General features: G+C 41.9%; 6 protein-coding genes across 6 annotated transcripts in view; 4 read left to right on the top strand and 2 right to left on the bottom strand.

Annotated features, from left to right (window-relative positions):
* Positions 1–680: 680 nt before the first annotated feature.
* lrp2a (low density lipoprotein receptor-related protein 2a) lies at positions 681–64,471 on the bottom strand (the record flags this gene model as incomplete). Its single annotated transcript, XM_080785648.1, has 79 exons — positions 681–1,359; positions 2,542–2,613; positions 2,703–2,807; positions 3,509–3,625; positions 4,022–4,148; positions 4,456–4,573; positions 5,109–5,176; positions 5,605–5,695; positions 5,979–6,098; positions 6,277–6,456; positions 7,145–7,365; positions 7,558–7,686; positions 7,787–7,952; positions 8,205–8,348; positions 8,488–8,619; positions 8,939–9,070; positions 10,205–10,333; positions 10,551–10,673; positions 10,825–10,962; positions 11,477–11,593; positions 11,988–12,104; positions 13,634–13,753; positions 17,091–17,219; positions 17,477–17,722; positions 18,151–18,347; positions 19,050–19,227; positions 19,429–19,652; positions 19,748–19,918; positions 20,050–20,716; positions 21,127–21,422; positions 21,781–21,982; positions 23,211–23,342; positions 23,972–24,091; positions 24,561–24,686; positions 24,975–25,217; positions 26,367–26,639; positions 26,966–27,255; positions 27,469–27,627; positions 27,786–27,951; positions 28,673–29,593; positions 30,297–30,485; positions 30,598–30,843; positions 30,987–31,200; positions 31,565–31,742; positions 32,169–32,278; positions 32,523–32,666; positions 32,923–33,089; positions 34,069–34,197; positions 34,634–34,811; positions 35,063–35,291; positions 35,414–35,598; positions 35,724–35,935; positions 37,714–37,962; positions 38,216–38,230; positions 38,606–38,986; positions 39,098–39,214; positions 39,672–39,791; positions 39,988–40,227; positions 40,771–41,055; positions 41,163–41,300; positions 41,559–41,689; positions 42,045–42,170; positions 43,449–43,641; positions 44,322–44,525; positions 45,449–45,589; positions 46,047–46,249; positions 46,342–46,548; positions 47,013–47,236; positions 48,553–48,722; positions 52,722–52,853; positions 53,703–53,822; positions 54,013–54,156; positions 54,738–54,854; positions 55,112–55,225; positions 56,350–56,460; positions 57,162–57,278; positions 57,869–57,994; positions 58,879–58,986; positions 64,363–64,471. The coding sequence occupies 79 exons, from the start codon at positions 64,469–64,471 to the stop codon at positions 1,189–1,191; spliced, it is 14,100 nt and encodes a 4,699-aa protein (XP_080641774.1). The 3' UTR covers positions 681–1,188.
* Positions 64,472–65,883: 1,412 nt separating this feature from the next.
* Positions 65,884–67,799, top strand: LOC308330903 (coiled-coil domain-containing protein 89; the record flags this gene model as incomplete). The annotated part of the gene is made up of 5 exons (XM_080785975.1): positions 65,884–65,943; positions 66,142–66,546; positions 67,130–67,203; positions 67,532–67,631; positions 67,713–67,799. 5 exons carry the CDS (start codon positions 65,884–65,886, stop codon positions 67,797–67,799), a joined length of 726 nt encoding a protein of 241 aa, XP_080642101.1.
* Positions 67,800–91,573: 23,774 nt separating this feature from the next.
* On the top strand, positions 91,574–97,253 carry bbs5 (Bardet-Biedl syndrome 5). The gene is made up of 12 exons (XM_080786718.1): positions 91,574–91,717; positions 91,921–92,003; positions 92,767–92,832; positions 92,942–92,991; positions 93,586–93,713; positions 93,806–93,941; positions 94,628–94,723; positions 95,067–95,129; positions 95,210–95,344; positions 96,130–96,213; positions 96,836–96,859; positions 96,961–97,253. The coding sequence occupies exons 1-12, from the start codon at positions 91,656–91,658 to the stop codon at positions 97,060–97,062; spliced, it is 1,029 nt and encodes a 342-aa protein (XP_080642844.1). The 5' UTR covers positions 91,574–91,655; the 3' UTR covers positions 97,063–97,253.
* A 1,369-nt stretch (positions 97,254–98,622) lies between these two features.
* klhl41a (kelch-like family member 41a) lies at positions 98,623–101,230 on the top strand. The gene is made up of 6 exons (XM_080786549.1): positions 98,623–99,757; positions 99,858–100,015; positions 100,120–100,227; positions 100,354–100,539; positions 100,705–100,851; positions 100,972–101,230. Exons 1-6 carry the CDS (start codon positions 98,672–98,674, stop codon positions 101,078–101,080), a joined length of 1,794 nt encoding a protein of 597 aa, XP_080642675.1. The 5' UTR covers positions 98,623–98,671; the 3' UTR covers positions 101,081–101,230.
* Positions 101,231–101,401: 171 nt separating this feature from the next.
* fastkd1 (FAST kinase domains 1) lies at positions 101,402–108,521 on the bottom strand. Its single transcript, XM_080786548.1, has 14 exons — positions 107,940–108,521; positions 107,707–107,775; positions 107,489–107,620; positions 107,005–107,400; positions 106,280–106,390; positions 106,043–106,174; positions 104,536–105,037; positions 104,291–104,405; positions 103,610–103,738; positions 103,357–103,482; positions 103,132–103,245; positions 102,868–103,012; positions 102,178–102,292; positions 101,402–102,057 (listed from the first exon to the last, which is right to left on the bottom strand). The coding sequence occupies exons 1-14, from the start codon at positions 108,278–108,280 to the stop codon at positions 101,962–101,964; spliced, it is 2,523 nt and encodes an 840-aa protein (XP_080642674.1). The 5' UTR covers positions 108,281–108,521; the 3' UTR covers positions 101,402–101,961.
* A 4,404-nt stretch (positions 108,522–112,925) lies between these two features.
* Positions 112,926–121,896, top strand: part of trpm2 (transient receptor potential cation channel, subfamily M, member 2) — a 20,962-nt gene continuing 11,991 nt past the window's right edge. The window contains exons 1-13 of the mRNA XM_080785974.1: positions 112,926–113,063; positions 113,796–113,869; positions 114,989–115,151; positions 115,567–115,747; positions 117,739–117,899; positions 118,065–118,245; positions 118,370–118,431; positions 118,524–118,724; positions 118,932–119,034; positions 119,902–120,023; positions 120,462–120,854; positions 121,371–121,505; positions 121,778–121,896. The exon at positions 121,778–121,896 is cut by the window's right edge and continues 11 nt beyond it. Coding sequence (XP_080642100.1) covers positions 112,971–113,063; positions 113,796–113,869; positions 114,989–115,151; positions 115,567–115,747; positions 117,739–117,899; positions 118,065–118,245; positions 118,370–118,431; positions 118,524–118,724; positions 118,932–119,034; positions 119,902–120,023; positions 120,462–120,854; positions 121,371–121,505; positions 121,778–121,896 — 1,988 coding nt within the window. The 5' untranslated portion in view covers positions 112,926–112,970. The remainder of the gene's footprint in view (positions 113,064–113,795; positions 113,870–114,988; positions 115,152–115,566; positions 115,748–117,738; positions 117,900–118,064; positions 118,246–118,369; positions 118,432–118,523; positions 118,725–118,931; positions 119,035–119,901; positions 120,024–120,461; positions 120,855–121,370; positions 121,506–121,777) is intronic.

The following is a 121,896-nucleotide window of genomic DNA, read 5'->3' as shown; positions in this document are numbered from 1 at the left end:
AAAAGTCAACATCGTATTACAAAATAAGAAATTTATTCATTCTCAGGTCTCAGCAGCATCCATTTCTAGAAAAAAATATTTGGGCATGTTTAAAACAATCATTGATAGTTTTTATTTCTTCTGTTTGTTCTTTCTCACAATACAAAACAATCATTCTGTAATATACCATCTTTAGAAAACGACAGATGTTTCAAATGCTGGCATCTGCAATCTCTGTTAAATGGATATTTTTCTCATAAACATAATCAAATGCAAACAGCATGGAAAATACATGAGTGTGTTCAAGTATGGTTTCAAACATTTTCTTTTAAAAAGAGGCCATTATTATATCATTATTAAAATATGATCATATTGATTCAAACATCACAAAGGGAACATAAAACAGAAAAGGTTCAATCATATTCAAATGTAAGTAGAATGTATATGTATGCTTAGCATACCATTCATCAAATATTGTTACATATCTTTTGCTTTGTATTTACTGGAGCACGTATGTGAAACACTAATACCAATATTGCCTATTTGTTTTGTCATTGCTTTTCTCGTTTTTAGCCCTGAAATGAGGTATATAAACATGAAAGATGACCTGCATACATCTTCAGTTTTATTCAGTGGCAAAAAAGGATATAATTATTATCCAACACATCGCTAACAATGTATAAGGTGGACCTACTGTGTCACAATGCAGCTCTCATTTCTTACCACTATGCATAAGATCATCTATTTCAAACGGCCAGAAGATATTATCAACAAAATCTTTCTCTTCAAATTTACAAATATACAACATATTTATTAACATTTCTATGCTTCAGTGCAAAGATATACATATTGTACATCAGAATAAAAAACAAAATCATTAAAACAAGAATTGGCATAAGAAATATCAGAAGGCATAGTCACAAAAGACATTTTTTCTGTATGCTATACAGATCTTCATCTCTTTTTTTCTTAAAACATTCTGAGTTTTGTACACAGGCTGCATAAAAAAATAGATTCTGTGCAAAGTGTGTTTTCTTTAGTTTTTTTTTGTTTGTTTTTTTCCCCGTCTGCGAGAGGGTCATGCGATTGTGTCACAATCAGATAATAGCTGATCTATAACCTTCCAATGCGTCCCAGACGTGTTGTGAGCTTGTAGATCAGTCATGTTGGGATCGTGACACTAATACACAACGGAGCATAAAGTAAGCATTATACATCACTGTCCTCTTTGACGAGGTTGGCTGTGTCCTTAAAAGTGTCCTCGGTTGGTGAGAAGGTGCAAGGACGATCCCTCTGACGAGTTTTGGCAGGGGGAACAAATGGAGACGGTTTAGCAGTGGTTTTGTCCGCATTGCTTTCTACTGCTTTGTCGTCCTTCATCTGAAAAACAGGAGACCGGAACAACTATAGCAGAGCTGACAACAATAGCATGTGACAAATCCGACCGAATCAAACATTATTGCAGTGGTTCCAAAATATACATTTGTGACTATGGTATATTATTATTTGAATCGGGAATATACATTTCTATATAACTATAGAAAAAGTTATGAATTATTATTTGTGGTTACGGTTATTTACTATATCTGTACTTTGTGTACACTCATTTCTCAATACAGAGGCAAAATCTATTCCCTAAAATAGATATATTTTAACCACTTTACATCTGACTATTTCTCGGCATGTCATTAAACAATTTAAAATATTATTTCTCCCCCACAAATTTACAAAGATAGTGAAAATAGCAGATCTAAGCTCAACGCTATTCTTCTCATTAAGAGTACAGGTGAGCCTTGAGGTTTTAACTAAAAAGTTTGAAAATAACTGAGTTAGTCAATAATACAAAAGTTAAGTATGTAACTACGATTCTATGAATCCCGAATGACCGCCAGAGCACCCTGTCTCTCAGAATCCTCGTGGTCTCGCAAGAAGATTCTGTAGAGACTGAACCCCTGGTGACCTCTGGAAGATGGGTGCGTTCGGAAATGCGCACCGGGAATGTGGTCAGTTTGTTGAGTGTGGTGGGCGGTGACGTCACAGAGTGCGTTCAGTGTGCCTTATTTACGAACGACCACAGCTGTGACACATTCACATGAATCACACCGGACGACCCCAGCTTCAGGGTAGGGTCGCTCAGTGCGGGCATTCGGCACACCCGGTGCGCAGCGCACTGGATTTTCGAACGACAACGCACCGAGTGCACTGAATAAACGAACGACAAGAGAGCACACCAGTGTGTTCAGGGCGCATTTCCGAACGCACCCATAGGCTCTTCTGGGTCATCACGGGGTCAAAGTTGACATTGTTGGTATAAAATACTTGTGCTTAAAGTATTACCCTCTGGCGGTCAGCAGGGATGAAATAGAACACGAGAAGGACTGCATGATACATCAGCACTAGTGTGCTTCGGTATTGATATTGTTAACACCAGTGACAATATCATTATTACATTACAATATCATTATTACATCATATTGCCTCTCATCGGAATAACTGGTATAATCTATCTTTAGATAGATAGCAGTTTTACATGTTTTATTTTTTTTACAAAAGAATGATTACCTCTGAATAGGAAGGATTTTCAAATGTGTTGCTTGGATTTAGTTTTCTTTTGAATAAGCTCCATTTGGACTCCTGCAAACACAAACACAAACAGTCAAATAATAATAATAATAATAATAATACATTTACAGTAGATTCAGAAAGAGTAGGATGGCTCTAACCTGGGCAGGTTTGGAGCTGACAGGAGGAGTACTCTGTACGATGCCTGCGCTCTGCTCTCCATACACTGGGTTCACAATGTGTTCTCCACTCACATTAACAGTTACCTGTGTTTGTGACATGAATTAACAAAAAATCTTCATCAAATGCTGATATAGGTTGGACAATTTATGGATTTTCTTTATTACAATTAAATAGTCTAGTAGCCAGCCCATAGAGCCCCATTGTGAACACGGACATGTTGAGTACACCAAGGTTTTATGTTAGAAATGTTTAGTATGGATCCCCAGCATGTAGAAACTGCCGGATGCTAACTTGCATTATGTTGAGCAATTGCAACCTGTATATTAAAAATTTCATCATGCTTTATGTAGCATGTGATATGTCAAACTAGGGGGTTTTCATGATGCTGAATCCATTCCAAGCATTAGTTTAGCAAAAAAACACTAATTGGGCTAAAAACGGCCAATGCCGTCATCACAAATTGATGATGTCAGCACATGTGGGCATGGCCGTTTTAAGCCCAATGAGTGTTTTTTTTCATCCGGCAGTTTCTACATGCTGGGGACCCATACTAAACATTTATAACATAAAACGTTGGTGTACTCAACATGTCCGGGTTCACTTTTTGGCTACTAGGCTAAAAGCCTTCTGTATGTAACACATTATTGCATTATGCAAAACATGATTATGAGCTTTAATTACATTTGGGTTATTGCAATATGAACCATTATTACATTATGAGTAGGTACAGGGCATAAGTGGCTAAAGGTTTAAAAACATTCAACAAACATAATCCAGTGAGTACCTGTGAAGCATGAATGACTGCAGGATCACTAGGGACTCCAGCCGCATTGGTGGGCTTATATAGCGGGTTCTCAAATGTGATTGGCTGCCTTCCTGCCTCCGTGGCAAAGTTGTCATCCTGAGGAAATATTCAATGCAATATTTGGGTAACATCTTTTGCAGTATGAACTCAGCTGTTACTTTGTCTTCAACAGTATGCCTAGTTACTCAAACATTGCTGAGCGAAGCAATCCTGCTAGCATAGTTTAAAATCAATCATCCCTGTTAATAAATACCACATAATGCATAGTTTCAAAGTCCTTTTTTTAAGGTCAAATAAGGATGTGCACATGCTGACATTCTTGGCAATACATCTCTGATGAGTAGTGAGGCTAATAGCAAATGTATACAACCTCGTACGACAGCATTGCTCAGTGAGAATACAGATCTGTTGTTTTCGTTGAGCGACAGAGTTGTATGACAAAGAAATAAATGAGGCTTAACAAGTGCTCAAATATCATGCTTCAGCACCCACCATCTGCATGGCCGCGTCAATGAATGACACCCCGATGTGTGACGGTGACGGCCCCAGGTCCACATTGTCACCTGAGTGAAACTTCACCCCGTTCCCAGTGTCACCAGACTTCACCAGACTGCTAAGGCTGGATGAGACCAATAAAAACACATGTATGTATTGCTTTCATTTGATTGAACCTTCATTTAACCATGCAGGTCATTTAAGAACACATAGTTATTTAAAAGTCCACCATGGGCATCTGTAGAGGTGCGGCCCAAGGCTTAGCAGGAAGACCATCCCTCTGTATGAAATAAAAAAAGGAATGGCCTGGCAGAACTATGAACTAAAGTTAAATTACAAGTGCATTAAAGTGCATTAAAGAAGAGGCAGCAGATGCAGATGCAGATGCAACAGATGGACACAGTTTCTATAGAAGATGAGAGCTTTTGTACCTGGGTAGTTTAGGCATAGAGGGAATGAAGGAGCCGGTTCGTTTGTAGTTTTGGAAAACTCCAAAGGCCAGACCCAATGTGATCACTACGAGAATCACGGCCAGCAGAATCGCTACAGCTACAGAAAGAAAATAAGGATATATTCATGTATTCATTTTATCTTTTTCAAATAATGATAATTATATTAATTTTAATAGTGGTCTCTGGGTGTCATCATAATTGGACATTGCATTAATGTAATCGTTCACAGAACACAAGTGAAGTATTTGCTGAGTCATTTGCTACGTTCTGTTATGCCACTGTAAGACGTAAGTCAAGGTACTTAACCCTGTGGAGTTACTCAGTAGCCTTTAGAAAGTGCTGGATAGCACCAGATGTGACTAAAGTGTGTTTGTGTAACTATTCTCCATTGTGCTATACAATCTACCTAATTGTGTGTGTGTGTGTGTGTGTGTGTATGTGTGTGTGTGTGTGTGTGTGTGTGTGTGTGTGTGTGTGTGTGTGTGTGTGTGTGTGTGTGTGTGTGTGTGTGTGTGTGTGTGTGTGTGTGTGTGCGTGTGTGCGTGCGTGTGTGCGTGTGTGCAGTGCAGTAAAATAGTGGTTCATACATCAGCATAAAATAAAAGTATTGTAAGAAAAGTCCATTACAGTACCCGTTCCTCCCGTAGTGCCCCTTGACTTCCCCATCTCACAGAAGCTGCCTGCATAGCCGTTCGAGCATCTAGACAAAACCAGGATACCAGTCAGTTCCTCTGGGGAAACACTAGGACAGCATGATAGCAATACATTTGTATCTGGTGGTTTTACCTAAACCAGACCTTGCAGTTGCAGTTCTCCATTTTATATTAATGCTTGCTGGAAATACTGTCTGTAGCTGAAGCCAGTTTTTGTGGTAACCCATGTCTTGTTGACATGGCCAGAAACTCCTTAAATTACATAAAAACAATATTTGACTATGTACCTTTCAGATGTCACCTTTCCTTTGCTGATAAACACACCTTCCATTGTGTTCTTAATGTAACGCGAAACCGGATTCAGTTACAGAGACTGCAAGGCATTATGGCTACGGAATGGGTGGAATTCTCTATGTTGTAGCTACAGTTCAGGCAATCATCCACTGTCGTGAATGGCATCAGCAGCTAAACTCACTTGCACTTTGGCAGACCCCCCTCATCAGTGTAGCACGTTCCACCGTTCATGCATCTGCATGCAAGGGGCATTGCAACTGGTGCCTCAATGGCTGCAGGGGTGAAAGCAGCACGCACACGCACACACACGCACACGCACACACACACACACGCACACGCACACGCACACACACACACACACACACACACACACACACACACACACACACACACACACACACACACACACACACACAAAAAGCATCAGCAACAACACCACCACAGCATCATACGAGTAGCCATGCATTTCCATACTATGGAATACAGATTGTGGTGCAACAAGACCAGCCAACACAAGATGCCTGGGACTGGGGAGAGCACTGCATGGTCCTATACCTGCGTCGCATTCGTTGGAGTTGAAGCCAAGCAGAGAGGACCCCTGTGGGCAGCTGCATGTGTATCCACCAGGCCGGAGGAGACACAGGTGACTGCAAACATCCTTACAGGGATTGGGTACTATAGGACGCAGAGCAGCAAAAGACAAAAGATAATAATTTGTGGAAACACGTCAGCAATCCTTGAATAGCATGGCATTATGCAATTAACCAACAGATTGAGATTCTCTCAAGACAAATCACAGATTGGTATTAGCTTTTCTCACTATGAGTACTACTTGAATTGACTATTTCCTGACCTGAGTGGTTCTGCCGGTGCTCGTGGTAGATGCGAACTTGAGTCAGCCAGGGGTTGATGGTCAGTACCTTCACTTTATGTCCAGTTCCAAACTTATTAGTCTTCCATACTTCACCTCTCTCCTTTGTTGTCCAGTACAGGTGTCCTTCAAATACATCCAGACTATAGGGGTTTCCAATGTCTGCGCAAGAAATGTTTTTGTATCCAATTACTTTCAGCATTATTTAGCAGTAAAAGAAAGAAATGGTTACAAATGTACAGGTTAAAATCTCAACTAGACCGGTGCCCGGCTGTAGAGCACCAAGTCTGTAACAATTCTTATGGCCAAATATGCCTGACATTAGGTATATGGAGTGTGAGCTTTTTTTTTTATCAATATTTGCGGTAGAAGTTTGAAAGAGAACACGGTGACCTGATGCCCTGTATGCATATAGATATTAAAGAATAGACAAGGCAACTGGACCACCCAATGATGCCTCATCTTTAACCCATTTTGTGCGGGAACCCCCTTTGGTGTTTTAAGCATTATGTTATACTTCAGCTATTGAAAAATAACAGATCTACAAGCGCATAGAGTGGCACGCTACGAGCTTGTAGATCTGCTATTTTTGAAAAGTCGTGAAAATGTGGTGCAAATCTTTGAATATATAATTCAGAGCGAACTACATATTTTAAGATGGGGGTCCGTGGGCCAATAGAGATAATTCTGGGGGTCCTCGACATGAAAAAGGTTGAGCACCGTCATAGAAACATGGGTTTTTCAGAAAAATGTTAGGATTTAGAAGCCTCAGTCCAAAATGGTTTAAAGGATAGACAAGGACCACCCAATGATACCTCATCTTTAACAACATGACGTTAAATGTTCTTACCTCCTGACACGATGATCTTCCTGTCTGTGCCGTCTTGCTTCATGGACTCGATGGTGTTCTCCTTGGAGTCGCTCCAGTAGATCCTGTTCCCGTTCAGATAGTCCAGAGCTAGACCAGTAGGCCAGCCCAGGTCCTCGTCCAGCAGGACCTGTCTCTTCTGCCCGTCCATCCAGGCCGATTCAATTTTGGGTCTCCTGCCCCAGTCTGTCCAGTACATAGTTCTACAAAGACGAGACCACACACATGACAGAAAAATAAAGAAGAGGGCGTTAAATTAACAGTTTATTAGTTATTTTATATTGTATATACTGTGTACTTTCAAATTAACATGAGTATCATATATAAAGTATGAGACAGTCAAGACAGTCAGTATCAGTATTACTTCATAATGTTGATACTGAATATTCTCATACCCAAGTGCTGGATTTACTACAATAGCAGCGGGCATGTCAAGGTCAGTATGGATCAACCACTTCCTGTACCGCCCATCCAGTTTGGCCACTTCAATCCTATTGGTCCCAGAATCTGTCCAATAAATGTGTCTGAAAAGAAACGGGGGGCGTGGGGGGGGGGGGGAAGCGATGTTAGACCGCTTTCACAATGACACACTTAAGTACAGTTTCATCGTGCTTGTGGACGTACCCTCCAACCCAGTCTACAGCGATGCCATCAGGATTGGCAACATATCTCAGGTTCATATCCACTTCTTTCGCTGGATTGTTGCCGTTGTCATTGAATGTGGACATGTAGGCTCGTTTGATAGAGCCAAACTGAGACCCTCGGCCCAGAACTGTCCAGTACACAATGCCTAAGCAACACCAGAGGAAAGGAACACAAGGAGACCAAAGTTGACCTAAAACATTTATCACAATTGTTTTCACTGTACACAATGAGTGTCAATCTTTTTTTCTGAGAGTGTTTTGTACACTCATTTATAAATTCTCTTTGATCACATTTGATTACAAATATAAGTATGTAACACAGATTTCTATGTAAACTAAGTATCGGGTGTATGTAAGCGGTTAAACTAAGATGATATGATATAATGAAATAAGCTTACTGAGTCCTACTCCCTCTGGGTCCCACAGGTAATCCAGGGCTTGGATGTGCTCTGTGTTGTCCACGTAGTCTGAATATTGCTCAGAGGAAAGGTTGAATCGACGAATGCGGACATTGTCTGGTAGAAGCAACACTGGTGGATTTCCTGAACACAAAGAGAATTTGGCAAGCGTTAGTAATCTCATTGCAGATTTTAACCCGTTACAAACTACAAGAGAACACACAAGGGAGGATTTGTAATGGGCCTTTTGGGGTTTGGCTCCACAAGAGAACTTGGCTCTTACCCTGGGCCGCACACTCCATGCCATTTGGCTCACCAACAGAGTGAAATCCCTGGGCACAGAAACACTCATAGCTTCCCTTGGAGTTCCTGCAGTCCTGGGGACACGTCCCGTAGACCTCACACTCGTTTACATCTGTTTCCAAGAAACAAACAACAGAGTGACACTGTGTGGACAGCATTCACTGCCCGGGAAGCACTGCAAATGAAATTAAAAGTGCACCTGGGGATGTAATCCCTTCCCTGCCTGCACCAAAATCTCTTGCTTGTCCATTCCAGATATATGGCTGATTATTAGGGTTATTTTTTAACTTACTGTAATTATTAACCTTGATAATCACCAACATATTTTTTAAGTAATTTTGTTGACAGGCAAACATGGGCACGGGAATAAAAAATTGATTCAGAATAATTGGATCTTCCGTGATAAGTAGATACTCCCCCCCCTCCCTTACCTTCACACATGTGTCTGTCTGTCTGTCTGGATTTGTAGCCAGGCTTACAGGAGCACAGGAAGCCTCCGTCTGTCAGGTCTGTACAGTTGTGCTCACAAATGTTCTCACTGCAAGACCGCCCGCTACCTTGGTCTGGTGGGAGCACAAACAGAATACAGCATGAAACACGGTAAGCACCACAGAGGAGACCGCAATCAAGGTCCTATTACCGTGCTTATTATGCTGCTTGTTATTACTATATGGACCTGGCTTCAAAAGTGTTTAATTTGTATTTTGCATTAATTTAAACTGCTGTTTGTATCATCCACACTGAACGTGAACATTACACAGCAATAAGTGACATCATTAATTATATATATTCTTTACAAGTGGTTGATTTTCACCATGAATAAAATCATCAACCTGTGAATGAAGCCCTTTGAATTGAATGATCAACAAATTAATTCATTTGATGTAAAATATTTTTGGAAATTTCTTTGGCATGTTCCTGGTGTGTGTAAAGTCACCATAATAGGATATTAAACCTCCTACAACATGAAATTCATTCATTATCGATGCTGCATCCAAATTGTAAACTGACCTAAAAACATGGCTGTCCTCAAACTATAATTGGACTTAGATAAATGTATCCTATACTAACTCGCCCCCTGTCAAACAACGCACTCCCTCAGCGAGCTCCACAGAAGGAGCCCCATGGCATCCTCTGCTCCACAGAAGGAGCCCCATGGCATCCTCTGCTCCACAGAAGGAGCCCCATGGCATCCTCTGCTCCACAGAAGGAGCCCCATGGCATCCTCTGCTCCACAGAAGGAGCCCCATGGCATCCTCTGCTCCACAGAAGGAGCCCCATGGCATCCTCTGCTCCACAGAAGGAGCCCCATGGCATCCTCTGCTCCACAGAAGGAGCCCCATGGCATCCTCTGCTCCACAGAAGGAGCCACATGGCATCCTCTGCTCCACAGAAGGAGCCCCATGGCATCCTCTGCTCCACAGAAGGAGCCCCATGGCATCCTCTGCTCCACAGAAGGAGCCCCATGGCATCCTCTGCTCCACAGAAGGAGCCCCATGGCATCCTCTGCCCGCAACCCAGGTTTTTCACTATTTTGCTTTTGGTGTTGTTTCTGATATGTAATGTATTGTGTATGTCGTGATGATGAACTGAGTACAATGGACCATAATGGAAACAAGCCCTCTGGGTTTTTTTGTGTTTATTTGTGTTAATAAAATATTCAATCAATCAAACACAGATCAATGTACTGTACTTACGGCAGCCCAGTTCATCTGATTCATCTCCGCAATCATCATAGTCATCACAGGCGTACTGCAGAGGGATGCAGTGGGCGTTACTGCATTTGTACTCTTCGTCGGAACAGGGTCCAGGGGTGGGGGTCTGACCTATAACATGCACCAAGACAATGATTGGTGCACAAGTCGACTCAAAAAGTACAGATAAGTACAGTATAAAAATGCAGCTCTCCTGCTCACATCTACTACTTTCAATCATGACCAAAACAGGAATAACAGGATATATCTAAAATAATAACGGGCAGGGAAACAAGAGAAGAGTCAACTTTGTCCATCAAACATAATGCACTCCTGTAGTATTCCTTACAGTTATCCTCCCTCTCGTCTGTCCCGTCCCCACAGTCATCCACAGAGTTACACAGCTCGTGGCTGTAGATGCATCGGTTGTTGTCGCAGCGGAAGCGGAATGGAGATTCACACGTGACCTCCACTATGGGAATCAAGGACAGAAAGTAACCGTCATGGAGTCTTCAGTCAATACAGTAGTTTTTTGGTTTTGTTTTTTAGCTTATTTATTTATTTTATTAAACACTGCAGTGAGATAAATGATTCCAAAGGTTGGTGGGGTGGTTCTTACTTACAGCAGAGGTGGAGCTCCTCGTCCGAATGATCTCCACAGTCGTTGTCTCCGTCACATTTCCAGTGAGGCTGGATGCACACGTGGTTCTTACACTCAAACATGAACGGAGGGCAGTATGTGCCATTGGGAAAGCGGGTTGCTAAAAAAACAAACAAACAGACTCATATTCTGTGATGGCAACATGTTACAGAGAACGATAAAACAAAATGTTTACGGCTAAGCTACTCACTAAAACCTGCTAAAATCATGCCAGTTCTCCGTGACTGGATTCAAGTCAAATACAGAATGGATTTCAAGAAAATGCCCAACAACTGCATGGCCACAGATTTGATTTGAGAGGCTGCCATTGTGCAGCCTCCAGCTTTTCACCAGAGGAGAAAAACTGAATTTATTTATATTTGATCCAAAAAGAGTTAATAGCACAGGCAGACTCTTCACATACTAGAGCATGTCTGAAATAAATGTAAGAGCTGAAATCGACATGTAAATTTGAAATAAATGCTAAGACACAAATTATTATTATTAAGCCTGATGATACCCAAACCTGAAGGTAACATGGTGGATTTAAAAAGCCTGTAGCCTGTAGAGAATAGAGATAATAAGTTATCTTCTGAGGTAGGTAGAGGTATAGTCAAAAGATTAGAGGGACTTACGACATGACACCTCATCTGTGTAGTCCAAACAGTCTGCATTGCCATCGCATTGGAAGCGCTCAGCGATGCAGTGTCCACTTACACACTGGAAGTAGCCTGGGTGACATGTCCTCAGCTCTGCAACGCAATGAATCCAACACATAACGTGTAAATACCTTGCATGATAATCTGGTGAGCTTCACTCGTGGAAATTCTGCATTAGAAGGGACTTGTTATAGTTATAGTTGTTTCACACCAAAAATAGTGGTTCTGCTATTTTCGGTCAGCGACAACAGTGTGCATCTAATAAATTAGGTAGTTTGAATTAGGCATTAGACTTCATGTCAACAGTAAAGAACATTCAATTTGTTCCCGATCTCGGGCCTTACGTATACCATGAGGTTGACTGAAAATGTGAACATTGGGAGTCCTGTGTGTCTGGGTCAAACTGTGACATTTTATGACTTCTATGCTTAGTGCAGCCCTCTGTTACTCCCATACACCGCACAACAAAAAGCCTCCATGCACTTACCACAGTCCCTTTCATCCGAGTTGTCCTCACAGTCGTTGTCATGGTCACAGACCCAGCGGTCGGGAATGCAGTGCAGATTATCACAGCGAAACTCGCTCTCTGTGCACACGCGGGGAGCTGAGGGAAAACAGACAGGGAAAACAGCAATTTCACATTTTTTCACTTATGTAAGAGCACACAGGTGTACAATTGTTTGGTGTTGATTTCTCAACATTGTAGCAGCAATAACAAAGAAATAATTAAGAATTAGTGAGCAACAATAATCAGTTGAAGATAAAGTAAATAGCACCCTTTGAGGTGCTTGCAGGTGCTGTGCTTCATCTAAATATCTTTGTATGTGTATTTACCTACTGTGCAGGATGTGTGTATAAATATGATTTTGTACTGTATGCACATTTCTGTGTGCCTGTTTGTGTGTACAGTCTAAATATGCAAAGCCATGTGCCTGTGTGTGTGTGTGTGTGTGTGTGTGTGTGTGTGTGTGTGTGTGTGTGTGTGTGTGTGTGTGTGTGTGTGTGTGCGTGCGTGCGTGCGTGCGTGCGTGCGTGCGTGCGTGCATGCGTTTAAATATTTAAGTTGGCAAAGCAAGAATAAAAAAGAATTCACGTTATGAAAATATAATATAGTGTATACAGTATATAGTTTATTCTGTAAAACTACTATAGGCTTCCATGGGAGAGTTTAAAGCTACAATCCGTTATTTATTCATTTAAAGTATCTTATTCTTAATACAATATAACTAACAAATCTGCAGTGGTTGGAGGAGGTCTTCAAACCTGGTGTCAGGTAGTAAGGACACCTACTGGTTCAAGTCAGAATCTGTGTTGGACATTTACTGAAGTTTGTACATTGTTGCAATTAAATCCGTCGAAAGAGGGAGACAACAGACATGAAACCTGTATTGTAGCATTCAGCACACACGCTCTCTAGGCTGCACTGCATTTCTTCAAGCAGTAAACAACTTGTTTCTCTGCAGTGAGCTCACCTACATAGTTTGGGAGTGGCAGCACAGTTCCACCATGAAACATTATGATTTAGACCCAGACATTGGTTCTCCTATGAAAAGCATCATTATGCTCATTAGCTGGCAATGTTGTTAAACATGTTTAAATTCTCCAGGGCACGGGGTGACTCACTCCCTCTTCTTGACATGCTGAGGACAGCCTGTTTCTCTAGCAGCTGATAAGGCATGCCTCTCACTGGGCTGCACTGAGGGCAGAAGTGTTGAGTCTTTTACAAGAACCCCCCCCCCTGCCATCTGATAAAACAATAGTGGGGCCATTCTTTGCCATCGACACCCTTATTTCATTTTGATGACTACTAGACCCAAGTTAAAATCCCACACTTAACAGGCACTTGGACTATGTGAAAATAATATATACAGCTGTGAATTGTGTTATTTGGATGTCAGGAATGTGGGCATTTCCCACAAGACAGGTCTAATGTCCTACAAACTAAGCATTGCATAATTTATTTAACCAGTAAAAACACATTGAGACAGAAATCTCTTTTACGATATATTGAACACATCCATCAGTACTCAGACTTCGAATTAATTTATCAATAAATAAATAAATACTAGCAGTACAAAGCAGTGAGCAATGATGATTTTGCCGATTGGTCAGTTAAGTGTGGAGAAGACTCACTGCAGCTCTGCTCATCTGAGTTGTCCCCACAATCATTGTCCCCATCACACTTCCATCTCATCGGGATACACTGGTGGTTGTCACAGCGGAAGTCTCCAACAGGGTCACAGGCCAGCTCCTCTGGAAGAAGGGCAGACAAGGAGGTGCATTAGGCACAGTACTTCAACTAACAAACAAACCAATGTACTGATTAACCCAAACCATGGAAAATGTTTGCACCTGGATAGCATCATTGACTGAGTATTATGGTGACGTTACAAATATCTGGTCGTTCTGAACTGCCCGTACGTACGTACGCACGCACGCACACACGCATGCCCAAGGTAATGATACTCATGGCAGTAAAGATATAATTTTGCTTAAATTGCTAAAGACTTAACCCCAATAACATAATTATAACATGTAGAAAATGAATCACTGGATCACTCCATTCAGTTTTCTTGGGATTTATTTTCGAAGCTATAGAGCACCGAAGTCTGACGTCACTTTCAGTAGAGGGCGCCAATACACAGGTTCATGTATTTTTTTATTTGCAGTGAAATCACCATAGGGCGATTTTAGGTCTTCATATAAGAACTGTGTTTGAAAAATACCACCCCGGCATTTCTGTCAGGGGAGTGGCTGTGCGTCGTTAATGATGTCCATTCATATTTGATACAGCCAGTTTCTGGAGAAAATGGAATTAATGTGGCCGCAAAAGCCTTGAAACTACATATGATGTAATAATATACGTCACACCCAGCTGTCTGTCAACACACTGCGTTCCTGAGATTCCTCGTTGACGTAAGCTCAGCTCGTGGTGACTCGACTCGTACTCGTAACCACAAAACATTAAATATCAATAAAATAAAAATAAACTTAATTAACATTCAGTTTCTGTTGTGCGACGGGCAGATGCAGCCACCCCCCTAACTCGTTTATAACGCTTATATTGTTACTCTTTGGGTATATTTGTACATTTCCACCTTCAGTCGATACTTCATATCCTGTGGATTGACACCCTCTACTGACAGTGACGGCAGGACTTCGGCGCTCTATACGAGAATCATCTCATATGAACACTGAACTTTCTCCTAAACTCAAGCAAGTAATTGCGACTGTAGGGCGCAGATTACTATGAAACCAATTTTGTGAATTAGGAATAGTTTCACGATGTTAATATTGCTATGTTTGTAACTATTTTCGAAAAGCAATAAGCCACGCGAGGTGCCAGGGTACCTTGCATTTTATAATGTCTGAGAGGGTTGGAGACACTGCACTGCGAGTCGTGTCTCACCACGCCTCTGAGCCATTATAAAGTCCAGGGCAACCTGAGACCTCTTGTGGTTTATTTCTTTAATATATGGAGCCGGCCAGCAACTCTACATCTGACCTCACTGACAACAGATTCATAGTTTAACTCTTGGTTCTCAACTGTGCCGTATTAAGAAACTCTGTTATTTCAGGCCTGAAAATGTCAATTAAAAAAAGGTCCATATATGGGCATTCCCAGACGATGACCTAATACATTATTTTGGGGGGGTCCCCAGATTAACATGTCTCTCTCTGTCCGTCTGTACGTGTGTAATCCATGTAACTCGAGAACCGTTCGCCCCACCGACTTCAAATTTCCGCACCCCCACAGGGAGTGCGGAAATTGCCTGGTGTCGAGTCGGTCAGAGCCACGTCACAAAAGGCCTCTGCCCGGGCTCTGGACAGGGCCCCTGCCCAGGGTTCATATATGGAGCTGGCCTGTTCTGACATCACAACACTCCATATTTGGGCATGACTGACACAGAACTCCATAATAGGAATAAAGGGACACAGAGAGAGACATACAGAAATCTCCATACTCATTCATTCAAGTTTTATTTATTCTCGAAATTAAATAGTAAGTAATAGAAAGTAATTAAACTCATTTTCAGTGTCGTCGAGTAACGACACTGAAAATATATGGGCATAAAAGGGACACAGACAGATTGGTGGAACGGGTACTCTGCATTTCTGGTTGTCCAGAACCAGCCCAGAAGCCTCTACCCGGGCTCTGGACCTGATCACCCCTATCTCTCCATATATGGATCTAGCCTGTTCTGACATCACAACACGGGCACCCTATAGTAACCTTAATAATAGAGAAAATACATCATAAATAAATACTGAAACTAGATTATTGTAGTTGTGTACATGCATAAACTTCCCCTAATGATTATATCTGGTTTCAAATTTTTATTATCGCCCCAACGACTTCAAATTCCACACCCCCGCAGGGAGTGCAGTGCCCGGTGCCAAGTCGGTCGGACCCACGGTTGCCCAGAACCGTCACAAAATGCCTCTGCCCGGGCTCTGGACAGGGTCCATATATGGAGCTGGCCTGTTCTGACATCACAACACTCCATATTTGGGCATGCCTGACACAGACGGCCATATATGGTGGCGTGACGGATGGATCGAACTCGCACTGTATCACCTGGTCTTTAATATGCACGTCAAACCAGTGTTTCAGGTCCATTGGGGTCAATTCGGACACCCTCTGAGTCAAACAAACACCAAGTTAGTGTGGTGTGATGAAAACCAATGTAGTATTGTCCTGTTATTCGATGCCTTTTTAATTAAAACGGCAGAGATTACATCAGCAGGAAAACAGCCTGCCTAAGATGGATGTGTAAACTCTCTCCATGCCAGCCTGTGTCTATGCACTGCAGGGGGAGGAGAGTGGGAGACGAGACATGAGGGAGCGCAGAGAGGAGCGGAGGAGAGTGGAGGACTGAGCTATCTCTACCACACCGTGCTGGGGGTCAGAGATAGCCTCCTAGCCCTCCACCTGGCCCTGCTGACGCATTCTTACGGACAGATTAGCGCGGATCTCCCCTCCTGCGCGGGGATGGCACTAATGGAGTGAGGGCCTCTGATAAGAGAGGGGAGGAGGACGATTGTGTGTGTGTGTGTGTGTGTGTGTGTGTGCGCGTGCGTGCGTGCGTGCGTGCGTGCGTGCGTGCGTGCGTGCGTGCGTGCGTGCGTGCGTGCGTGCGTGCGTGCGTGAGTGAGTGAGTGCGTGCGTGCGTGCGTGCGTGCGTGCGTGTGGATCTCCTTGCAAAGTACAAAGAGCCTTGTGTGAACCCTGCCCCCACACAAGGACAGAACAACACACACACACACACACACACACACACACTGACCCATGTACCCAGACAGCTCATAAATCTGTGGGAGCGAGGTGAATGGTGGTGGTGGGAGTGTGTGATGAGATCCCCTCCATCACAGCCTCCCACTAACCCCATCGTACTGTAATGTTCCACAGGAGGCTGAGGTGTTGGCTAATTGCCCTTCACTCACTGGGAACATAGACCTGGTACAAATACACTTGTATCCTTTCAGTCAGCCTCACGCCCCAACTGTACAATCAGCTTCACAACGCCTAGTGGGGTAACATTGGTTCCTAATAATAAACGGTAATGTTAAAAAAGGGGGGGGATCTCACCACAGCCCTGTTCGTCGCTGTTGTCGAAGCAGTCGTTGTGTCCGTTGCACACGGACCACCGCGGGACACAGCGGTAGTTCGATCTGCAGTCAAACTGTGTATGATTGTCACAGCGATATTCCGGTCCCACTGTAGAAGAACAATAAATACATTACAAATGGTTAGAAATATGTGGAAAACAGTAGCAATAAAAGCAATGCGTAATATATTGTACCGGTACGTATATCTAAAAAAGGTCATTAGATCTTGCAGATGGTAATCCTTATCGTACAGTTTCCATTAGCATAAAAAAACCCTGTCATTATAATTATTAACAAGAGTGATGCATGTGTGTGTGCGTGCCTGTGCGTGTAGGCTATGTGTGTGTGTGTGTGTGTGTCACTCACTGCACTCCTCCAATGGTTCATCAGAGTTATCCAAGCAATCGTCCTCAGCATCACATTTCCAAGCCTGGGGGATGCAATGTCCGTTGCGGCACTTGAACTGTCCGGGGCGACAGGTCCTGCTGGAGCAGTGGGAGGAGTCCTCGTCAGAACCGTCGCCACAGTCGTCCTCACCGTCACACTGCCACGCCTCCGGGATGCAGCGCTTGTTGGAGCACTGCCACTGGTGGCTCTCACACTGGTGGGTAGCTGTGGGGAACGACAAGCTAGCTCACCTAACGAGAACCACCAGACTGTCTGCACTGGCTCACGTGTGATATCTGATTTACCACTGTGAGGATCACTTTTATTATTTTTATCTGCTAACAGAATATTGTCCTTGGGACCCCCTCAAAAACTAGATCCTGTGGGCTGTATTTTGCGTGTCTTAAGTACCAGGTCTTATTCCCTAACTTGAGTAAACTAAAGACCTGGAGGCGTGATCAATGCTCTTTGGCCACTCAGAATAGCCAAATGGCATTGATCACGCCTCCAGGTCTTTAGTTTACTCAAGTTAGGGAATAAGACCTGGTATTTAAGACACGCAAAATACAGCCCTGTATCTCAAGGGGTTATTCCTAATAAAATAATTTCAGTAATACTGTATATAAAAAATGTAATGAAAGAAGATGACCTACCACACAGCACAGAGTCTTCATCAGATCCGTCTGGGCAGTCGTGGTTGCTGTTGCACAGGAAGTGTGGGCTGGTGCAGTTGCCATCATTACACTGAAAGTGTCCCAGCCTGCAGTGTCGCGGGGGACAGGTAGAGGGCTCATCTGAGCCATCTCTGCAGTCCCTCTCCCCATCACATTTCCACCAGATAGATATGCACCTGTTGATGTGAAAGTAATTATACGTTATATTTCCATGAAACCAGAGGATTCTTTGCCTATTAAAGTCTCTGATGATCTGAAGAAATAGTTAGGACTTTTTAAACCTTTCTAGAAAATGCAAACCGTATTTGAAATGATTCAGTTTGGATCTAAAGGCCCAGTCTTTAGTTGCCCATCTCTGGCAAAGGCTACCATTATACCTTTCTAAAAGCTACTGTGTGAGGCTTTTAAAGGGATATTTCACTTTAAAAAAAACTTTATTTATTTTTAAATATTGTTTTTGGAAAATAATGAGGAGGAGGGAGAATCTGCTGCAGGGCCGAAGAGACTAAAGAATCCAAACAATATTTTAAAATAAATGAACACAGTAAATGAAAAACCACGTATTAGAAGGACAATATCAGTCACCAGAAAAAAGGACGGGAGTTTTTGACGAATCTATCATGGTTAAAATGGAGTTAGAAGTTACAATGGGTTTGTATTGGGAGCGGGTGGGGCAGCTAAAATTAATATCAAATATCTAAATACTGAATCAAGCAACTTAAAAACTGTCTGGGTGTTCACATAAGACGATGAAATGACCAAACGTTTTTTTTAAAGTGAAATATCCCTTTAACAGTAAAAGTAGCTTGATATTCAAGTAAGTCAATGAGATCACAAGGTATAAAGTAATGGTACAGTGCAAAGGAAGCTGTACAAACCGCTCATTGTTAGCACATCGGTACTGAGTGCTGGTGCACATGGGAAGGCATCTGGTCACGCCCCCTTGCTGGACAGTCAGAAAGTGGTCTGGGCACTCGCAGGTGTGATCCTGTCCACCGTGACTGATCAGACACAGGTGGGAGCAGCCTCCATTGTTCACCGCACAGGGATTGGTCACTGTCACGAGAGAGAGGTCACAGGGGTCAAACAAATCCCATTCAGCACAGCTGGGCAAGCACAAACCTGGCATTGTGCAAACCGCTGATAAAACACTTAACGGGACTTAAGAGGCAGGATACATCAGGATACACAGGTGATAAGAGATCTCGGCGCAAACTGGGGATCTAACAGTGATGGGAGGAAATAGGGGAAACTCACAAAAAGGCTGTCTGTAGGGGTGGCACACGTGGATGTCGAAGGGTCTGTGCGTGGTGTTGACTAGGGACTGGCGCTCAGAGCCGTCGTATTTGTTGCCTTTCTCCACCGTGCGTGTGTTCCAGTCAGTCCAGTACACAGTCTCCTCGAACACCGTCAGAGCAAAGGGGTGTGGCAAAGTTCCGTCGTACACTGCGTGTCTGTGATGGCCGTCCAAGTCTGAGTACCTGGGAAAAGTTTAGTGTTGGAAATTAATTTCATTCGCCGCGAACGAACAGCTGTGCCAAATGTATGCCAGCATGACAGACATCGTTCTACTCACTCAATGTAATTGAGATGTGCGTCAGCCCAGTAGAGCTTGTCATTAGTATAGTCAATGGTTATCCCGTTAGGCCACGCCAACTTGGTGGTGATTATGGCTGCCTTGCTAGTTCCATCCATTCCAACACGACCTATGAAGGCTTTGTCTCCCCAGTCAGTCCAGTACACATATCTGACAGGAATCCAAGAAAATTACATCAGATTATGTGATATCTACTCACAACAACAACAACACAAGAGTCCTTAACCCTGTATGGAAATCAACAGTACAGTAAAAAGGATAATAAAATGCCTTCTACCCACCCATATTTGGGGTGCAAGACAATGGCCCTGGGGTGCTCAAAGCAGTAGGTGTTATTGTCATCCACACAATGCTCAGCCAGCTTCTTCACAAAGCGCCCGTCCAGCTCAGACACCTTGAGGCAATCCAAGAAGCTGTCCACCCAGTACAGCTTCCTGGCCACCCAGTCAACAGCCAGGCCCTCGCCGTACAGCACGCCATTGACCACAACCTCCCTGTTGCTGCCGTTGTAGGACATCCTCTCTATCACGCGGCGGCTCACGTCGATCCAGTACAGGCGCTTGTCCACGCGGTCAAAGTCCAAGGCCACGACGCCCGTCAGGCCCTGCAGGATCAGCGAGTAGGCCTCCCCGTCCGTCGACAGGTTCCGCAGGTAGTACTGGTTGCTGAAGATGAGGTAGGGTTCGATGCCGCTGTTCTGGCGGCAGCTGCGTCCGTCCGGCTCTCGGAGGTACCCGGGGGCACACTTGCACATGTAGGAGCCCATCGTGTTCTCGCACTCCTGGCTGCACACGCCGGGCGTCTCGCCGCACTCGTTGACGTCGTCGCAGGTCTCGCCGTCAGACATGAGGCGGTAACCGCGGCGGCAGGTGCAGATGAAGCTGGTGGGCGTGTCGGTGCAGTCGTGGTCACAGCGGTGTGCAGAAGGGTCTGTGCACTCATTGATACCTAGCAGGACAATAAAAAGAAGAGCCATGTTGGAAAGCTTGACATTTATTTATTGATCATTTTTTTTACTACCATCATTTGTTTACCTCACTGCAGAGGTACTGCTACCTTCATTTCCTGTCAGATTGCTTACCATTTGTTGTACTTTCCTACATCCTAACCCAATCATAAAACAATATGGTTTTGTCTTGTGTGGCATTGCTATGTTTCACATACTGTACACTGTAGCAATGAACCAATCACTGCATGGCACAACATTGCAGGTTGATTCAACAAGTGTGTTTATTTTTCTCTCTCACCATGTTTTGGCTGCAATTTCTTTACACCCTCTCGAGAGGGGAGTTTGAGAAGCTCCCTCCAGTCAACCCCCAATCCCACTACCCATGCCCGTGTGGACGTCACACACTCACCACATCCCTTCTCGTCACTGTTGTCTGTGCAGTCGTCGTTCCTGTCACACACCTTGCTGAGAGGGACACAGTGTCCGTTGTCACACCTGAACTGTGCAGGGGGGCAGGTGGGTGGTGGCGTGCGGCACAGGTGATCCAGCTCGTCAGACTCGTCGCCGCAGTCATTGTCTCCGTCGCAGACAAAGTCCTGTGACACACAGCGGCCGTTCTGGCAGGTGAACTGGTGCTGCTGGCATGGCTGGTAGGCACAGCCGCGCTCGTCACTGCTGTCGCCACAGTCATTGCGTCGGTCACACCTTGTCGTCGGGAGATCATTTTCACAGTGTTTTTATTTATATACACTACAGGAAGAAGTGCCAGGCATGACAAGCATTCTCAAAGAGAACTGTCTGTCCTACGACAGTGTATTACTTTTAGAAGTCTTTTTGGCAACACAAAAAAGAACTTCTATACGAGTGTTGGGAGCAGACAATCATGAATAAAAATTGTGTTTAGAGAAGTTGTCAAAACACATTATGTGGAAAGATTATATAAAAAATAACTTTTGTTTCAATGAAAAAGTTGACACCGTATGACTATAAATAACATATATTGCAAGTGTTCTCCTGTATTATAATATTCAGTTTGTCCATGTTGGGTCCACATTTCTCTGACCTGTAGGAGCTGCGTATGCAGAGGCCGTTGCTGCAGCTGAAGTCATTGGGGCCGCAGGATCGCCGCGAGCAGTTCTGATGCTCGTCCAACGCGTCCGCGCAGTCCGCGTCTCCGTCACACACCCAGTCATGAGGGATGCATTTCCGCTGAGGTGGCTCGTTGTTCACACAGGTGAACTCAGCAGCTGTACACGTGCGATTGGCTGAGAGGGGGACAGGCATGGTGCCAAGCACAGCAGGAGGAGTTACGTTAAAGGCCTGCTTTTTTTGTTTTTGGTGCATATTGAAAATAGGCGCTCACAACGTATCGCACTGCAATGCATTGTGAGCTTGTAGGTAGGCTGTTTTCCATGTACTGTATCACCCTAGATGTTTCATAGTCCAGTGATTCCAGACGTGGGTCCAAACCCCTCAAAACACACACACACACACACACACACGCATGCACGCACGCACGCACGCACGCACGCACGCACGCACGCACGCACGCACGCAGATTGAAGTGAGTCTCAGCGGGGAGCACTGAAGCCTTCTGCTCTGGGCATCGTATTGTTGGAATCCCACATTGGTGAGACATGACATAAGAGTCTTGATCCACCCAGAGCCAGGAAGCCAGGGGAAAGGAGACGCGCACAAAGTAGCGAGTGAGGCAGGAGAAATCAGGAATGCTAACTCCTTAGGACTCTGGCGGGAGACACATCTATGGGAGCCAGAGATGCTAGGCACCGTCTACCCCACTCTAAAACAGTGGTTCTCAAACATTTTCATGTCAAGGATTGATTGATTGAATACTTTATTAGTCAGAAATGTATACTAATGTCTGTTAATAGTCATGTTAATTAGGTATTCAATTAATCAATTAAGCAATCGATGATCTGAAAAGTAATATTTATTATTTATTATATATAATATTTACATTTACCGGGACATTCATTAGACTAGCTGGTGAAATTAAGCAATTTCAATCTGGCTTCCATATTTTGCACAAACCAAATCATAAATGAACTGTTCAGATAGAGCAAAAATAGCAGATCTAGCCGCGTCACATCTAATTATTTTTCATGAAGTGTAAAATAGGACTTAAATGGTTAATCTGTTCCTCATTTTGCTGGGGGCCCTCTGAAACCCCCCCCAAGGACCTCTGGAGGTCACCGTACCCCACTTTGAGAACCACTGCTCTAAAATTACTTCCCCACCAGTAGGCATCTTGATTCACCAGTGTCCTGAAAGAGGAGAGGAGAAGGGGACTAGCAAGGAGGGGGGAAGAGGAGAAGATGGGCGACAAGTTAACCTATGAGGGGAGGAAGTAGACAAAGGGAAGAAGATAGAGAAAAGGATGTATAATAACAAGAGCCAGATGACGCGGGTGGGGGGGGGGGGGGGGGGGGGGGGGGCGGGGGGCTGGAGATAATTAAGTGAGGGAACCCCTACCACAGTCGTGTCTCTGGTCTTCATCACTCATGTCTCCACAGTCGTTGTCTCCGTCGCAGATCCAGGATTTAGCGATGCACCTGCCGTCGTCACAGCGGAACTGTTCTGGGTTGCAGGTTCTGATCATAGTGGCTGGGGGGGGGGGGGGCATGAATCATATTATGTCATGATCATTAACTGTACATAGCTCAACACCACTGTGACTGAGGAACTTGTGTGTACTATGCATATTCAATATTCAAATTGGCTCTCGGTTACATTACTTAATCCCTGTTGTTCCTAAAATGATAACCGAGACACAATTCAACACTAGGCAGGCTTTCAAAATAGTCATGGTAACGCCACATTCCCATGCGCGGTGCGCTGACTAAACAAAGGCCAAACGTGCGCCTCAGTAACCCCTGGGGGGGACAAAGGGGGAGGGGGAGGGGTTGTTTGTCAGAGGAGACTGGGGGGCGTCACCGTGGAGGAATGCGGCAGACAATAGGAGGCCTGACTGACCACATCCCTGACAAAGACATACACCACTGACTCATCCCTCTCACAGGCTCACAGACAGACTCAGACACAAAACTCATAATAGCAATAGACGAAGACGCACAAAGCCAGGCGGTTCATAATGGTGTGGGGGGTGGGATGTGTTGTGTCTGTTAGCCAGGCGGTTCATGATGGTGTGTGTGTGTGTGGGGGGGGGGTGTTGTGTCTGTTACTACATAATGGTGTGGGTGGGGGTGGGATGTGTTGTGTCTGTTACTACTCACTGCAGGAGGAGGGCTCGTCAGAGCCGTCGGTGCAGTCGGAACCTCCGTCACAGTACCAGTGGGTGGGGATGCAGCGGCCACTGGAGCAACGGAACTCAGCCGGGGAACACGTGGAAGTGGCTGTGTGTGTGTGTGTGTGTGTGTGTGTGTGTGTGTGTGTGTGTGTGAGAGAGAGAGAGAAAGAGAGAGAGAGAGAGAGGGTGACCAAGAGTCCTGGTTTTGTTGGGATTGTCCTGATTTCAAGCTGTGTGTCGCAAATGTGCCATTTTTCAACATTCACTACAAAATTGTCCCGGTTTTCGTCACAATTACAAATAATAATAGTTTTTTTATCATGTTCATGTTTGTGTACAATCTGTACATGCTAACCTAGCCTGTCCGTATACATGTGTCGGTGGGTGAGTGTGCATGTGCATGACCAAGAACGTGCATGAATGGGGTTCACCCTAACATTGCTTAATTCACTCTTTGCCTTTGACGTCCGCCACTTGTTTAATGCAAACCCATTTTAGAAAAGCTCTTTTACAATCACTCCAGCTTTTCGTCGGAATGATGTAACAGTAGAAAGACACCTCACAGGTCAACTCACCACAGTGTGTGGGGCTCTCGTCACTCATGTCCCCACAGTCGTTGTCACCGTCACACAGGTAGGAGCGCGGGATGCAGATGTTGGTGGACTGACACTTTGTGTGTTCAGGCAGGCAGGTTCTCTCCGCTGAGATGGCGGAAAAAACAAAAACGGCTTAGCTGATTGAAATTGATTGATTGATTGATTGATTGATTGATTGATTGAGACCAGTGGAGAAGAGAGATCCAGTAGAACTAAAAGACAAGTCATTTTATGCTTGGTTGCATACTGAAAATAGCAGATCTACAAGCTCACAATGCGTCGCAGTGCGACACGTGAGCTTGTAGATCGGCTATGTTAAATATGCAACCAAGTTTAAAATGAGCCATTAAGACACCATCGAGGCCCTCCAAAACACAACACTGGGTCACTCACGGCAGTTCTGCTCGTCCGAGGTGCCGTTGTCGTAGCAGTTGTTGATGCCGTTGCAGACGGCGTCCTTGGCGATGCAGCGTCCATTGTTGCAGGCGAACTCCGTGTTGGAGTCGCAGGGTCGGAACAGACAGCCCAGCTCGTCGCTGTTGTCTCCGCAGTCGTCATAGTGGTCGCATCGGTAGTGGTACGGCACGCATCGGCCCGTCCCGCACGTGAACAGTGTGGGCGCGCAGGTGTGGAAGGCTGCAGCCAATCAAAGAACACAATGAAACAAAACCTCAAGAGTCAGATATGGAAAGTAGAATCAGGTTAGAGCAGTGAGTCGTCACCCATAGTGGGTCACAGCCGCAGCTCTGCTTGAGTACCACAATAGAAAAAAAGGAAAAAAAAGAAAAAGCCTAGTCTTTGGATGAGTGATGTTAAAGCATGTACAAACTTGTACTCTTCTCTTATGGGGAAAAGATTACAAAACAAAATCCTATCAGATGGGGGTCGATGCCCAAATACCTATAATTTTAGGGGTTCGTGAGATGAAAATGTTTGAGAACCAGTGAGCTAGGGCAGTGGTTCCCAAACCTTTCAGGTCGAGACCCATAAGAGAGATTATTAGACGTTTGCCCAGGACCCTAACTACTACTAGTGAAAATAACAGATCTACCAGCGCACAATTTCCTAGATTTGTTTGTTTGTTTTCAAATGTATACAATTATTTTATATTTTTTAATAAAAAGAAAAATAATATATATATTTTTTTTATGTAGGAAAGGAACATTTGACATTTGGATCAACACTAATGTACACTAATGTACACTACTGTACACAATTGTCATTTTACCTGACAAGGCAATAAATGACGATGCCACTTGAGGGGCTGCATGCAAGATATGAGCACATCAGATTAGTTGTTAACATTCATTTGAGTTGTTATGGGGAAAGTAAAGGTCACTTAATTTTGGATTAGTGAAACGCAAGCATACACACCAAAAGAGCTGAAATCAACCTTGGGTCCTGGAAAAGAGATTTGTTACAGTGAGAAACGGAAACATGTTAGTGTCAGTAAAGACAAGGGTACAGTATTTCAGAAAGAAAAGAGCAGAGCAGAGTATTTTGATTTCTACTTGACAGACAGAGGGAGCTTCGCACCACTCTACGGGTGCTAATGACCCGTAAATTTCAGAAAACTGTCATGATTTTGAAGACACTTGTAGACTCGTCCTCTGGTCTCAATGCGATTAAAAGGCATTATCAGAGCCCAGACTGAGGCGTGGAGCGTGGAGACGTAGCCAGAGGCTATCTGGAATTTCTGAATTTATCAACAGTGACATTCTAGATAAATTCTGTGTAAAAAGGATAACGAAAAAACCCAAACAAAAGCGGATAGCAGACAGAAACAGAGAAGCAAAAGAAAAACAGGACAAATAAGAGGAAAGGGGAAAGTTTCTTGTTGTTCACGAGATCCATTACCACAGACTCTCTCCAGCTCATCGCTGCCATCCCCGCAGTCATTGTCGTTGTCACATTTCCACTGGGCTCGAATGCAGCGGCCGTTCATACAGGTGAACTGAGCCGTGCTGCAGCGGGTCCCATTGTCAGGGATGCAGTACTTGCTGTCGGCCAGGTACCACCGCCCCTCTGACGGACACTGACACTCTGCGCCATTGGGACCTGAACGGGTTCATAAAGAGTGGGACAGAACCGTATGAGTGGGTTGGCTTCATATTATAAGGACACAGAGAGGCCGTCGTGGAAAAATAAAAAAAACTGTACAGAAGTAAAAGTACAGGAGAATGAAGTAGAAGAAAAAGTATTGGAAATGGCCAATACTCAAGTACACAAGTACAAGTGCCTCAAAATTGTAAGTACAGTACTTAAGTAAATATACTTACTTACTTCCCACCACTGCATATAGGACACCCACAGTCAAAGTGCATTAGCGTTACAGCATGCAGATGATGCATGGGAAGCCCTCATGCTGTACATACAGTACGCACCTGGTGTACAGATGTGACTGCAGCCTCCGTTGAACTGCTGACAGGGACTGTCACACTGCTGCTGCTTCCTGCCGGCCAGAGCGTGGACGTCCATGGGTCGAGACGGCAGGTTCTGGATCATCACCCGCTGGTCGGAGCCGTCGTGCTTGTTGGCCCGGTAGATGCTGCGCGTGTTCCAGTCCGTCCAGTAGATGTGCTGGCCGTACATGGTCATGGCGAACGGATATATGGCAGTGCCAACGATGACCTCCCGGTCGGCCCCGGTCAGAGAGCAGCGCTCAATCTTCTGTCTGGTGACAGGCCAGAAATGGTGTTATATTGATATTGGAATATATATAGAAAAATCTATATCATAACAATATACATTTTTCATGGAATTGAATGACTCTAGAATCAGTGAACCCTGCATTTAACAAAATGGTTTTGAAATTTGCCAGATAGACAATAATACAAATACTGCATAGTGATGGAAATGTTTAAAGAAGGCTATCATAAAGTCTTACAAGCTGGCATCTGCCCAGTACAGCCTCTGTTCCTCGTAGTCTAGGGTAAGGCCATTGGGCCACACCAGACTGCTGTTCACGATCTCTGTTCGGAAGTTCCCTCCTAAAGTGGCTCGCTCAATTTTTGCATGGGTCCCCCAGTCTGTCCAGTACATATAGCTGCGGAGAGTGGAAAGAACCGTTTCAAGATGCCAGTCCATTACTGGGACAATATATTGGACAATACTGTACAGTACTATTATACTGTTTTGAAATGTGCTTACATTTTGGAAGTGGAAGATAAAACCATTCTTTTGATACTGTTACTACAGTCTTACCCCCGGCAAGGATCCACCATAATGGCACGTGGCCTGGGTACATGAGCGATAACTGTCCTCTCAGAGCCATCGACTGACATGGAGCTGATGCTCTGGTTGATGTAGTCGCTGTAATAGATCCTTCTGTTGATCCAGTCATATGCTATACCATCAGGAGCCCCGAGATCTGTACCAAACATATGCATCACACGCAACACCGTCAACACCACAAACCTTCTATCTAGAACACATGGGCAACTGGCAGACCTGGGGCCACATGCGGCCCGCAGGTTAGTATCGGAATACTGATATATTATTGATTTCAGCTGTTACAATTTCAAACATGACATGCAAACAGCTTTAATTACTTCAGTCTATATTAGTGGCTTAATGACTAGTATTACATTTTATTGTCTTTTTTATGTATAATTTTTTTAAGTATAAAATCATAAAGTTTACATAATTAGAATTACGTTAAAAAAAAAAAAGACATAATAGCAGATCTACAAGCACTGCGACACATTTTGAGCTTGTAGATCGCCTATTTTTGCTTGACATACTTATATGCAATGTGGCAATCATCAAAGTTGCTTTACATCACTACATCTACATATCCTACATCACTGTTCCGTTAAGTACTTAAACCCAAAATAATTAGTAAACTTGGCTCTGTACTCGTACTACACTAAACTTCTTTGTCGAAAATAGCAGATCTACAAGCTCACAACATCTTGCAGCACGTTCCCCTCAGAATAGGGATGCTAGGGTTGAAGTGGTTAATAAAATAAAGTTTCTATGACACAACGATTTGGCAGCCCCCCTGTAGTAACTCTGAGGGCCACAGGGGATGTGTGGATGAAAATAGTAGTGATCGGCAGAGTGTGTGCAACTAAAGGCCTATGTTTTACCTGAGGCCACCACTACGGGGGACGAAGTGACAGAGGACAGGCTGATGTAGCTGATGCTGCCCGAGCCCGCCCCCGAGCTCTGTGTGAAGTAGACCCTCCTGTCCGTCAGGTCAAAGTCCAGCGCCACCGAGGTGCGTGGCACATTGACCACGGGGAAGGGTAGCGCGTGGTCCTCGGGGTCCAGACGCAAGCTCCGCACCGTGCTCTCCGTGGTATAGATGAGGTAATCGTCCTTTGACACGACGCAGCTCTCGTTGTCTGCCGCCAGGTTCCCGAAGGCGCAGCTACACTTCCTGGTCAGGCTGCCCGGAAGTGCAAAGCAGAAGTGGGAACAGCCGCCATTGCCCTCAACGCAGGGGTTGTTGTTGAGCTCCAGGGCCGAGGTGGGCTGGGTGCGCTGGTCAAAGATGGTGACATCCCTTAGCATGTTGATGTTGTCTCTGATCACGGCAGCTGGCTCTGAGCTCCCTGGTTCTTTGCTAGCCTGGAACACCTTCTTCAAGTTCCTATCAACCCAAATGATACTATTCTCAAACACTGTGATCCCAAATGGAGTAGGGTAGCGACTGCCATAACGAATGATCTCCGTGTCCCCACCCTCGGGACTGACCCTAGCGATCATATCCAAGGAGTCGTCTACCCAGTAGACGTAGCCAGTCTGCTGGTCGAGAGCCAGGCCTCTTGGGGTTATAATTCCAGAGGATACTAGGACGGTGCGGTTTGTACCATCCAAAAGTGCCCGCTCAATCTTAGGATTCTGGCCATAGTCCGACCAGAACAGATAGCGGTTTTTGGGGTCCACCACAATGTGGCGGGGCATGTCCACTTGGGTCTTCAACAGTACCCTGCGGAAGGTGAAATTCAGCCGGACCACTTCCACATATGTCTCAGTCAGGAACGCATTGGTGAAATATAGGTTTCCTGTGAAAACAATATCCAAGTTGAGTAACTGGCATTATTTGCAATTGCACAAATCAGTATGAATATCCAGCAACCCATCGTGACTGTGTAACTGAGCCCGACACAGCTGATTGACCAAGCTGATCTGTATTGGTGATCACCTCCGATCACCAATAGAGATCAGCTTGGTCAATAGGGAATAGCAGTGGCGGCCATTCGTTCCAGACCCCATTCATTTTTACCAAAGAGATTTCCAAAAATATTTAATTTATATAATATACTTATATTACAATTCATTATTTTAATCCTAGAATCAAGCCATCCAGGATTCTGGTGAATCATGACCACAACATATTTGATTCTGTGAACAAATAAAAGAAAACCGCAAAAAAGGGTACTTATTATAGATTTCAATTTAACCAGAAAATAGACACCACTGCTATGCCCTATGCACCATAAATCTATCTATACTACCACTTAATAGCAATGAAATCTTAATTCATCAATACAATTGCATTTCATGCCCTTACTGTGTATGAAGTACCATACCATGCAAATACAAACCATTAAATATATTTCCAGGGACCAATATATATATATATTTTCCCACTTTTTGTTATTTTGTTATAAATATTAATTTAGCTTAAATTAAAAATTACACGTTTTTAGTATTCATTCATTTCTATAGCAGCTTGAGGATGAGAGTGCCATGCTGATAGAGTACCTGCAGCCCAGTCCACAGCAATGCCTCTTATCCCATTACGTCCAATTCCAGATGTAATCACGCTACGGAATCCTGAGCCATCTGGCTTGATTCGCCTGATGCCGTTCTGTGATGCCACGGTCATGCTGAAGTCACACCAGTAGATGAAGCCAGACGCCATGTGCACATCAATGTGTAGCGCGTTACGGCCTGCAAGACCATTAACGGGTCATTAGCATGAATTCAAACATGGCAATCAGCCAGCTATGCTCTCAATAAAATGTTAGAATTTCTACTGGAATAACAGCCTTTTAGAAGTCACACTCGCCTCTTCCAGCTACAGGCACCATGGTCTCGGAATGATCTGTCCCTTCCAGACTGAAGCCTTTGATAGCAGACAGAGTGGAGATGACCGCATAGGACTGGTACGGAGCACAGGTCCTATTGTCAGCGTTGACTTGAAAACCTGTGGCACACGCACAGGTGTACAGACCCGCGGGCCGCGGCAGACACAGTTGCTCACAAACCCCAATGTTGTTACTGCATCCGTTGGACGTCCCCGCGAGGGCTGAGGAGTGAATATGACGCAACAAAGCAGAAAGCAGAGAGAGAGAGAGAGAGAGAGACAGTAAGACAGTGAGTCATGCGGTACATAGAACCGACTGCGTTTCAACATGTGCAGCATCTTCCTCACAGTCCAGCAACACTTACTCTCTCGGTGGTGAACTTTCAGCGATCTCAGTCCAAGGACGTTGTCCCGCAACACAATCTTGTTGGCACCCGTGGCTTTGTCTACGCGCTCTATGGCCTCAAAGTCGCGGTCGGAGAAGTAGAGGTAATCCTCAAAGACAGCCACGCCCCACGGGTGAGACAGGCCGGCCACTACGGTGATGCGGCCACTCCCATCTGGATCCCCGCGCTCAATCTGTGTTGTTGAAATGATCAAGTGAACTGCGATCAGTTACAGTTACCAATCAAAACATGACAACCTGTATGTGTCATAATGTCAGACATTGTCTGTTTATATGGATGCGCATATCCAGGCTTATAGAAAGTAATATAAACGTAATCAAGTAAAATAAGGTCACATTTCTTTGATGAGGTAATCAAAATGATTATATTACATATTACAATTCTATTAATCAGTGATATGTATGTGATATTGTGATTATATTTCAAAAGTAACTTTCAAAACCTTAAGAATGAAAGCTAAATAGTGACATATCCATCAGTGAATACCTGTCTTGAGGCACATTATTTGCCAAAAGTAAAAGTATGAATGTGCTCACCACGCCAGTGCCGGTGACGGCCCAGTACAGCTTATTCTCTTGGATATCTAGGGTGACAAACTCGATGTGCTGCATGTTGCCAGTGAAGAGGATGACAGGGTTGGAACCATCCATGTCTGCAGATCCCACCTTGGCTGGGATGCCACTCTCTGTGCCCTGGTCTGTCCAGTAGAGCTTTCTGAAACAAATTAACGATGGGAATAGTGTTCATTCGTCAATTCTCAGATAAAATAATACTCAGGAACATAATACTCAGAATACTCATTTACAAAAATAGTACAAAACAAAACATTACAAAGATGATACAATATATCAATATAAACAAGGTTTCTTCCCGACATTAACGATTTGTACTATTAAGTAATATTAAAAGAAAATATTCCGGCACTATAACTTTTCACTTGCAGTGGAGTAATATTTGACCAGGAGTATCTATACTTTGACTATACTGGGGTTAAGTACTTTGTCCAATACTGGTGTTCAGTATCACTGCCTGAGCTCTCTCTCTCTCTGGGGAAAGAGCAGATGGCGCTAAGGAGGCCGACAGGGCTCAGTGGCTGTAGGGATGAGCGTCCATGCCAGGGCTGTGTTAAATGGGGCTTACCCACGTGTCGGGTCCACTGCAATGCCAATAGGTGTGCCAGGGCCAGTCGGAGAGCCGTTATTTGTGATGAGCGTTTTCCGGTATTGCACTTCCCCTCTGAGCTTCAAAACCTAAACCAAGCGTGTGAAAATACACAAAACGCACCACACGCACACACACACACACACACACACACACACACACACACACACACACACACACACACACACACACACACACACACACACACACACACACACACACACACACACACACAGATAGATAAATAGAACCGACAGAAGCCTACTCAGTAATGGCACAGCTTCATTCAACATTTCAGTTGTCCGCTGAGAAGACAAGCACAGTTTCTCTCACCTCGATAGACTGTGTCGCTGGGTTGGTGTAGTACAGGTTCTCAGTTATCCAGTCCAGAGCCAGGCCAACGGGGGAGCCCAGGATGGCAGCAGGGGCAAACTCTGTCCGGTTGGTGCCATCTGACCTCACCCTGTGGATCTCCCCCTGGGGATTGGGGAACAAAGTGGACAGATGATGTATATATTTTTAGAATATGTTCCGTGCACAGTAATGTTCACAGAACAGAGTTCAATTAACTCTGGTGCAACATTGACCCTGTCATGGTTAAATGAGCACTCTGATTTTACTGCATAGAGTAAGTGTCTCAGGGGTTGGGGGTCCACAGCCAAATACATAATGCGATAATAATGGGGTCCTAGACAACGATTTTGTGAACTACTGCTGTGGTGGTTAGGCTCACCGGGTGCTCCACCCAGTAGATGGTCTGTTCCTTGTCATCAAAGTCGACATCGTAGCCATTCTGAAGGCCAACAATAGCAACCATTGCATCATTACTCTTTTCATCTGGATTCAGGGAAATGCCGTAGATCATACTGTCCCTTACAACCACCAGGAATGGATCCTCAACTGACAGGAACAAAGAGACAGATTCAGTGAAAAATAAACAAAAAATACCAACATGAACAACTTTGATACAAACCATCGAGAAGAAAAACACAACTGTGTAACCTTTGGGAACATCAACAATATGCTTTTCAATGGCAATATTGTGTATTAATCAGTCACCGAATCATTAAATATGTTTGGGATTACACAGCAGAACAAAGTGGCACTTCTGTGTTGCCACAAACTGGATTTATACAAGCATGTTCCTCGCACCTGGATTTAACCTCATCTATGGCTAAAAGTCACCTTTAGTGTATGATCTCCACTGGGAATGAGGGATCACTGGTTTACTCAATCCAGGAAAACAGCCTTTTATCTATAATGAGGATTGACTGGTGAAAGTTTGTTCCACAATCTGATTTGCTTTGTCATCAGCGATTAGAGTCAATGGATGGTTGTGGGGCATTTTCATTCTTGGATAACCATTGGCCTCCTGGGAGATTGCGTTCTGCTTGGCTTGAATGAGCCGAAACCTGAGATGGCTTAAGCTGCTGACCTAAAGGCGACTCCATGGACTTTGGATTATAGGCCCCTTGTCTTGATGAAACCTAAGACATGCTTTTATGATTCCTAATATTTATGACTGAAACAGGATTTTACACGGAAATCTAAAATGGGATACTGTTGACACGTCCCTAGTTTAATCCAAAATATGAGTCCAAATCGTTCTAAGATTCTCCTCTTATCAGCATTAAGCTGGACAAAACAAGAAGAATTACAAAGCAGAACTTGATGATAGTAAAACAATATATATTATAAAAAATGATAATTGACAATGAGATAAATAAACTATTGGCCTGCCCTAGATCAATTTATTAATTGCATTTGTAACTCAGATAAATTAATACTCAGGAACATAATACTCAGAATACTCATTTACAAATGAAGTATTCATCAAATCAAGTGATGAGTGTTTTCTCTCTTTTGGCAGGATTCCTACCTCTGACGCAGGTCAACTGGTCAGCAGCCAGTGTCCAGCCTGATGGACAGGCACATGTCCAGAACCTGGGCCCCACAGCCGAAAGCAAGCAGATATGGGTGCAGGCACTCCCCAAGCAGAAGTTGTCACCTATATATAGCCAACACACACACACACACACACACACACACACACACACACACACACACACACACACACACACACACACACACACACACACGCACACACGCACACACGCACACACACACACACACACACACACACACACACACACACACACACACACACACACACACACAAGCACACAAGCACACGCACACGCACACATACACCCGCCACAGTCAATGCAATTGTCGTGAGGTTATTATGGAATTTGATTTCCAATACAATGGAACCATTGTATACTGGCAATACAATATTTAATTTGGTGAAATGACCAAGCCAAAGATTTGCAATGAGCTGACCTACAAGACGGCCCAAACTGTGCCCAGCTAGGACAATCCAGTATGAAATGCTTGGAGCCACGGAGACATATGCAGTAACTAAGGATAATTTACTGTCATACCTGCTGGCTGCCTGGATGGGTGTACCGCTACCAGACCCAAGGGCTGAGGTAGGTTGTACAGCATCACTGTCTGGTTCTCCCCATGCCATTTATGGGCTCGGATCACTCGGTTGACGTATCTGTCGGTCCAATACACAAAATCCTCAAAAATGGTAATTGCGTGGGGGTGTTGTAGTACCTTTTTACAGGGAGCAGCAAAAAACAAGAAGTGGGTTTTACTCATATTATTCATCACAGGAAGGCGAGAATGCATACTGTGTTTGCACAAAAACCTCATTCTCGTATAGCTTGGTTTATACTCAATTGCGTGCCAGTGTCGAGTACCAAACATATTTTCGGTGCGTGACACTGTGAGCAACCAAGTATAAGTCAGGGGTATGAATTAACTCACATCTCATTTTGAAAATGTCAATAACGATATGCTCTTACCAGGTCACTGGCTAGGACCTGCTTCCTGTTGTTCCCATCATAATCACAATAGTCAATGAAGTCCAGATACGCATCAGCAAAGTAGAGCAGTTTGTTTGGATAGTCAATGGTAAGACCATTGGGCCAATAGAGCTTCTTGTTTACGATGGTGGTCCTCAACTTTCCATCCATACTGGCCCTCTCAATGCGAGGGTTTCTTCCCCAGTCAGTCCAGAACATCAGGTGTGCACTGCAAAAAACAAATACCTTGGGTTAGTAGAAAAACAGAAGAAGATCATCACCTATCAAACATTTGCCAATCTAAACCCTGATCTCAACAGCCACAGTGTTCATAATTTGTAAGTCACTGACCTGGGCCTTGGATCCAGAATCAAGCTTCGTGGGTTTGTGACATTTTCACTGACCAGCACAGTCCGATGGGAGCCATCCAGTTTAGACACTTCAATGGTCTCCAGGATGTAATCGGCCCAGTACAGGTTCCTGCCCACCCAGTCCACTGCAAGGCTCTCTGTCACCGTCACACCACTGTCAAATATCTGTCAAAGAGAAGCTTAGCTCTTAGACTTAGCTGACCACATATCTGTGCACATCCTTCACACTAAACTTGCTACTTAAAGCTATAGATCATAACATAAATTATGCTATGTATGTACTGACTGACCACAGTTCTATCACTGCCATTCTTGTGAGCACTCCAGACTTTGTCCTGGACGGAATCGGACCAGTATATGCGGTCGGTGATTGAGTCGAAATCCAGGGCCACGATGAGGCGCCCGTCCCGAACCACCGAACGGACCACGTTGGGCTGTGTGGTTATATCATCCTGCAAGATCTGGTTTCGACTGGCCACCAACAGGAAGGCTTCCCTAGAATCTGTAAACAGACAGACAGACACATAATCAAACCTATTTGTCATTCTCATTTTAATGATAGTTACTCATCAGCTTGCACATGGCTTACAAAACCGGCAAAACGTCACAACAGGATAGAAAATAGATAGACCCCACTCACATAGCTTTGGTTGGGGAATGCACTCGTGTTGGTATAATGGGCTATTGTATTATATAAGCCTTTCAGCGGGTTATCTGTATGGAAGATGGTCTCATGTCGGGCACGCTCCTCATAAGCAGCCCTTTGTTGGTGATTATGTCCTAATTACCCCAACGAGAGCCACTGAGTGACATATATGTTATTTGTCTTATCTAAAGAAATCAGAGCTGTGTGAAGAGAGAGTGGAGAAGAAAGACAGTGTGTCAGCCTAGCTGTCTGGGGGCCAAGCCCCCCTCTACGTTACAGATAATTCCTGCCCGGCAGCCACCACAGTAGGGAAGGCTGAGGTCTGTGTGGGCCAATCACAGTGACATCCTCATCCCCATCTCCTGGGGAAACAGGCTTGATCCAACAACTGCTAATTGCCATCTTCTTAATTTGCAAGAATGAAAGAATGATTTTGCAGGGCAATGTCAGATTAGAAATATGAACCGATATTGCTCACAGCTTCAAATACTCTCTCATGTCTTCCTATGAGTATTATATTGTATTATACTTTAACATTTCTGTACACATCATCTATCTCTCCCATACGCTTTATTTTATTATTTTTAATAAGTCAAAGTCTTTGAAAAGTCAAAGAAGTCATAAAGGCCAATGCATACTCCTTCCGACGTCGGAAATAACATCCGGTTCGGACGGGTTTTCTGAATTAGAACAGAGACCATTTATTTATAACTAGTAACTACCATGAGTACAATATTGTTCAGTATACAACAGGTAGTTCGGACGAAGGCTCACAAAGCAATCTGATTTGTTGAAATAGCCATCTATCTACCCATGCTTCAAACCAGCATCATGGAACACCTAGGCCTGAGCCTAATCACATTTAATAAATCACTCCGCACTGCAGTCCACACCTGATTAGACCATATATGGAACAGCTGCACGCCAGAGGGAAACCCCAGCCAGTACCCATGTCAGTATCCTGTTCTCAAAAATGGATTATATTGTTAATTTTGATTTATTTGGTGGACAGTGGACGATGAATGGTTGGAAGAAGAGGATGAGGAGAATGCAAAACCAAACGAGAGATATGTTACATTTTCCAAAGAAGACCTCGATAACTTAGAAAAGTCTGGAATGAAGTCGGTATAGTGAAGTCAACTACTTGGGCAAAGAAAATAGACGATCTACAAGTTCACAACGCATCACAACCGACTCGTTGTAGACTTGTAGATCCGTTATTTTGGCTACACGACACGGTCGTACAACAGAGCATATCTTGAAATTTGTCTCCCACTGCACCGGGCCGGCTTTGACATGTTAGGTGAGATGGAGCATCAACAGGGACTATTTCATGTCTCGGTGAAATTAACTCTTCTATTTACAGGGAAACAGAGGTCAAAACTTTTCGGTTTGATAATTAATATTGATGTGTTTTGTATTGTTGGTAACTGTTGTCACTAATCACGGTAAAGCGCACCCTCAAATGTAATAATTGCTTAATTAAGTCATTATGCAGCATGTGTGGTGTGTCAGGTGTAATGAAACGCTGTATCATATCTCCCTATGTTAATTAATTCTGAGGATTTTGCTGTTCCTGGACTGTTGCTGTTCCTACTCTACAAAACCAAGGTTCTAGACATATCCATCCCTACCTGAGGCCTTGCACGTGTGTTGGTCTATTTCCAGAGTGTAGCCATCCTGGCAGTGGCATCGGAAGGAGCCTCTCTCATTAAAGCAATGCTGGCTACACAGTCCGGGGGGATTACACTCGTCTACATCGTCACATGTCTTGGAGTCATTGCTCAGTTGATAGCCCATAGGGCAATGGCACTGAGCCCCAAAGGGTCCCTGGATGCACCCATGGGTGCAGCCAGCATTGTTGTCTGAACAGCTCTCTTGATCTGCGTGGAGGGGATGGAAAGACTGAGTTATGGCCACAAAATGAAATGCATTTAAAAAAAAGGTTAATGGACAACGCAATAAATAACTGCACGAGTGGAAACTTCTACTTGAGTTATTAATTTGCATGCTTTAGTAATGTACATGCTTTATTAATGTACATGCTTTCATCATCATCATCACTGAGCATCAACTGATGTACATCAGCATGCAGCTTTAGAACGTATACTCTATTTCTACTCTACTTGTTCCTACCTGGTAAATGCTCATCTGAAAGTTTTGAGGAGGGCAAGAGAGGAAAATCACAGATCATTTTAAGTTAATACAAATCAAATCACACACATGCATGATTTGAACACAAGAGTACAAAAAAAGACAGCAAACAACAACAACAACTTTAACTATTGTTTTCCTCTCGTTAAATGATGAAGAATTTAACAGGTGACTTAATGTCAAATCATCATGAAACAAAAACAAGAAATAAAAGCAGGAATATGAATCATTCACACAATGTAGAAATCCAATTAAATATCAGAGGCCATTCATGAAATGAAATGTTATATAATAATCCTGACGGTTTTGACAGAGAAGCAATGTATCGTACTGTACAGTAGGGCTGATGTAACACCCGGAGGGAACACTTACTGCAGAGTGGAGACTCATCAGCATCGTTGGGGCAATCGGGGGTGTTGTCACACACACGGGTGAGATTGATGCAAACACTGTGGCCCGGGCACTGCCACTGCCAGCTTGGGCATCGGAAAGGCGGAGCCGGGCAGTCGCGCTCGTCGCTCATGTCCCTGCAGTCATTGTCCCCATCGCAGATCCAACTGGTATGTACGCAGTTGCCGTTGTCGCAGCGGAAGAGCGAGCTGGGGCAAGTGCGAGGCGCGCAGGCGTGATGCTCGTCAGAGCCATCTTCACAGTCTGGGTGGCCATCACACTCCCAGTGAGAGGGGATGCAGCTTCCGTCTGACTGGCACTGGAACTCTATCTCTTGGTGGCACATCCCTGGGGGCCTGGTTGCTAATGGCACAGTAGTAACATGGAACAAAGAACGTGTTTGACCATAGACAGCAAGTATGAAATAAACAATCATCAGTAGTATGGTTACACAACGGTGAGTGAAACACTTACGACAGCCAGACTCATCTGAGCGATCATTACAGTCAAAGACCCCGTCACATCGGTAGAAGGTGTTGACACATTGATGACCATTGGAACACTTGAACTCATACACAGTGCAGTTGTAGACTGAAAGGGAGCAAGTAGAACATGCATGTTCGTTTAGCTTTACCAAGGTATACAGAAATTATTTGTTGTGTTTTAATACGTATATTTAATAAATGATTAATGTATGTAGAAGTTATTATTGTGTAAGAAGCATATCAATGTTGCTTTTCACAGTAAGATTTCCAAGCATATTTTGCTGGTTAACATAAAGGTGTCAGTCCCCAATTTCTGACAATAAGAATCTTATCATAATCTGAGTAAATGTAAATGTAAAATCATTAGAGATGGCCAATCCCAAAATCTTCAATCTCACCTTGTAATAGGAGTTGAACGATTCTGGACTTAAAGTGACCTACTGTGCTACGCTATACCCTAAGCAAACCTGACTGCACATGACCAATGATATAAACATTATGTGTGTCTGTCATTGTCAATGAGAGGCAGAGTCAAGTGTATTTCAGGCAATCAAACAACTCACTGCAGCCCTGCTCGTCAGCTCCATCAGCACAGTCCCTGTCCCCATCACACACGTATTTGGGGTCGATGCAGCGGTGGTCAGGACATTGAAACTGCTCTGGCTGGCATGTGGTTGACAGATCTGTCAACATATCCAACAGTAAGACACATTACTGTAAACTAAAACACATTATCGGTACATACAGTGTCACATGATCGACAACAACGGGTAAAGATGAAAAAGGAAAGGTTTCTTGGAAAGGGCAGTCTGCGTTCCTTCCAGTCAATTTGATTCAGTTATCTTATAACTTGACTTTATGCATGTAAAGGGAACTCACGGCAATCCAACTCGTCTGAGCCGTCCCCGCAGTCATTATCAGTGTCACACCGCCAGGTGTTTGGGATGCAGCGATAGTTGGCACAGGTAAATTGGTTGGCAGGGCAAGTGCTAGGAATGAGGGTGGGACAGTTCTGTTCATCACTGCCATCAAAGCAGTCATTGTGCCCATCGCAGCGCCACTTCCCAGGCACGCAGTGCTGGTTGGCACAGGTGAACGCAGTGGGAGAGCAAGTGATGTCTGCAAAACAGTACGAATGACAATGTTCATTAAGCATTCCAGCATTCTAATGTTCCTGATTACATTGCATTATTCAACTGTGGACGGGTCAATGCGGTCCAATGGGCTCTAATAGCTCTATGCACACACACCATTTTGGGAAGAACTTGGGGCCCCTTCCTAACTTCCTTCACAGGTGTTACAGCTGATACTAATGAAGGCTCTGTTCCATTCTGATCAAACAGAGTCATGGTGCTGCTATAGTGTGTGTTGGCTCTGCTGGTCTCAAAGTGTACTTGAGTGGGTTCCAAATGGGTTATGGGGGTCCTTGAAATTTTAATTTTTTAAAACCACTGCACACTAAATGGTTGAACCCCTTTGAAAACAAGTTGCTGCAACTCAAGGGACTATGCTCTAGTGAATTTTATTTTATTTTTAAAGAAGGAACAGAGCCTTAAGTATCATCGGTAACACCTGTGAAGGAAGTAGGGAGAGTTATTCTGTGTGCATATAGGATTATAGGGCATCAACCACAGTACAGTAGGAGAAAACTGATGCAATTACTGTTTGCTCCGCAGTCTAATTCATCGCTGTTGTCATAACAGTCATCAAGGCCATCACATCTGTAGCTGATGGGCACACATTTGCCGTTGCTGCAAGAGAAGGAGTTGGCTCCACACTGAACTGTCGGGGGCTCATTGGATGGGTCCTCCACACAGGCCCTCTGGTTGGGCGCCACCTTCATGCCATATGGGCACCCACATATCCTCTGGGAATCTGGCACTGGGAAGCAGAAGTGGCTGCAGTCGCCATTTGGATTTGTCTGCCTTATGTTGCAGGCGTTGATACCTGGGAGTGGGAATAGTATATAGACAATACACATCACTGGAAGTGATGCAAAAATGTTGCCACACATGAACAGAATAATGAGTGCACTGGTAAGTAACGCAGCTCACCAGTCTGAGTGTTGGAGTTGAAAGACTTGACATGGATGATGTGGCTGATTCCTCTCCTGATAATGATCTGCTCCCCACCGTCAGTCTTGCGCACACGCACAATGGCACGCAGGCGCCAGTCAGTGAAATATGCATAGTCTTAATGGGTTAAACACAGAAATCATTGTGCAAGTGAGACATGTTAATAATACCAGAGCACGACCAGAGCTACTTCATCTCTCATCACCTACAGTCAATTAATGGTTAGTTTGACAGTAATTGTTTATTTAAAGCATTTAAATCAGTGAAGCAAGAACGACAAGCCATCTTTGTGTCCACTATAGTATACAGTATATTCCACTCATGATAAAACTGCTCAACATTTCATATCATACAGTAAATTAGCAATTTTATTACCTTCAAAAATGGTGAGGCCAAAGGGATGGGATATCTGACTGATTCGGCCCAGAGACAGTCTGTTCTGTCCATCAAAAGTACTGTGCTCAATTTTATCAAAGAAGGCATCCACCCAATACAGACGCATAGCTCTGTGAAAAGAAAAAGAAGAAACGTCACACAAGCGATATGTCAAAAAACAGATAAGAGAAGACCACTCGTATAATACATGACATACTTAAGCACTTTCATTTGGGTCATGACATAATAAATAAATAGTGATTTGATAAATAAATACTTTACAAGCTGTCATTGCTATATGTATAGATGGGTGAATGAATAATACCATATGACAATATCATCACATACTTATTGTACTATTGGCCACCCTATAGCGCACATACCACAACAAAAACCATCGGCCTAACTCGTCAGAGAAGGAAGAATGGTATAAGAATGGTGGGTACATGCAACTTTGAACATGTGGTTCTGGGACCATTTGCTCACCTCCAGTCAATGGCCAGGCCATTTGGCCAGCCAAGAGTAGTGTTCACAATAGACAGGGCATGTGAGCCATCACACCAAGCTCTCATGATCTTTGCTGGACGGTACCAGTCAGTCCAAAATATGTATCTGGCAAGTAAACACGCGTGTGTGCGCGCACACACACACACACACACACACACACACACACACACACACACACACACACACACACACACACACACACACACACACACACACACACACACACACACACACACACACACACACACACACACACACACACACACACACACACACACACACACACAGAATAAAACCCAGTGTCACGCAATAAAGTAGCATTGTTATTTTGATAAATAATATCTACAAGGCCAAACACTTTTTTTCTAAAGAAAGCTGACATTTTATTTTTGAGAGCTTCATAGAGCTTTTCTATTTAAGCCCAGATCTTAGTGTTCATTGCAATACCAGCTTTCATGCTGAACTAATCTTGGTTATATGACACAGAGCCATTGGAAATAACCACTTCTTCTAGAAAGAAGGTTTCTTGTGGAATTTGATGAATGTTGGGAGTGGGACACATCTGGTATGATTAAAGGTACAGTATGTAATTGCAAGTGGACAGTTCTGCTAAAGCTTCCTCGTTCTATAGCTGAGAAAAATTCTAACTAACTGTCTTGTGGGCACGACAAGAAGAACAAGCTGAGACAAAGACATTATCAACAGCATCAGATGGCATGATGTACATCTGATTTCACATTTCTGCAGCACTTCAGCAATTATTGTTCTTTTTCATTGCCACTATACTCTAAATTAACAGAGCAAAATAGCTAAATTAATTACCTCTAATATAAGTAACTGTATGTCATATATAAATCTATTCTGTAATGCCCTCAGGTGGCACAGAGGTAGGCCTACAGTATGTGACCTCCACCGCAGAGTCTAGGGGTTTTGAAACCACCGCTGTGCATCCGACTGTGTCGAGCATCAATCTATATGAACACAATTGCCTCGTGTTCGGGAGAGGGAAGCCAGGCGGGGAGGGTGATATTTGTCACTTGCATGGCAAGTGCTGGGTGGTGGGGCTCCTCACTGGCAGGTGAGCCAGTAGGATACAACAGCAGTAGCAACACACCGAAATGTGTGTGGAGGGATTAATTGGCATAATGTCTATGACTAAAATCTGTAAGATATGTAGGTATGTGGGGCATGGCAATAGATGCAAGCTTAAGACCTGTTGCATGTCTCTCTACTATCCAATAAAACTGCCAAACCACTTAGCATCCCTATACTGGGGTAACAATTGCTGAAGTTAGTAGGATAGTTAAAATACTTCTTTATCCGATATACAGAACACCCCTACGACGTATAACCTTTCAATATCAAGTAATTCTATCTTGATACCCAATGACAGGATGCACCACGATGGATCTGGGGTTGTTGAGGTTGCGTACGATAGCTCTCCTGGACTTGTCGGCCACCTTCATGACTGATATGCTTCTGTAGCGAGGGTCAGTCCAGTAGAGGTTCTTTGAAATCCAGTCGTAAGCCAGGTCCTCCACTCCTTCCACCCTATTGGCTGCCAGTACCTCCCTGCCTGTGCAGATCAGAGGATTCAGGCCACCATTTAAGCAGAGATGAAAGGAGGAACACATTTAAATAAATAGGCTGTCAGCTTGCATTTTCCCCATGTAGACCTGACAGAGAAAGCTAGAGCTGTCCCAAAAATAACAGCACTGACCAGAGCAGTGAGGTTTTGCTTTCTTTTTCAAAGTGAGTCTTCATGGATTTCTAGGGTAAACAAGTAACTTTCTCTGTAAGACATTAAGGTCAAGTGAGAAGATTAAAAAGCTAAAAACGCCCTGTGGAATAGATTCCATGTGTTGTTCGTTAACGTTAATTTCGAGGGCATGACTTTGAGCTGTTCAACACTGTCTGCACCCCATCATACAAGAAATTAGCCGGTCTGGGCGCTCACGTTGGGGGTGTGTAGATGGGCTATTTTCGGTGTACGAAATCACGCAAAACGAAATTATATAAAACCCTTAAATCCCTGTTAAAGGCTGGCTGGATCACATGGTCAAACTCTCTAATAGGAAGGATATTATCCAAGGATGTAAATAACAATCCAAATCCAAATATATGAAGTATTGATTCTCTGTCATACTCCATGCTAAATACTTCCCAATTAGAAACACAACTTTATGATTATGTAATGGTATTTGTTAAGTACTACTATGAAGCATCATCAGCTAAATGAATAGATTAGATTCTCACCAGTCCCATCCACTTTCTGCTTATAGATGATATCTCTGACTGTATCTGAGAAGAAGATGCAATCATCCTCTGCACTGAAGTCAATCCCAACAAAGGATGATGGTGCTCCAGTGATGGGAAGGATGATATCCTCCTGAGATGAGAGGTTGAAAGGGATGCCTCTGACAGCCAGCTGGCTGGAGAATAGCAGGAACTGCCTGACAGCTGCAGAGAGGAACCCAGACCAGTAGCATTAGGATCACAGAGAATACATTTGTGACACACATGATGCTATGCCCTTGTGTGTGTTAGGACCATGGAAGACGACTTCTACACACAAGATCATTTAATTTATGGATCACAGAGGGACATTTAAGTGTCATAGGAGCAGCAGTAAGAATGAAACAGAGGAGAGGTACAGTTGAGTAGGAGTCAAGAACCAAACCTTTTTTAATTAAATTAAAGATGTGAAATAATGACTATACAATATTCCAGATGCATAGCAGACGTCACACCAGTAAGAAGTTGCCGATGATGATGTACAATGATAAGAGCGCCCCTCAATTCACACAGGTGTGATTTCTATTATTGATAATCGATGATGTCACTGGTAGGCTGCAGGTTTCTTAACTGTCCACAGCTCTGAGACACAGAGCAAATACCCGGTAGACAGACATTGTACCAGAATATAATTGGAGCATTGGAGACTATTTATATGAAAATAGATTGGAAATGGGTGAAGTGGTGAATCTGAGTGTGTAGTGTAGACCATGGCAATAAATAAGTTCTCCCAGACAGTGGGCGCATGTAAACAATAAACAAACCTAGCACATAGCCTTGTGCTAGCCTGCATATAGATATAGCCCTGTGTAGATGATTCAATAAATAATCATAATGCCATATGACAAAGCAGCAACAACAAACAACCATGATGCTATTCTGATCAAGGTTGTTTGAGTGCTGTGGTTTGGCCTAAATCCAGACTCCAGGAAGAAATTATCTCTAGGCAGGAGAAGCACACTGTTGATTCAGGTCCTTTTCCGGTGACCCTTGACTCCCATTTCTCTGTTTAGAGGAGTTCAGTCCAGGGAACTCTTATGTTGAACCTAATACTGCCATGACAGTCGGTTTTGCTTTGTATTTCTTACCTACACATCTTTTGCCATCATTAAGCAGGTCATAACCCATGCGACACTTGCAGCGGTAACCCAGCCCTCCGTTGTCACTCCTGTGACTCAGAACGCAGATCTGTTCACATCCACCCTTGTCTACACCACAGGGGTTTGGCACTGTCAAAAATAATAACAAAATAAGTTTTGCTGCAGGATTCTTTTGTTTTTGATTTTATGATTCCAACAGAAAAATACAGCATTCACATTAGGGCTTTCATTTATAGTGATTTTTACTACCGGTAGTTGACTATAGTTGCCTAGTTTACTAGTCGACTAGTTGTTTAACTACTAACCACTAAATAATATTTGTACATTTAAAAACTGTATACATTGGTGACTATAATCTGGCATTCTAGCTGATCTGGAGGCCTACAAAAACGGGAGGGAAAAAAACACTTATTTTCTTCTTATCAACTAGTCAATAGTACCAACAAGGTCAACTAGTGAATTTACTAGTCGACTAGTTGCTTAAAGCCCTAATTCACATTTAAAAAGCTTCCCAAGCTAGATTGTATAAGTGACTATCAAGCCAATATTTGTACAGTTGTATGTATGTCCTTAGTCAGGGGCTTACCAGTTGGTTGTCTTAACTGGTGTATCACTGTTACCCCATGTGGGGTCTGTGCTGTTGAGTAAAGCACTTGAGGACTGCTGTCAAAGAACTTGTTAGCTTTCATCACAGCCATCTTGGTCCAGTCAGTGAAATAGACATTGTGTTCAAACAGACAGATGCCAAATGGATGAGGGACCACAGAGCCTCCATGAACCACCGTTTTTCTAAAAGGTTTGAGGACAGACTTATATCATAATACTGGCAGAAGGAGAAACACAAAATGATATGAATCCATATGAACATCTGTTAGGTTTACCTATGAAGGCCATCATATGTTGTGGTTTCAATGTAATCATAGCGACTATCAACCCAGTAGATGCGCTTGGCCTCATAGTCCAGTGTGATACCGGCTGGCCAACCCAGTTTGCTCCTGATGATCCCATAGCGGTTGGTACCATCCATATAGGCCCTCTCCAGTCCTGGCTCTCCATTCTGCGCATTCCAGTCAGAGAAGAACATAAACCTGAGAAAGAAAGAGGAAAAACCTGGAAACTGGGCTTGTTCAATCAGGGTTGCTTCTTGCACCTGCGCTTATATGGATACCTAGACAAGCATTCAACCTAAGACAAGAGGTTGAATGATAAGAGGATTTCCTTTTTTTTTCTTTTTAATTAAGTTTCACATCCAGAACATTACATTTTGTCTCCAGGTGGGTGGCTGTGAATCTTTCCTAAGAAACTGTACATTCAATTAAGCTAAGAAATGTATGTGTGGCCACCTGGCTCTATCTCCCCCTTGAACTATACTATTGGATTACAATGAGGGTCATCACTTACATTGCTCCTCACTAATCCATCCAGGGCAATCTGCTAATCTCCCTCACGCACACATACACACACACACATTATTCCATGCCAACGAAGCATGACACAGATACTGTACGTAGGGACTGTGGCTAGATGGGTGGGAGATGTAGCAGGTGCTTACCCGACAGTGGGGTCCACGGCCAACCCTCTAGGGTTTCCCAGGTTTTCGGTGATCAGTGTGACCCGGTTGCTGCCATCAAAGTCCACCATGTCAATCCGGTTGACGCTTGCCTCCACTACATACAGTTTGTTGTTCACCCAGTCGACAGCCAGGTTCTCAGGGTAGTCAACTGATACATTTAAAACCACCTGCAAGTTGGAACCGTCCATATCCACAGAGAACACCTGTCCACAAAAGATAGCATTGTTGTCAAGAGAGAGGCGGCCCAAGGTGGTCAGAGAGCTACGGGAATAAACTGAGGTATGAGTCTACCATGGTCAAGAAGCAGAATAAAATGGCTACCAGTATCTCACTCATTGAAAAACTTTGAAGGTATTAAATCCTGTTAAAGTATGAATAATAGGGGACAAAATCGTTCCAAACACTAGTATGCTGTTTATAAGGAACTGCAAAAATCAGCACATGAACTTATTTAGTCATCTTCTCAGCCTGACCACATCTTGGTAGTGCTTTATAGCTTAGAGTGGGAAGTTTCTGTAAACTACTGTACTATCCTGCTCATGCTAAGATGAACTAGTTTCTCAGGCTTGAAGCCTTGGCACCACGCAGCTAGTGAGGGGTATACTCCTCTTTCCAGCTCTGGTTCTTTTGACACAGGATCTAGACGTCTGAGAAGCAGGATTTTCAACTGACCTGTTTAAAAAGAAACTGAAGATGTGGAAATAGCCTGGTAGTTTAACCTTTCTGGTTACATTCACATGCCCTGTTTGTGGTCTCCCCTGCATTTAATCCGTTGACATGCCGCCACAGAGGTGGCTGATATACACAGATACCCAGTCCCAATTATGTCCCCAGCTTTTCTTCCCGGTGGCAGCGGTTCAAACCATAGAGAAGCCGAGGCATAGACAGCACAAAGCCCTTTGAGCTGGCCAAAGAATGCATATAGCTGGACAGACTCCCTGAAAACAAACGCTGCACGATTACCTTGAACATGATCAGGTTACAAAAATTGCACCGTGGTATGTGGACATCATACCAGCACATCAGACAGGTTTCAAGATTAGACAATTTGGATTCCATTCCTGGTCTACTTCCCCTTCATTATGGCTGTGCCACTTGGGAGCCAACAGCTCTCCATTTATTAGAGTATCCAAAGTGCCGATTTTTTAAAGGATAACCAAAATAGTCCTGGCCAAAGCATTTCCTCTACTGCTCCTGTATTTCTTTGCACAATACAGCATTCTATTCTCCACAGTCTTGACCTCAGCTTTTGCTTTTGTCTCTGGGGGTTACGATGTCATGCATGATGCACCCATGGAGTGATTTAATAAAGGGTTCCCCGAAGAAAACCTTGCCAAGTCTTTTAAATACATTTTGCATCGTGGCTACAAGTGTGCAGCCTTTTTCTTTATCTTCTATATTTATTTACCAAGGCCAGCAGCACCTCACCAACAGCAACACTGGTGTGCGCCCTTCTCCTGTTTGTTTAAAAGGGTAAAGGGGTAACACTGGCTGCTGGAATAGCACAAACCTCTGTTACCTTGTTCTGAGTTGTATCGGTCCAGAATATTCTATGGAGGAGGAAGTGGAAGTCCACACCCACAGCAACCCCTCTGTTCTGAGAATGGATCAAAGTACGTTGGTCGTTGCCATGGATGTCACCAATTAGAAGGTCTCTGCCGTTTGAGAAGACTAAAAGAGGGATTCCAGCTACAGAGGGAAACAAAATATAAAGTCACTTACAAAGTACTGTAATGTAGTCTGTCTTCTGTATTCAGAGCCCCAGGCGCAGAAATTTCACGTTATATGTTGGGCTAAAAAAATAACACCCGTGTGAAATGAGGGGCGATCATATCATCGTACATCATCCTACATCATCTCATTCCGGCCAATCAGAATTTACGTCCTCACCTTCGCCTTCAATGTTTGTGTTATGCAATGTTTGTGTTTATATGAACATTGATACACAAATGTTAATGTTTGTGTAGGACAAAGTTTGTATTGGCACACTAAAAGCTGGACATAGCCCTTAAAAACAACATTATGGGCTCTCGTCATGTATATAATAAAGCTAAACTCACACACCACTGGAATTGATCCTGTTACAATATATAACACTGCATGCAGAGATGGGAAAAGTAGTAGAAGTAGTCATTCAAATAATTACTCAAGTAAAACTTAAAAAGTACAGGCTCTGAAATGTACTTTCTGAGTAAAAGTAAAAGTATTTATTCTGTTTTTAAGCCAACTGTAACCTCATATACGTCGAAGGCTATTAAACTAAAAAGATCCCCACCAAACACACTGATTTCCAAACTGTCATTACTGATTGACGATTCATGTAAGTAGACCCACCTCTTCAAATCAGATTGTTTTAATCAGCACACAGTCAGCACAGTCATCGTGGAGAAACTTTCAACTTCAAGCAGACACATGTGTACACTGCACAGTGAAGCTCAAATGTTCAACTTAGTACAAAAACACTTGTCACTCCCATATGGAAAAAAAAATACTAAATTTGTATATGTTTTACATGAAACTTGTAGTTAATATATATGACAGTCAAAGCAGATATAAGATCCATAGTATTTTTTTGTAAAGTGAAACTTATATAATTTTGTCATTTATATGAACTATATAAAACAGTCAAAGCACATATAAGATCCATTGTATTTTTTTGTAAAGTGAAACTTATATAATTTTGTCATTTATAGGAACTATATAAAACAGTCAAAGCACATATAAGATCCATAGTATTTTTTTGTAAAGTGAAACTTATATAATTTTGTCATTTATAGGAACTATATAAAACAGTCAAAGCACATATAAGAGCCATAGTAAGTTTTTGTAAAGTGAAATTTATATAATTTTGTCATTTATAGGAACTATATAAAACAGTCAAAGCACATATAAGAGCCATAGTACGTTTTTGTAAAGTGAAACTTATATAATTTTGTCATTTATAGGAACTATATATAACAGTCAAAGCACATATAAGAGCCATAGTAAGTTTTTGTAAAGTGAAACCTATATAATTTTGTATCTTATAAGACCTATATGTGACGGTAAATCCACATACAATATTCTTAGTAAATTAGTATAAATTGAAATACATATGTGTGTTGTCAAACTTGTAGAGTTGGGCAAACATCAGTGAAACCAAAATCTGATAGGATATTGTATAGAAACCATACAATACAGGCCATGTACTGTATGTCACAGAGACATCCAAATTAAACAAAACCTAATCTTACAATGAAATAACATGAGATGACAAAATAATGAGTTGTATTCCCTTTTACATTTTATGACTCCTACATTATTTAAGATCCCCCCACCCAGTGCCACCCCCCCCAGCCAGTGTCCTCCCCAGCCAGTGACCCCCCAGTGTGACACCCCCCACCCAGTGCCCCCCCAGTGTGATGCCCCCCCCCCCCCCCCCCCAGCCAGTGTCCTCCCCAGCCAGTGTCCCCCCAGTGTGACACAAGCCCCCAGTGCCCCCCCAACCAGTGCCCCCCCAGCCAGTGCCCCCCCAGCCAGTGTCACCACCATTGTCCCCCCATGTACCTCCCAATGCATTTTATTTTATACTGCTATGGTAACTTATAAGAATCTTCTAAAAAAAAAAAAAAAACATAAAGAGAGCATATCAAACACTTCACATATGTCAGGATGTGTCTGGGTAGCTCAGTCGGTAGAGCTCTCGCCTTAAGACCACAAGTTCGTGGGTTCGATCCTGGGCACTGGCAACTCAGCGTATGAGTAGCACAGCTTGGGTGTGGCAAGTGATGCGGGAAGAATTGGGAGTTGATGGTATAGTAGGTGTGGTGCTCTATCTCAGCAACTATCTCCCAGGGGTCTATAGCGCATATGTTTTTTATACCTATCATACACTTCACATATAAAAACGTATATATAGTCATAGATAAAACATATGTTTTTTTTATAACTATAAGGTATAATGTATTGGCTGACATATAACAATGTTATAAAAATCATATAAAAGAAGCATACTTTTCTTGTAAATTAAATGGTTACAAACTATAAAATAAATACTATAATGGTATTTTTTTTATATATGGAAAGGATATATCTCATATAATTTAAAACTACAAACATTGTATGGAACATGTAAGGAAAATACAGTTTGCCATGTACTTACCTCATAGATCACATACATGTTGTTTACTTGATTCATACATGATTCACTTTATTGTCTTATATGAGGATTGTATGAAAGGTGCCACTTTCAAGAGTTCACATATAAAATCTAGTATGTACTTTACATGACATACATGTAAATGACATACATAAAAAATGTAAATACTTACTATTGGAGGCAACAGGACAACATATATGTTTCTTCTACTTTTTTTTCCATATGGGCTATCACTTTCCTCCTCAGTGTCGCTCATTTTTCTGCCTGGTTCGGTTCCGCAAATACGTGTAAACAACAACACAGCCGGCGGGTTGAGATACGCATGTGTGTGTGGTGGTGATCTGTGTTTCCGGGTTTATAGCCAATGAAATGTATTAACATCGTCAGAGGGCCAATCACAAGCTGGGATGTAGGGCAGGGGTTTTCAACTGATTGTGAACCAGGGACCACCACCGTGACTTATATCAACCTGGGGACCACTATTGTGTTGGTTGGGGATATGGGCTAAGATTAGTGCTTTTGTAAGTTAACACTTCTAACTCCCTTTTTCTGTTGAATTTCTTGAACTCCAACTTGTCAGTAAATGACTACATGGATGGACTCATCATAAGTCACCAGGTCATTCAGTTCACGGTTTCTCAACTATAGTGGAAAGAACATTTAAAACAAATCAACAAATCCTACATTACTAAATGCATGGTCAGGGACCACATGCAATACCTCCACGGACCACCAGTGGTCCACGGACCACCTGTTGAAAACCCATGATGTAGGGGACCACCACTAGTAACGCTTCATACGATTGGCGGAGACTGGAACCATCTACGGGAGATGTTTTTTTTATTGTCTAAAAAGAGATTCCTTGGTCTAATATTATTTTAATCGGTGTCATGCATTAAAATAAAAGTAACAAGCCTATTTTGAAAAAGTACTCAGTAGAAAGTACTAGTACTTGTGTTAAAATGTAACGGATAAAAGTAAAAAGTAGTCCGAAAAATAAGTACTCAGTAAAGTACAGATACTCGAAAAAAGTACTTAGTTACAGTAACGAAGTACTTGTACTTCGTAACTAAGTCAGAGATGGGAAGTAACGAAGTACAAGTACTTTGTTACTTCCCATCTCTGACTGCATGTACAAGTAGATCCCTGACTGAATCTCATGAAGTCAAAGTACTATTGCTTGCCATTGTCATCAGACTTGTTGCTGCTGGGCTAGTGGTCAAAGGCAGAGAGGCTGGTCTCTTAGTCAACACTCTCTTCTGTTACACAAAGGCAAGAGACTGGCTAAAACAACATTTAGTGCGCAACAATGCATCCGAGAGCACAGCAGACACTCAGCAGGGCATGTTGGCAGACAGGACAAGTAGCTAGTCTAAGGGGCCAGAGTTTGGTTGGACATGACCAAATACAAAGAAATGTTTGTTCATTCAAACACTTTTTTTAATCGTTTTGAATATTTTGAATATTTCGCCCTAGAAAATCGAACCCTGCATTCAAAGTTCAGACATAGGAAGAGCATTCTATTCATAGAGAGAGGAACAGTCACTTACATCTCTGAGTGTCGGCTCTGCAGTATCTGTGCTGTTCCAAGATGTAACCGTCTCGGCAGCTACAATGGTGGCTGCCTGTCCTGTCCTCACACAGCTGGTCACAAACGCCCCACATTGAACAGTCGTCAAAGTCTTCACCATGAAATCAAAGGACAATCACAGCCAACACAGGTCAAAAGACATGTATTCTTTTTCTTCTGAGCCGAGTTAACCACATGAACCCATTTTTGCCATGTTTGCTGAATGTTTGCATATTATGACATGCCCAGAATAGAGATGCTAGGGTTCATGTGGTTGATGTATTGATGTTGTTCTTTTGTTTGTATTCTGTTTTATGTGAACCCTGGCTTAACCCTGTAGGTTCATGTAATGTTTTCTTCTATGTTTGGGTTTTCTACATTTTGTTTTTGTTTCCTACATTTTGTTTTAAATTATTGTTAATTCAAAACATTTTCATAAAACATTCCCCCCCAAAAAGAAAAGAAAATACAAGAAAAATCTAAGAATTTCCATAAATTAGAAAACAAATGTTTAAGAAGTAATGGAAATAGCCAAGCTCACAAAGCGGCGACGTGTTATTTTCACTAGTTTGGGTCCCAGGCAAACGTCCAATTTCTCTTTTGGGTCTTAAAAAGTATGTGGACCACTGTTCTGTGTCTGGCTTACCTAATGTTAAACCGCCACAGTATATTTGTTATACTGACTTATAAAAAAAATGGTATCCAAGACCTGAGACAAGTATAAAATAATGCTTTATAGTTCAAATCTAAAATGACACAGATTTCCCAGTTTCAATGGCTTAACCATGTGATCAATTCAGTAGTAATGTCAAGTAGTCATGGACTCATGGTCAATGGGCTACACGTGTCAGAATGGTACCGTAATCTCATATCAGCACAGGAGGAACAAGATTTCTCTGAAAGGCCAAAGAATCTTTAGGCAGTAAAACAATGTATGCTGTAATCTGTTAACCATACATACCAATACAAGAGCGACTGTCATTGTTATTGACAATATATCCAGAAGGACAAGAACATGTTCCTCCCTCAGGGGAAGGGTGACAACGATCTTCACAGCTCAGAGATGGACATCTCCAGATACCTGAACCCAATGGACAAAATAGTCACAAATTAATACATTTGTACTTCATACTTTGTACTGAAGGTATTTTGTTTGGTTGCCATGCATCATAGGCTTAATCTTACAGGAAAGCTAAAGAAAGAAAGAAAGAAAGAAAGAAAGAAAGAAAGAAAGAAAGAAAGAAACATCGGTACATCATATTGGTACTAACTGCAGTTGCGTCCAGCTGTAGTGTTGGTCTCGTCATCTCCATCGGGGCAGTGGACTGTTCCATCACACAGCTGATCCATGACGATACACAGACCCGTGGATGGACAAGGCCATTCGCCAGGGTAGCACTCGCGTGGTATATGATCTAGAGGCAAAACAACAACAACAGTCTTCAACTCATCAGTGCCTTGACACAGAGAAAACAGAAACAAATAAGAAGATAGGAGGGCCTGCCACGGAGTGTCATGTGCAAAAGAGAAAGATACAATACAATGTGTGAGGTATGCAATGAGGACAGGCAACCATATCTCCCGAGGAATGCAATAGTGAACTCAAGGACAAGGTGACGCAGACTTCATTGTGGGAAATTACTGTCACTTTAAATCAATGGGGGGGGGAACTGAGTTTTGAGGGGGTAAAAGGTGGGAGGGGGTGCTTGGAGGGCTCCCGTGGCCCATCCTCTAAAAACACACACTCTTCACGGCAGTGTGGAGGAATTCTAAAGCCCTTTGGAAGGCTGTGCGGTCTTGTGCCACAAAGAGGCATTTGAATAACACACTTAAAGGGGCACAGACTCAGCGCCTGGCTAGCCCATAGCCACCATGGGGGCTGGAGGTGAATCAGGTTCACACAGATAGCTTGGATTTCCCACCCATTCCACCAAATGTCCAATATTGAATATGTGCTAGGTATTTGAAGGGCCGTATTGCTTTAAAGAATCCATACCGCAGCCTTTTTCATCTGCATTGTCCTCGCAGTCATCTTCTCCATCACACAGCCACACTTGATGGATACAGCGGCCACTGGGGCAGGTGAAGTAGCTCCCTCTACAAGTGGGGTATGCTGCCATGAGAGAGAGGAGGAAAACACATAGTAAAGGTCAGGCCAAGTTTAAGAGAGCATCTATCCAGGCAAAAAGAAACATTGCTGTCCCAGGAAAAGGTCTGTCTGTTTGGCAGCTCAAAAGGGAAAACAAAGAGTGCAGTGGAAACTCAATGTTCAACACTGAAGCTGTCATAATGTTTGCACTATGAATAAAAAATAATATAAATAAGGAAAAAGAGACAAGGAAGAAGAGAAGAGAGTGGGAGGGTACATACTGCAGTCCTGCTCATCACTTCTGTCTCCGCAATCATCGTCATGATCGCAGACATAGCGCTGAGGAACACACTCTCCATTGTGACATGGGAACATGCCCGTGCTGCAGTGCTGTGCTAAAGACAGAACATATAAACAAACAAAAGACAGTGATAGGTGATAGGTGAGGTCATCATATGACTTGTAGAGCGGATTCCGCTAAACTGGTTTCCAGCCTGATTCACTACGTTCGGTGGATTTTCTTTTCCACAAAAACAAATCCACGTAACGTAGTGAATAAGGCTGGACACATAATGAAACCCAGGCTAGTGGTCCACCACATAATGGAACCCAGGCTAGTGGTCCGCCACATAATGGAACCCAGGCTAGTGGTCCACCACATAATGGAACCCAGGCTAATGGTCCGTTCACCACATAATGGAACCCAGGCTAGTGGTTCACCACATAATGGAACCCAGGCTAGTGGTCCGTTCACCACATAATGGCACCCAGGCTAGTGGTCCGTTCACCATATAATGGAACCCAGGCTAGTGGTCCATCACATAATGGAACCCAGGCTAGTGGTCCACCACATAATGGAACCCAGGCTAGTGGCCCACCACATAATGGAACCCAGGCTAGTGGCTCACCACATAATGGAACCCAGGCTAGTGGTCCACCATATAATGGAACCCAGGCTAGTGGTCCACCACACAATGGAACCCAGGCTAGTGGTCCACCATATAATGGAACCCAGGCTAGTGGTCCACCACACAATGGAACCCAGGCTAGTGGTCCACCACATAATGGAACCCAGGCTAATGGGCCGCCACATAGGGGCAGGTGGTGGCTCAGGGGTAGAGTGCCTGGATGGGAACCGCAAGTTTGCCAGTTCGAACCCGGGCTCCCCCAGAGTTACTGTCGAAGTGTCCTTGAGCAAGACACTGAACCCCTAATTGCTCCCGATGTGCTAGTTGGTGCCTTGCATGGTTTCCGCTTCCATCGGTGTGTGAATGGGTGAATGTAATGCACAATCTATGTAAAGCGCCTTGGATAAAGGCGCTATATAAATGCACCATTTACCATTTACCATTTACCACATAATTGGCAAAACACTAAGATTTTAATAATTAACATTAAAATAAAATACAAAATCGATTGTCATTAAAATAAACATGCTCTGACCACTTAAGAACTGATAACGAGGCAATAAGGAGTTCTGGAAAGAGTTGGGTACCTGTGTTATTGACTTGAGACTTACTGCAGTTTGCCTCATCAGAGAAGTCACGGCAGTCCACCGTCTGGTCACATCGCTGGGTCCGGTTGAAACAGGCTCCATTAGCACAACTCAGCTCAGCACACGTAGGATAGTCTGAACAAGATCAACAGATTATTCACAGGACGAAAGTGAATTGCATTTATCATACAGATCCTTTAGTGTAGAAGTATTGCATGATGTTGGGTGTTTAAAATGCATGACATGGATATACACAGCTCCAATGTCAAACTGTGGGTAAATGTTGATGCCGAGACATGCCTGACAGGCATGTCTTGGCTCTTATTAAATACATTATACTGTATGTATATTGTATAAGCAATCATGCTGTTTAAACCATTGCTTTAGACATGTAAAGACTCCTGTAGCTATCAAAAATTCATTATGGCAATTGACCTCTGAAATACACTGTAACTGAACTGAATAATGGCAAAGGGTCATTCTTGGCATTCTAGAAATATCACAGAACATGTGAAAGACTAATGCGAAGGATAAGAAAGCAAAGTTTACAATGAACACCGGCAACAGCCACATGCAGCATTCTTTATGCAATTGTGAGATTACCACAGTGTGCAGGGCTGTAACCATGTCGGCACAATAATGGAATAGCAGCTGAACTTCAGCTTGACTAATCCACCATGGAATCTGCAATCAACCTCTGACAACAAGAAGCATATTGTGACCCATTCTGTCAGTCAACGAGCCTCTTAATCTTAACAAATTGATTAAAATGCCACGGTAGTCTGAGTCAGACACACACACACACAAAAAGGAACCCTTTCCAGGGGGAAACTTACGGCAGTCTATTTCGTCAGACCCATCCGAGCAGTCAGACCACCGATCACAGCGGTACACACTGGGGATACAGGCTCCGTTACCGCATCTGAATTGGGTAGTGGTGCACGTCCTCCCAGCTGGTAACAGATTTGGGAGTAATTTAGCTACAACTGGAAGGAGTGGTAATTCACTCATTTCTTTAACAATTTTGAAATGTGATGCACTTGAGTTGAGATACTCATTATTGCACTGCTATGTTAAATCCCTCAAATCTCAAGTCAAGTAATAGCAATGGACTACTTTTAACCTGCCGTCCCTTCTATTTTGGGCGTGTCATTATAGGTGAAAATTTCATTGTGAGCTTGAAAATCTCATTTTTTGTAAATATTTGAATAGTAGGGTTATAGTCTTTTTTGCAATACAATGGTCTATATTGGAATAGTGTTTCCCAAACATTTTCAGGTCAAGGACCTGATATGTATTTAGCCACAGACACTCATTTGAAAAGATTTTGTGCAGGGGACCGATTAGACAACATTTGTCATTTGTCAAAAACAGCAGATCTACAAGCTCACAAATGCATCACATCATGATGTGAACATAGATCAGCTATTTTGGAGTAGCTGAAGTGTTTAAACTCTTCTTATTTCATTTTGCTGGGGAGAGTCACTGGACCCCACTTTGAGAACTACTGTTTTGGAATGTCAGTCTTGGAGGAAGTACTTACGGCAGTGCTGCTGTCTTTCATCAGAGCCATCCTCACAGTCCTCCTCGCCGTCACACACCCACACTTCGGGGATGCACTCATCGTCACTCAGACACTGGAAATGACTTGCATCACATGTTACCTTTGCTGTGGGAACACAAGCAGATCATCTTTGAGTATTTTTCTGCAGTCTGTGAGTACTACTTCTCCCTTGAGGACCTTAGGACGACTACAGGGATACTTGTATGAACAATAATTAACCACTTGAACCCAGGACCCTAGCATCTACAGTATATCTACATTCTAGGTAATATCGTAATAGAGAGTATGCCTTTTCCCCCGGGACACATCCCCCTCATCTAGACTGAGTGGCAAAACATTGAGCAGCATGTATCGTTGGCGTTTGGAAGCACTTGTTGGAAATCACTCAACAGTCCTGCATACCACCTGTTTCTAAATGGCACATAATGCAGGATGCAGCAGGACATTGCGTTAATGATAACGAGCGCCTCCAAACTCTGGCACTTATAGAAAAATAATTACCTTCACAGAAAACATGCCTATGGTGGATTTTTATTAAACAAAATCTTTGCAGATAGAAAGAGGATGATTCAAGCTTTCCAATTGCAATATTGGTGAGTTTAATGTTGTTTAATACAATCAGATAGGACTTTTCTGTTTGAATGTAAGGTTAGAAAGTTTATTTTTTAATTTAAAATCTTTGCCACTCAGTAGGCATGAACTACTTTAATGCCTACTTCTGGTACAATGATAGCCTCTAAAGGGAAAATAGGCGAACATTCGGCTGAAATAGAAGATCTACAAGCCCACAACGCGACGTGTTGTGAGCTTGTAGATAGGCAATTTTTGGTGGCAAGATTTTGTTTTTGAAAAAGAAAGGGCCTAGTAGGGTTTAAGTGGTCAAACACTAATATTCTACCTATAAGAATGGAGTATGACTCTATGAGTCAGTAACAACTCTGTCTAATAGGGTATCTTGATCTACGTGATCTATGTGATAAGTGACTCACGGCAGTCTTCTTCATCAGAGTTATCCACACAGTCTAATGTGCCATCACAGTGCCAATCACCCGGGATACACCGACCTGTCCCACAGCGGAATTGCTGGCTTTCACATCCTAAACACAACCAAAATGGAATTATAAATTTAATTACCACAGCGCTTGATGATTTTAATTAGAATTAGATTAGAAGATAAGAACATTATTTTTGTAACATTCTTTGCTCACTGAAATGCCAACTCTCCCTCTCTATTTTCCTCAAAAACATCAGAGCAGTCCTAATGGTGTAGGGATGCCTTCCATTGATGAAGCATGCTGTTAACAGCATTGACGAGCCTTGGAGACGAGCGTGCCAGCCTTCCCCCAGACAGTTACACAACCCTCAGTGCACTCATCTCAAGCCTTCTTTTGATGTTCACACTGAGTGGCATCTGAGCAGATAAGGTACCACCACTCTACCTTCCCTGACGTTTTCCAGGAGATATTGACTCCGGCAACATAGTTCAGTGTCAGAGCGTTCTGTCAGACCCGTCTAAATAGGAATGTGCAATTCTGATTGTCTCTTTCTGACAACCTGATTTATGGTTCATGCTGTTCCTGGTCAGAAACGTAATTGGGATAAATAGTGGTACCGGGTGGTACCGCAAACCTTTCAACCCAAATTCTTCACTGAAGGAAGTGTAAGGTGGTGGTTGGTGGTGCATGCCTGGGGTTGGGGGTCTATCTCTAGCCTGTCTTATCCAGTACGTACACCCTTCCTACTCAATCAAAGAGCTTTCTACACAGAAAAACAAACATCCTACTCACAAATATGCATATCAAAAATCAAAAGCAACAATACTGTGTTGTGTTGTGTTGTGTTGTGTACTGGCAACAAGTACAAGAGTAGCCAATGCCATATTAGATCTAGACTGCAATATCGGTATTTTCATCCCTAATGCTGTAGAAGTAGATGATAGATTGACCATGTAATTAATTGGTCAAAGGGTGTGAAACGCTGTGACGCTATAAAGAAAAGGCTTACTTCCTTCTCACTTGTGTATTAGTGTCAGCTACTAAGCATGTCCTTCTGATGGGTAAAAAGGAAATTACCCCCCCCCCCCCCCACCCCCCTAAAAAAACCATATCAAAACAATTTGAAGTTGCATTCTGTCTTGATAAATTCCCTGCAAAATAACAGGCTATTATTCACTTGACTAATGCTGTGTGAGTGAACAGTTTATTTTATGAGAGTCAGTAGTTTATCATCCCTTTTATGTAATGTGCTCTTTAAAGATGGATCACTTCCACTTCACTTGTGGGGTCAGTGCTTGTGCTACTGCACTAAAAGCCCTGCAATAGGCTCATATCATGAGGTCTCTTCTCAGATTAATTAGCCCAAACCACCAAATGTCTTCAATAACCACCTTGGCCAAATGGGCTTCACATTTAACTCCTTCAGCAGCTATCTGGGAGGCAAGCCTTTTTCCTGCTCAGTTTACTAATGATAAAATTGCTCCCCGTCGGCTCAAAGGGAGCCTTTGTTGCAAGGCAATGATCCCAGAGGTTTCAGCATCATCTATAACATGGCTCATAGGACAAGTGGTGCATACAGTGTAGAAGAGGCACTATTTAATTAGTTACACAAACAATATAATATAATGTCAAAACAAATCTAAATGGAAGATTACAATTAAAAATAACTGATAAGAATATATATATATTTTTTAATTCTTATCGGCACTAAAGGACGGCACTATTAGGATATGATTGAAGGAGATATACAATTGCTATACATTTGAGACCAAGGTTAACAACTTAAAAAACGACGTATGCCAGCAAGAAACTAATCTGCCAAGACCTTCAAATGCAGCCAGTGTTTCCTGACAGTATCAGTTCTGGGAAAGGTGACAACCACACTAGAGTTGAACCTTTCAACAGTACTATCTTGTGTGAGAGCTGTTCTTGCATTCAGTGAAGAACGTCTTCTTTGTAACTTTTCCTTAATCCCCAAATCTTTTTCTGAAAATAGAAGTGATCTGACTGCGACAGCGTCAATCACTGAAAATGTTAATGGCAGAATAACCTGAAAGATGTGAATCTGCTGTTAAGAGCGTCTTCTGTCGTATGGCCTTAGAGACGGTTAGACCTTCAGCAAATTTTTCCCTCCATGATCCATCCTTACTAGTGCCTTTGTTTTTGTATGTTTTGTTTAATTTGCTGTTTTCTTTTTACACACTCTCTCATGTCTTCTAATTAGCCAACTTAAACCCACAGCAGGCGAGAACCCCACACTATCCAGGGAGGAAGATAATGACACCCTACTACTACTGCTAAACAAAGAGGCACAGGAGAGGAATTTTCATTAGAATGAAGCCTCCCAATGCCTCAGACCCCACTGTGAAATCACAATGGCACAAAAGAGGGGCCAGTGGGGATGCAACCTCATAACTGGAAGTGTCACCCCACAAAAGGCCACTATGGAGGTGGACAGAAGAAATAAGAATACAGTAAAGCCATCTTCTTGCAAAAAACAACAACAAATTCCAAAACAAAAGTTGGACAGAAGTCCCTTCCAAGTTCCAACCCCCAACTCCTATATAGAAAAGCTCCTCCTGTCTGCTACCCCAAAACATCTCTTTCTCATCACGTGGGGCCCCTGCAAGATGTGTTCAGTCTTTCATCAATACCGCCTTGTTTTGGTATGGCCCTCCGCGCTCATTGAATGTGTATGGAGAGAACGGCTGCTGGCAGCATGAGGCGCTGGACCCGTCCACACTTTCAGAGCGAAGTTGCTGCTGCCCATTTCATATGGAAATCAATGCAACAGAATGCAGTCAATTGACAAACAACCTTGGCTCTCGCCGCAACGCACAAATAAAACGGTGACAAAACCAAGGGAGTCTGGCAGTGGCACAGGCACAACAGGGGGATAGAAACGGAGTGATGAATGACACTTTGGGCTGGTTAGAAAGGATGCTTCAAGGGAGTAGTCATCGTATGTTTTGATAAATTAACTTATGAAAGCCTGTGTCAAAAGAAACATACTGTAAATTGAGTCATACTGCACTCAAAACGGCATAGATTTATTGTTTTTCTGTGGTAAATAACAACACAGCAGCTCCTGGTTGGAGACTGAACTCCATCCAATGCATGACAGGGTTGTCTGTAACCTACATAGAGGTCGAGCTGCCTAAAAGGAAAGGACTGGTTGCCTCTGCCTGCCAACTGCACTTGCGTTCCCATTTCTAATACAGTGTTACTGTTGCTCAAGGACTTACTTAGGCTGCTATGCCGGAAAGGACCCTGCATGTGTGAGGTTTAACTTGCACGTGCTGGCTAGTTTACGGAGCACTGAAAAGTTTCAGCACAACAAAAGGCGAGTGTTTTTCCCCCTTGTTACGATGTCATTACAAATTCTAACTAAAAATAGATCAGATTGAAGTGAACCAAGACACCTTCTTCGAAATGTATATGTAGACTAAATAACTATTTATTTATACATTATTATTTAGTTTTTTAAATTCTATCTCATATTCTGTTCATGTATGCATCTATCCATGTAATGGGTTCCCTTACACTGCACCTAACAGATCATTGAAGAATATTACAGCATTTGTTAACGATTAATGGAGAAAAACACACATTTTCAGCTGTCATTCCAACAATTTACTGGTGAAACATGTTTTAACAGCCATGTCCTAAAGCAGGATGAAGGCAACCAACCACAACTTGGATTATTCATCCATCAACACCTTTGTTGTGTGTAGGCTATGCATTAACAGGAAATGACCTCAAACTCTGTCAAATTATGCTGATGCAGTCATTCTGCAACATCAAGGCCCAGATTTAGTTAATGTGCTACAAAAGGTCATCCAACAGTCAGAAAACAGTCACCTAGAACTAACCTTATGACATTTCACATTTGACAGGCACAAAACAGAAACAAGTACCAGTAGGCTATTACAAGCAAGTCACAATGAAGGACGGAAAATAACCTGTCCCTCAACACCAAGCATCATGTGACCATTTCTGCACATAGCTTGTGATTAATAAATCATGAGAATATTTAAACCATTCCTTTCAAACATTTCCGAGCGAGGACATAATGTGTCCTTAAGTGCAATTACACATTGTCAGATCATCTCCAAAGACAAATCTAGGTCTGTTATTTGCATGTACTATGTCTCTGACAGGGTATAGCATTCGCCCTGCATTTATAGAAGTACAGCACAGTCAGTTAATAACTAATACGTCTTGCTAATAATAATCAACAGAAATATGCTGACAAGGTGTAACATGTAAACATGCTGTAAATACAGTCCAAGGTATTACCTAGGCCACTGCCGTTCTACAGCATCGCCATATTTATATCACTGTCCAATATTCAGCACAGATGACATGCAGCCTCCTTTTACTTTGGCCTTTTGTGACACATGAACATATGCTTAAATGTTACTAGCCAGTGAGGAAATAAATAAGTGCAGGGCAACCGATACCAATAAATAATGATATCACAAAGATGGATCCCCTGAGTGGCTCTTTAACAGATTGTAAGAACTTTCTCCTCATTATAGAGCTATATGCCCTTTTACTCGGTTCAAAACAGTTCCTTAGGTAGAAAAGGTTGCTTTCCGTAGCAGCTGCAGTGTAATTAGTTGCTTGATTCACACTAAGGAGCTTACATACTAAGGGTTGAGCAAAAAGAAAGCAGATTACAATTTGAGACTAGGACCTGTAGGCTACAACTACATATAAGAGACAAACACAGGCCTGTCATATAAGAACATTTAAACACCCCCCCTCCCCTCCCCTATTTTCAAGTGTGAAAATAAAATGTGTCCAGGAATATATGATTTTGGTGTTAATCCTCCTGGGTTTGCATGAGAAAAACTATTCCTCTGAATGAGATTTACCAGTAGCTTTCAGTCCACACAGATTGTCTGTAAGTCACATGCTCTCTTCTGTTACCTAGCAACAAGTAAAGCTCAGGCAAAAGTTCTCCAAGAGAACTTCCAATCTGTCTGAGGAAGGCTTTGTACTCAACCTTTAATGTAATACTCTGTAGTAAGACATTTTTCTATCTAGAATCAAATGTGTTGTCACCTAGATTATTAGGCCTACAATGCAAGGAAATAATGGTACCGAATAATCTACATGGGCATAGGCCATTGAAAACAGCTGAATGCATTTATTCTTCAGAGCTCTCATCAAACAACTGTATGAGCATCTGCTCTATAAAATACATTTCTACTCCCCCCTAAAAGACAGAAATAAAAAAGGAAAAAAAGAAATACATTGTGTCTCTAATAGGTACAATAACATAGTGCTTTCCAGATTGTATCGGACACTCGAATTGTTTTAGGTTTAACAAGTGGACTAGCTGAATCAATCAATCAACAGAAACATAACAACTCAGATAAGTTGCTTGCAGGAGGTTCCGCATGAATTATTCATCATAGGCACCCTGTGAATAAAAGCAGTCAAGAACCAAAACCACACACACAGGCCTACCTTGAGAATGGACCCGAATAACGCAGAAAACTATGACGAGGAAAAGTTTTACTCGCAGTGTTCTCCACATTCTGTTACTGGGTCCCGGCTGGTCCGTCCAGCTCCGCATGAAGCTGGGCAGATGGAGAAGCTCTTGGGACTGGGATGCAGGGCTCTCCTCTCTCTTTCTTGTCCCGCTAGTTGATGAAAAGGGGCGTGCATAAAGCCCGGGACAGCCGCCCCAACCTCGGCCCTCCGGATAAATCCCTCCTGCCCCGGAATCTGCATAATGCCGTGGCCCAAGCTGTCTGGACGGCAGCGCGTGATTAGACCATTAGACCAACTTCTGTTTTTTTCCCCATTTCATTATGCTGTGTACTGTGTAGGCCTAGTAGTGCAGTGGTTCTTTTGCTTTTTTAATCTCAAGGACCCCCATAAGCATGTAAGACCATGGACCCCCTGCATAACTCTGAGACGTTACAAATCCCACAGCCCCAGCTAGTGTCCATTTGGTTACTATTTATTATGAACATCTTTTCTGGGGACCCCTTGAAACCCGTAGGACGTCCCCGAACCGTACACTGAGAACCACTTTGTGGTGTATAATATCTCCATTTGTTATCTGCCCAGTGTCTTCGCTGGAGACAATCGTTGTTGTAAACATCATGACTTGTCTGCCTCAGAACATCCTGTGAGTGGACTATCTTATGCTATTTACGCGCGCGTATTAACTGTGTTATATTATAAACGCCGCGTGCTCTCCTTTATCAATTACTATATAGGCGTTATCACAATTGCGTTCTGTCATAACCTCGTTTTCTATCTTTAGACTATTATCTACTTCTGTGTCAGTTCTGATATCTCCGGTCACGAATGGCTTGATCAAACATAAATAATATATTATCTGTGTATATTTAATACACTTAAGAACATGTGACACGGCCTTGAATTTGACATAATTCTTGTTCTCCGAGCTCGCTTTGATTATAATTCAACTGAATGACCAATCAGCGTGACCTTTTAATCGAGCTTAAACTTTTAGGATATGGTGAGGATTAAGTTAATCAGAAAACTTATAGTGACAGAAATGGCCAAATGGGGATAGTAGGCCTACGTATCTCACAAGACAAAATACATAATTCACGTCAATTTCCCCCCCGAGTTGGTCACTATAGCCTTGATGTGCATAGACCAATAATTACAGAAATTATGACCGTCGACAGCGTCGACGATGACCGTCTTGAGACTCTTGACCCTTGAAGGCTATAGTCAACCTGGGTTGCAATTTGCACCCACGCACCACTGATGATTAGAAGACCATCAGCGCCATCTTGTGGTTGGGATGTGGCTCAGAGGTTTCACTTGCAGACAGGAGTGAAAAGCTTACAGTTGTCATTAGCAACCAAGTATAGCAACAACCTGAAACTTGGATTTCTACGAAGACTGGAATAGAGTACAGCGAAAACATTTTGGAAAACTCAGAGTCGACAGTTTACAATAGTATAGCTACTCGGGGGGGGGGGGGGGGGGGAAACTTCAATCATGGCCTCATCTCAGAAAACTTCAAAAAACCTCATGAAGATTATTAGTGACACTAAAGAGGTATGAACTGCAATAAATCAGCTAACACTTCACTCACTGATCTGCTTACTGTATAGTTTATTATGGATCATTGTGTCCTAATCACTACCCTAACCTTTATTTGATTAATGTTATAAATATGAGCTACAGTATTTTGGCTGGTTGCTTAATAGAAGATGACCCAAAATAGAATTCTACATTATTTTTCTCATTGTGCAGGACATAGACTGCCTCCAGGGGTCACTGGATGAACAATGCAGGTTTACCTCAGAGGAGAAAACAGATGGGAGGCTGCTGCGGTCAAGAATAGATCAGCAATCCAGTTTAATCTGCATGCTGAAACAAGAGGCAGACAGTATGCTTATTCATTGTCAAGGACTGCAGAAAATCAATACAGAGTTGGAAGACATGTTAGAATTTGAAAAGAAGAAATCAGCAGGGTTAGAGAAAAGATTTATGGAGCTAGCAGACAACCATCAAGAGATCATTGTTTTCAAGGACGAATACAAAAGGCAGAATGCCCATCTCAGACAGGAGAACGAACAACTACGGACTCAAAACGAGACACTTTTCTCCCCAAAACTACAAGATAAACAGGCAGTTATTGATAATCTTACAGAAGAGGTTAGGCAACTCACAGAGAAACAGAGAACCATGAAAAATCGATATGGGTAAGAACAAGATCCAGACTATAATGTAATCAATTATGCCTATTTCCTGTATCGCTCTAGTCTATATTATTCGATCACTATATATTTTCAATTTATTAGAAAAGAAATAGCAGCATGGGAGAAAAAACTCACTGAACAAATGACCACCCATCAATCCAAGGAAACCTCACTACTTGATGAATTACATGATGCTCAGCAACAGGTTAAGGATGCTGTCAATATGTGTGAAGGTACATTATTCTTTCCCCTTAATCTCAATGATCCATAGGATTTACTATTACTATTAAAAAGCAGTGGTCATTTATGTTTAACCGATCTCTCACTGGGGTCAGAGCTGAAGCTACATCTACAAGAAGAGGAGACCAGAATGAAAGACATTCTAACCAACCTCACTAAAGACAAGGATAAATTCTCTAATCTATCAATTGAAAGAGGACAAATAATAAAGGTAATTTAAGTATATTTTCCTCACAGAATAAAATAATAATAATAAATTTAAACTGAACCCATTAATCTGTTTGATCCCCATATGGCAGGACAAACAGGAAGAAATTCAGCAGCTGGAGACAAAATGGAAAGAACAAAAAGTGAGGGTCAAATCAAAAGACAGGTAAGAACGATAGTTGACCACAGTGTCAGTGCTGCACCATTGTCGAATATGTTGTGCTGATGCTATTTTACAGTTAATAAAATTCATTTTCAAATTTTGATTGCTGATACTAAATTACTTCCATCATTCCATGGACAAACTGGTGCAAACTGCTGTGCATAATTGCATGTAGGTCTACTCCTGCTTAATGCATAATTTCAAATGATTAACCACTTCAATCCAACATAAAGCCCCCAGCTTCAACTCACACTATTTGCTGCAAGAAGAAAATCTCCACACAAAAGTTGAGTAACCATCTTCTTCAATATCCACTTTGTCCCCGCTTAAGATTCATACAGGATGAAGTCGCTGTGAATGAAAATCAGAAAGTGAAGAACCTCCAGTGTGCTCTTGATGAATCCATTAAGATACACGAGAAGCTCAAACAGGTTTGTTTAAGTATGAAAACAGTTGACATTGTAATTACTGTATCTAACAACATACTCAACGTTTTTTCCTCTATTTCATAGGATTTTGAAGCCTACAGACAACACTGCTCCAATCTCCTCAAACAGGAAAAGGAGTTAAACGTCAAGCTACGCCACATGATTGGCTGAAGACAACTTACTTAGCAAAGTAACTTATCTGGCAATTAAATGTGTATATTTATTTACCAATTTAATTTCATTACATACAGATTAAGGGTCTTGAATCTGGCTGCTTTGAGTAATTAAGATTGAGTCGATTTATAAAACACAAAAACCACAATTTATAACAATATGATTTATTTTATTACATTTTTGACTATATTCAGCTATTAGTGTAGATTTCCGTCCTACACAAACTAATTCCCAATGACAATGAGTATAGAATTTTACGTCATAGTGTCTGAGCAAATTGCCCTAGTGTCTATTTTTGTCGTACACAAACATTAAATCCCCATTGACAATGAATGGAGAATTTTACATCATAATGTCTGAGGAAATGGGCAGGGTCTATTTTACGCCATGATGATGTGCGATGAAGAGCGCCCCTCACTTCATTTTTGAGGGGCGCTCTATATTCAGCTATAGTGTAGATGTTCATCTTACACAAACATTAAATTCCCTTTGACAATTAATGTAGAATTTACGTCATATGTAGACAAGCCACATTGTAGTGTTCAGCACCAACAACTTGGGGTCCAGGAGGTGGAATCCAGAGGGTCCACACAGTGGGATAGACCTAGCACAGCAATAGCACGCGTCAAAGTGAGCAAAAGTAGTGTCAGTTGCCGGGTCAGTCAAGTTGTCAGTAGGCACATGTAATGTAGATCACATGGCCTGTTGACTTTACAGGGGCCAGTTTTGAATTGCAGCCACCCGCAAGTGCTCCTTGAGAGCGGTTTTGAAGGAGTCTAGGGATTCACATTTCTTAACGGCTGTTGGTAGGGCGTTAGTAGTAGTTAAATTAATTTAACCCCTTGTTGAAGACGAATCTGTGTTGAACGTGATTTGTGGAATAAGAATGCGTTAAGAAAATGTTAATGGGCGCCTGCCTTTTTGGTATTTAACCCACTGTTCTTTAAACCCCAAACATCCATTTTTCAGTTTCATATCCATTTGAAAGTTCAGTTCAGTTTTCAAATATGTTTTGACACAGAATCATTATGATTCAAGTTAACCTAAGATTTAGACTCTCGTAGATGTATTTATCGATTGACATATTTCAATCTACGATAGTCTTAGTCCTGAAACATGACTGTCATAATCATCGTGAAGTACAAGCGTCATGTGAACCATGGCTACGATAGTCTAAGCCAAGCTTCATTTCCCTGAGGGGGAGGACGGACACCAGACCTTAGAGCTCCAATTCCTCCGAACAGGTACAAATGCAAAATATAAGCCTGATACCATGATGCCCCAAATGTTAGAGAGGCCTACTGGGTGCTTGTGCAATGTATTAATTTACGGTTTCTTCTTCACATTAACGACATGAATGCTGCCTGTAACTGCAAATTGTTCTTGTTCGGATCTCGGATCACCAAAATCCGTACTTGCTTACCGATAACAGACTCTCACTACACCTTGATAAAACAGAATCTATTCTTTACGGATCCAAATGTTCCCACAGTAAGGTCGATGTAAATTATTTCAAGGACGGTGAAAGTTGATGACATATAGTAATCTCCAGCTAAAATAGAGATTACATATTTGGGCTGTATTCAATTGACAATAAGGTGAAAGCATGGCAACAAAGATGATCAAAAAAGTAAGTTAAAGAACAACACAAGTCCTGAGCAGAATTTGCTCTTTTGTCAACAAGAGTCTCAGGACTCTAGCTCGAGCCCTAATGTGACGTAATTAAGATATGTATCAATGCCGGGTTATAACTGGCTTTTGATGGTGACGTAATAAAGATAGGTTTCAGATTACATACATGTATACATATATACAGACATTACCTTTAATTCACCCGACACTGAAACATATCCTAATTACGTCAACATCAGTATATATACCTACCAAGCATATACGCACATAAAAAATCCAGCCGACCACATAGTATACAGTATATATATATAAGTACATATAGTACTTTCAACTTACAATTTACATACACGTTACCTGTTACCCAACCTATATTGAAACATATCGTAATTTCGTCACCATTGACAGCCAGTTATAACCCGACTTTAGTATTTCATTTAAATGTTTTCCAGAGAGGCTGAGATTTGAAAGTTTGTAGCGGTCGACAGGGTTACAGGTACGGTCGCCCCAATTCCATCTCGCCCCAGTTTTTTTCAACCGACCTCATGCCGACAGATCGTTGCGGCGGTTCTTGTATTCTTTATTTTGTTTTACTGAGAATAAGGTTAGAAATACGTTTAGGGTTAGGCATAGTTTTACTGGGGTTAAGTTTAGGAATTGGGTTAGGCTTAGGAATAGTTTTACTGAGGTTAATGTTAGGTTTAACTGTTTAAGCATAATTTACTTAGATTACTTTAGGAATACCAGGCTGCGCTGTTCCGCCGGCTGTACACCAGGGGCGAGTTGGTAAAGGGGCGAGTTGTTTTGTATTCGTCGACAGTACTTGCACGCTCTGCTTGCGCACAAGTAGGCAGTAGGCACAGTTATTTATTGTGATGATTTGAAATTTGTTGTTATTCATGATCATGAATTTAATACCCAGGACCTGAATGTATGTTATTGTTCAGTGATATCCTTTTAGTCTGTAATCTGTACTGTTCATACATTCCTGACTATAATAAATTATTCATTCAATCAATTAATCAGCTGCAGTGTGTGTGTGTGTGTGTGTGTGTGTGTGTGTGTGTGTGTGTGTGTGTCCACCCCAGGGAAATTTAACCTAGACTGTCCTAGATTGAAAAGGGATAGATACATAGTAAAATACATCTTAAGAGCCTAAAATCGCTTAGGCTAGATTCAAGCCTGGATGGCTTGATTCCAGCTTAAAATAATGTATTTAAATATTTTCTTTCTCTATGGAAGAAAATAAGAAATGATGAATGGGGTTTATATCTTGGCACCACAAAATGGCCGCTACTGCCCTAAAACTAAGGCACAAAAGACAAAAGTACCTAAGCTTCAATAAGAGGCGTGGAGAAACAGTTGATTAGCCTACAGGCTACATTACAAACACCTGCCCTGTTGTGCTTGCCTTGAGGTGTGTCGTGTCGTGTGTGGCAAATGAATGAAATCATTGAAACGCCTGATCTGACTGTCTACTGACATGCGTCAGTTCAGTAGATTAACATAAAGCAACGTCCGGCATTTATCGAAAAGCTTACATACGCCGCGTGAAATGAGCCATATTTCAATTGTTTACGCCAGCCAGGCCGCCTGCAAGAGCCCCGGTGGTGCAGCAGCATCATGGTTGAAGGAAGGTGCAGGCGTGCAGCCTGGGAGCGCACGCTTATCACCACATCTACTACCACAAGGGGGCGCGCCACATGTGAGTACTGGCTACTGAGGCTCTGCTACTGACTACTGAGCATAATAGATAGATAGCCTGGTCGATTAGTCGATGATACAGTGCTTCGCAATGGAAAAAGTTTGAAACATTGTAAAATAACTTTTAACATTTAACATTTAACATTTAACATTTAAATATATATATATATATAAATATTAAATATATTTATATATATAAATGTTAAATGTTAAAAGTTATTTTACAATGTTTCAAACTTTTTCCATTATATATATATATATATATATATATAAACTGGCCCCCGTAAAATCTGAATCCCCCACCCACCCCTTTTCACCCTCACCCTCATGTTTTTCCCCCCTTTTTACCTCCTCTATGATGATTTCCTGTTTTTGGCTATATAGAAGTGTATATTTGTGTATTCTAAATGTTATGATGAATTGAACATGGTGGACCCTATTGTAAACAAGTATCAATCAAAAGTAAATCAATCAATCAAGCAAAGTAGTAAAGTACTATGGTTCAAACACATGTTGACCTGCCTGTCAGTCACAGAAACAAACCAAGTATTTCAAATATTAAGAGCTTCAGATTTTTTCAGCATCATCGGATGGTGATTGTGTTTATGTCCCCTGACAGTCTAGTCGCCCTTAAGGCATAAATAGTTGGATGTCCCAAAACCTTCTCCAGCAAATAAAACCGAAATAGTTCTCTTTGGCCCTCCAAGCAACACCGACATCCTAAAAAACAGCCTAGCAGACATGGCTATGAACATCACACCGGTAGCCAAAAACCTTGGGGTTTTCATTGACTCAGGCCTTAGCTTTGACACCCAAATAAATAAAACCGTGCAAGCATGCTTCTTCCAATTAAGAAGCATAGCTAAAATCAAGCCATTTTTAACAGTCCCCGACCTAGAAAAAGTTATCCATGCATTCATCACATCACGCTTAGATTATTTTAACGCACTATACCCAGGCCTAACCCATAAATCCATTTCCCGCTTACAACTTGTCCAAAACGCTGCCGCCAGACTCCTGACAAACACCAGGAAACGGGACGACATCACTCCGGTCCTGGCTACACTTCACTGGCTTCCTGTTGTTTTTAGAATTGATTTTAAATTAACATTTAAGGTACAAATGGGCACCCCAATATCTTGCTGATCTCCTACACCCCTATAACCCTCCCCGTATCCTTAGGTCCTCAGACGGGGCTTTCCTAAAGGTCCCCGAGAAATTCCATCGCTTAAACAAGGGAGAACGAGCCTTCTCTGTCCGTGCCCCTAAAAAAACACCCTTCCCAAAACCATCCGACAAGCAGATACCATTGCATCCTTTAAAACTCTTCTCAAAACTTACTTGTTCAGAAAAGCATCCCCCCCCCAGCCCCGTTGAATGTTTGTTCACTGAATTCTGTCGGTATTTTTTATCTATTACATTGTTGTTGTTTTTATATTGTATCTTTAAATATGCTTTCTACTGTTGGCCAGCTGGCTGTAAGTTCTTGATTTGCTATGGTAAGTAAGTAAGTAGCCTGCCTTGCTATGGGCCCATAGGGCAGGAGCCTATCTCCTGTTTCTGTAGCGTGAGGCAGCTTGATGTACAAGTACACCCCCTGGACATGACGCGAGTATGTCGCAGGGACTTACCCCAATTCCAACCCTTGATGCTGAGTGTCAAGCAGGGAGGCATTGGGTCCCATTTTTAGAGTCTTTGGTATGACCCGGCCTGGTATTGAACCCGACCTCCCAGTCTCAGGGCGGACACTCTAACCACAAGGCCACTGAGCTGGTATAGCAAGGCCACTTGCTAAGGTGCATCCATTTAAATGTGTTCGATTTTCCTGCTTTTTAGTGAATTTGTTGTACAGCACTTTGTGACTTTGTCCAGAAAAGTGCTATATAAATAAAGTTATTATTATTATAATAATAATAATTATTATTATTATTATATCCGTCCAAACAGCATTAACTCAAAATGAATGTATTAATTTAATTGCAATTGAATTTGCTGTATGTATGCTTCCTGATTTGAATGATAAACCTCACTGACCCTAACAATAACCCATGGCCTTATGACCTTTTACACCACCTTTAGGCAGAAATGTCCAAGATATCTCTAAACCAAATGGATGGAATGCCATGAAGGTACTGTATAGTATACAGTCCAGAGTTGCAGGAATCCATGAGCTATCTTCTCTAGTACCAATATCAAGCATAAAGTTAAACTTTGCATGCAAAATACCTCATAATATAACTGATTGATTGATTGATTGAAAATGTTATTTCACAGACACAGTATATAGAATGGGTACATTTCAAACGAAAACACAAGTCAATACAAAAACTGTTACTTTATGGACGAAACCATGAAAAGCACACGACTTGTTTACATCAGGGTCCACCATTTTCAGTTTATCAGAACATTTAAAAGCGTACAAATATACACTTCTATAAAAAACAAAAACAAAACAGGAAATCATCATATAAAGAAAGTAAAAAAGGGAAACACACGTGCAGTATAGGGAAAAAGGAGTGGGGGGGGGGGTTTCGAATTGCAGCCGTCCGTAATACTCTTTGAGACCGGTTTCAGAGGGATTCACATGTCTTAATGGCTGTTGGTAGGGCATTCCACATTTTAGTGGCATAGTGTAGGGCAGGCTATAGGTGCGTTACTACTTGCCTATCAGGCCATGGCTCTTTAGCCGATTGGTAACGTACGCGGCTTGTTGATACGAGGTCCCGGGTTCGCCCAGATAACTGATGTAAGGTCCAAATCACACCAATGACTCGCCATACAACTCCCTGCAACCAAACGGCTGCATATGCTGTAGTTGCATGCAACTATTATCCCCAATGGCAGTTGCAAAGAGTTGCATTGGTGTAACAAACGTTTTTGTTGATTAGACAGTAATTTGACAGAAAATAGGGAGAGAGAGATGGGGAATGACACACAACAAAGGCCGTCAGGATCGGCCTCGAACCTGCACTGCACTAGGCTACATTGAGCCTAGGTACCCAGACCTCTACGCCAGCCGCCCTATCAGATGCTCTTATCCACAGTGCCTTACATACATGAGATCTAGTCAATAAACAAGGTAAATAATCGAGGACACTTGAACATCAGCCCAGCCAGGTGAACAATGAACCTAGCATCTGTCTTAACAGTTTGCTATCTAATTCACATTCTTGCATCTGTTGTCTGGCTGGTTACATTAAGTCTGAGTCTCCGAGATCTTCACTAATGCCACCTCATTCGGATGTGGTTAATGAACTGAATGGGACATTATCACATTTAATCAGACTATTGAATGGTCTAAGTAGGCGACATACTGACCTACTGACGCACTATATGACAATGTCTCAGACATGAGCTGTGGAATGCTCAAAAATGTACCTGGTGACGACATCATCTGTGGTGATTTCAGTCTAGATTTCAAACTCTTTATGACGTGGCTCTGACTCTACAGGAGACTAGGGGGGCCCCAAAAAGTCCAAAGTTAATAACAGTTAATAACTTTTTGTCAGACAATATGTGCTTATTCAAAGTCCTAAACCATCATCATATATTACTGCTAGTGTTTAAATCCTCAGTTTATCCATAAGGCTTCCAGAGGGAGGGATCCAAAATTGCAAGTGCAAAACAACATAAGATGCTCTAATGTCCACGCATTAGTGTCCATTTAGATAAATTGGGATATAGATAACATATAGTTATTATGTTATCGACTCCGATTTATCTAAATGGGGCCACCTCATTCATACACTAGCATCACACTTGTATGGTCCTTCAAGTATAGGCCTATATGTGTTACTAGTGTTAGGCCTTACCCGGCTGGGACAAGTGAGATTCCTTACATAAACATAAAAAACTCTATTTTTAGCAAATGTATAGGGACCCAACTCTTGCAAGAAACCAGGGCCTGCCCTATTTATAACAGTTAAAAGTATAATGATATGAATAATTTATTATTAAAAAATATAATATATCTTCAGCACCCGATTTCTGTAATTGTTTTAGTTTGAAAATATTTGGTTAAATGTGTGCTGTTGGCTATAATAGCATGTAAATACAGTGGAAATACAGGTGCGTTTATTTGTGGTTATTTGGCTACAAACTTTTAGTTGAACTACAAATAAATGCATGGGGGGGCTTTTGCATGTGAATGCAGCATTAGTTTAGAATAAACTAGTCCAGATCATTGTCACAGTTCTCTATAGGTCACTGTTCTCAAAGTGGGGTCCGGGGAGGGTATCTGGAGGTCAATGTCTGACTGACTACATCAGTAGTAGTACAGTAGTTCAGTCATTTCAATATTTGGGCATATTGACAGACTGATACACAGACAAATACACACACCTGACAGACAGACAGACAGACAGACATTCCTGGAATATCTAGACAGATATTAACTTACTGTAAATCAAGATATGTCTTAACTACCTTTTGAGTAGTTATCAGCTGATCCCAGACACGTTAACCTCCTTATCTTTCTCCTGACCTCACCAAAGAACAGAGATGACTTTCACAGACCCACAGGCTTCGTAATCCCTCTGTCTGAGATGTCATGCATGATAAGTTAAAACATCCGTTAAACTAATTCTACCTAACCCATTGCCTCTATATTCAAATACTCAATTACTCAAACGTACAAATGTAAAAAAGAAGTCTTAAATAATTGTGAAAATAGGGCTTCAGTATTCAGTATTTTTGTCTGGGTCCCAAGAGTCCCTTCCTAGAAATGTACTGGAGTCAAAAGTACAATACCGGTATTTCTATGTGAACTGAAAGTCACAAGCTTGCAAAAATAAAAGTAAGAAACAAAAAAAAAAGAAAAGTATTCAAGTACAGTACTCAAGTAAATGTACTGGTTGACGACAGAGTACAGCAACTTGCATTGGTCTTAGTCTACAAGATTCGCTACACCACTAAGATACCCATGTACCTGTCAAAATACTTCCTTAATGTCAATGAAGTCCACGATCATTCAACAGAGTTCAACAAACTACATTAAACCCAGATGTGGCTCAAACAAGGGGTTAAATTAATTTCGCTCCTATGCCAAAAAAATGTGGAATGCCCTACCAACAGTCATTAAGAAATGTGAATCCCTAGCTTCCTTCAAATATATCCTTATATATTTATTTATTTTTGCATACATGTGTGTATTTGTATATCTTTAAATGTTCTGATGAATTGAAAATGGAGGACCCTGTACCTTTCTTGGACTGTACCCATTCTACAATCTGTTAATCAATCAGTAATCAATCCACCAGTGGGGTGAGACCAAAAGCAAAGCTGGGGGGGGGGTCTCTCTCTCCTCTTATAAAGAAGAAGAGAGAGCCTAAGGAGTCACAGTATCTCTCTACTCCACAGAAGAGCTGTCACCACCGCTGCTACTGCTGCTGATCGGAGCTGACTGACTGACTGCTGTCCCTACTGCCTATCATCAATTTTGCCATTTCCCCCTGCTGTCAAGGTAGGATTTTAAAGTAGGCCTACTAGAAGTAGCAGGCATGCATTCTCAAAATGATTTGAAATGTGGCGACTATACGAAGACAATCACTTATGCTTGAAGGTTATGCTTATGTACTGTAGCTACTTAACTCACACTAGACTTCATAACAGTGATTATAATGCATTATAATGTATTACAACTATGAGAAATATAATACACTATGTTCCTGTGAGTGACCAGCAATTATAAAGCTCATAATAATATAAATCATAACGCAGATTTACAGAGTTAAACTATGTTCCTTTAAATCTTTTGGTAGGTCATTCTACATTTTGGTGGTAGAATGCATTTTACCCATTTTTGAGCCGAATGTTTATTATTATAGACATGGGCTTCACAGAAAGTGTTACCACAAAGACTATATAATTATTTATCAAGTTGACCAGATGATGATTTCTTGTCAACAGTTGGGAGGATGGTGTACCCCACCATGAAGCTGGTGCTGTTCATCACAGCCCTGACCTGCGTCAGTGCCCAGCTTCCATGCCGAGGTAAGTAATTATGCAACACATGATAAAAAAGAGAAGATAATTACTGGTGCTAACTATGTGTTATGTTACGAGGAAGATATCAAGCTACCAAAATGTTTGTGTGTAAAGAGTGTTACTGTAACTTTCTGAGTTTTGAGTATTTTACTGTGTGGTAAGTATTAGTGTCATAGGTGTATGTGTATATCTTCAATGAATTAAGGTGTATGTCCTATGCCTATTATGTTAACTATGAAACAACCTATCGACCTATTACAAGTTACAGTTTGTGGGGTTGCATTTCAAGCCAGACCAGATCAAAAGACAAAATGACTAAAAAGCTTGCCTTTATCAATAACATTGATGTGCTCTACTGTATATGTGCCCACAGAAATCTTAGGTGCGGACTGTCCCTTGAAGCTTTCCTTTTTGTTGGACAGCTCTGAGAGTATTGAGGAGGAGAGCTATCAACTGGAGAAGGATTTTGCTGTGGACGTGGTGAACAACCTCACCACGATCAAGCTTCAAAGTCTCCTGAAGTGGAGGCTTGGTCTACTGCAGTACAGCACCAATGTTGAACCTGAGTCGCCTCAATTCAGCGAGTGGTGGGAAACCCAGAGTTTCAAGGATGACGTGCAGAATTTAAAGCACATGAGTGGCGGAACCCAAACCATCATTGCCGTCAACAAGATCACTGAGTTGTACCAGGAGAAGTCCATCGATTGCAGCGTCAAAGTAGTCGTGCTGCTTACAGACAAAGATGGAATTGAAAAACTCGCCAAATCCCCCTCGACTGTCTCCGCAGCTAGAGAAAAGGACATCAACTTCATCATTGTGGGCTTCAAATCGGAAGACATTTCGGCTTGCCAGCATGCCAGAATGCCACGATGCCATTTGCTGGATAAGGATAGGCTTATTGTAAAGCCTATTCTCAAAGAAATTGTAAGTATCCTACCATTTGTAGTTTCCGCAAAAAAGAAAACAACAAAAAATATACTAAAAACCAATAAACAAAAAAGCTGTAGAAGGTATTCAGATTTGGCATGGGATGTGTTTGTTCAACCTTCATACCAAGGTGGTGGAGTGATGGTGAAATGGTGGGAAGAATTATTGAAAGAAAGCATGTGGATGACTGTGTAGAAAAGTCATTTTCCAAGATTCTAACGGAACAGGTTGATGCTACAGTGCATTGAGTGCACATCCCTTGGGATTCCATTCAACCATTGTTCAGACGTTTTTGACTCGGGTAGCCAAAGTCGTTCAGTGTTTCATGCAGGGATGGCATGAAGTGCACACAGGGATAGGGATAGTATTAACCAATTAAAACCTGTCATTTGATCTAAAAAGCAATAGTTTATACTTTAGCTAAAAAAAATAAAAAATAAAACGTTTTATGTTACACCAATGCAACTCTTTGCAACTGCCATTGTTGAAATTCTGAATTTTTAACTCCCCTGACTCCCCATCCCCATCTTAAAATGTTGTTTTCGTTTGTTATTCATAACATTCATCTGTAATTGTTTTATACAGGAGGAAATGGCTCATCAACGGTGTCGGCCCCTGACGATTCCGAAACCGTGTACTGCACAATGTAATTGTACAAACGGCGAGACGGGACAGACTGGACCACCGGTAAGTAATTACAGTAGCCTGTTTATGATCGTCATGAAGAATCATCATGTAAATGTCAGCATTTGAAACATCTGTTATTTTCTAAAGATGGGCTACAAATCATTATGCTTGCAGAATGATTGTTTTGAATTAAAGCACTGAAGAAAAAAGTATTAGCCTAATGATATAATTTCAAACATGGCTTTTTTGTTTTCTAAAATAGATAGAGAAATATATGCTGCTGAAAGCTGAGAATGAATAGATTTCTTATTTTATATCTAATATGATGCTGAGATGTTTTTATTTTGGCAGATGTTCCATTACATAGGCTACACAACAATAAGTGACTTAAAATATCTGATCTACAAGTTCACAACACGTTGCAACGCAATGCATTGCGAGCTTAGATCTGCTATTGTATACAGTATATGGATGCTGGGGGTTCTATTGGCTACGTTGTTATGTTCATTAGTGTGTAGTCACAAACCAGTAGCAGTTGACACACACCGTCTAGTCTAGTTTAGATGCTGCCCAGAGAAATCAAATTACACATGGCATCCAAGACCCTCTGAATAAGACATCATCAAGCTCAATACACACACACACACACACACACACACACACACACACACACACACACACACACACACACACACACACACACACACACACACACAACCAAATACTCAAAATATATTTTGATGCTAAAACGTTTGCTCCCAACCCCATACTCCAGTCTCTCATTCCATTTGATTTGGTATTTTCCCAGTCTTATAGATTACATAGATTACTGATATTTTACACAAACTGTAAATGAGATGTCTGTATTCACATCTTAGAAAGGAAAGAGGAGATCTGCACACCGTTTTAAAATCTCCCAAAACTGTTTATTGACAACAGAGCGGAAAACAATACAACGTTTCAGCCTCAGGGGCCTCTTTCCTTTTTTAGTTATTCTTTTGGATCCTGCACCTCTTGACCATTGCTGTATTCACATCTTACCACACTTTTTGCTTCATTCCACAGGGGGAGAAAGGGGCTCCAGGACATAATGGAACACCTGGAAAGAATGGCTCAAAGGTCTTTGCCTTTTGATTCATTCAGATTGTCTTAACCAGTGGTCTTCTTAAGCCAATAATTAATGCTTCATACCCTAAAATAACAGATTTTTACTTGAAAATCAGTTATTCGGTGTGATAAATTGAGGGTCATAGTTAAATTAACACTCATTTTGACTGCTTATATTCCTTTGGTAACAGGGAGAACCAGGGCTAACGGGACTACCCGGCCGGAATGGCATTGGGGTAAATATTACCATTCACAAACAACGCAAAATTGGGTGTTGTTACCACACAAATATATTTGTTGATACCTCATTCACATTAAAAATCTATCTAATCTGATTATATCCACTTGCAGGGGAAACCAGGTTCCAAAGGAGAGACGGGCGAACATGGTGAAATCGGGAGCCAAGGGATCATAGGAGAAACGGTATAGAAATACCATCTATTTACATCTATTGTACAATTAAAGGATAGTTCACCCAACACAACTTCTTTTCTATCGATTACTCACCCCATGGAGACCCAAATTCATGGATTGTTTTGTTTTTGTCGCATTAAAGCCAATAATTTGATGACCAGCAGTGGTTCCCTATGGAGACACAAGAGTCTCCTTTGTATCTCCATAGGGAACCACATATGAAAAATATATATTCTGTATATAGTGAAAATAGCTGGCTATTTTCACTATTACGCCACCATTGTACGAGGAAGTATTGCAGGGTTAAGTGGTCAATCAGTCAATTAGAAAAAATATATTTGAATTTTCCATGTTGATTTGTGATTTTTTATATATTATTTAAAATAAAAAAAATCTTCTCAATTATCTAAATAATAAATATCGGTTTCAAGATAGTTTTGGTTTTATTGCCCAACCATTTATTGTCTTTCCTGTGTGATGTTGATCAGGGTCCTGCCGGTCGGGTCGGCGCTAAAGGAATTGAAGGCCTTGAGGTCAGTGATTAAACCTTTAAACATTTATTATTGCTATTTTCAGCTTGTATTAGAAAGCATGATACAAGAAGAGTCATGCCCATAATCTGTGTCATACAAATACATTTTCAGGGTGTCCAGATGGCACAGCAGGGAAGGGGAGAGTGATCTCTGTCACCGCACTTAGTTGACTTCTATAGGTTGGTCAGGGCATCTGCTCAGTGGGGTGTGGAACTGAGAGAGGAATAGCATGTTCATCTACATGTGTTATGTTGCGTTCCTCCTGGTGAAACTCCTTACTGTCAGGTGAAAAGAAGTGGACTGGTGGCATAATGTGTATCACATGCTCGCCTACACCCTTGAACCAACCAGTAGGGGTCAGCATTAACAAGGGACTACTAAGTATAAGGGAAATTAGGGCATATGGCATATTGACAACATCAGGAGAATTAATGGACAAAAGGGGGAAAAGTACATTTCCACTGAATTAAAAGTGCCTGTACTGCCCAGTACAACAAATACCTTTACTAGTATTTGTATGCTTGGATTCTTGACGATGACTTTCACACCACTACATTTAATTTCATATAGACAATAATTTATTGTATTTTGACTCCAGTACACTTTTAGGAAGGGAAAAGGTACATGAATCGATAAATGTCTAGTGGTTAAACTGATGTTGATGCTATATTACGTTGCAATTGTTTCTGGAGACCCCTGGCCCTGGTGTCGGTTCCCACTATGAGAACCGCTGCAGTAGATGAAGTTTATTAACACCGCTGTATCTTCTTCCTGCCTAGGGTTTAACAGGACCGCAGGGTAACATTGGACCAGAGGGCCTTCAGGGTAACAAGGTTGGTGCTTTTAGTAGGCTACACTAGAGAGGTTCACACACACACACACACACACACACACACACACACACACACACACACACACACACACACACACACACACACACACACACACACACACACAGCAGATCCGACCAATATGCCCATATGATGATCTCTATCTGTCAGGCCTTGTCCTTTTATGTGCATATATGGAGATTGTCATCAGTATAAGCCCATATTTGGGGATGCCCCCTTTTGTTTCCACCTGACCTGGCCAATCAGAATGAACGTCGTTAAACCTTCCAATCAGAATTATAAATCTAAATCCACTGACTCATATTGTGTATGTTTGCATCCCACCACACTGTGTAGTATGGAGGAGAAAAGGGAGGAATGAGGAATCTCTTATAGTTGAAGAAGATTCATGGAAAGGCCTTTAACACATGTACACTCACACACTAACACGCTGAGTTTCAGTGTTTCTTGTGCGTAATCTGCATGTATTTATGCTTGTGATGACAGGGTGAGCAGGGCTTCCGTGGCGCACCTGGAATGAAAGGTGACACTGGACCTGCACTAACTGGAACAAAGGTATACCTTTTGTTCTCTTATGAAGTTAACTATATCTTACAGGCAATATTTTTGACATTTTGCTGATTTTGTTTTGTACCATGTTCACAGTAAAATCCTGTTCATTTATCCTTTAACTCAGAGAATGTACAAGTCATTGTTGTCTAATGCATCGCACAGGGGTGTATAAGAGTACAAAAGTTGCAAAAATTGCAGATTTTAGAATGTCACATATTTAATTTTGAAAGTGAAAGTGGTTAAGTGTAGGTTTGATTAATTGCAACACAGGTTTCTTTTATCCATTTCCTGAAAAGTAATGGTTTAGAACTTGTGAGGTTTCCACCCAACAGCCACAAAAAAGCCACACACTTTCAGAATTAAATTCACACTCTTTTTATCTACAGGGTGACAAGGGATTAAAGGGCAGCGATGGCTCTGATGGACCTCCAGGGATTGGACAAACTGGCCTCACTGTAAGTTAAGAAACCACATGCAGTGCGCTTTGCATGACATTTTGGCCCTAGTTTGAGGGCAGTAAACTGCCTTGATCAGAGCCATGTCTTGGAGACCATGCTGACTTTCTTCTCTTACAGGGGCCTCACGGGCTACCAGGTATTCAAGGGCTAAAAGGACAATCAGGCGAGGCCATCCCCGGAACAAGGGTATGATTATGTGTCTGTCACGAGTGAAAGAACCAAATCAAAAGAAACATTACCTGGCCCAGTAGAATAGTCTTAAGCCTTTTAAAGGCTGCTGTTGTTAGTATGTACAGTATGTGTCACTGTATGTCACTGTATGTTCCCTCAAAGGTTGACTAATCCGTGTCATAATGGCAATGATATGTATGATATCATGAAACAGAAACTTAACATTGTACAACATATTGAAGGGGATATCTAACAGCATCTGCATGTATGTATGTAATTGTATAGGGTGAACAGGGCTACGATGGCCCACCAGGAATGAATGGTGACACTGGACTCGGACTACGTGGACTAAAGGTAGATTTTACTTAAGAACTATATCTTACAGGTAGTTTTTTGAGTGAATCCGTATTCATGAATCTTCAATATTGATTCTCTTACTGTATGTGTTACTTCCAGGGTGAACCCGGACCTCAAGCTCCTGCAGGACAAATTGGCCTGCAAGGAAAGGACATCAAGGGGGAGGAGGTCAGTTTAATTTCTTCTCTGAATGTTTCCTTCTCATCTGATTCAAATGAACATGAATATGCACACATGCACAACAATGGACCGATATTCTGACTGTTATCTCACAGGGAGTGGAGGGACCATTTGGCCCACCAGGAACCATAGGAAACCCCGGCGAAGGCATTCTGGGACTCAAGGTCTGTAAAACAAAACAACAAGTTAATGTGAACATGATAGTTCTGATGTCTGTGTGATGTTGGAGAAAATAATAATAATGTAACCTGTCTAAATATTGACCAGCAATGATGTATACTGTACAGTATACAAGTGTACATGATGTCCATGTTTTTATCCATGTCTTAATTTTGATGTTTTGCTAAATCACAGAGTTATCTCTATTTCCAGGGAGACCAAGGAGAACCAGGAGAACCAGGACCTAATGGGGAGATCGGCTTCGGTGAACCTGGTCGAAAGGTGCAGTAAGACTGCTAACAAGAATCCTAGTATCGTGATCTATACAGAGTAGAAATGTGTTGTAGGAAAGCTATGACATTCATTTAATGTTCACAAATAAACACTTCTATCTCACTGTGTCAGGGTGAGGACGGTGCAGATGGTCTGGATGGTCTGCCAGGTTCTCCAGGAGAAAACGGGGCTCCAGGGCATCAGGTACAGTACAGGAGGAGAGCTCTTTGAACACCACCCTACAGGGGCCTGAAAAGCCTGCCGCTTCACATCAGCTGTAAAAATAAAGAATACAGAATACTGTATAATGCAATAGACATAGAATATACAAATATTATATATAGTATATTAATTCAGCATTAAATTACCATGTTGCACTATGTTGCATGTCTACCTTCAATACATCAGAGTAGACATGCAAACAGCGATTTGAAATAGTACAGCGTATCAAGAGTACTAGTACGTACAGAACAGAATTAATAAGTATTTTGTCTATTAGCTTAGAGAGTAGACCAAAAGTGAAGCTATATTGCTAGAATCGTTGTGGACTGAATGGAAAGCATGTAAGATGTTGACGACAGACAGATTGAGATTCTCTTCCTTCCTCAGGGTGAGATTGGCCCACCTGGCTCACGAGGTCTTGGAGGAGCACCTGGCATTGGCAGTGTGGGACAGCAGGTGTGTTTTATGTTCACATCCATCCAAGTGTTTAACTTTTCCTATCACTGTAGAGAGCACATACTAATATAAAACCATCCCTTCCAGGGTGACCCGGGTCAGAAAGGTATCGAGGGGTTTAATGGACATCCCGGAATGAGTGGGGCCTTCGGAGCAAAGGTGAGGAGATTAACCTGCATTCAGACCGAGAAGACTAGAATGTTTCTTTTACTTTGACGTGATTGTCAAATGTACACGTTATTTCTGTTCATTCATTCATTCATTCTACTGATTCTATACACAAAGGTTACTGTACAGTATGTCACATTAGCTCAAGTATAGAATTCAAGACAAATAATTGTTATGTTTACACTAGTAGCTCTATTTTGTAAAGTCCTGAGTGTTTATTGAACTGTATAAATGTGTATAAATGGACCCCGAAATCAGGATTTTACTGATTTACTTCTGTGGGTTGTTGGCAGTGCATGAGTAGCAGAAGCGTAATATCTCTCTTGACCAAGAGAGGTGATTCCCCCTTGGATAAAGTGGTAGATGGTTTCCAAACCGAACATTTTATCTATTCTAAACCAACCATAGGTTAGATAAAATGTTCAGTTTGGATAAAACAAATGTCTGAATTAAATGTTAAGTTTCTTCCCAACTATTGTTTTCCAGGGAGAGCCTGGCACACCAGGCTTCATAGGCAGGCCTGGGTCCCCTGGACCAGCAATAATAGGATTGCAGGTAACAAATACAAATCAATTACCACTGCCTGTCTACACATGTCTTGAAAGGTAGACAACTAGGCCTGAAATACTGCTTCATTGATTCCTTATTACCTTGTTCTTTATTTTAGGGTGATGCAGGTGCTGCTGGTCCACCTGGGCCTTCTGGGCAAACAATCCAAGGGGAGCCTGGTCTTGATGTAATGACTTTACACATATATATAAAACTATAAGTGTGTGTGTGTGTGTGTGTGTGCGTGTGTGTGTGTGTGTGTGTGTGTGTGTGTGTGTGTGTGTGTGTGTGTTTGTTACCATTTTGGTAAAGAATTGTATATAATTCGTACATAGCGCACTCTATGTTCATTTAAATTGTTGAGTGTAAACATCAAGTTCAATTAAATTAATTAATGCTTAAATGAATACTGTTTTACCAGGGTGGTCGTGGTCTTCGTGGTTTACCAGGTCCATTTGGTCTGCCAGGTCAAGGCATCACTGGCTCTGTGGTTCGTATAAACAACTCCCAATAATTTACCCATATGAACTTAAAGTTGGGCAAAGTTGGGTAAGTTGACTTTTAATTTTTAATTCTCCTTTTCTAGGGTCCTGCTGGATTGCCAGGCTTAAAAGGTGAATCGGGCCCTGCAGGTACAGGAATCCCCGGCCTCAAGGTTAGTGTGTACATACTGTATGTATTTTATTCATGCATGATTGCATACTATGCAGTATGTTTGCTTACAGTAGCCTACCTATATGTCTTCCAGGGAGACACTGGCGATAGAGGAGTGCCAGGAGAAGATGGACCAACTGGGGAGGGAAGAATAGGACTACCAGTAAGAAAAACACTTTACCACATGATTAGTTTATCAACCCACATTGCCAACTTTACTATCAACCAGCAGCAGCAATTTGATCACTATTGATAATTTGCTTTTAGGGCCAAGATGGAAGCCTAGGGCCCCAAGGTCCAGTAGGAGTTGAAGGCTTGGGTTCTCAAGGTCCAAAGGTAAGTAAACTTGTGAAACTTTACGTGTACATATATAATATATTGTATTTGCAATTTAGCATTTGCCTGCATTATTAGGGGTTGTGTCCACCAAGATGTTTTTCCTGAGCACAGTGTATGTTTTGAATTGTTCTCAATGGGAGCACAGCGTACGGCAGCAGTGTGACGACGGTATATACTGAACGTCTATTATGCGCCGTGGGTTCACTTCTGGTGTTTTTATATGGTCGCCTTGAGTTAAAATATTTCTTTATAACTCTCGCATTTGGACACAGAGCCTCATACTTCTAATGATATGTGGATGAGTGATATTATAGTAAGATGAAGTAATGATCTACTGCTAAACAATTCAACCTTATTTCAGGGTGAGCCAGGGTCTCTGGGTGTGACTGGATTCATGGGGCTCCCGGGAAAGGGAAATCCAGGTGCTAAGGTAAAGGAGCTTAATACAGTAGCTTTGTTGTGTCATTTTTACTGCCATCTTATTGCCTTGACTGACTGTAAGCTTCCTATCCTCTCATAGGGAGTCCGTGGCCCACCGGGTGAGGAAGGGACATGGGGCGCAAAGGGAGACATAGGCGATCATGGACCACCTGGTGAAAATGTATGTATATTAGACCTGGACTTCATTGTATTAACATGTTATTATCACGTTTTTAATCAGAGACTACTGTCTATGATGTCTATGACGATGATAATGTTGTTTTTTCCCCCTTTTTTTCTCTGTCTCTTTTTTTTATCCCAGGGCGTAAGAGGACCAAAAGGATGCGAAGGCCTCACACTTGAAGCCACCATCCAGTTGATCAGAGAAATATGTGGTAAGATTTAATTTATGTTGCAATGACAATTTACAATTTAGGCATTTAGCAGACGGCATATGCTCTTAATCATAGTGATTGTAATGCATCAAGTGCCTAGTGCCTCAGTAATCTAGGATCATAGGTAAACCTAGAACATCGGTCTAAACATTATAATATAAAAGAAAATCACACTTGTGTGAAGTGAGGAACGCCTGGTAATGTTTGTTAAAGTGCCCTAAACAAACATTAAAAGTCCATAGACTTGGCTGCCACATGACGTAATTCTGAAAGCCAGATATTGGAGGGGCTATCGCACCTCGAAAATAAACTAGAAAAAGTGCCCCTCGGGGGCACAGGTCTCCATCAGGCCAGGTCAGTTTGTGACCTCCTGGTGGCGCTATAATCGGCCAATGTGAAAAGGGTGCCATTTCTTCTTACGCCAATGAGGCATTGATTTTGTTCCAAAAATGTGTTTTGCAAAAATCCACCTGTTGGTGGCGCTATAACAGGCCCATGTGAAAAGGGTGGGATATATTCCTCAGCCTAGTAGGAAAGTCTGTGAAAGATTTCACGTAAATTGCACGCTGTGTTCATGACACACACACACACACACACACACACACACACACACACACACACACACACACACGGACGGAGTGCAAAACATACTCTCTCTCCCATGCCTTCGGCCTGGTGGAGACAATAATATGTACATTGAAACTACGGTATACAAACTAAAGGATGCCAAGTCAACAAATAGCAGGGCAGTGGCATCTGTCAAAGCACTACAATTATAATTATAAAAATATAGTTTTAAAAATCAAGTGGATGGCAAAGTTCACACCGTGGTGAACGATATTAGCCGTGGTCAACGATAGTAACTAGCAATATAGTTATAGTTATCTTTATTGTTATAGTGCTCAGTGTGAATGGCACATAGATAACATAAGCCAATACATAGTGTCTGTTAAACAAATGTGTTTTCCTCTGTTTTCAGAATGTGACAAGAATGTGACAGAATGCCGCAATAAGCAGATGGAGCTTGTGTTCGTCATTGACAGCTCAGAGAGCGTTCGCAAGGATGGCTTTGCAAAGATCCAGGACTTTGTCACAAATGTAGTAAAACGCTTCACGATTGGACCCACTACCACCAGGATAGGACTGGTTCTCTACAGCGAGAAACCTGAAATGAAGTTCAACGTGGGTAGGACCTTGACCAAAAATCAGATCATAGATGAAATCAAAGCATTGCGCTATATTGGTGAGGGCACTTACACTGGTGAAGCCATCAGGTTGGCCACTCGGAAAGCTTTCTCCAACGCCCGGAAGGAAGTCAGGAAAGTAGCTATTGTCATCACAGATGGACAGACGCATTACCGAGACTTTCATACGCTTGAGGATGCCGTGCGGGAGGCACATGAACACAAAATTTACATGCATGCCGTGGGGGTTTTCAAATCCTCTCACGCTAAAGTGGACATGTTCCTGAAAGAGCTCAAGCTCATTGCCACTGACCCGGACAAAGATGTACACCATATTGAAGACTTCAATCTTTTATCAGGTGATTATTACATTAACTGTAATGTTCAGTTGTGTGTTACGAAAAAAGGTAATAAATGCTGTTACACAACAGTGGCTAAATAGTGAGTAGACTATGACACAATCTCAACACGTTTTACAAGAATTGATGAATTACCTGACATTAAGTGATCTAAACAATGTTGTATCTGTTTTTCAGCATTGGAGTCAAAACTCTACAGTCAAATCTGTAAAAATGAAGATGGTACCCCTATCCCTACCCCCATCCGTGGGCATGAAGATACATTGCCATCTACCTTTAATCGAGTTCAGGTCCAAGCTCAAATTGGTACCCCTATCCCTACCCCCCTCCGTAGGCAATGGCAAGCAGATGCATCTACATATAATCGGGTTCAGGTCCAAGATAAAATTGGTGCCCTAATCCGTCGCCACATCCGTAGGCATGATGCCTCATCGTCATCTATCTCTAATCAGGTTCAGCCTGTGGTGATTCCTGTCCTGCCTGAAGGTGAGCAGAAACTTGATTCAAATCCAGTAGAATTACCACATTAACCCATAGTGAAAATGTTTTAAAATAAATTCTATATTTAAAGAAATATATACAGTATTATTTCAAAGTAGGGCTTAAGTGGTTAATATTTTTTAAACTTTGAACAAACATGTTTAATGTTCAGCTAGAATCAATTAATAATAATAATATAAAGGTTGAAAACTTGTATCACACTATTTCTCCATCAGTGCCAACGCCTGCTGATCCACGCTGCAACCTGCCTTTGAAGCAAGGTCCTTGTCGTGTTTACACTGAATACTGGTACTACTCTAAACAGACCAATGCCTGTGAATCGTTCTGGTATGGAGGCTGTGAGGGAAATGACAATCGCTTTAAGACAGTAGCCGAATGCAAGAATACATGTACTCTATCGCTAACTGGTAAAACTCTTGATCTTTAACGGCTTGCACTTATTTGGGGGGGGTTTCTCTGTGAAACTTTTCAGTCAAGTTAAAATTTTATATTTTATGTCCGTTTAATACGTGCCCCATGGCTACTGTTACAAAAATAAACTTTCAGTCAAGAGTTTAGCTATATTCTCAAATGAAATTTGAGACTAATTTTCAGTCAAAACTGTTTCAGGTTATTAGGTTAACCATGTTGGCCATGTTTGTGATGTTTTTGGTAAAAATGAACCATGTGCTCTTGTGCTGTGATTGTTGCTTCTTGCATCTATTGCCCTGGATCATATACTGTAAATATTAGGAGCTCATGTGAGATGTTGATTGAATAGAAGTGAACCAAGTCTTGTCTGTTGTTACCAGGTTTTCTTTGTATCATGAAAATACATGTTGTGTATATGTTGTGAAATATGTTGCTTCTAAGTTGTAATATTTTGTTAATAAAAATCATTCCTATGAGAGAAGTTGTATGGTGATTTATCAAGATTCACTGAGTTTAAACAAAAGGTGATACTACTAAATACACGGATATCCATAGCTTCACTGATTGATTGAATACTTTGTTAAGTTTGCAAAGAAATGGTGGTGCAACTCCGTGTGGTGGTCCTGGGTCCTGTACAGTACTGTACTGTACTGTACTGTACTGTACTGGCACACCCGAAATCATCATATACAGTTAATATATGCGTGTGTGTTTGTGTGTGTTAGGTTGTGCACAGGTGGTGAAAAACAACCATGCTGTTTTCGTGCACATAGCTCAAGAAAGCCTGTTGGCTTGTTTCCATTGGGGTCCTTCTTACTCAATTCATCGAAAGAATAATGACATAGGCGACAAATATACAGTAGTCTACTATGCAAAAACATAAATGGTTGACAATAGTTGAGTATATGTTCTGGGAATATTCTTGAACTTCAAAATGGCCATTCCGTTCCTGACTGGAGTGCATGTGATTTTAATTTAATGTGAATTGTGAATAGGTTTTAGTTTACTGCAGTCTATTCCTGTTCCAAAGTATTTTATCATTGCTGTCAGGTGGTAATGTGCAAAACCGCAACTTTTCAGGAAATGGAAAAAACCTGTTTTCCAATAAGTTGTAAAGTAAATGTAAATATAATTTAAAATATAAAATATAGCTGCATCAGCAATAAGATGGGACTAGAGTGGATAGAGCAGATCATATAATCTAGAGGTCAGAAGTCCTTTGACGAATGAAATGACTGAGCTTCAGTTCTTGAGCGATTCCCATGACCCTCTGTCTCCCATATTTCCAAAATTCGTGGAAAATTACAGCATAGAACTACCAAAACTGAAATAAATGGCGGAATAAGTACGAAACAATAAGGGGCCATTCCGGCTTGACACCGAAATATACAGTAGATGCCAGCAGCGATAAGACGGGGCCAGGCCATTAAAGCAATAAAGAAAAAACGGTACTGTAACTCTGTCATTTCTCAACCTTTTTGGATGTGGGAAGGCTCGCCGGAACCAGGCCGCCCCCCTGGGCGCGTTCCTGGGGGTCTGGATGTTCCGGGGACCACCCGGGAACCCCACAGGCTAACTCTTTTTTCCAAAAATAATCAAAGTACAGTACAGAGCACAGTACATTACAATACAGTACAGAGCACAGTACAGTACAGTACAGTAAGTAACAATAACTTAGTGAGCACCGCTCACTTCACACAGGTGTGATTTTTGTAACGGTGCCTAGAAATACTAGGTGCCCACTGGCCACTGTTCCAGTTACCTGGCTCAGCTGGCTGATATGGCAGTTCAGCAAAGAACCAGAGGAAAAAAGGAATGTAACTGATCAAAACATTTGCATTGGATACATGGATTGGATTGGATTGGATTGGATACATGGATAAGAAACAATAGCATTCATTGCTGGTCTGTCTGGATGTCAAACAGTCTGAGAGTCTGAAAGAATCAAGATTGCGTGGAGAAGCTGGATATATATAGACTACCGTACTCTAGTCTAATTTACACATGATCTCAGACAATATTGGGTCTGGGGCTATAGAAGAATGGGCAGAGTTTGGGTGGACAGTGGACACTGTACAGTTTGCACTGTTACGCTAATATATTACAGTAGATGGCGGTATATGGTATGGATCTCGTCTCCCTTTCTCTTGCCGTCTGTTACCACGGTGATTCTGACAAGCTTTGAGATTACCAAAGGAACTGACCATATGTGCTAATCTAACTCGGTTTGACATTAGCTTTAACTGTGGATATTGAAAATCTGAAATAATGGCAGCGATTTTGGATGCTCTTTGGGAGGACAGAGACGTCAGATTCGACATAACAGCACAGTAAGTTATAGAATTGCATATACTCAGCCTTTGGTACAGCTATAATTGGCTAATTCGCAATAGCAACATGCTGCAAATGCAAACTGGCTTTATTAATCTAGATAGTTTTGCGCATGGTTGTGATTTGTGACATGTAAACATGGCTAGCCTACTATAGCTGTTTATTATTAAGTGTTTGTCTGATAAATTGTCCGTCTTAACAGGCAAATGAAAACTCGCACTGGAGAGGTATTGATAGACTGCCTTGACTCTATCGAAGATACCAAAGGGAACAACGGGGATCGAGGTATTTTAATTGATTCATGATAGGCATATCTTTTATCGAGCATTTTAGGATCGAGATTCGAGCCTCGATCGAGCCTGCCTTAAATGAAAAGAAAGCTGCATGGTTATTACTAGCCCTGAAACATGACTGCCATGATGATTATCATGACAGTCATGACGTAACTTCACCCTATTTTTGGCACTCGCTGCAAGTTTTCCGTATATATAAACATTCAGATTTCAAATATAAAGTACTCACATTTTGTCCCATGGGTGTTAGCTAGTAGCAGCCCAAACGCTAGCACTGCTGCATCCCGCGTTCTTTAATAAAAAGCATTTTTGTCCGAGCGCCCCGGCTACTTTTTTCAAACGGGGTTCGTTTGGGAAATCCACAGTTGCACACCGGGAGCGCACTCGCCTATTAGTCTGTATTGGCAGGGCGGTCAGAGTACCTATATCGAACACACTGAGTGCCACCCTCCTCCCGACCGATAGGGGCGCGTAGTTGAAAGCCAATGGGAAAATAACAGCTCGGATAAAAATGCTTTTTATTAAACAACGCGGGATGCAGAAATTCTAATCGCTGGATCTGCTACTAACTAACACCCGTGAGACAAAATGTGAGTACTTTATATTTGAAATCTGAATGTTTATATATACGGAAAACTTGTAAATGCAGCAAGTGCCAAAAATAGGGTGAAGTTTCGTCATGACTCTCGTATGAATACGAGAGTCATGAATCATGGCTAGGTTATTACAGGCTTTGACTATATCGTCTTTTGCAGGGAGACTCTTGGTTACAAACCTGAGGATCATCTGGCATTCTTTGGCTCTGCCAAGAGTCAATTTGTGTGAGTATATTGATTTACACAATTCTGTGACAGTGTTTCAGCTGCCCATCTGGCTAATAAAACATTTAAAACTGCTGAAATCATGGAGACTTTTTCTTTTTTTCATCAGCTGTGGGTTACAATTCAATTATTAACATCACAACAAGGACAGCAAACTCTGTAAGTAAAACTTTAAAATCACTCATATCTATGCATGTTATGCATAACAGGTATTTTAATATTAGTACAGAACTTGTCACTTACAGTAGTATGCACTGACTGAATGTAGCATATCGTCACGGTCGGGTGGAAATTAACCTTGTCCAAAATGCTTGGAAATGGAAAAAAGTCTCTGTTCCAATGTTATTATTAGTCACAAGCTATTTTAATACTTTTCAGTGGTTATAAAACACTTATATAAGTTACCCACAGACAGACATATAGCCACTTCAACCTGGCGTCCCTATTTTGAATATACCATTATTTGTAAAAGTTTTCAAATCTATTCTTAGCTTGCGCATGTTCATGATAACTACTTTTTATGTACCGGTATGTGGTGTATTGCCATGCTTTTTGTTCTTGCTTAATGTAAATCACTCTGGATTAAGAGCATCTGCTAAATGCCTAAATTGTAAATTAGTAGTTGTGGTGTTTTTGTGGTTTTTCTGCTTGACGGCGGCAATAGACAAACCAAGTAACAATGTAAAATCACAGACTGATTATATGTTACAAACCTTTCCAAGTTGCCTTCAAGTGTTACATTTTATGTTCCAGAAACTGAGAGGCCAAACAGAAGCTCTCTACATTTTGACAAAGTCCAACAATACAAGATTTGAATTCATTTTCACAAATGTGGTTCCAGGAAGTCCAAGGCTGTTTACTTCGGTCATAGCTGTGCACAGGTATCACTGATCAGATGTTTTAATCTGTTACATGACTCCATAAATCAGAATGCATGTTGTGTTAACAAATGTGTATATTGTTTTGTTTATAGGGCCTACGAGACATCCAAAATGTACCGTGACTTGAAACTGCGAGGTGCTCTTATTCAAAACAAGCAGCTCAGACTCTTGCCTCAGGAACAAGTGTACGACAAAATTAACGGAGTGTGGAACTTATCCAGTGACCAGGTACTGTATTTCTACTTGAAGTTGGACAGTTCAAAAGATTACTGAGGTTAGGGTTAGGAATGAGGTTAGATTTAACACACTTGGAGGACCATGGGCGAGCTGGGTACCATCCCGTTGGTCCGACTGGCCCCATTACTAACCCCTAACCGCACGTGGAAGTCTCGTAGTCGGGACTAGTGGGATGTCGGACTTAGGCTTAGGGCTGATTCATACTCCTATTTTAGAGCCGAATAAAAGTCGGTTCGGCGCTGTAGAGCCTACAATGTGACGTCATTTGAGGTTCGGGGGGGCAGGTACCATCCTAAAGTCGTCTCTTCGGTGCTACTGAAAATTTCTGACGAGCCGAAATCATTTCGGCACTACAGCGCCGAAACAGCGGTAAAATAGGAGTATGAATCAGCCCTAAGTCCGACCTGGCCTTTTGAAGTGTTTCTAACTACGACTAGGTGCCACAGTGGCTCCTTGACTCTGAGGTAGAGCAGCCGTCTGGGAATCAAAAGGTCTCTGGTTCTATCCTCGGCTCCTCCAGGTTCATGTCAAAGTATCTACTAGAACAAGTCAAGACACTTAAGCCTTGTATTATATCAGTATTCATCAGACATACAAGTTTGCATAACTACCAATACATTATCCTTTTTAGGACATTGATCAGTGGAAATTTGTTTTCTTGTATTTGTTTCTTCTAGGGAAATCTGGGAACTTTCTTTATCACCAATGTCCGGATTGTGTGGCATGCCAATATGAATGAGAGCTTCAATGTCAGCATTCCTTATTTACAGATTGTAAGTGTAGTACACTAAATAAACTCGCTGGTCCAAACCTCACACTTCCTGACTGAATTTACGGAGCAGATATGAGTCAAAAATACATACATCAGATGCCAAATATATTATGAACCATTTGCATAAACAAAGTGAAGGATTTGCACAGTCAAGCTTTTTCCTCTTATGTGTGTGTTCTTTTCACCAATATGTTTTGGTGAAAATAATCAGTGTGAATTATTTACAAGTTTCTGCACTGAGACGGATTTCACACAGCCCTATAAAAATGCTGTATACACAAGTAACACAACACTAAATACTACAATAGTAAAAAAATGTCTCATGTTGTTTTTCTCCCTAAAAGCGCTCCATCAGAATAAGAGACTCAAAGTTTGGCTTGGCGTTGGTGATAGAGAGCTCGCAGCAGGTAGTTCAATCTAAATCACTCTTTCTGAATATGATGTGTATATTTTGGCCAACGTCAAAAATAGTTTGTGTTTGTTTTAGACTGGAGGCTATGTCCTTGGGTTTAAAATTGACCCAATGGATAAGCTTCAAGATGCAGTTAAGCAGATCAACTCACTACATAAGGTGTACTCTGCCAACCCCATCTTTGGAGTGGACTATGAAATGGAGGAAAAGGTAAACACCGACAATACAATACAGTACAATATGAGGCTAAATTTTAATTATTAAATTATTGATCGTTAGGAATAAATGGACATATCATATCAAAAGCGAGGTCCGTAGCCTAATGCATATCAATCTGGTGGTCCTTGAAATTCTAAAGGTTGAGAATCACTGCACTAGACTAGAGCATCTGAGAGAAGCAGTAAATAACAGTGTTGTAATTTGAATAACCGGTTAAATCTATCACAACCACATAAATCTGTCGCAAATTCATAGCAAAACTATTGTAATGTGGCTGTCTGTTAGTGTGTATAGTACAGTATGTACTGTAGCTATGTCTCTGTCTACAATGACTCAATACACTATCATCAACTCAAGGCCAGGCAACTTCATCATATATACATTTTTGGGGCTTTTTCTGCCTTTATTGGATAGCGTACAGTATGGTGACAGGAGACAGGGGGTGTATATATATTGTAATATATTATATCTAACTCAGTAGGTAAATTATGATTAACAACTTGGTGATATGATACATAACCTATTCATGGTAGATGGTTGCGACTTCCATTTGAAAGCTTGTCTCAAGCCATTTCACCTCCCTGCCTTTAGTTTCCTAGACGTACTGTATATATATAAAATAATTATGAAAATTACGAAATGTGGCCTTCCACAACTCAACTATTTTCACCCTTGTTTGCTTTGCACTTACATTACATAAGTATGTCAGTTGCATATAAATTTGTATGTTACCCATGGCAGTTGATCTCGTAAATATTTTCCTACTATGATTCCAGCCTCAGCCACTTGAAGAGCTCACAGTGGAACAGCCCCCCGATGATGTGGAGATTGAACCTGATGAGCAGACTGATGCTTTCACTGTGAGTTGATCCAATACTTACTCATCCATCCTTAGGGATGTCATGATTTTGGTTTCACACTCTCAAAATAGCACGTTGCTAGTGTCAACATAATGAAGCACAAACAGTAAAGTGTGTTGCCTGTCGTTTGAACAGTGGTACTCACAAGGCAGCTGTTGCTTTGCCCTCTCACTGACTTACGACATTCGATTGTGTTTCCACGCGTGTGTGTGTGCGCGCAGTGCGCTGCTCTCAGATCTCAGACATGCTTTTATTTGTTATTCTCAGTAGTTATTGTAGTAAGAGAAGTAGCCTACAACACTATTGCCCTGGGTAAATACAGAATAGATATATTATATTTAAAATAAGGAAAACATAGATCACTATAGCCACAAATAACTGTTGAATAACGGAGAGGATGTTACACTATTCATTACATGTCTTAAATTGACATTGAGATTTTTTGTTGAATAAACATTTGACCTCTTATTTAAGTTATTTTATACCATTTTGGAACCGAAATAGGGAACTGTTAAGAACCAGAATTGATAAGCAGAACCGGAATCCATACCGGACTCACAAAAATCCTAACTATACCCATCCCTAGTTTTCACTGAACTGATTCTTATTTGCTTGTTTTAAGGCCTACTTCGCAGATGGAAATAAGGTAAAGTGTCACAATCATCCCAGTTTCTGTTACATAATTTTGGACATTCCGTAATCTAAAAACTGGTCCGTCACTTTACTCTGTTTACCATTTCTCCAAAGCAACAAGACCGGGAGCCTGTGTTCTCTGATGAGTTGGGAATTGCCATTGAAAAGCTGAAGGAAGGTTTCACACTCCAAGGACTTTGGGAAGTTATGGGCTGAAATTATTTAGAACAATCTTTTATATTTTCATGTGTTGTAAGTAAGTATGTAACTGTAATGATATAAGTTATAGGTCTGCCCCAATGTTTATGTGTACATTCAGTATACTGGGTAGAAAATGAATTAAGAAATTATTGAGCTTGTACATCATGAGTGCAGAGTTGGGAGGTGTTACATAAAATATTTATTTTGAATTGTGAAAACTAGTCAATAAACATTTTAGATATATCTTTACAGACTTTACAGATTTCCTTTTTTTTACAGTTCATTACATTTTATAATTTGAATGTACCTTATATTTATATCATGAGAGGGGTACAAGTAATTTGTACATGGGACTGAGTCATTCATTCTGTGAACAATGATCTTAGGCAACTGTCAGAGGAGTAGAAATGGCAGTAGGGGACAAATGTCACCTGTTGTAGACACAGCTGCTCTCTGACCCTGTCTACTAGGAAGGGCACTCCCCCTGGGAAACACTCATTTGAATTGATAACATACTGAACTGGGCTCGTTCACACCTAGTAGTGACTCTGACTCATCACTCCATACTATACACACACAGTCATACCAGATTACATTCAGTTCTATCAATGAATTGTGAATCAGTTCTCTAAATTTAGACACAGACACTAGTACTCATGACTCCATACTTCTAGACACAGCCATTACGTTCAGTTATCTCTACAGTATATTTAGACACATACAATAATAATCATTATTGTCCCTGAAGGGATATTTGTCTTCACAGTCTGTTAAAAAAACAACAAAAAAGCCTACACATAACCATATAGCACTAAACAACATCACCAAGAGAATACCTGAGGTCCACACTGTAGAGAAAACCATCCTATCGTCAGGGCACTTTCTTTAATGCCGCAATGGCTGAGGGAACAAAACTCCTGCTAAAACAAAACCTTTTCCCAGATGGCATAAGGTCGAAGTAGCGATACAGGGTCATTGTCATTTGTTATTGAAAGTGCTAAGCGTGTGATGGCCTTATTGTTCATATCTTAAAAGTGTGTGTGTGGGAAGTCCGATAATCTTGGAAGCAATATGGGTAATATTGAAAAGTTTATTTCTGTTCGGTATGGACAGTATAGTGAAAAAACATGCGGCACAATACAACAGAACAGGTTTATGATGTAGTCACTAGTATAGTGACTACATCACTTCATACTTCTATAAACAGGATAAGTTCTCTATATATTTAGATGTTTGGAGAATACTAAAGCATGTAGGAAACAACAAACGGGTCTAAATGTAAATAGTATTCCTCACATTTAATACAATGCTTTCAATTGTTTTACTATATTTCCTTTAGATAGATCTTTTGACTATATAATGGTCATTGGATATTTTGGTGTGGTCATATAACATTGTTGTCACCAGGGTGACAAGGATCCTCTGTTGTATTTACTCTGTGACAGCTGTGTGATGCAGGCGGCTTTCACATTTGGCCAACCTGAATTCTTTCTAGATGCCTGGTGAGCTATATTTAGATGGGAATGGTTATATTGAAGGGGCTTCAGACCTGGTGGCCTATAGTTCTCAGCTTGGACAGCGTGCTGATAACAGTCTCTCTGAAATCCCCTTCCTTCTATTCAGCATGGATTCTAAAGGCTTGAGGGATGATCTTCGCTTGTTTCAGAGCACTTTACTCCAAGATGGGCTAAAAGAGCTCCTGATTGAGAACAAGCTAATTGACTGTGTACTAAAAGTAGGGGACAGAAGCCTCCCCTGCCACAGGCTCATTCTGGCAGCATGCAGTCCTTATTTCCGAGAGCTTTACTTTTCAGAAGATGGCAAGCAGCTGGACAACAAAAAGGAGGTTGTTCTCGAGAATTTGGACCCTGATATCATGGAAATGATAATGAACTACATGTATTCTGCAGAGATCGACCTCACAGATGACAATGTGCAGGATATTTTTACTGTTGCAAACCGTTTCCAGATCCCTTCAGTCTTCACTGTTTGTGTAAATTACCTTCAGAGCAAGTTATCACGAGCCAACTGCCTGGCCATCTACAAACTAGGGGTGACACTCGACTGCCCCAGACTGGCAGTGGCTGCTCGAGACTTTGTTGCAGACCGGTTTGAAAGTGTGGTCAATGATGATGATTTCCTGGAGCTGGCTTCTCATGAACTCTTTGCAATCATTGGAGCAGATGCCCTGAATGTTGAGAAAGAGGAAGTTGTGTTCGAGTCCCTGATGAAGTGGATCAGGAAAGATAAGGAGAATCGCATCAAGTCACTGGGCGAAGCCTTCGACTGCATTCGCTTCCGTTTGCTCCCAGAGAAGTATTTCAAGGAAAAGGTGGAGAAGGATGATATCATCAAGTCTGACCCAGAGATCGTCAAAAAGATCAAAGTAGTCAAAGATGCCTTCGCTGGGAAACTCCCGGAGACAAAGACAGGAGAAGATGGGGAAGGAGAGGACAGCTTATTGCCTGGCTATCTCAATGACAACCGCAGACAAGGCATGTATGCCAAAGACATGCTGCTGATGATCAGTGACACTGCTGCTGTGGCTTATGATGGCACTGAAAATGAATGCTTCCTGGCTGCATTGTCTGAGCTAATCCCACACAACCACGTCAGTGTGGTATCAAAGAAGAATAACCTCTATGTCTTGGGAGGATTGTATGTAGATGAAGAGGACAAAGATGCTCCATTACAGTGCTACTTCTATCAGGTACCCAAAATGCCTTTACTTTTGTCATTTTCTTTTCAAATGTACTGTTCATGGCATTTCTTTACCAAAGCTTCAGTAACCAAAACAATATTTTTCACAGCTGGATAGTCTCACTAGTAACTGGATAGCTCTGCCACCAATGCCTTCGCCCAGAGGTCTGTTTGCTATGGCGGAATGTGACAATATCATCTTTGCTGTAGGAGGCAAAGATCTACAGTCCAATGAGTCTCTTGACTCGGTTATGTGCTATGATATAGGGTGAGTATATATTGCCCAAATTGATACATTTTCTATATATTGCATACTCAATGTTGAACATGAATTGTTTATAATAGTGTCTTCTACTCACTACTATACTATAGGAAAATGAAGTGGACTGAAACCAAAAAGTTGCCAATGAAAATTCACGGCCACAGTGCCGTCTCTGAGCATGGACTTGTATACTGCATTGGAGGAAAAACCGATGACAAGTAAGGCTGCAATAACCACAATAAATAATAAAAAGATGCATTTTCACATTTTGAATGTAATGTATGCACGTACATTGCACGTATGAACAAAATGTTTTTCTAAAACCTTTTATCCCACAAATATAGTAAGACAACCAATAAGATGTTTGCATACAATCACAAGAGGTCAGAGTGGAAGGCTGTGGCATCTATGCAGACACCACGATCCATGTTTGGGGCAGTCATCCACAATGGGAAGATTATTGTGATTGGTGGAGTCAATGACGACGGCATCATCGCTACATGTGAAGCCTATGACTTTGGAACCAACAAGTATGAGCATATAGTTATATTGTATTTATTAATAAACATGTGCCTAGAATCTACAAATTCATGAAATCCCATTTAAGGGTGACCATCATTGGAAAGATATACATAATACATTCATACACGATATGGAAGACTTCCATGAATGAACCAAAATGTGCCTTGTTCCAGGTGGTCACCCTTCACAGAGTTTCCTCAGGAGAGGAGTTCCGTCAATCTGATCAGCTGTGGAGGGCTGTTGTATGCAGTTGGAGGCTTTACTGTGGTTGAGATGGAGAACAAAGAGTGTGTCCCCAGTGAAATCACTGACATTTGGCAGTAGGTGTCCATTTCTTTATTACATCAAATCATACTTCACTATTCTAAGACTATACTGTAGGATCGTATTTGTATATTTCACTTGTGCAGTATGCTGACAAATGTCTCTTTTAATAATAGGTATGAAGATGATAAGCAGTGGACTGGGATGATCAAGGAGATGCGCTATGCAGCAGGGGCCACTTGTGTGTCCATGCGCCTCAATGCTGCTAGAATGCCCAAACTGTAACAATTGGAGGATACTGTGTATACCAATAATGTCGTTTGTTTCTGGTTGTGAAGGCAGTGTTTTTGTTTCTATTTTTACTTGTGGCTCACTAGTCAACATAATACCTGTTTTTGGTGTGTTTTTTCTTAATAAATCATATTTTAATTGTAATTCCCATTTATTTATTTTCTAATCATAGATTCATACTAAATATAAATATGTATGTGCAATATGCTACAAGTATACCCATTGTCCCTCCTCTACAAGAGTGGACACACTTATCACTTAACACTTATGTTAGTAGAATTGCTTTTAAAAACACTGTATACAAGGTAGGCCTACTTGAATGAAAAAAAAAACTTTTATTACAAAACTTCAACAATTCTCATTACAAAAAGTGGTCAGTAGGCCTATGTTAACTCTAGGCTCTCCAGTGAAAATAAAGAGCACTTAATAAATATGCAAGTTCTATCAGACCTTCTCAGTAACACTTGTTATGCATCAGATACTAAACATACAATGCATTATCTTATAATGTATTATTGTATAAGAACTCATAAATACCCATGATCACAACACCTTATAAAGCATTTTATAATGACTCATATCATCACCTTCATTAATCTAATTACTTAAAAGCACCAAATGAGCACTTAGTGACTTATAATAACACTATGTATATCATTATAAAATGATTATAATATATTACAACAATGATAATTGTATAGTATAGTATGAGTTCTTAGAACAGTGTTATAAGCAGTTTATAATGCATTATAAATATGCCATGACAGCACTGAAAATTACTGTGGAAGGCATAGCAAGTGTTGCCATACTGACTTCTAGAGCTCAGTCAGTATATTATAAAGCAACGTTAATTCAATACAGATAAATGGGCCCTTTCAAGAAGGCAGATCTGAAAATATTTTCTTCTTAAGATACTCATTCCTAGCATCTTGTGTTGAGAGTTCCATGGAGTTCCATTCAAAATGAGGGATCTGTATGTGCAAATTAAAACATTGGTTGTTGGATACTGAATATTTCAGACTTGATACAAATGTCATTCAAGTAAACATACACCACATTCAACCTCCTCTATGCTTGCCTCTCTCTCTCACCTGAACAACATGATATCCAAGGATTTCTAGGTGCCTCTTTCTCATCATAGCTTGACCTTTCATGTGACGAGAACTTCTGCAAAACGACTTGGAATCCAAGAAGTCCACAGCAACACTAATAAGTTAAAACATGAAGGGGTAAAAAATACATCATTTTCCTAATGGTACATATTAGGGGTGGGACAGTTCAGTTAGCCCAGCTCAATTTTGGGGTTTTGATTCGGTAATACATCAAATGCATAGAAATAGTAATCCAGGATCATAGGTAAACCAGGCAAGAACCTATCATCAGTCTAAACAGTATGTCAACTAAATCTATAATCTGTCTGTACATTGAAACTATACACTATAGGATGCCATTTGTCTACAAATTACCTGGCATCTGTCTACATAACATGATCTCTAAAATACATTTGAGCCTTTTCATAATCCTGCAAGGTCATCAAGGCAAGTGCTACGGGCTGAAAGGTGTAGTCTGAAGAGGTAAATCTGAAGAGGTGAGTCTTCAGATTACGGCGGAGGATTGGGACTTGGGAGTGAGTCTGCCGTTCTAACTGCAATGGGAAGTTCGTTCCAGTTTGGATAAAAATAGCTGATCTACAAGCTTACAAAGCGTTGCGATTAAATTATGTAAACTTCTGTAAATCGTCTGTTTTTTCTGTTTCGTCATGTTGTGGAATATATTCTTACCGCTGTGCTCCAGGTGGCAACTCATTCCTGTTCTTTTCCAGTGAATCAGAGCCCCATTGAACCTTTCCACTGCCAGAGATCTGCAGTTTGTTGGGCTCTATGTAAGGCACAGGCTGATAGTTCTTGTCCAACACACACTCAAAGTCTATAAGAACAAAGTGCAATGCAATATGAAAACATTGCTTAGCAAAGCCAGGGGGTAGCATTAGTTTACTTTATATTGTGGAAATGACCATCATGATTAAATTGTCATACATTACTTGCCTACTGTGTAGAAATAAGGGGTGTCCACTGCCACTCGGGCACAGTTCATTCCCCCCAGGACCTCACCCAGCATTCTGTGAATTTGCTGTTGTACATGACTGATAAATCCATTCCCTGGAAAACATTTGACAGACAATTGAAAGTGTGGATGAGATGATTACAGCACACTTTCTTCTTTATATAGTATCTTTTCTCTACACTAACAAACAGTCCTTGACTCCTTACCTTTCCTCTGCAGACAGTAGTGCTCATGAAACCATGGAACCTGGAACTCAGGGCACTCAAGACACACAGCTCGATTCAGCTCCATAAGCTGCAGTCGAATCCGCATTTTGAAGGCATCATGTAGGGCTGTCAGGAGATGTTTTATTATCAGTGATGAAGTACTGAGTCTGATCCTCTAAGCTGTGATTTGATTGATTTAAAAATGAATCATTTATAATGCAATTGCCTTTGATCATTTTAACATAATTCTTACTTTCTAATTGTGAGTCCAGCTTGCTGAGAAAGTTTATATTAAAGATTTCTCTTATCAGTTTCTCTGGGAAACAATTGGCTATTGCCAAGGCATAGCCAAGAAGCACTAGCAAATGGGGATCCATGGAACCTGGAGACAAACAGATGAAAATATGCAAATGTAATCTTTAAAAACGTCATGTGTCTGAGCAAATCAGTATTTTTTGTCCATTGAGAATGAATGGACAATTTTACATCATAGTGTCTGAGCAAATAGACATGTTACGTCATGATGATGTACGATGATAAGAGCACCCCTCACTTCACACGGGTGTGATTTTTGAGGGTATATTCAGCTAGTGTAGATTTTTGTCCTAACACAAACATTAAATGCCATTAACAATGAATGGAGAATTTACGCCATATGTAGATTTTTGTCCTAACACAAACATTAAATGCTGTCTGAGCAAATCGGTATTTATGTTTTACTTTGATTGTATAATTGTATTGTGATTTATGCATTTAAAACTTTAGTCTTGCTTTTGTGGATTATGATTTATTATGGTTATGTTGTGGTTGATCATCCTCTATTGGAAAGAGCTTTGGGTAAACTCCTATTATGTTTATATGGTATATAAATAAAGATGACTTTTTGATTAACAATGATTAAAAACAAAACAAAAAAACACTGATATTCACTTACTGATATGAGGTGTAAAGTGCTGAATGCAAACTTCAAACAAGTCATCTGTTCCAGGAGGATCATAATTCAGTTTGGCAAAGGGTAGCAGTGTAGCATATGTCGCTGAGTGATGAATCTTAAAGACGAGAGAGAAAAGAAAATTCAGTAAATGATGTGTTTGCTCTGCTTTTCCTGCCGTTTACATTTAAAATTATTATTTAAAATCTAGTTATAATATGTAAAATGATATAGTCTCTCTAAAACACCTTATCAATGTCTTTAATTGCCACACAAGCAACACGATCCATTAAAGGAGTACATAGATAGTTTGTCCGGGTTAAGAAGGCGGCCAAGTCAAGTATATTGCTCCAGTTCATCTGGTCCATCATCCTCTGTAATGTGACCATGGTCTCCTCCAGCAGAAATTCCTCAAACCACTCTGCAGAAAAGTACTTGTACTGTAGGAACTTGAGCTCTTCTAGTACCACGTCCAGCCGGTCAGTTGTTTGGAGTCTCTCTTGCCCACAGTGGTTCAGTGTCTGCAGTAAGCGGACATACTTGTTGGGAGTGTTGTGACGGTAGGAGGGGTCATTGCGCATCGACTTGGCAATCGCCACGGCTAAAGTGTTGAGGTCACTGAGAGAACACTGGGGCAACACCGCCTCCACCCGTGAGATCACACCTTCGTCAACTCGTGGGCAGGGCAGCATTGACAATATGCGGGTCATCATGGTCACTTCATGAGGAAAGACGCTGTTCTGCAAGAAGCTGCAAGAGAAAGAGTGCTCCATTAGTGACTTCCTCCTGGGGGATCCCGAGACATTCCAAGGCCAGTGAGTCAATGTGTTTTCTCCAACTGCACCTTGGTCTGCCCCGGGGTCTCCTCCCAGTGGGACGTGCCTCGAGGACCTCCCTAGGAGACGCCCGAGTGGTATCCTAACCAGATGTCACTTAAGCTGGCTCCTTTCCAGGCGAAGAAGCAGCGACTCTACTCTGAGTCTCTCTCGCGTGACTGAACTTCTCACCCTATTTCTAAGGGATATGCCAGCCACCCATCGAAGAAAACTAATCAAATGCCTGCCTAAATCAAATATGATGATATAGACCAAATAAAGTACCTTGATATCAGCGATCGTGACAATATACATTTATTTTTCGAACTGTTGCTTATTGCTGAATAAATTATACTTTTGAATTCACTTACAGTTCAAACCATGACATGCACAAGCATGGGGTTCACACTAATGCGAGCACCCAGGTCAGGTGTGTGCGTTGCTCGTGTTTATGGTTATATTTTGGAAAGGTAAACAGGGTGGAGTGAGACAAGAGGCTTTGGGTTGGGGGGTGATGGCCTAATGGTTAAAGAGAAGACCACATAGGCTGTAATGCACCGGAGTCACAGGTTTGATTCTTGACTCCCGAGCCTGACGACCCCTCTCTCTCTATCCCCATTTCCTGTCACTATACACAGTACTATAGACTAAAGCCCAAAGGATTTTTATTTTATACGTGTGCGGGAGTTTTTTCCTTTCTATGAAATCTATGTAAAAGTTTAATAATTATACAGTATGTACTATGTAGTAGGGAGTCCCTGCTTCATCTCTCCCTCAGCTAAGGGTTCTTTGGCCTGACAAACATTGAAGACCCCTGTGCTAGATGATATCTAATTTCATATCACAATATTATATAACAATATATTGCCCTAATCCAAAACAAACAGATGTAGGAAATTGGTATGTAGGTGTAGCAGTTAATAATCAAAACATTACTCACTTGACCAATCTATTCCTTAATTTCCTGAATAACTCAGGGTTCTGGTAATGCAGCAGATAAAGTGCTCGAGTAATTCTGGTCACTTCCATTGGCCTGTAGACATGAAGGTTCTTTTGGACTACTGATGCGATCCTGTCAAGAAACGATGAAATGACATGATTGCATTATTTTTATACACTGTACTGTAGAAGCTACTTGGACATGCTACATGACAATAACAGATCTAAAGCAACTTACTTGCTGATCAGCTGAAGATTCCTACAATTGATCTCTTCTAGTGCCTTAACAACAGCCAGGGCCTGGTGGGCACTGAACTCATCTGCCAATAGGAGCACTGTGTTCTCTAATCTAAAAGGATTTAAATAGCATATTAGAAACAATCTACAGCAAGTACCATGGGTTAGATTATATTTCATGCTGTTGTTAAGGCGCAATTTATATTTTGTTGCACATTATAGTAAACTTTAAAGTTTTAACCACTTAACCCTGTTTAATGAAGTATATAATATACTTCATTAGGGTGCATTTGTTTGGTCCAACGTACCAACAGTTCTACAGTCATGAGTCCGATACCCTGTAACCTGCCACGCATGTCGGGAGCCACGGGTGAGTTTTAACCCGGCCACAGGTCAGTTGTAACCGGCCATGCATGTCGGGAGCGACGGTGTTGTCGGACTAATGCCTGCCGGACTGTTAGTATGTCTAACAAACGTATGTAGTTGAACCCCACTTAATTGACCGTAGTCCCCCAGGGGCCTATGAGTCCTGCTCCATTTTTCCCCTCTGCACCAAAAATAAAATAGCTGATCTACAATCCTACAGTGCCTAGTTTTGCGACACGTTGTGAGCTTGTAGATTGGCTATTTTTGGCAAATATTTCTCCTCCAGAATAGGAACCTTAGTATTCATGTGGTTAGCAGTCGTGTATAAAACTACACTATAAAAGAATAATACAAACAAACCCTTCTCTTATTTCTGGACTGGCCATGGGACTAAGAGCAACAAACAGTGTGGTGATGGTGAAAGGATCAGTGCTTGAGTCAATCAGTTCTAAGAGTCTCAGTTTAGCTGCCAGCCTGAAGTCACAGTTGTTGAATTGCAATGACTGATACAGCCTCAAGATAATGCTGATGGTCTCTGCATCGAGCTGGCAAACGTTTTGCACCAGGATCTGGTTGCACTTCATCAGCAGAGGCCAGTGGCTGTGCTTGTGGTTACGCAGGAACCGCACCACCCTCCTTGCTGATGAGGGATCCTTGGAGTTGGTGTACAGAAGATCATCTGCCTTGCTTATGAGAGCGTCCCGCAAACGAGGAGACACCAAGGAAGACGCGCTAATCATCAGTGTGGTCAGGATCCTAAGAACAACAAACGCCACATAAATAGATATTAAAAATGGGAAACACATTTTAAATAAATTTTCATCACTTCAGCCTGAATGTATACCTAGCATCATCGATAGTCGACAGCTTCTGATCCAGAATGTTAGTTATTTGACCCATCAGAGGGCTATGTTGCAGGTGTTGAACATGTAGTTGTAGACATACTGCAAACTTGGAGAGGGATGACATTGGCAATCTGGCAAAACAAATGAAATCATTTATTCTTAATTGCGATAACAATAATTCCACGTGGACAGAGGGACATGATGTAATGTACTGTACCGGTCTAATCTGAGCCATGCTTCTGAAACCAGGTGTTGAACAAGTGTGTCATGAGGGTCCACATTGAGCCTGAAAGAATCCAATGATAAATTGAATGACATTGATAAGCTGCAGTTTCATATAGAGCCTGACCATGTATCGGCCCATTTATCGTTGGCATTTTAGACAATATCGGTCTAGTTTCTAAGTACTTTTAGTAGATAGCATTTAGAAGCTCAACTTGTCCTCCTTACTTGAGAATATTGTAAAGCATGTCTACCAACATGGAATCCCCCATCAGGGTAATTTTATTCTCGGCCAGGATCCGGAGGGTCAGGAACTCTGGGTTGTTCTTGATGAAATCAACAGTCCTCAGCATTTCTCGTTTCTCCTTCTGGAACTGCCACAGCATCCCCACAGCACAACCAACATGGTTCACATTGAGTTTAGCCTTGTTCTTGCCCACCACCTCAAACACTTGGTCTTCACCAGAGCAGACTTGCAGCCTCTCCAAAAGATAGTCGCTGTTCCCTGACCCCGCATGTAGTGCCCTGCGCAGGCAGGAGTTCACTAATCGGAACCGAAACAAAGCCATGAGCTCAGTCTCAGACTAATCGAAGGACAATGTGAATACTACTAAATGAAAGCACTGTTATTCAAGGACTAGGATCTTGGAGATGTGTCGTCATCTCTATGAACCAGTCGGTAATGTCGACTCGGTTTATTGTTCAGATCCATATGGAGATCCAAGCATCTAGAAGAATCGATGATGTCAACTGTCGTATAGTACCAGCTTGTCAGGTAACTATGGTAATCTGACAATCACGGTTCACGAATTTCACGGTGATGAGAGCTAGAGCTGCTCTAGTAGAGCATTAACAGCATAAACAATGTCTGCTGTCAGTCAAGTGTCAAATCGATAACGGTATCTCACATTTTTTGTCAATGACGAGTAGCACGTAACACCATTCCATAATGAACTCAATCCGGAAAACTAATATACATTTAAGCAAAACATTAGTCGGTCAGGAACAGGTCAGGAGATGTTGACTTTCCCACTGAGCACACGTGTCTGGAACAAGCAAAACACGACTGAGTCTGACTCGTCAGAGTGACAACGTCACATGCATGTATAGGTAATGCTGGGTTAAATGGCTGTCTCCGGCACATAGGATATATATTATTAATATTTTCTATATATAAAGACGTAAAATTCTCCGTGTACAATGTTAAAGTAGTGATAACATTCCACTTCCCTATATAGCCTAGCCACTTCCCTAGCCAGTAATGTCAAACAATGTAGTCGCATGTTTTAAGGCACAGAGCGTCCGTCACGGGCGGCTCTGTTGGACACCGTTTATAACACCGATCGGCACAACGAGGGATGCAAATCGAGCATGCAGTATCGGCTAAGTATAATTACCGAGAATTGAGGAGAATATGCGCACGGGTATTTACAAACTTTTGATAGTTTTGAGGTGATGAGTAAAGTGGCCACTGCCCTGGCTGCTATATTTTCATATACGGTCGAATGGATTGTCCCATATGCAGAGCCTGGCTCTGAGTCAGGCTGTACTGAAGTACAGTACAATTTTGATGTATTTGTACTTTAATTGGGTATTTCCGATTTCCAATACTTTTCCGTCTACTCCATTCCACTACATCTCAGAGGCAAATATTGTACTTTTACTCAACTACAATTAAAACTTTAGTTACTATAGTTACTTTTACTTTGTAGATTTAGATTATTATTATTACACAACAACAGATCATTTTACAACAATGTTTTGCACTTTCATCAATTCAATTAGTTTTTTGCTATTGAACTCATACTCATCACTTTTGGTTTTCTTCCAGACAAGGTTAGAGTACGCCCTCTGGAGCAGGAAGATGGCATTGCAGCAGCATCTTCCCTCCCTTTGGGAGTGGTAGGCTATGTGAACGGATGTGAACTGGGAGAGGGTCCATGAAATTGCTTGGGTTGTTCATCTGGGATTATTCAAGTGGCTTATTGTGTGATGTTAAATCCTATAAAAACACGGGACAACCCTTCTTTGGAGCCGGTTTCCACAGACAGCTAGGTCAAAGTTGTGATGGGGATTTTCAGGGGGTTGTTCACCAATCTATTGAAAAATATATTCTGTTAATTTTAATTTGCCATGACCTAGAAAAATGGAATCCCACACACTGTCTTCACTTTCACAGCATTTAGACCTTCATCAGGGCCGATGAAGGTCTGAACGACTGAAACATTGATCAGTAAAATGCTGTAAGTGAAGACAGTGTGCAGGATTCCATTTTTGAATACTATTCAATTATCCGACCTGTCCTGACTTTTTTCTTCTAAATTTGCCATGACCTGGATTTTCATAGCCTACCCAGGGATTCTCTTCTTCCCATTCCATACACCATCATTACTGGGGTTTGGATTCCACCTTCTGCTGTAAAGGTTGGGTACCCGGTAAGTGTATTTTGTTTGTTAAAATAAGTGTTAAATAGCTCTATATGCTCTGTAATCATTGCGATAGAATGTTTGTTCATTAACAAGGGTCTTCAGCTCCTTACTAAACAGAAATTTCATTTTACTGGTTGGGATTATCCAATCAGGAGAGATAACTCATACACATACAGTAGCCTATATAGGATAAAGAATCACGTTTTTTGGCTCCCGATCCGATTCCGATCATTTGAAAATGATGTGATCGGCACATCAATCACCCGATCCGATCGGGACAACCCTATTCTGCATCTATAGCCCAGCTCTGAGATGGTATGTAGAAGTGGTTGGTATTTAATGACCTTGGTCATAAAAGTTTCCCCTAGGCTAGGGTCAAAGGTGCAGGATATCTCTAATACAGACTCTTCATAAACCACAACAATATCTGGTGTATTTGCTGTCAAAGATGTAAATCACAGAGCTGAACACACACACACACACACACACACACACACACACACACACACACACACACACGCTACACAGATCTTCACTAAAAATATTACTTAAAGGGTTAGTTTATTTGTATAAAAATCCAAATAAAGTACTGATCATAAAAAAAATCACACACGTGTGAACTGAGTGGTGCAATCCCCCCCCCCCCCCCCCCCCTCTCTCTCTCATTAGAGACACAGCACTACCCCTCTCTCTGTTTCTGGCGCCCCCTACTGGTATAAATAAGTCACATACTCATGTGACTTATTCATTCAGGTACACAAACAAACAGGTACACGGACATTGCTGGTTGTAGGAGTGGTTGCACCACTCAAAAACCTAAAAAACAACACTGATCATGATGAATCATCATGATCAGTCCCCCGATAGATGATTGACATTCGATGCAAATTACTATTTACTTCTCCTAACCATACAGCCCGCATTGGGCCCATAAACATGCAAATATATTGCAGTGCATACGTGTACAAACTAGGGCTATACACGTTATTAGGAAAACATGTGATATGCGATAACATTTTGTTTTGTTATCAATTACAATACAATTATGTAGTATCATGAATACAAATAAAACAAACAAAAACAAGATACATGCACATTATGCAATGTGAACACAACAAAGAATTCAAGAAAATAAATAAGAAAAAAGAAGGTTAAAGAAAGTGAGCAGACTTTATTTTAAGGAATGCACTGGAATCTACTGTATGAGCGTTTGTCACTATTTCGAACATACTGTACATGAACCACATGCTTGGCACTGTTTCTGCCCCCTCAGTGCAAGAAGAGGACAAAGGTGTGAAGGAGGGGTGCTAGCGTTTTCCTTTGCCCTGTTTCGCTCTGGTCTTATCAGTTCGTTCATCTGATTGTATGGGGAAAGAAGCTTTTTTGCAGTCTATTTCCAGTAGCTTTGAGACTACGAAACCCTTTTTTCATGTGGCAGCATCTCAAACAGTCTGTGGTTGGGATGGCTTGAATCCTTCTTGATTCCTGCCTTGTTCATTGACACAACTCTCTAATAGAAGGCTCTGGTGTTGACACAACTCTCTAATAGAAGGCTCTAGTGTCGGCTATATCTACTGTTGACCACAAGAAGCCCAAATGTTCTGTGGGAGGATCATAATGGGACATTATTAAGTTTTTTCTTTTTCCCCCAGTTCATTTGTAGCCACACAACCAACAAAGGTGAGAGGATCTGATTATGTTTAATTAATGATGAGTTTGTTGGACACTATAAACACATTGAACAACTTCGTTTTATCAACTTTCTCTTCATACTAATAGTATATAACTAATAGTAATGACACCAAAGTCATTAATACACCAAATGGCTTTCAGTGTATTAATTGAGCATTCATATCAATAAATCAAATAAAATGAAAATGAAATCTGTCCAATCAGTGATTGCCTTGTTTGTGTGTTGACAATACACATTGTTATGGCAATCAGTCAAGTGACTCCAAACTAAATGACATCCAGTAACAAGATCCCAGGTGAATATGAGGTGTCACCTGGCAACAGCTACTGTAACGGCAGGTAAAGTTGTGAGACAAACACAACAGCAGTTCCAGATAAGTGAAAATGTGTCTTTTATGCCGTACAAAGCCTTGATGTTGCTGTTGTCCTTCATTCAAGGAAAAGGAGGGTATGAGGGAAGTGATAAAGGTAAGAATGTTAACAAGGGGTCATTCCTCCTCAAACTACTTTTTTTACTGGTGTATGAAATGTCTAAACTCTTTTGTCAGTTTTTACAAGTGAAGTTACTGTAGCATGTTTTGGATTGTCAAAGCTCTGTGTTGAATTCACATCAGTATCAATATGTTCCAACTAATTTGACAAATACACCATACACTGGTGGTGCAAAGTAATGTGAAACGAACCTTACTGTACAACAAAAAGCCTTCTACACGAGATAGATTAGGTGGGGAGGGTGGCTATTATTGTTCTGAGTGGGAGGAGCCTTTTTTATAGTGTGAGATAAGGAAAGCATATCTATCTTCACTGTCCAGCCACGGGTTATCATTGGGAGCTCATCATTACTGAAATCATATTGGATCAACGTGTTTTGGCAGACTTAAAAAATGTGGTACCGTAAGTATAGGTCCTTAAAAGATCATAATATGTTAGCTTTATTGGAATTGACATTTCACTATAAGTATATGGTATTTACAGTGGTTGTAATTATTCATCACATGTCAGTATAAGGACTACAAAAGTGCCAGTTTGTACCGTTGGTCGGATGCGTCCTGTGTTTTTTCCTCAGTACATAATACAGTACATAATGGAAAAAATAGACCATGGCAATGTTCAAACTCTCTTGTTCTCTCCCTCAGAGATGCTGCCGAGATCTGAAAGCAAAATTGCCCAGCTAAGCCAGCTTCAGTTGGGCAAAGTACGTCTAAATCGAGTGCTGCCTACTATTGACCAGGTAACTGCTAGACTTCTGTTGCATGCTTTCAAATGTTAAAATATCTAGTGTTGTTTGAGCAGGAAGAAAGTTAAAGTCATACACTTTGCCAGCTAGAATTATATACTGTATGTGCAGTACATTTTAGTAATATAACTATTTGCGTAATAGATTGTTGTCTGTTTCAATTTTGTTTCCATTTCATACTCTCAATCAGGTTGTGAGAGACGGAGTAGGTATCACTTTTAGTGTGTTTGCTTTGGTTTTGGAACAAATCATTTCACATTACTACCCCATAACTACAGCCATTCAATCTGCAAGTAACAAATAACAGATAGAATAGAAGCCAATAATTTAACAACAATCTAGTCTCAAGTAGACTATCTTATCTACAGCCCAGCATCAGGAAGTGTGCCCTGTCCCTTTTCTGTCCTGCTTCCAATAAGAGGCACGCTATTTCAGCCTGTCTCAGCACCCCTCACTTATCTCTCTGCTGTGACATCACCAATGCAGTATAGAGGTGCTAGCAAGTAGCTATAAAGCTACAGTGCTGCCTGCAGAGCTATACTCTGCCCTTATGTTTAGCAGATCAGTCATCCTAACTGCAGCCCATCCCAGATCCGAGGAGCACCGGTCTGCCCCGTGTCTACCATCTGCAGGATGGGGAAAGCAGAGGTAGTGGAACCTCACCTTGTTGAAGTTGTGGCTGACAGCACAACCTCTAAGTACCTGAGTCTGTCTCCCTCCTTTCAGCGCTGCTGTCTATCCTCCTGGATCAGGGAGAACATCAAGAAAAACGAGTGCTGTTTCTATGAAGAGGAAAACAGGTAGGGTGTAAACTGGGGACTTTGCGAAGAAAAGCAGGGTATCTGAGGTATGTCTGTATAGGTCCTGACTTGACCTTGTCACTGCTGTTGATGCTACTACTGGCTGCATGCCATCACAGGAGTGATATAAGTTGCCCTCTAGAGGATGCAACTCTTACAAAAGAAGAAATAATAAAATATCGCACTATTATCTTAGTTAGAACAGGTTTGATGTTTGTTTGTTTGTTTGTTTCTGTCTTTCTTTCTGTCTGTATTTCTTTCTTTATTTATTGAATGTATCATACATACGTTACTTAGTACAAGTAAGACGCGCAAACGCGGGAAGCGAACGCAGCTCGTACATATTTGGGTTTTTTAGTAAGTAAAGTTTTTTTTAAATTAGGTTTTTTTTTAAGTTAAGGTGTGTGTGTGTGGGGGGGGGGGGAGGGGGGGTGTGGGGGGTGTGGGTGTGTGTGTGTGTGTGTGTGTGTGTGTGTGTGTTTTTTGTGTGTGATACAGCTGCGCCCTCTGGTGGCGGGCAGGTGGTGTAACAGCGGGACAGACAGACAGACAGACAGACAGACAGACAGACAGACAGACAGACAGACAGACAGACAGACAGACAGACAGACAGACATGATCTGCTAGGTCTCATAGTTAGTGCTCATTGCTTTCGCAATAACATGTTATATGGTAATTGTGTCCATTTCCAGGATAAATCAAATTGCATTTTTGTCTATACAGTAAAAGCATCAATGCTCATTTATCTATTTGTAACTGAGAATATATATATATATGTATGTACCTTTATTGAGAAAGGATATCCCCTTGAGATGCATCATCTCGTTTTTGAGGGGGTCCAGCAACATACATCAAATACAGAGCAATACAATAGACATAAACGTTACAACAAGTACATTCATGCATACATTACAAAACAAAAAACAAAAAAAAGCTCTCCCAAGCTGGCCGCTCCCACTCCACCTAATCACCCAGAGAATAAGGGGCTTAATGCATCATGGTATAATGGAATACAAGGGAAGCATATGGTTACAAATGGAACCAAATGGATTTGAACAAGAGGATGTTACAGTGCACAATATTCGACTGTGTAAACACTGATTCTGTCCTCTCCATTAGAGAGGGTGTGTGTAAGTGCGGCTACCCCAAGATACATCATGTAGATGAAGCTGGAGAGGACTTCGCGGGAGAGTTGTGGAACAAACACAGGCATGTCTGTGAAAGACCCACTGATGCATTTGGAGACATCAACTTTGGTGGCCAGGCACAGAAAACTGGCAAGGTGAGACACTCTGCCATGTAATGCATTGTTGTTATTTTCATGGAGCTATATAACTTAAGCTTTGTGCATGTGTGTAACGTGCATTCAATTAAATTCAATTCAAAGGAGCTTTTCATGGCATGAGAAAACGTGTGTGTGTGTGTGTGTGTGTGTGTGTGTGTGTGTGTGTGTGTGTGTGTGTGTGTGTGTGTGTGTGTGTGTGTGTGTGTGTGTGTGTGTGTGTGTGTGTGTGTGTGTGTGTGTGTGTGTGTGTGTGTGTGTGTGTGTGTGTGTGTGTGTGTGTGTGTGTGTGTGTGTGTGTGTGTGTGTGTGTGTGTGTGTGTGTGTGTGTGTGTGTGTGTGTGTGTGTGTGTGTGTGTGTGTGTGTGTGTGTGTGTGTGTGTGTGTGTGTGTGTGTGTGTGTGTGTGCCTCCAGTATGTGCGAGTGTCCACAGACACCTCTCCGCAGGTCCTGTACCAGCTGTTGACAGAGCAGTGGAATCTTATGCCTCCCAACTTGCTGATCTCGGTCACGGGAGGAGCCAAGAACTTCTACCTAAAAGCTCATCTCAAGGGCATGTTCCACAGAGGCCTTATCAAAGTGGCCCAGACAACAGGTCAGCCCAGACAGAGATAAAAATCATGATAGAAGAGTCAAGCCCGACACACACCGGCTGCGTCCCCCGCGCGGCGCACACAGCCGCCTCCATTATTTTCAATGAACCTAACGCACACCGGCTCCGTCCGCCGCGTGGAGCCGCGCCGCGCCGCCCGGCGCGCCGATAGAACACAGTTCTATTTTCCAGGCGGTGCCGCGCGGCGCCGCGCAGCAACGCGCCGCGCCGCAGACGGTCGCAGCCGGTGTGTGGTGGGCTTCAGAGGGTTTGAGAAAGAGACTAAGGTCTGGGAGAGAGATTAGTGGATGATAACTGTGTATGTATACAGCCTCGCCTCAGAATTCCACTTCTCCATTGTCCTATAATGTGTTTGTGGCATTTTGACCTATGTGCACCGCATGTAGGTCATTGTCTCCACCAGGCCGAAGGCATGGGGAGAGAGTATGGTGTGCGTCCGTCCTTCCTTCCTTCCTTCCATCCGTCTGTTACCAGCTAATCTCCGCCACCGTTGGCCCGATCTTTGCACACACACTCCCTAGTTGCCAACGACGAACCTCTGCCCCAAATATTCCTCAACGGCCTGTTATAGCGCCACCATGAGGCCGATTTAGGCAAAACACATTTCTGTAGATTACCCATACACATTTTATCCATACATCACACAATTCGGTATACACTATCTCCATAGTCATGTGATCAACACGGATCTGCACCATTTCCCACCTTCCATCCTGATTGGCTAAGATTGACTTCCAAAGCTCACATGATTGGTCCGTTTCGAACAAAATACCACAAATCACAAACACAGTGTGCAATTTTGAAATTATACACGCACATTTCCACTAGGCCGAGGACGACATGCCACTAATTCTTCCCCCAAATCAGCCTCATGGTGGCGCTATAACAGGCCAATTCCTGTTTTGAGCTATAACTGCATCATCTGTATACAACTTATGTATGGCACTCCCTAGAGGCCATGGAAAAACATTGTCCCTGCATCCCTCCACATCTGCCGGTTATAGCGCCACCATGAGGCCGATTTCTGCAAAACATATTGAAGTATCTGAACTAAAAAGAGAGAGGAGTGCTTTTCTTTATAGAGCCCATAAACAAACTAAAATACTCAGAAGAAAGTCGACAGCAGACAAGGCAGATAAAAGTTGTTCCGGAGTTCCATTTATTTTCAGAGAGTACAAAACAGCAGATCACAGCCATGGGGCTCAGGCCCCATTGATCCTTCAGCCTCACGGCGTTCGGAGACACTGTTACAAACATTTTAGTAGGCTTGATACAGATCAGGACAAAGACATCAAACGGAAATGCAAAGGTGGTCTCAACCCCCCCTGTACCAAATTGTCAACATATCCATATTGGGTGTGGTCACAGACTCACATAGCTAGGAAGCACAGTAGGTGTCCTAACATGTATAGAAAACAACCCCCATGTTGTGGTCATCAAGATATAGTGGCCACTGGCTATTCTGAGATTCCTAGCCTGCCAAGGACTCTTGCCATGTTTGCCCAGCTGAGAGACGATGTAATGTCACACTATACAATAATTATTGAAGCTATATTAATGTGAATTGTGGTTCCAGATACCACATATTGCTTATGTTAGTCGCACAGATTTCATCCAAATCTCATGCAAATCGGTACACATGATCTCTGTAGTCATGTGATCAAGACGAGTCTGTTGGATTGGCCCGTTTCATTCAAAATGCTGCACATGACCTGCTATCCTCATGCTATGAGTGATCTGGCTCTGCATTTCCTCAACAAAATGAAGAAAAACCTAACAAACAAAAAAACATGTTTATATTACTCCTAAACATTTTGCCAAACATCTCACACAGTCCTATCCTCCTGGTGGAGACCTGTGCCCATGAAGGGCACTTGTTCTAGTTGTATACTGACTTAATGTAAGATTTTATGGACAATAACGTTTTCTTTATCTTATCTAATTTCAGTCCCAAATCCTCATGTTGTGTGCAGGTGCATGGATCATCACAGGTGGTACACATACAGGGGTGATGAAGCATGTGGGGAGGGCAGTAAGGGATTACGCCCTGAGTTCCAGCTCGGAGCAGATCGTGACCATTGGAATGGCTACCTGGGGAACCCTCCATAACAGGAAGTCCCTGGTGCACACAGATGTAAGGCTTACATGAGCATTAGATATTGTACATTAACTTGAAACCATGTAATGTAGACCCATTTTATTCAAAGTATCTAAAATACACCCATAGCTACTTCATCATTATTCATTTAGTTTTATCTTCTAATATCTCCTTATTCTTCTATTTCTTTCTCTTCCCCAGGGTTGCTTCCCTGCTCACTATGTGATGGACGAGCAAGGGCAAGGCCGGCTGTCCTGCCTCGACAACAACCACTCTCACTTCCTGCTGGTGGACGACGGGACTCACGGACGATACGGCGTGGAGATCGAACTGCGCAGCCGTCTGGAGAGACTCATCTCCCAGCAGTCACTGGGGAACAGAGGTGAGGTGACCGATGCCGTGTCCACATACCGGTGTATTGCAATATTTTTGTGAGAGGAGGTGTGGCCTTTTTGTCCGTCCTGTCAGTGACAGTGACACTGATGTTGTTGTCCTCACTCCTCAAGAGAGTGGCGTGACAATCCCAGTGGTGTGTGTAGTTCTGGATGGAGGACCAGGCACTTTAAATGTGAGTCATCATCCATGTATAGTACCTGTCTGTCTCTGTCAGCCTGCCTCGATGTCTCTCTCTCTTCTGACGGTTTCTCTCTCTTCACCCAGACCATCTTCAATGCCATGATCAATGGCACGCCATGTGTGATCTTGGAGGGTTCAGGTCGGATAGCGGATGTGATAGCCAGCGTGGCGGGGATGCCCATAATCCGTGTCACAATTGCCCTCATACATCAGCTTCTGAAGAAATTCTTTGGTGCCGAGTATGACACCTTCTCTGACCTCAGGATCTTGGAATGGACCAAGAAGGTAATATTGCAGGCTTCAAAACAAGCCTGAACACCGCGCAGAGCTCAGTGAGCAATGTTTTTATGTGAAGGAATGGATGGATGGATTTATTGCAGACTCAATGTCCATAGAAAAAACACAATTGTATACAACATGTAAAAACAGTCCAAATGTGAAAACAAGTGAAAACAAAGTCATTGTAATACTATACTACATTCTCTATACCAGGTACAGGACATTATCAGGATGCCTCAGCTGCTGACAGTGTTCAGAATCAATGAGGGGAATCACGGGGATGTGGACGTGGCTATTCTTCAAGCACTACTTAAAGGTGGGTTGGCATAAGGTACTTAAGGAAACCTAGCGTCCCTATTCTGGGACAAACATTCAGCAAAATTAGCAGATCAATAAGCTCACAATCCGTCGCAACGCATTGTGATATATGACATGTCTGACCTCAATCGAAGATGTTCAATCCCTTCCTGGAATAAAGAATCTAGTGTACAGCAATCGACCAACAGAGATACAGACAGGCTTCCTGCCAAGCAAGCTCTCAGCAGGTGTACTCTTCCCTCTCAGAAAAATCTAGTGACCAAACAGCTATATCAAATGTGCTGAAGTTTGAAACCCAAGACATTGCAGATATTTTTTCGTAAGATAAACTTGCAAAGCGTTTCTATTCTAGAGAGATTTATAGGACATAGAGTGCTTGTGTAAAGCTCACATTGCCTCTTGTTGATGTCCTAAACGACTAGCCTAACCCAATAAGACATAATGCATGGTGTCAAAAGCATACTAATCTAAAATGTAGATCTCAAACATTCTCAGCCAGTATCCTTAATGGTCCACTACACTCACACTAGGAGTATGATGATTCATCACTTCATCTAATTCTTCTCTGCCCTTTATTATTGATCTAATATGAGCATAAATGTGGAAGTACGAGTTTATAAATTGGGCCTTGTTACACAGTCTGATCATGTGACCTAAACAAGTCTTTTCTAAAGCATTGTTGATTAGGTTAGGTTGCATTCCTGTTAACATGAAATCTGTGTAGCACCACAGAGGAAAGTATTTAAAGGGCATTTAGTATTCGCAAAGTCTGATCCTTGAGCAAACTGGTATCTCATTAGACTAATTGGATCATCACACCAGCCAAACAACATTCATGTAGATTTTTTTTGTTGTCCTCTTATAGCCTCCAGGAGCAGTGAGTCCCTGGGCAGAGAAAACTTGCAGAGACAACTGGAGCTGGCTGTGGCCTGGAACCGGGTAGACATAGCTGAAACTGAGATCTTCACAGAAGAGAGCCAATGGAAGGTACATAACATAATATATCCATGTTGGCCTTGGAACGCCTCAGGATCCCCCCGTCAAAATTTACAAATGTGGGAAGTCTGGAATTCTCTGCCATAACTGTTCATTCTGGATAAGTGGTAGAGGATGGATCATGGATGCTTAGTTTAGACTAGTCATTGGTTAGACCAGTCATTAGTCCTACAACCTATCTCAAACCCTCACCCTCTTAACGCACCCCTCACCAACCTTAATCCGGTCGTCTTACCCTCACTAACCTTATGTCAAACCAAAGGATACCTCCCCAATGGGACGGATAGATTTGTGAGCCTCCAGGTCAACTAAACATATCTCGGATATTGTTTCAGGGTCAAGCAGCCAACAGAAGTTGATGAGTAGTCTATGACAATAATGTGTATACTGTAGCTTATAACAATGTCCATCCTCCTGTCCAATCTCTAGTCCAGTGACCTCGAACAGGCCATGTTCTCAGCACTGGTGGGCGACAAAGCTCAGTTTGTCCATCTGTTGCTGGACAACGGAGTGTCCCTGAGGCATTTCCTCCAGGAGGAAGACACACTGTGTGAACTCTACAACCAACTGCCGAGCTGCCACTTTCTCCGTAAGCTGGCGAAGCGGGTGAAAAATGACCGAAACGGCTGGGGGAAGATGGTTGGCATCAGGAGTAGTCGACCCAGCTCAATGGGAAGCACCATCATCTCCATGGCTCATGTCTCAGAGGAGGTGCGCCACCTGCTGGGCAGGTTCACCCAGCCGCTCTACCCTCTGGACAGAGGTACGAGGTACACTCTGAACATGGACAGGGACGACAACGAGGACACCTCCGTGTCTGTGGTGAGTGGCCTTGGCATAGCAAAGGGCCAGTGGTGGAACAAGTAATGATCTTTTTTTACTAAGTAAATCAATACGCCAATACAGAAATACTCTGTTTCAAGTAAATTCAAAATGCACTTGAGTAAAAGTACAAAAGTGTTGGCATTCTCTCATTATGCAGAATGTACAGTATGTGGTTTTTTGTAATAATCACAAATCTACAAAGTAACTAGTAAACTAGTTTTCAAATGATTGTAATGGAGTAAAAGTACAATATTTACCTCTGAGATGTAGTGGAGTACAAGTAAAAGTATTGGAAATTGAACAAATACTTCGAAGGGCAGACAGCAAGCCATTCTCTATGTCTGTCTGACCAACATGTAGCATTCCGTTTATAAATACACCGAAGGTTGAATAGACCATTATAGACAATGACAATGAGCATCTCCGAAGAAGGCCACACTGCTGTAACTTCAATGAAATGTAATGGTAATCTTCGAACCTGCTATTCAGTACTTTCTGTTACTGTTCCTTCAGCTTCCTGTCAAAGGTCAGGCGGAGCTGCAGCACACAGAAGGAACAGATGAGGCCTTCAGAGACCCAGGGAGAGACCTCTTCCTGTGGGCTGTGCTCCAGAACAATAAGGACCTCGCTGAAATTGCCTGGCAGCAGGTGATAAATGCCATTTACCATAATCACATGGCAGCAGGTGATAAATGCCATTGACCATAATCACATGGTAGCAGGTGATAAATGCCATTGACCATAATCACATGGCAGCCTTTTTTTCTTTAATTATTTTTACTTCATACCCCCAAGTATGAATTAAGAGCAAAATGGCAGTCCATGACCTTATACAATATCAGGAATGAAAGCATGAACCTATACTTGCTTGTGTGTGTGCGTGTGCGTGTGCGTGTGCGTGTGCGTGCGTGCGTGTACAGTGCAGAGACTGCATATCTGCTGCTCTGGCGGCCAGTAAGATCTTGAAGAAGATGGCTAAAGAGGTCGGCGATGCAGACGAGGCGGAGGGAATGAGAGAGCTAGCCGATCACTATGAGAG

Source organism: Protomyctophum bolini (genome assembly GCF_963924005.1).
Source record: "Protomyctophum bolini genome assembly, chromosome: 16".
NCBI classification, from domain to species: Eukaryota; Metazoa; Chordata; class Actinopteri; order Myctophiformes; family Myctophidae; genus Protomyctophum; species Protomyctophum bolini.
Note: the sequence above shows the minus strand (reverse complement) of the source record. Positions and strands in the feature narration are given on the sequence as shown.

Excerpts from the sequence above, each read along its gene's own strand:
- bbs5 (XM_080786718.1), top strand. The coding sequence starts at position 91,656 with ATGGCAGCGATTTTGGATGCTCTTTGGGAGGACAGAGACGTCAGATTC. Across the intron at positions 92,833-92,941 it reads TCTGCCAAGAGTCAATTTGT|CTGTGGGTTACAATTCAATT; the intron begins GTGAGTATATTG and ends TTTTTTCATCAG. Across the intron at positions 96,860-96,960 it reads ACTTCGCAGATGGAAATAAG|CAACAAGACCGGGAGCCTGT; the intron begins GTAAAGTGTCAC and ends ATTTCTCCAAAG.
- klhl41a (XM_080786549.1), top strand. The coding sequence starts at position 98,672 with ATGGATTCTAAAGGCTTGAGGGATGATCTTCGCTTGTTTCAGAGCACT. Across the intron at positions 100,228-100,353 it reads GGAGGAAAAACCGATGACAA|TAAGACAACCAATAAGATGT; the intron begins GTAAGGCTGCAA and ends CCACAAATATAG. Across the intron at positions 100,540-100,704 it reads TATGACTTTGGAACCAACAA|GTGGTCACCCTTCACAGAGT; the intron begins GTATGAGCATAT and ends GCCTTGTTCCAG.
- fastkd1 (XM_080786548.1), bottom strand. The coding sequence starts at position 108,280 with ATGGCTTTGTTTCGGTTCCGATTAGTGAACTCCTGCCTGCGCAGGGCA. Across the intron at positions 106,391-107,004 it reads AGTCCAGAAATAAGAGAAGG|ATTAGAGAACACAGTGCTCC; the intron begins GTTTGTTTGTAT and ends AAATCCTTTTAG. Across the intron at positions 106,175-106,279 it reads AATCTTCAGCTGATCAGCAA|GATCGCATCAGTAGTCCAAA; the intron begins GTAAGTTGCTTT and ends GTTTCTTGACAG.